This window comes from Equus asinus, chromosome 21 (genome assembly GCF_041296235.1).
Source record: "Equus asinus isolate D_3611 breed Donkey chromosome 21, EquAss-T2T_v2, whole genome shotgun sequence".
In the NCBI taxonomy this organism is placed as follows: domain Eukaryota; kingdom Metazoa; phylum Chordata; class Mammalia; order Perissodactyla; family Equidae; genus Equus; species Equus asinus.
This window is the reverse complement of record NC_091810.1, coordinates 81,331,980-81,476,158: the sequence shown is the minus strand read 5'-3', so window position 1 is coordinate 81,476,158 and position 144,179 is coordinate 81,331,980. Positions and strand designations below refer to the sequence as shown.

The 144,179-nt window shown below is 40.1% G+C and overlaps 1 protein-coding gene across 2 annotated transcripts; it reads left to right on the top strand.

Moving 5' to 3' along the window:
• The first annotated feature begins 27,497 nt into the window (after positions 1 to 27,497).
• Positions 27,498 to 122,185, top strand: RYK (receptor like tyrosine kinase). Of its 2 annotated transcripts, none has more exons than XM_044754426.2 (15): positions 27,498 to 27,919; positions 58,127 to 58,248; positions 68,295 to 68,394; positions 70,129 to 70,263; positions 72,469 to 72,522; positions 76,471 to 76,615; positions 82,876 to 82,976; positions 86,197 to 86,322; positions 87,618 to 87,704; positions 93,490 to 93,559; positions 99,193 to 99,325; positions 100,549 to 100,658; positions 100,821 to 100,980; positions 119,685 to 119,821; positions 121,054 to 122,185. In XM_044754426.2, exons 1-15 carry the CDS (start codon positions 27,691 to 27,693, stop codon positions 121,163 to 121,165), a joined length of 1,821 nt encoding a protein of 606 aa, XP_044610361.2. In that variant the 5' UTR covers positions 27,498 to 27,690; the 3' UTR covers positions 121,166 to 122,185. The 2 variants fall into 2 exon arrangements, with proteins under 2 accessions (XP_044610361.2, XP_070349416.1); XM_070493315.1 differs by having other exon boundaries at positions 27,499 to 27,919; positions 82,876 to 82,977; positions 86,189 to 86,322.
• Positions 122,186 to 144,179: the final 21,994 nt, after the last annotated feature.

Sequence of the window (144,179 nt, the reverse complement as noted above, 5' to 3'; positions counted from 1 at the left end):
AGCTGAACAGGCTGCTTACAAAGAAGGCTGCCCTGGGTTTGAATCCCGGTTCTGCCACTAACTTGCTAGGTAACCTTGAGAGAGTGGCAACCTTACTGAATCAGCATGTCCACATTTGTAAAATGATCCTTTTAGCATCCACTTCATTATAGACTTGTGTGGACATAGTGCACAGGGAGTTCATATGGTGCTCAGCACACAGCTGTCACTCTACGAAAGTCATCTGTTAGAACTGCTGGTTGGGTTGAGAGGAAGCCAGTGGGAGGCTACAGCTCAGAAAGAGGAGCAGGGGTTTCCTAACTGCCTCTCCTTTCTCTCCCTCTGCTGCCTTCCCTCACACTATTTTATTTGTAGCTATAAAGATGGTAGAGCAACAATTAAAAAAAAGAATTTAGGAGTAAAGAAGAAAAAAATGCAAAGAAACACTCAGAACCTCAGTATGGTAAGTGAAACATCTCGCTTTGTCCATACTTGTGAGTAAGTTTGCATCTTCTAAATATTGTGTTTTGAGACTTTTTCTATGTTGCCCTTTAGGGATAGGATGAGTTCTGCTTCATTATCAAACAACCCCTGAATCTCAGAGGCTTAATATACTAAAGGTTTATTCCTCATCTAGCCAGTGTTCCTGTGGACCTGAGTGACTCTCGTGTAGCTGTCTGCCATGAGGTGACTTAGAGATGCAGGCTACTTAAACCTATGGCACCGCTATCTGGACACATGGTCTTCTCCTTGATTGTGATGGAGGATCGGGCATGGGCTCTTAAATGCTTGAGGCCAGAAGAGCATTTACCACTTCCTAGTCACGAGGCCATGTCTTAACTCAAGGCAGGGCGTGAGGAGGCCTGGGAACCGCAGCCTTCTGTGTGTCCAGGAAGAAGACAACTGAGACCACCTGTGAGCCATCTTTTCAAATGCATGTTTGCATGACTTTTCATTAATTGCACATTCCATAATTTAGGGTTAGACATTTAGATTGTTTCCAATTTTTCAATATTATCAATATAATTAGAACTTGCCAGTTTCACTATGTTTATAGTTGTGACCACACTGGCATTGAGACTGCCATATTGTCAGATCTGGGCCACCACCCACACAGGCAGTGCCTGAGCTCTCATCCTCACCCATCCAGATCAGCCCCAACTGTTTCCCAGAGTCCGCAGGCCAGGGATGACCACTCAAATTCTTCTACGCATTCAGGGATATACATTGAGTGCTTGCTGTATGCGAGGCACTATGCCTGACATACGTCTTAGGACACAGCAGAAAATGAAACAGATGTAGTCCCCACCCTCACATACTCCATTCATGCTCTTATCCTCTGCCAAGACCACCTCTGCTGCCAGGAACCTTGTGGAACACTGCTGAGAACTCTGCACCTTGACAGTCTGCTGGCCTGTGGCAGAAGAGAGGACAGGAGAATGCTCCTCTCCTTGCCCTGCATGGCACTCAACCACTTAGGCCCTGAAGCTGCACTGAGTCTCACATAGCCCTTTGTCAATTATTCTCCTTCCACATCTCCCATTAAGTGTCAAAACCAGTGAGACAGCCAGTCCTATGGTGGTGGAGACTCAAACCCTCTCATCCCCCATGGTCTTCTAGAGAGGCTAGAGACCTCTTACTCATTCTTCAACCAAAATCCCAAAGCTGCCATGCATAGCAACTGATGCAAACACATACTTATGGAGAGGGGTGCCCCCTAATGCTGCCCACCAGAAACACTGCAAACTCAGGGCCAGGTCATCCAGATCTCCCTGAGTTGCCAGTAACACTCAGTGGACATCACCAAGAAGAGTGTCTTCCTTCTTTTAGATTATTTCCCTAGGATAAATTCCCAGATGTGGGATAACTGGGTCAAAGTATTAAAATATTTTTCATGGCTCTTGATTCAAGTTGACAAATTATTTTCCAAGATTTGCACGGTGCACGATCTATGGTAACATCAGCTCCTTGCACTGTCGTCAGGATTAGGAATTATTGTTTTAAATTTTGCCACTGTGATGGACAAAAATTATGCTTTTTCCTTGTTTTAATTTGCATTTCTGTGATTACCCCAGGCTTTAATCTTTTGCCACAGTTGGTTATAGCAATGTTTCCACTTGTATGATTAGTTAGCACAGATGTTGGTTTATTTATTTATTCAGGCCTTAATTTCTTAAGCCAATTTTTATAAGTTCTTTATGTAACAAGGACATTACTCTTCTGGCGTGGTAATTGCACCCTAGAGCCTCCACCCCGCCAGCCCCATTCTGGTCTCTTTGTGTTTTATTTTCATTATTTTATTTTCATTGTTTTTGTTGGAGTGCAGAAGTTTTAAATTTTTGTTTATTCAAATTTGTCAGTCTTGTCCTTTGTGGTTTCTTCTTTGTTTCTCTTTCTTTTTTGTTTTCACTTCAAAGCTTACAAATATATTTCCTGTCCAGAAATTTGATCAATATTTGATTTTATTTTCTTCTACTTTGTCTTCTATGATTTGGCTTTTTAATATTTAATTCTTTAATCCAAATGAAGCTTACTTTAGAGCTCTACCATTTCTTTTTCCAACAAGTATGAAATGTAAGACTTCCTACAATTCCTTAAGCCAAATAAATAAATGAAAGTGAAGTTTGACCAAAAGTATCTCAGGGCACGTGAGTTCTGGGGATGGGCCTGGGAACAGGAATTTTCTTAAGCCTCCTCATCCCCATTCCCTTGCATTTCTGATGAATGAAAAGGGTTGGGAATGGCCCGTCTGGTCAACTGCTTTTCCATCAGAGCACCTTCAGAGGAACAGAATGAACTCCAATTGTTCAATTCCTTCTTTTTTTTTTGAGTTGAAAATCTACAGTGTTGAGGGTTGGTGGAGGGATGGAGGGTTAGGGTAGTGCTTGTTTCAGGATTCATGAGGCTTTCTTGTCTCAAGTTGTCTATAACAGTCAATGGTTTGGGTTTGTATCACAGACTAATACTGTGATTTGCATTCTCAGGTCATTCAGGTCTCTAATTGAGAAGACTGTGTAGCTGCAACCCCCAGCAAACTCTTTTAAAGTGGGATGGGGTGGTGGATGAGCCTAACAAGTGTGGGGGAGGCCAGAGACTTCATTACAGAGAACAAAATTTTACGTTGATTGTTTGGGGTTTTTGTGTTTTTTGCATTTTTTTGTTTTAATTGAAGATGGAGAGAAGGGTTACTGTTCATATAATAGAGAATGCTCATATATCGTTCTAGTCACCAATCAAATTTTGCTGAAAAGTTGTTATGAGATATAGGGGTCAACAAAACCCAGAGTATCTAAGGAAACTCACTCTCTTTGCACCTGAGTTTCCCTAGTTGAAAAATAGGATCAGCTTGGGACCCTATGCCCCTAATTTTCGAGAATAAATCAAAAAGATTACATCACATAAAACCCTGGAGTCATGTATACTCATTTGAATATTTAAATTGCATTAAATTAATTACATTTCTGCTCATATTTTTCACATGACTCTTCCTTTTAAAACGTGTTGCTGAAAAACCCCAATGTCCAATAGTAGGGGACTGGGTACATCCATACAAAGGAACACTATGCATCTGTAAAAAGTCATCAGAAATACCAATATATTCTGCTATGAAGTGATTTTTGGAATATATTAAGTGGAAAAAGCAACGTTTGGAACAGTGTGTATAGTATGCTACTTTTGCTTTAAAAAAAGTGCAGGAGAAATACGACCATGTGTATATCTGATTATAGGATATTTTTTAAAAAGAAAAATAAGCCAAAAACTAAAAGGAACCAAGGCTCTTTGGAGAAATGGCTAGCGCAGGAAATGTACAAGATGAGCCTGGAATATCTTGTGACATCAGAAAACAAAGACTCTATGAAACTATTGGGATTGTGCCAAAAGGACACAACAGCCAACAGGAAGGGCTTCCCACTAACCAAAGATGAAACAATTTGGATATAAAAAACAAACAAACAAAAAATATCTAAGAAAATAATGACGTGTGTACTTGGTTGAAACACAATAAACATTAAAATCATGATTTCAAAATGATCTTAAAAGTAATTCATTGATCAGGTAAGTGGATGCTAGGTAACCAACTCATTATTTTGAAAAGTGGTAAAGGAAAGGAAAGAATAAAGAATTTATTTTGCCTCTCCTATACTAATTATATTTCAGAGTGTCTGAGTACTTGATTAAGATTTCCAGTTAATACATGCAAAGGAATGTGGTAGCCAGCCTCCAAAGTGGCCCCCATTGATCCCACCTCCTGGTATGCATACCCTGTGTAGTCCCCTCCCACATTGTCTCGGGTAGGTCAGTTTGACTAACAGCACACAGCAGAAATGATGGCATGTTGCTTCTGAGATTACATTATAAAAGACTTTGGCTTCCATCTTGTTCTCTCAATCCCTCTCTCTCTCTCTTTCTCTCTCATTACTCACTTTGGGGCAACTGCCATATTGTGAGAGACTCAAGTAGTCTACGGAGAAACTCACTAGGTGAGGAACTGAATTACCCAGTCAAGAAGCAGTAGGAACTAAGGCCTGCCAACCGTGTGAGCGAGCTTGGAGGCAGATCCTCCAACTTCAAATGACTGCAGCCCCAGTCAGCAGGTTGACTGCAATGTCATGAGAGACCCTGAACCAGAACCACCCAGCCACATCACTCTCAGAATCCTGGCCCACAGAAGCAATGAGGTAATAAATACTTTTTGTTTTAAGCTACTAAATTTTGGCATAATTTGCTAATCAGCATTAGATAACTAACACAAGGACTGATAATTAGAATACCACAGATTTGCACTGACTAATGAAATAATGGATGTGAGCAATGATCATCAATGACTGCTAAAACCATAGGTTGGATGATGTCCACCCCAACTTGGTGAGGGTGGATCTTCTTTACTCAGTCTACTGATTCAAATGCTGATCTTTTCTGGAGAGACTCTCACAGACAAACCCAGAAATAGTGTTTTACCAGTCATCTGGGCATCCTTAGCCCAGTCAAACTGATATATAAAATTAACCATCACAGGAACCCTATTTGGAAATAAATTCAAACAAACCATCTGTAAAAGGCTTTGTGAGACAATCAAGGAAAAGAGAACATGAACTAGATATAAAATGACATTAAGGAATTATTATTGATTTTATTGAGTGTGATAGTGGAATTGTGTTGTTCTGTTGTTGTTATTCTTATCTATAGAGATACATACTGAAGAATTTATGGATAAAATTAAACTATGTGATGCTGGACTTCCTTTGCTCACCATGAATTTTTTGCATTTTGATTTTTAAAAATATTGCACTAAAATATTAGTTATCTTGATTACTGAGTTTTCTGGCACTCCCTTAGGTTTTGTGCCCAAGGCAAGTTCTTCTCTAACCTCACCCTAGTCCTCGCCATGAAGAGACTGAATGTGAACAAGGCAGTCAAGAGGTAAATAACGCAGTTGCAGAAGGAGATGAATGCTCTAAAGGCAAGTGTGGCAGAGGGTCATAGGGAGTGAAGAGAGAGAGAGATTGGGAAAAAGTGTGTGTATGCATGTACGCGTGTGTGTCTATGTGTGTCTGTGTGTGTGTGGATGGCATTAGATTGGGCAGTGGGAGAGAGTCAGGGACAAGCTTTCCAAGGAGATGGAATTGGGGAGAGGTGGAGGGATTTCAGGATATGTTTTCAGGATGGAAAAGATAGGACTTGCTAATGGCTTAGAAAAAGGAGGGGAGTGAAAGGGAAGAGATCAGATTCAGCTTCAGTAGTGGCAAACAGGGGTACCCTTTACTGAGGTGAGCAATACCTCAGCACACACCTCAGGGGAGGAACAAATTCAGGGGAAACCCAGTTTGACTTCGAAGCTTATTAAGTGTGAGCTGCTTATTAAAGACATAAGTAGAGTTGAAAAGGCATTCATAAAGGCAAATCTGGAACTCGGGTAGAGAGTTGAGCAAGAGATACAAATTTGGATGAGGTCACTTATAGAGACAAGGTAAGTAGGGAAATGGAGAGGGCGTAGGTCTGAGCTCTGGGGCCCACCAGCGCTTAAAGATCAGGTAAGAAGGAGGAGACAGTAAATGAAGCTGAGAAGTAGCCATCAGTGAGGCAGGAGGAAAACAAGGAAAGCGTTTTCTGAGGAATAACTGTGTGAAATGCTACAGAGAAGGGAAGTAAGCTGAAAAAAAGAGAACTAACCATTTGGTGTAGGAATAGGCAGGTTCTTGGTAACCGAGACATGGGCAGTTTCCATTGGGTAGAGAGATGGAAGCCAAATTGGAATGAATCAGCAAACAAATGCGAGAGGAAAGGAAATGAAGATAGTGAATGTGATAATGCATTTGAGCAATTCTTCAAGGATGAAGACTAGAGAGATGGCTTGGAAGAACCAAGTCGGGACATAATCCACAACCCTCACCTCCACTCACTACCTACAGTATTTTGTATTGGGCCCAGCCCTAGTTCTGGAAGCTGTGGAGATTGATTTCATGAGTATGGAATACTTGTGTGAAGATAATAAAGAGGAAGTGATCTGTCTTACATTTCACATATACATTTTTTTTTTTAAGATTTTTATTTTTTTCCTTTTTCTCCCCAAAGCCCCCCGGTACATAGTTGTATATTCTTCGTTGTGGGTCCTTCTAGTTGTGGCATGTGGGACGCTGTCTCAGCGTGGTTTGATGAGCAGTGCCATGTCCGCACCCAGGATTCAAACCAATGAAACACTGGCCCGCCTGCAGCGGAGCGCGCGAACTTAACCACTCGGCCACGGGGCCAGCCCCTTCACATATATTTTTATATATGATCTCTTAACCAGTTAAGACAGTGGCAGAGGAGGACATTGGCTAAAAAATGTTAAGTCTAAATCAGGGGTTGAGTTTTTTAAAGCAAGAATCATCTGGCAGCATCATGAAGCAGCCTCAGGAACACTTTCTACCTCAGAACTTTGTGAGCAGTGCCTCACTGTCCCCTACCTCCCCACAAGAGCAAAGCCCCGACTGTCCCCATAGCTCCAGTCACCCATGGGGAGCGCTTTCCCTCACCAACAGAATTAAGGCTGAGAAACAGCAGAAATGGCATCTCTTCTCTCCTGCCCTCACTCCACCCCCACCCCACCACCTCGTGTTCTCCAGTAAAGCCAGGTGGAGAGAGGAGGGAACAATAAACATCTATTCGAAAAGTCACCAACCTCATTTTCTTCTCTGTTTATTTTAACTAGCCTTAGACAGGGAAATTGCCTGCTCTGGGAGGTGAGGAGACTTATTTTGGGTTTTGAATTCTAAACCCAAGGCACCAGGCTTTATGTTCTCCTTGATATTCGTTGGTTTGAAGGATTAGGGATAAGTGCTCCTCTTTTCAAGCAAACTGAACTATGAAACGTGGCCGCTTCGCCAAGTCCTGCTTGTTCTGTCTCTGGCTTTTTAAATTTCCTCCTCCTTTGGCTCTGGGCAAGGACTGCTCAGAGAAGCCTAAGTTCTGTTCTTTACTTAAGGTCATGAAACATTCATTTAATCAGCATCGTTGGCTGCTCTTGTGGCCACACTTCGCCCAACGGTGCATCCAAAACACACAGATCCACCTCCAAAAGCTTGCAGAGTAAGACAGCTTTTACTGAATGTTTTTCCAAAAGGAGCAATGAAGGGGAAATTATGCCGCCCAACACAGCAATTTCTCCCAGTCCCTTCTCTTGGGAAGAAGGGAAGACTTCTCTTTCATAAAATGTCCTCCACCCCCTCATCCGCCCATGGGCTCCTCATTCCCCTCCCCTCTCCCATGCTTTCTCAGGCAGAGCAGCTGGCCAGTTTCCTCCAGACCCCTCACTCTAGCGGTCCTGACCAGTCCTGACAGGATATTTCCTGCTCCTGAATGTTATCAGTCACAGGAGGTGTGTGGGCTCACTGTCCCCAGGGACAGGACTCCTGTTTAATCGCTGAGGTGCTTTGGGTCTGTATTAGTTTCCTGTTGCTGCTTTAACAACTTACCACAGACTTACTGGCTAAAAACAAGACACACTTACAATCTTACAGTTCTGTAGGTCAGAAGTCCAAAATGGGCCTCAATGGTCTAAAATCAAGGTATCAGCAAGGCTGCATTCCTTCCTGGAGGCTCTAGAGGAGAATCTGCTTCCTCGCCTTTTCCAGCTTATAGAGGCTGCCGCACTCGTTGGTTCATGGTCCCCTGCCATCTTCAAAGCCAGCAATGGCATCACTCCCACCTCTGCTTTCATCATCATGTCTCTTTATCTGACTGTGGCACTTCTTCTGCCTCCCTCTTCCACATTTAAGAACACTTTTGATTATATTGAGCCTACCCCGACAATCTGGGATAATCTCTCTATCTTAAAATCAGCTGATTAGCAACCTTAATGCGATCTACAAACTTAATTTCCCTTTGCCAAGTAATATAACATATTCACAGTTTCTGGGGATTTGGACATGAACACTTTTGAAGGGGGACATTTTTCAGTCTACCACAGAATTCAAAAGCCAAAGTGGCTGATGGTAGCTTGTATGGTCCCCTCTTCCTGTAGCCAAAGGCTGTACAGGAGAGATACCATGCTGTGCCATAAACTTGACTCAAATGAGTGGCTAACGGGCTAAGGAAAGCCTTCCTCCAAGTTTAACATTGTGCAGTCTTTTTCCAAGTTTAACTCTGCTCTAGTACTTGACCTTGACTCCCACATTAGGTGGGCAAGGATGAGCGGTAAGAGATTTTCAGAAGAAACACAGATGCTTTATCCCTAACCCAGAGATGTTCATTCTCCATTCTCTTCCGTCTTCTCCTGGCAATCTCTTGGTTCACAAGTCGTCCAGATTTTGGTGGACATTTTGGCATTTGAATGTCTCTCCCATCCCCAGGTTGATGCCAGAATAACACTGAATCCTTCTCATAGACTCAGGGAGGAGGAGAAGACCATCTCCCTGGGTCTCTGATTTGTAGATGGGGAAGTGTAATATGGTCACTTGTTTTAATTTGTGAGCAACCATCACTCCAGATCCCGTGCTTACACAGCGTGGTGAGATAGTCTCCAACGATGGCTGTCATTAATTCCTTATCTCCCTGAATTTACCTGCTGCTCCTCATATCAAGAAGTGGAATCTAATTCCCCTGCCTGGGTTGACCTTGGTGACTTGCTTGACCAATAGAATGTAGTGAAAGTGATATTCTGGGACTTTTGAGGCTAAGTCACAAGGCTTTTGCATGGTCCTCTTGAGCATTGATCCTTGGAATTCAGCTGTAGTTATGTGAGAAGCCCAAGTCACATGGAGAGGCCAAATGTAGGCTCTCTGGTTAATAGGACCTGCTGAGCTCCCAGCCAACAGCAGCATCAACTGTTAGGCACAGGAGTAAGCCATCTTGAACCTCTAGGCCAGCCAAGCCTTCAGCTGACTTCAGCCCCAGTTGTTAATGACTGCAACAGCATGCAACTCTCTAAGAGAGAACCATCCAGTTGAGCCTAGCCAACTCCCAGAACTGTGAGCAATAAAAGTAAATCATAGTTTTAATTTTCCCTAAGTTTTGAGATAGGTTTGTTACAAAGCAATAGAGATATAGGATATGCTACAACCTTGGGGAACCCAGAACAAGTCTAGGCAGCATGCCGGATACTAAAGAAGCTCCCCAAAAGTGCAGATATTGGCAGAGAAGATTTAACTGTGTGATCAATAAACAATAGAGACTAAGTGCCAGAGGATTTTGGAGGAGGCAGAGATCGCTCCTGGAGAGCTGGTCAAGGAGGGCTTCCCTGGAGAAAGTGAGATTTAATCTGTGTCTTGGAGCCTGGACAGGCTTTAATAGATGCACAATAGGGATGAGAGGGAATAGATCTGAAAAAAGTAACATGGACAAAAGTAGCAAACCAAAAGAATGAAGCGTAGATGAGCAACATGGGTAGAGTTTGTTGAAAACACTCACCTTTCAAGATTCAATACAAGGGGGCTCTCTACCAGGCAGCCTTCTCCTCTTTCTTCCATTTCCCTACCTTCTGCCCCGTCTGAACTGATTTTTCCACTTTTTTTTATAGCACCAGGAATACTCTAGGCTACTCTTTTTTTTAAAAAAAAAAATTCCTGTTATGGTTAGGGGAAAGGTAAATGTCTATAATGAAGAGTTCTCAAAATACAGTGGCTTAAATTACGTAGATGTTCATTTTTCTCTCCTACATTATAGTTAGGAGATGAGAGCTGCCCCTCAGGGTCATTCAAGGACCCGGGTCCTTCTAAGTCATTCCTCTTCTATCCCCTTGGGAAGTGTCATTGACTGCATCATAGAAACTTGGTCACCACCAGATCCAGGCTCCAGCCAGCTTGGAAGAGGGGAGAGAAGTGAAGGAGGCAGGCCCGATGTCCTGGACCTGGAAGTGGCACACATCACTTCCCTTACATGCCTTTGTCAAGAACTCGGTCACATGGCCTCACCTAAGCTGGAGGGAGGTGGGGAAATGTAGTCCAACTGGGTAGCCATCCAGAACAGTAATTGTATTACTAGGGAGGAGGGGGATTTGGGATGGGCCATGCCAGTCTGTGCCACAAGCACACCTATGCTCCTGAGTCTGGGAGCTCCTTGAGGGCAGGAACCACATTTTCGTTACCTCTGCTCCCTAGCACTGAACCAGCTTCCTGATCTAAACTACTTTCAGTCCACACCTTCTGAATGGACGAAGTTGTTGCAGTGGCTGAGGCTGGATGCAATAAAGGTGTAAGCCAGTGTGGGGACCTGAGAAAGGAGACAGAGGACAGATGTGGAAGAATTTAATAGGGAAATGCACGGGGCTTGATGATTCTTGCCAGAACAGAGAGCTTTTAATATTATGATCTTTTGTGATCTAAGTTGACAACTCTTTGGCACAAGTTTAAAGAACTTGAACTGAATACCTCACTTCACAGAAATTTATTGGACACATTCCAAAGTTAAGAAATTCCTCCACTGTTTCAAAATCACTTTAGGAAACAGTATGCCTCGAGCTTGAAGACTTTCGGGGTTCTTGCCCAATACTTGCCTCTGCTGCTGTCGACAGGTTAGAGCACCTGACTGCACATCAGGGCTTTCACCTGGCGGCCCTCCCACACCCTAGACCACACCTTCCTGCTCCAACACCTTTCCGGAGTGCTAACAGATCCCCCAGAAAGTGAATGTATGTGCTCATTCACTGATGTCCAGACATTAGCTGCTTTCTAGAAAACCACGCTCTGTGGTGAAGCCCAGTTTGGACATGTCGTTCTTCAATGTCAGCACAGGTGTTGGAATCAGCACAGACTGAGTCTGAATTCTGGCTCTGCCATTTACTACCTACTTTGGGCAAGTTACTTCACCTATCTAGATCCCAGCTCCTTCACATGTAAAATGGGGATTGTAACGGGGCTGCATCCCTGGGTGTCTGAGGATTTAATGAGGTTCTGGGTGTCAAGCACCTGCCTTAGTATGCACCCAAAAAACAACAGCTGTTCAACTATCATGACAACTGTGTTTTCAGGCCTCTGTGGCCTCTTGAGTCAAAGGATATTAACAAGTGTAACAGAGATAATAGCCGGGTATGGCCCTTCATAAAACTCAAGTGTGCAAAACTTTATTAGTGTGTTGAATTGGCCTTAATTTCTGAGCCTGTGGCTTTGGCCTGGGCTCTGGAGGACAATCTGATCCTGGTGCATGAAGTCCCACCCCATGACTTCTCAGCCAAATTTGGGATGATGTTTAAATTGGAGCTCAGAGCTCCATTTCTACTTCCTTTGCACTCCTCTCTGGTCCCGCATAACCTGAGAACTTTGCTCATCAGCATAGTCACCATGCGGAGGGAGAAGCAGGTCCCTTTTTTGGTCTCCTATGCTTGGGACCTATGCTGTGGTCAGCTACTGATGTTCTGTGGTCTGTGGTGCTCTCTCAGAGATGACAGTGGCAGCACTGCTCAGTGGCACATTCTGTTCCAACCCATGGAGTCTAGCCTCATCCTTCCCTCGCTTCTAACAATCTGGCCTTTCTCTTCCTTACCTCCTGGGACAGGTCAAGCTCAACCCCCCAGTGCATAGGTGTCTCTCCTCAACCAGGCCAGCTTGTCTCTCACTCCCAACTAACCTGTGGCTCAGTATTAGCTCATAGAAGCCCTTCAAACCACTCAGGCCTGTAAAAAACTAGGGCCCACTTATGTCTAGAAGTGCCATCATCCCTCTTGCTTCCCCTTATCAGAAGGTGCAATACCCATCTGAGCAAGTGCAGCTCAGTAACTGAGCCCACGAGTCTTCCTTTCCCTCAGATCCCCTGCCTTCCCAGAGCAATGCTCCTTTTTCCCTTCCCCTTCTCCTCACATTAGAACTCATGCTCAGGGGGAGGAGTGCTCCCCCACATACCACTCTTATTCTTCTATAGCTCTGTCTGTCCTCCCCTAGCATGAAGCTCTTTTTACGGAGGTGGAAGGGATGCGTGTATGTGCATGAAAATACACACACACACACGGGAAACCCGTTCTCCGAGTTTATGCATACTTCCCAGAGTGTTTTGTCTCCCACCCACCAGAGAACAAAACTTCTTTGAAATGATAAGCTGAGTCTGCCGTTCTTGCTGTTAACAGGCTTTCTGTGGTGGTTGAGGGGAGGGAACATGCTATTTGGGGTGTCAGCTAGTAGTCGGCCACAAATCAGTACTTCATGTTTTATCCTGTCTAGTGAGTTTCAAGGGTTTTTACTAAGTTAATGTAGTTGGAAAGTTTTGTAAGTTAATGTTACTAAGTTAATGTAGCTGGAACGGACCAGGCTGCTCAATTCATGGAGTGGGCAGACCACCCTTCATTGTGCTCCACTTGACCCCTCTCTATCCCATCTGAATCTTTTAATTCTTAGCAAAGTTACACAAACCTATAGTTTTAAAGGCAAATAATTCTCTGAAACACCAGAAACCAGCAGTCTTCTGGTCCCCTCTCCTGTCCTCCACTCCCACTCTCCCTTCACTCCTTTGGCTGATTCTTTTGCTGTTTTCCTCTGTGTTGCTGAAGAATGGGATTATATTGCCACTTCTTGATTTTTAGGCACTATTTACTGATTTCCAAGCATGGGAGATGAAGATTTAGCTCTTTTTAAAGACACTCTGCGCATGCTAACTTCCCCTCCCTCCACCAATATTTACGGTTTACATCATTTTGACAATATAAATATCAGTCACAGGTAAGCCCTGTATATACTATAATTGCTTTTTTTTCTTTCTCAGGCAATTTTTTTCCCTGGAGTTAACAATTGCCCTCTTGCTTAATTTTCTGTGTACTTATCAGTGTCCTCTTCTTGGAGACTTTGCTCCCAGATCTTTCTGACACTCTGGACCGTAGCTGTCTTGGCCTGTGGCACAGCTATCGTCTCATATTTATTCTCTTATCTCTTCTCTCCTATTTTCTTTTTGTTTCTGCTTTCTCTCCCCAAACCCCCCTTGTACACAGTTGTATATCTTAGTGGCAGGTCCTTCTAGTTGTGGGATGTGGGATGCCGCCTCAAGGTGGCCTGACGAGTGGTGCCATGTCCGCACCTAGGATCCGAACCCTGGGCCACCACAGCTGAGTGCGTGAACTTAACCACTCGGCCACGGGGCCAGCCCCTCCTATTTTCTACTGCTATATTTTTGTTCTACTTTCCGGGATTTTTTTTTTTTTTTTTTTTTTTTGGTGAGGAATATTCACCCTGAGCTAGCATCTGTTGCCAATCTTCCTCTTTTTGCTTAGAGAAGATTGTCCCTGAGCTAACAGCTGTGCCACTCCTCCTCTATCTTGTATGTGGGACACTGCCGCAGCACGGCTGGATGAGCACTCTGTAGGTCCGTGCCTGGGATCCAAACCCATGAACACTGGGCCGCTGAAGCAGAGTGTACAAACTTAACCACTATGCCACTGAGCCCTCTGGGATATTTCTTTAACTTTGTATTTCAACTTTTATATTGGCTTTTTTATTTTTACTGTCATAGTTTATTTTCTAAGAGTGCTCTTTGTTTTTGGACCTTTTTTAAAAAATGTAGACTGTTCTTATCTCATGGATTCTATATTATCTTTAATTTCTCTAGGAATATTATTAATCATCGTATTTTAAATATTTTCTTCTATTCTCTGCATTGTCTCTATTTATACAGGTTCCTTTTTTCTGTTTATTTTGGTCTTTGCCTTTCATGTTGAAGAATTACCTCAAATGTCTAGGGACCTTGCCTTTCCTCTCCTGTTCAGGAGCGCAGTGCTAAAAATCTGATTGTTGACTGGTGGCCTTTACCCAGAGTAACAAAGGTGGAGGGAACACCAACTGTCAGCATCTGTAGACATTTTCTTCTGAACTGAGCAGATTCCCTGGAGAACAATCTCCTGATCTCCCACGTGGCTGTCAAGCATCCTGGGAGCTAAGCTTGAGAAGAGGGCTGCAGATGGGGTTGGGGTCTTCTCTATTCAGTGCATAGACTTTCACTTTATCCTCCTGTTTTTCACTTAGTATCTCAGCTTTCATCAGCACCTGATGGCTTCTAGTCCAAAGACCTCTGTTTTATCCTTTCCAGATCATAAACTTCTAGCTGTGCGCTTAGGTTAGAGAGAAGACCTGGGGATCTATGTGCTTCTCAAAGAGGCACTCAATCCTCCTATTCTCTTTTTTTTCTTTTGCAGAGAAGGATTCGGCATGAGCTAACATCTGTTGCCAATCTTCCTCCTTTTTTTTCCTCCCCAAAGCCCCAGTGCATGGTTGTAGATTCTAGTTGTAAGTCCTTCTAGTTCTTCTATGTGAGTCGTGGCCACAGTATGGCAACTGACAGATGGGTGGTGTGGTTCTGTGACCAGAAAGCGAACCCCAGCTGCTGAAGTGGTGAGAGCGCCAAACTTTTAACTACTAGACCATCAAGCTGGCTCCAAACCTCCTATTCTTAGCCTTTGCTGTATCCTCCCTTTCAGAGTCATCCGGTGCCGCAATTCCTGATGTGGGTTTTAGCTGAGTCAGTTACCACTGTTCAGCTACTTTCAGCTTCCAAAAGGTAGTTACTGTTGTCTCTACTCCATTTCCTTTTGTCATATTGGTTTATGCCCTTAAAAAAAAATCCCTTCCTGCCATTTTACTAGGGTTTGGGGAGATTGCAGAGATAAAAGCTGTGTTCAATCTGCCATCTTTAAGTGGAAGTGTTTTATTCTATGTTATCCCTTTTTGGTTTCACTTGGAACCTATCCAAGCCAGATGCCATGGTTTATCACTTTAAACATCCTCTACAACCTTGCTCTTTTTTCTTGCCACTGCTCTGGATCTGCCTCCGAATATGAATTATTTCAGAGGCCATCTTCCCTCTTGTGAACAGATTGCCCAGCCTAGGTTTGTGTGACCTCAGAGACTTCACTTATCACTTTCGGCTTCACCCTCAACAACGCCCAGCAGAAGTTAAAGATCCTTGGTCAATATCATCTTCCATCCACCTCACCAGCATCTGCATACATTCAACTCTGTTATTAAATCCCCAATTCTACCCTACTTTTCTGTGCTTTAACCTAGAAATGACCTTCTTTGATATTTCAGAGAAAATACAGGCAACCAAATGTGGATTTCCTTCACTTCCTTCCCCTTCTTCCCTGCCCCAAGAAGATGTCTGTGTCTGAACCTACCTGACCTCCACCTGGAGTAGACTCTGGGCCAGCACTATAGTAGGCTCTGTTTCTGAAGCTGCCAGAGGTGTTCCTTCCACTGTGCAGACTACACCGTGGCTTTCAGTCCTAGCCCTTCCTGCCTCTTTGGGATGTGGCCCCATAGATATTTCCTCTGGTTTTTCGTAGCCTTGACTCTTCCTCTGTTTTGGCACATTCCTTTTGGCTTGGTAACAGCTCATATTTTTCCGTCTTAAAAGAACCCCTCTAAATCCTCATCTAGATATTGCTCTCTCTCTCCTTATTCTCACACCAGGCTTCTTGAAAACATCACTGTTCACTGTCTCCACTTTCTTGCCTCTCCTTCCTGCTTTAAGTTGTGCAGGCAGCCTTCTGCCTGCCACAGTCTCCCTCCCAACGCCCCCATGGTGGACAGATGCATTGGGCGCACCTCAGTTCTTGGCTTACCGGGCAGTATTTAGCACACTTGACCACCATCTCCCTGCTACACCACTTTTCCTAGACTGCACTACAGCTCTCCTGGTTCTCATCACTCTTTGCCCACTCCTCCTTTTCTGCAGTTTCTCTTCCTCTCCTCTTCCTTATGTTGAGGTGCCCAGTGTTCCATCTCAGCCCTCTTCCCCTCACTCTACATGAGCTTCCTGGGATTCACCCCACAGTAATCATCCTGGCCTCTCCTGCCAACTCTGTGTGGATGGTTGTATCTCTAGCCCAGTTTCTCTGTGGAGCTCAGACCTACATATCCCTCTGCTAGTGGGTTGTTTCTACCAGGATGTTCCATAGGAACCTCAAGCCCAGCATGTCCCAAACTGAAATCACTATTTCAGAACTTAAACTTGTACAAAGTGCTTTTTGCAGCCTGTGAAAACTTGGGAAAATTACTGCATTCTCATCTGGAAAATTGGATATTACATTCCTTATAGAATTAATGTCTCATCGTATCTCATGATGCATGTCAGGCACTCATCAGAGTGGCTGACATACTGTCCACGCTCCACAAATGGCCCTGATCATTAGTAGTAGCAGAAGAAGGAGGGGGAGGAAGGTTAGCACTAATATTGCTGTTATTCTCTATCCATCACAGTGGCACGACCATCACCTGTTTCCAGTCCAAACACTTGGGACTCATCCTTGCCCCTGACTCTCACTGCCTGCTCCCCGCCCCCTTTCAATCTCTCCTCGACCCTGCTGATCTTATCCCATAAACATCTCTCATATCAGGTCCCCCATTCCCATCCTCACTGCCCTGCCCTCGTCAGTCCGGATCTTCTCTCACCTGGTCTGTTGGGAAAGTCATGCTGCCTGGTTTCCCAGCCACTGCTCTTACCATTTCACTTCTAGCCTATCATCTACATCTTTAACAAGTGATCCATCTAACACACTTGCCTAATTGTCACGTCTCTCCTAGGCATATTTCAGTAATAATTATAATTGTAGCAGAGAGAGAGGAAAGCTAATATTTAAAATCATAACAGATGGCAGCTTCATCTTCCCCCGAGGCACGCATTCCTTTTGAGCACAAGGCTCTTTGTTTGACAAGACACCTGGGTGGACACAGAAGGTGAAGAGTTGAGAATAGAAAACAGAGAGATAGCTTAACTCCTCTGCAGAGGAAACAAACTGGAATTTGGGGGTTGGAAAGCATCTAGAAAGGGAAGAGAAGTGAGGAAAGCCTTGGGGAGCGGGGTGGGGAAGAGGGGAGATACCATCGCACCTTCTCAGTGGGTAGCTGGGGAGAATTAGGCTGTGGCGAGAGTGGGGCTGTCATGTAAACAGAAGAGGTGTCTAATATGTCCTCTCAAGATTTGGACCATTCTGTGCTCTTCTTGAACCCCTCCCATTCTGCCCTCAACATCACTGTTCTTTACTTTAGATCTTTAATGAAGTTTATTATGTAAACACTGCTCCACGTGAGCCTGCAAATGGAGGAAAGGAGCTGTGTTCTGTCTGGATTTACTTGGAACAGAGATCAAGAACAGAGGTGGCAGGTGCTCCTGGTGACAGAGGGAGTTCTAGGTCGGATGAAACTAGAGCCTGCAGATCCCAGGAACACAATGGCATTTGTGTGTATGTTGGTGGGGGTGGTGAACCTCATTGAAAGCAAAGGTGGTTTTCAAATCAATTCTATTTAAATTTCAAAGAGTGTCATCAGCTCTCCTCTGTGTGGTATCATTACTCCAGCAATAATTTCAGAGCTATTTTTCCTATGCGCCAGGCAATGGGTTGGGTGCTTTGCATGCACGATCTCATGTCCTTCTCTCCTAATCCCTGCTGCAGAGTTGGCATTATTAATTCCTTTTACTATTAAGGAACTACAATTTGCCTGGAGTCACAGAGATGGAGGGGGTCAGGGAGTTGGGGGTCTGAGCCCAGGTGTGTTTCAGTGCTGTTCAATGCCCTCTCCTTATTCCTGGATAAACTCTCAGCTCCTCCCCATGGGCCCCAATATTCCAGCTGTGGTCAAATAAAAAGTTGCCGTTTTAGGTAATGCAAACTGACCACTCATAAAGATGATATTTTCTACAGGAAGAATGAAAAACCCCAGAGTCCTGTGAGGGCTAGTATATTTCCTGATAGAATTGGGTGGAGACAGATACCAAAGAGAATGGATATTCTGAGTAAAGGAAAGAGCTGCGCAGGCTTTGGGAGAAAGGACAGAATCTAGCAGAAGGAATGTGTGGAGAATGAGGCCAGATCTGAAAGAACACGTACCTAACAGGTAAGGACTACTCCACAGGCCTCAAATTGCAATTACTTTATTTTTCTCAGTTTATCCAAGAGTAAGAAGAGAAAAAAGTGGGCTCTGAGGCCCAATTATAATGATTGGCAAGAAGTCTTGTACCTGTCATTTTCTGTGACTCTTTCTCCTTCCCTCAGGTCATACCAGAATCCCAGGCTTGTCTAGTCTGGAACAATGGAGGAAGATGAGCCTCTGGTCATGGTAGACCCCTAGGAGGGTCATCAGTGTTTCTTCTTCTGTGCAGATTTGGACTCCAGCTTGGGTCAGCACTGCTGTTCCAGGCAGGACTCTGAAGTTGCCCTCTCAGGGCCTTCATCACAGACAGTGCTCAGTTACAGGGATCCCTGTGGCAACCAGGGCCACCACTCAGTGTCAGACATCCAGCCTCCTCACAGAACCTAAGAGAGTCCCCCTTCCCAGCCTCAGTGAGGTTTTCTTGGCAGCTGGATCCATCTCTCCTTCCCTGGAAGCCCTAACCTAGCCCCCACTCTACCCCCAATTCATCCAATTTAGCTTCTTTAATCAAGCTCCTGAAAGCACAGGTCTGGTAACTCTCTCCTGGGGTTCAGGAGAGCCATTTTAAGGATAGCTTGAGCCAAAGATCCTCTTGAACAGGGACGAAAAAATTACCTTTTCTTTCTTTGGCTGATGACTCCATAGTAGGCACCCCTAACAGCAATATTTAAAAAGGAAGAAGAAGATGTTTTTCAAGAATGCATCATGTCACAAATATACTGTTTATTCTGATTACATTTGGAGTAAAAAAGGGGGGAAAGTGAGAAAGCTCCAGTAAAACAACGAAGCCAGGGAAAGGAAATTCAGTCCAGTGAAATCCTAGTCCTGGTGGAGCTTCCCTCTGTGTGGGACCGGGAAAACCATAGAGTGGTTCTGACACTTGAGGGAAAATGACCCCCTATGATCTCTGTAGTAGTGTGGGTTCCTGGAGAGTGCTGTGTGGCTGAGCACAGGAGTCAACATGTTGTGAACACATGTTGCTTGACATCAACAACAATGAGTAGCGTGGATAGCCATGAGCAGTGAAAAGGAAAAGATTAAGAACACTGGCTGCAATAGTTAATTTTTTGTGTTAATTTGGCCAGGCTATGGTGCCCAGTTGTTTGGTCAAACACCAGTCTAAATGCTGTTGGGAAAGTGTTTTTTAGATGTGATTAACATTTAAGTCAGTAGACTTCAAATAAAGCAGATTACCTTCCATAATGTGGGCAGGCCTCAATCCATTCAGTTGAATGCCTTAAGAGCGAAGGCTGAGGTTCTGTGAAGAAGGAATTCAGCCTCCAGACTGCAAGATAGAAATTCTGCCTGAGTTTCCAGCCTGCAGATTTCGGACTCAAAACTGTGATATCAACTCTTCCTTGAATTTCCAGCCTGCTGGCCAGCCTACAAATTTGGACTTGTCAGCCCTCACAATCACATGAGCCAATCCCTTACAATCTCTCTCTCTCTCTGTGTATATATAGGTTCTGTTTTGGAGGAGAACCCTATCACACTGGCTTATGCTATTTTGAACATGATAGTGTTCACTGCAGATTAAAATTAGAGAGGCGAATGGAAGCAGAAAGCAAACTAGGCACACATATCCGCTGTCCCTCCCCACCCACTCTCAAATCTCATAAAATCGTGGGGAAAGAGGAAGAGGAGGAGAAGGAGGAGGAGAATCCACAATAGCACCAGAAAACAAGAACCTAAAGAAGAAACACATTGTTTTTTTGCTTTTTTAGGAGAATTATAAGACAAATTGTTGAGGGAAGGGAGAATATGTTCACCCGGTTCACAATTCAAAAGACTATCAAAGGCTATACAATGAAAAGTTTCCCTCCCATTACTGTTGCTGTTCTTCTGCCCAGGCAATCAGTATCAATGTGTGGTGGTGGTGGTGGCAATGGTGTTTGCGTGTGTGTGTGTGTAACCTCCCAAACCTATATTATACATATACAAGTGCATAAATTATATTCCTTTCCCCTTTTTTGTACAAATAGCAGCATGCTCCACATACTTCTCTGCACCTGGTCTTACTCACCTGTGTAGAATGGTGGTAGTTCCATATTCATACATAAAGAGCTTTCTCATTTTTCCTCCTAAATCTTGGTTTCTAAATACCATTCTCCACTAAAAGGAACTGGAGCTTCTAAGAAAAATGGCTGATTCCAGGGCTGGGGCAGAAAAGTAAAAGAGGAGACAAGAATTATCTGTTGTTCCATAAAGTAAGAAAATGCTCAGTGAATGCTAGAGATCTGTTAAAAGGATACAGGAACCAACTGAAGGGGCTCCCACTGGCCAAATCTCAAATATCCTCAAATATATTTTGAGGATGAAAATATACAATGATACTAATAGACTATAATCCTTTGAACAAAATCAGAATCCGCGAATCCATATGGATACAAATAAATGAAAAAAATAAATAGGGAAAGGTCTCCCTTATGGTTGAATGCCAACTAAATATGGAAGGAATAGTAAAGCTAGAAAATCATCAATAGGTGATCAAACCAGCAGATAAAAGTTGGGGGAGGAACCGAAGATTTACATAATCTCAAAGTATCTCCCCCCAAATTTCGTATCAATCACAGCAGGAAAAATAGTAACTTTATAGCAAGGAAATGTATCAGACAACACATGAAACAAGTGATCAAACTTCATACCACCAGAAATGGGCCAAACCAACATTACATGCCTCCTGATACGATGCATTGAGAAGAACACAACATTTCAGTGATACTCCTGCCAAAAATGCATAACCAGAACCTAATCACCAGGAAACATCAGGCAACATCAACTAAGCACTATTTGACAAAATAATTGGTCAAGGTCAAAAACTTCAGGCAAAAGAAAAGTTGAGGAACTTTTCAGATTAAAAGAGACTAAAAAGACATGACAAACAAATGCAAAGTGCAAATGATCCTGGATTGGATCCCAGACTAGGAAAAAATAGTTGTAAAGGACTTTATTGCGACAATTTACGAGATTTGAATATGGACTGTGGGTTAGAATACAGTATTATATCAACGTTAAATGTCTATATTTTGAAAATTGTACTATGGTTATGAAAGAGAACAACCTGTTCTTAGAAAAGTCACAATGAAGTGTTTAGGGGTAAAAGGGCATGATGTCTCTCATCTATTCTTAAATGGTTTAGAAAAAAATGCGTATCTATCTATTTGTCTATCTATCAATCATCTATCTATCTATCTGGGAATGATAAAGGAAATGGAGCTGAGAATTTCCTGAGTTCTTAAAAGACATCAGATCCAGGAATCTCAATAAATTTCAAGTAATGTAAATGGGAAGATATCCACTTTTACGTATAGCCCAGTGAAATTGCAGAATACCGTGAAAAAAGATCTTAAAACAGCCATAGAGAAAAGACAGTTATTTTGTCAAAGTGGCGGAGTTACAACTGACTTTTCAAAAGCAATACTGGAAACCAGGAGACAGGTAAGGAAGAGGATGTCTGGAATACAGGAGATCCTTTAGGGTGTCTCTTAGTGTACATGCTCTGTGATCAAGGTCAATGGAAAACTATAACAACCCAATCCAGGCAGGATTAGTAATGGCCAGACCCTTTAGGCATGAAGGTTTGGGTCACCCCACCAAGTAAAGAACCACCACCAGCCAAGGTGCTTGCTGAGGGCAAGGGGAATACAGAATGGTCATCGAAGAAGGTGGTTATAAATACCAGCTACAACCACGTGACCAGTTACAGAAATGAGCATGGTAATTATCATGAATTTTGTTATGAATATGTTTATTTTTTCCAAATGCAGCCATTTGTCCCAAACACTTATTTTATTATTAATAAAAACCTATTTTGTTATGAATACATTTGTGTATATATACGCATACATTAAGCAAATATCTTTGTCTTCTTTCCATTCTTATTCCCTTATGATATAAGACGTGTTGACTTTATATCAATATTTAAATACGGTTAATGTCACATCATAGCATTTATGTTACAGGATATCAAGAAAAGAGTAAACATCACTCCAGGATTTTACTTCCTCTTCTTGGGAAGGGATTAGTGCGTTTTCAGTTGTATGTAGGATAGTTGTATCATGTTGGGCAGAGTTATGACCTTGTTATTGTTTTTATTTAGAGATTAAATATATTTAAGGAGATGCGTATGGGTGCCAAGTTGACAAGGGGTGGATTTGTGATGGCTAATTTTATGTGTCAACTTGACTTGGCTAAGGGATGCCCAGATAGCTAGCAAAATATTATTTCTGGATGTGTCTGTGAGGGTGTCTCTGGAAGAGATTAGCATTTGAATCAGCAGACTGAGTAAAGAAGGTCAGCCTTCATCAGTGAGGGTGGGCATCATCCAATCTGATGAGGGCTTGCATAGAACAAAAAAGGTGGAGGAAGGGTGAATTCCCTCTCTGCTTGAAGTGAGACATCCATTTCCTAGGGTCCTTCAACTTCGGTGTTCCTAGTTCTCAGGCCTCAGACTGGGACATACACTATGGCCCCCACCCCTTTTTGGCCCTTTGGATTCAGACTGAATTACACTACTGGCTTTTCTGGTTCTCTAGCTTGCACATGGCAGATCCTGGGACTTCTTGGCCTCCGTACCATGTGAGCCAATTCCTATAATAAATCTCACCTCTCTCTCTCTCTTTTTCTTTCTCTCTCTCTCTCTATATACATATGTACATTCTATTGGTTCTATTTCTCTGGAGAATTCTGACTAAAATAGTTCTAACGACTAAGAGTGAAATATTCAACAAATGCAATGGTGTTTAGGACAAATGGCTCCCCATATGGAAAAAATAAAATTGTGTCATATGCAACATATAAACATAAATTCCAGATAGATGAAGGAGCTAACTTTTTTTAAAGTACAAAAGTATTAGAAAAATACAAAAATTATTAATTGTGGAGATCTTAAGCAAGACACAGAAGCCATAAAGGAAAAAACTGTTAAATTTATCTAAAATAAAAATCCAAAATTCAGATTAAGCAAAGGACATAAACCAAGTTTGAAATTACAAGGGATGCAGTAAAAGAAAATATCTACAAATCAAGAAGAAAAACAACCCCCCAGAAAACCAGGAAAAACTTGTGAACAGATACTTCACAAAGCGGGCAATAAATAATATGAGAAGTTGCTCAACCTCCCTAGCAATGAGGGAAATGCAGAATAAACGACGAGTTAATTTTCTTTCCCTAGACCCTCAAAAGCAAAACGGAAAATACTGATCCCTTACTCAGTCTCTTTCATTACACCACTGGTGAAAGTGTAGGTTGGCAAAGTCTTCCAGAGGGCAATTCAGTGGAATGTCAACATTAAAAGGTAACTCCCTTTGACTCAGCAATTCCCCTTCTGAGATTCCACCCTTCTAAATATCTACAAGTGTGCACAAAGATGTATGCGCAAGGATATTTGGTCTATTACCAGAACTGTGAAACCCATCGTGGACCATCCCAACCAAAAGAACTCTATGGAGGTGCGTTTGTATGCCCTGCCATGCAAACCACTTCAAGACCTCAATTTATTTTGATTACTGAAAAAAGCAAATCAGGTAGACCATTATTTCCTGTATGATTCCCTTTCCATGAAACTGAACCCCCCCTCCCCCACACACAGTTGTGCGTTTAAATACATGTATATGTAGGTAAATGTCTAGAGAAAGGTCTATTAGAACATACGCCAAACTGGGAGGTAGGGGAGAGACGTTGGTTTGTGTCAAGGGGGATATTCATATTTTACTCCATGTACTTCCGTGCCTCGTGACTCTGTGACAATGCAGTGGGTTAATATGCTACCCGTGGGGAGGAGATTTAACAACTACACTGCTCTGCAGCACGCAGCAGCATTCTCAACTGCTCCTTGCAAAGGAAGGGGCTGTTTTAAGAACTAGGAGCCAGCTCTTTCTAGATCCCTCCGCCAGCTGATTGAGCGCAGGCCTGTGGGGAAGTTGTTCCCAGGGCTCTGTGGGTCATGCATCTATCCTTGTGCATAGGAGCTGGTACTCTGAGGAGGTGTCGGACTCCACATAGGGAACATCCCTGTCATTTGCGTTACCTGGGAGGCCTTACCCCTGCGCAGCTCCTCCCTGCTGGCCCAGAGCTCCCACCCACCCCGCAGCATCTCAAGCCCAAGGGGGCCTTTTTAAGGAGTGAAACAAGTCCCGATGATGATGTTTTCTAGGCCTTCTGAAGTTTCTCTCCCAGAGGAACAGAATAAGGTCAACCACCGTGACAAGCAGAACCAAGAGAGGAGGCAATGTGTGGAGCGTGGTGATGGCTGTGGCCTTTATTTCCCCTAGGCGAAGAAACCTCAGGAGGCTGAGGTCAGGGCTTCCTAGCATTTTCACATTGAGACTTATTGGGAAATTTCGGAAGTTGCCATCCACATCTTGGCAGGGGAGGGACAGGGGACTCCCTCTTCAGGGGTAGGTTGGGGGTTGTGGGAAGACCTTTGTGTCTGCAGAGACAGGAGAGAGAGACTGGGAACCGGTTCCTTCTCTGGGGAGTTATAGTAAAGCATTGGGAAGTTCACAGTTTTAATCTTATTCAGAAGTTAACGTTTGAGTATAGATTTGAAGGAGGTGAGAGATGAAGCCATGTGGATGTCAGAAGGAAGACTATATTCCAGGTACAGGGAACAGCAGTGCAAAGGCCCTGAGGTAGGATTGTGTCTGGTGTGTTAGAAGAACAGCAAGGAAGCCACTGTGGTTGTGAGCAGGGAAAGAGTAGAGGAGATGAGGAGGAGTGGGGAGAGAGCAAGAGATAAGGTCAGAAGGGAAGGGAGGGAGGTGGAGAGTGAGAACTGCCTTGATACCTTGTAAGGACTTTGCCTTTATTCTACATGAATTGAGGAGCCAATTGGTAGTCCAAGAGCCAGGGAGCAACACGATCTGGCTGCTGTTTAACAGGTGGCTCTGGCTGCTGTGTTGAGAACAGCGAAAGGAGTAAGAGGAAGAAAGCAGGGAGGCCTGTGAGGAGGCCACTGCAGTGCTCCTGAGGAGAGAGAGCAGGGCTGAGATCTTCTTGACATTGGCCAGCATCACCTGGAGGGCCTGTGATGCTCTTTAGGGGACAAGGACACCTTAGGACAAATAATGAAATGTATACACCACTTCTCTGTGTGTTGCTACCCCCTGAGGTTGCTATTCCTGTTACTCTAGGGGTTGGGACTACGAATTTACATTTCTATAAGTTCCCAGGTGATAGTACTGCTGGTCTGGGAACACACTTTGAGAACCACTATCTTTTTCTTCATAGCACTGATGAAAATGTGCAGTAAACATTTATTTATCACACGTCTCAAGGAAGCACCTTGCTTACCGGTGTCCCAGGGTCAAGCGAGATGCCTGGTACCAAGGGGCGCTGGGCCAGGCTTGGTGCTATTGAGTGAAGTTCTTGGGGATCCCTGGTTTGAACTGTTTGGAGGTAACTGGTGATGAAACTTTCTAAGAAGTAGTCATTAGAGGGAAGGGGTTAATTATAATAACAATAACAATGGGGGTGACACCCACCCAGTCCAGTGTCTGCCTAGCTGTTTTACTCACATCTTCTCCAATTAAATCCTGTAAAGACCCTGTGACTCTGGCAGTATCACCCCAATTTTATGAATGAGAAAAACTGAGAGAGTTTAAGTAATTTTCCCGAGGTCGCACAATTAACAAGTACCAGAACCCAGCCAGGCCTGACTGACAGCTCTGTGTCCTGTTTACAGCACAGAGTCCCTCAAGAAGTCACTGACAAGAAGAGGTCCCCTAGGAGACAGGCGCTTCCTTACTTGGGGACTGGGAGCCATTGTCAAAACTGCAGGCAATATGCTATCCTTCAAAAAATGCCTCCTGTCTGAATTCAGAACCCTGTTCACTCAGCACACTCCCAGCCCCGAGCCCGTCTTGACCGAGCCCTGCCTCCCTAACAAGTAGTAGGGGCTACCCCAACAGAAGCATTTTTGCTGTCCTTTTTGTCATTCTTTAGTGGAGCACTTTTCCTCAGCCCTCACCCCTGCGCAGCTCCTCCCGTAGGATGATGGGCACAGCCTTCTTGTGCGGGCGGGGCTGAAGCTTGAAAAAAATCGAGGCCAGCTTATCTCTGTATGGAACCCATCCCTCTCACTGGAGAAGAAAATCAAGTTCAGGACTTCCGGCCTCGTCCGCCTCCCTCTTCCCTCACTCTCCCCAGAGGATAAAAATAGCCGCCCCCCAGGCCTCATTGCAGCTGCTCCCAGGCGCGGGCTGGCAGGAGGCAGGAGGTCAGGGCGGGGACCTGCCCACAAGGTCTAGGGGACCCTAGCCGAGCAGGGACACCTGGAAACCTCACAGAGAGAAGGGGCACCTGGAGCAGGTTTGACCGCGATGTTGGGTGGTTCATATAAACACATCACGAGGCCCTGTGCACGGGCTCGCTCAGCTGCCTTTAGAAACGACATGTATCCGTGATTGTTAATTTCTGGGGGAGACAGGGACTGCCTAGAACAGATGATGAGACGTACATACCACTTCTCTGTGTGTGCTCAAGAATACACACAGCACGCACTGAGAGACACCGAAGGACAGAGACACTAGCACACACTGAGACACAGACACACAATTTCCTATTATGGGGGCCTGTCACAGCCTGGCACGGACCACAGGTTAACACCCGCAAATGCGGGTTGATTATAGGGACGCAGAAAGATAATAAAAAATAAACATTTGTAACGTGTGAGAATAAGGTTACTAAAGTTCGCTGAGCAATATCTTCTTGCAGAATAAATGTATACAGGATATATTCATGAGAGCAAACAGAAATGTTAACGTTGATCTCCGATGGTGGGATAAAAGGTGATCTCTCTTTTTCTCCATTTTCTCACTACACAAAAAGCAGGTTTCTCCTTTGCAACCGGAGCGCCCGCATCCAGGCATTTCCCAGGATTTGGGGGGCCCGCTCGGCTGCAGGCCGGCCCGGGCCTGCCTGGTCTCTCCGTCCGGGGGGCGGGGGGTGTTGCAGACAATGGACAAGCAAACAAGAGGCCGGTGACAACGTGCAGCAGGGATGGGCTCCCTTACAGGGTGACCAGAGAGCCCTTTGCCGGCAGAGGCACTTTAAGACCGAGGCGCTCCCCTCCAGGCCAGGCCCGCACCGCGGCGGGAGGTGGGGAGGGGGCCGGGGGCGCGGCCCGGGCGTGCGTGCGCGCTCTCGGGGCTGCGGCGGCGTGCACGGGCGCGCCCCCGCGGTCAGCCCCCCTGCAGTGGACGATGCCGCCGAGGAGGCGGCGGCGGCGGCGCGCTCCGGCGGTCTGAAGTGGCGGCCGGCTGCCACGGGCCGGCGGCGCGATGAACTGGGCGGCCGCCCCCGGCTCGGGGCTGTGAGGGGCTCGGGGCCGGGGGGGGGCGGCGGCGGCGCGGCGGGCGGCCCACGCTCCTCCTCGGCGGCGGCGGTGGCCATGCGCGGGACGGCGCGGCCGGGGCCGCCGGGCCAGGGCCGCCTCCCGAGGGCCCGCGGCCTGAGGGCCCCGCCGCCGCCGCTGCTGCTCCTGCTCGCGCTGCTGCCGCTGCTGCCCGCGCCCGGCTCCGCCGCCGCCCCGGCCCCGCGGCCCCCGGCGCTGCCGCCCTCGGCCGCGGGGCCCAGCGTTAGCCTCTACCTGAGCGAGGACGAGGTGCGCCGGCTCATCGGTGAGTGGGGCCGCCTGCGCCCGGGCGGGCCGGGCGGGCCTCGGCTGCTTCCGGCCGCCGGCGGCCCAGTCCGCGCGCCGTGGACCGCGGGCGGGTCCCCTCCTGTCCCCGGGGCTCCCCATCCCGTCCCGCGCCCCGGGGCACCCCGGGCCCGGCCTCTGCCTGCCGTGCTGGCTGGGAGGTGTGGTCCCTGCCCGGGTCAGCCTTCCGGCCTCCCCGCTGCGCTCTCGCTGCCCCGCGGCGAAAGGACCCGGGGACCCCTCGGCCGCCGCCAAAGACCCGGATCCACCCCAGTCCAGCCTCTTCGGCCCTTCGCCCTATTCCCTCGAGTCAAGCGCCCCTACAGCTTTTCTTCCTTGCCGCTCCAAGTTTCTGTGACCCTGTGCGCGTCACTCCAGGGCCCTGGATTTTGGATATCTTGAAATTCACGTTTTATTTAGACTAGACTTGCAAACGCTTGGCTGTGGTTTTGATGCCGCAGTAGAGGCCACACTACTGTGCTCATCCTTTCTGGTTATCATACTTTTCTAAAAAATGAGGGGGGGGGAGGGGAGGGTTATAGGGGCCCTACATGTTGTGGCGGTCTCCAAATCTTGCTACCACTAAGCATGTTCTAAAATAATGAGTCTCCAGGTAGCAGACTTTTTAGCTTCCTTAGTACCTTTTTGGTTCTTGTCTTGGCTGTGTGTGTTGGAGTATGGCCTGATTCCCTACCTTGTAGAGGAAGGAGAACTTGGCTTTGGATCAGTTGGTGATTGTGTTCTACTGAGCTAGCTTTGTCGTTTAGGGAATTAATTTGAAAACTAATGGTGTTCTCCTGTTGGGACTTTGTAGATTCTGGAAATGACCCGTTAGAGGAAGATCTGATGGAAACGGCCCCAAATGGGAAGTCTCTGGTAGTTGCAGATACTTAAACGTTGACTTTCTTTTGTGTATTAAATATAAATATAAAGTGAAATAAAGGCAGTCCCTTTATTTCAGCTCAGGTTTGTCGTGCATCTGAGTGTTTAAAGGAAAAAAACTATTCTCTAAAGCATCTATTGTCTGTCAGTTTTATTTTATTCTTTTAAGTTATAAGACTTTCTTAAAGTGTGTTGAGTTCGACTCAATGTTGAAGTGGAATTGCTTTTACCAGACTGTTTAGACGTTGTTACATACATATATGGGTTTGTAGTCTTTAACCAAAGAAGAATGCTCTGTTTTTGTAATGTCCTGCCATTCTTAATCCTCTTTTTAGTCTAGCCGAATTAGCTGCATTTAGTTAATTAAAACTGCAAATTGGGTACTACTTGGAACATAAGACAAAGGTGTAGGAAAAATAATGAATGCTTATAAATCAACTCATATCACATTAATTTTTTAAAAATATTAATGTGTTCTGCATGGTTTTTGTTGGTTAAAATTGTGTATATAATTTGTGACTTTGTTTACATGTAAGAAACCAGCCTGGGTGGGATTAGGGGACAGGGACAAGAGGCTGACATCGATTGAGTGCCTGCTGTATACTTGCCCCTACGTGTTTTATGTATATCATTTCCTCTAATTTTCTTGTCATCCTGTGAGTTAGATATCATTATTCCCATTTTAGAGATGAGGAAAGTAAAGCTTTAGGTAACTTGCTCAAGGTCACACAATTTATAATCATTTAAAAAAAATCAAATAGTGTTGACATAGGCCACAAAGTTTTATTGAATGAAATGAAGATATTGTTTATGTAGAAGTTTGATTATGGCATGATGAAAAAGCAATCATTGCTAATTAATACTGAAGTGATGTATTTGTGACCTGATTGATGAGCATACAGTTTATGCCCAGAAGTGGGCTCTTTGGAGGAGGCGAGGGCGTATTGCCTCACTGATCAACCTTGTCCACCTCTGGGGCCAGAGGGACCTCCAGCAGTATTTTCTCTAATGCAGCTAGAGTTGACCTGTTACAGTGGGTCTCTTGATTCTCCGTCCTGCCAGATCCAGGTCCTTTCCTTCCATCCCTTCCCATCTCCCTCCTGTGTTCTACCTTTAAAATATTCCTTGGCAGCCCCTGGGTGGGGAGGAGCAAGTGGGTAGGGCTGAGATGTACACCAGGCATCTTGAGTTCTCAGACTGCAGTTTCCCACAAAAACTCTTATGGTGTCTAAGACTACTTGAAATAATACTTTGTACCATATTTTTGTATCATTATGGGTTGAATGCCTTCTAAAAACTGACTTGGGAAACTAACCATCATTTTATAGTGTTTCTTAGACAATGAATTTGGAATTCCAAATAAGAAACTTATAAGTGAAGTTGATAGTGACTTTATAAATTGAACTAATTGCCCTTAATGAGAAAATAAGTTGTTTCCATCCAGTTAATACATGCACATAATTTGGAAAAACCAAATAGTGCTAAAAGGTTTAACATGAAAAACAGCAGTCTCCTGCCTTTGGTCTTTTTATCCTCCAGGACCTACTTTCCAGTGGAAGCTACTATCTCAAAGTAGTTCTGTTTATTTTTTTCCTGTTTTTTGCTTTCATATTTCTAAATCATTGTAGAGTAAGCATTTGACCTCCTACTATCATAACTGAGCACTTGCCCTCTTCTCTCCCCCAAATTCCCCAGTATAGTTACGTAACAATTTCTTGTAAAACCAGCAATCAGTATTTACATTATTGTGTATATATTTATTGCTCACTTCTGAGTTAAATAGTGACTCTTGATTATGTTTTCTTTTCCTGTACGTTTTTGTTATTGGGGGCAAATAATTGCCTTTTAAACTTTTTGATTAGTTTTGTATGCATCTATGGCTACATTCAAGCCAGCTCCCGTGGTCTAGTTGTTAAGATTCAGTGCTGTCGCTGCTGCAGCCGGGTTCCTTTCCTGGTCAGGGAACCACACCACCCTTCTTGCTCCATGTTGCTGCGATGTTGAAGCTGTGCCACCAGTATTTCAGCTACGAGCAGGGTCGTTCATGGTGCACAGGTTTCAGTGGAGCTTCCAGACTAAGATGGACTAGGAAGAAGGACCTGGCTACCCACTTCTGAAAAAATTGGCCATGGAACCCCTGTGAATAGCAGTGGAGCATTGTCTGACAGAGTGCTGAAGGTGAGAGGATGGCGCAAAAAGACGGGGCAGGGTTTGGCTCTGCTGTATACAGTTGCTAGGAGTCAGAATTGGCTTGAGAGCACTAACAGCGATGCACTACATTCCCTGAGATACTTCAAGAAATATGTTAAATGCCTTTTGATATTTTATTTTCGAGGTAACACATCAAATCATCTATCGGTTCCACTTAGAGACTTCATGCTTTGGAGCCTCCCATCCTCTTGTTCCAATCTGGACAGTAGGATTGTTTTTCCTGGCACTTCTGTTCCCTTCTCTCCTGTCCTGGAGCCTGTTGCCTGGATCTCCTGTCTCTCTTTTTCTTGGTTTGCTTCATTTTGCTACAATGTCTCCCCAGTACCTTCCTAAGAAGGGTGCATGGGAGGTGAATTATTTGAGGCCTTGCGTATCTGAAGGTGTCTCTTCTATCCTCATGTTTTATAGATGATTTGACTGAATTTAGAATATTAGGTTGAAGATAAAAATTTTTTTTCACAATTTTGATGGCATTTTCACACTGTTTTCTGGCTTCAGGTGTTTCTGATGAAAAATCCAAAGCCATTCTGGTTCCTTTTTTTCTTTTTAGGAAGCTCAGGGTCATTTTCTCTGGCATTCTGAAGTTTTATAAGCCTTTGTGTGAGTTCTTCCTTCTGTCCATCCATCATCCATCTTGACTTAGCGTGACCTTTCAATGTAATGACTCATGTCCTTCCGTTTTTAAAAATGTCTGTTACTTCTTTGATAATTTCCTACCCTTCATTTTTTGCTTTTTCCTTATGAGATGTCTATTGGTTTGGTTATGGAATCTCCTGGAATTGATCTGTAGATTTCCTTAACTTATGTTGCCTCGTATTTATTGTATTTGGAGATGGGAAGAGAGGGAGAATTTCTCAATTTTGTCTTCCAAGCTTTTATTTTTAAAATTTTAATGATGATGTTTTTAAAATTTAGAAGCTCTTTTTGTTCTGTTTCCATTTCCATTTCATTTCGTTTTCTATTTCCATTTTATTCTTGTCTTATGGATATACTGTCTTCATTTATCTTTGAGTTGTGTACGTTGTTTTTAATTTTTTTGTATGTTTAATATGTTTTTAATATTTCTTCTCCTTCCTCCATCGTGCCTACTCATTTCAGGGTTCTTTTTATGTTTGTTTAGATTGCAAATATCTGGTGATCCTTGGCTGTTTAAGTGTGAGATGCTGAAAAGTTGATTAAGGGAGAGAGAGCATGTGTGTGTGTGCTGGGGTCTGGTGACCTCCCTTGGAGTGCAGGTGGACTTTCCTTTGGCAGTCTGCCCCACGGATCAGCACCTTCACATCTTCTTTGGGTCTAGTCAGTGTCTGCAGAGAAGACACCTCCAGTCTCCTGCCTCTGGTGTGTTTGGTGATACCCTGCTGCTTGGGTTTGGGTTTGGGTTATTTGGTTGAGGAGGCACGGAGGGTGCCACTGTTCAGGCTGTAGACTTTGACTTCTCTTGTTTATGGTTGTCCTGCCTCTGTGCTTCAGTTTCTTCGGAAAAAACTTGGCGTTTCGTGCTGGACCTGGGAGCCCAACTGTTTGAAAACCCTGTTGAGAAGCTCCCTCTTTGTCAGGCCTGAGCCTCAGGCTGGCATTTGGTGGCCCTTAGGACCTCCAGGGCTGAACCCTTCAGGGGTCCTGAGGGACAGTGACCACTCCTTCAACTGTTTCCCATCTTGCAGAAGTTTGTTGAAGTGTATGGTGTGTTATTGTCTTCTTTCCCTTCCTGTTTGTCTTTGTGGTTTCATTAGTACCATTTTAGAGGAGTTGGGGGAGGATGTGGGGATAAAGGCTGGTGGTCATTCCACTGTAAATGGCAGTTAGGATTGGGCTTTGACTGTTGAGGAGCATGTGAGGTGTAGCAGTTTTTTGTAATAACAGTATTAAGAAGGATAGTAGTGGTGTGGTAGTAGTAGTTGACACTTTTTAGAGTGCTGCTGCCATGTGGTAGTCTTGCTGTGTCAGGTACAAAGGTAATCCCTGTGTTAGGTATGCACTGTTATTTCCATCTTATAGAGGAAGAAGCAGACTTGGAGGAGGTATGTAACTTAGTTCCTTGGTAGTAGGGCATGCAGTCCTGACGGAAGTCCATTCATTCAGAGACTCCAAAAGCCTTAGGAGCTATGTGGCATCCCTGTGTCCCCAGGCCCCTTCCTAGTTGCTCTCGTTTACTCTTCTTAACGAGATGCATTGTAGGCATCCATTTCCCCAGTTTACTGATAACGGCTCTGACTCAGGGCCCTTTGGGCAGTGAGTAGAGGGCCGGGTCTTGACTCAGTCCTGCCTGAGTCTGGATTCCATACTGCCTCTTTGTCAGCTCAGGAGGAGCTGTGATTGACCAAAATACTCATGGAGTAGAATCTGCAAGCCTGCAGCTACATGAGCTTGTTTGTGGTCTTGATTATTATGTGCATCCTCCCATGTTCTCTATTTGACTGATAATTCTGTTAAGTACTAAATTTTCTGGAAGTCCAGAGCTTGTGAAAGTGGTATGTCACTGGGGCAGGCTAGGGGTTTGGGGATAAAATGCTGGTGGTGAGGCAGTGTGGTATTACCTGGTCATGGCTGAGTGGCGATGGTGATGGGGAATCTGTAGGGATCAGGGGTCTCCTGAGAATAGACTCTGCCTCCCACCAATTAGGAATTCAGTCTGGATAGCTTGCTTCTCTGTTAAAATAAATACCCTCTGGAAGAGTTAAGCATTGTTCACTTCTTATTTAAAATCAGGTCAACACTAGTTGAGATAATTGCTCCCCAAATCAGTCCAGTAACAATTTTTGAAGCCCCACCAAGTACCATATATTGGGGTAGAAAATGGCGATTCAAAATTATTAAATTTCTTTTCTTGAGGAACTCAGAATTTCGTAAGAGAGACTGTTATGTCTGTGACTGTAACACTGAGATAAGAATTATATTGCTGATAGATATAAGTAGATTATTCTAGGAATAATTAGTTTTGACTCTAAAAGGGGGCGGGGGAGAGAGGCTTAGAGTTTAGGGAAGGTGTTCCAGGAAAGGAGGCAGTTCAGCCTCATCTTGAAGGATGAGTTTGATAGGCAAAAAAGAGGAGTAGTTTGTGCCAGGCAGACAAAATAACATGAACAGAGCCATAGAGGTATGGAAGCAGATGTGTGAAATCAAGGAACCGGAAAAATCTAATGCGGCTAAGATGATAAAAATTGGCAAAGCCAGGGTGTGGTAGAATATAGAGCTGGTAGGTTGGTTGAAATTGGATTAGAAATTTGGATTTTATCTTTTGATAACAAAGAGCTGTTGAGGAATTTAGGAAATTTAGGAAAGGAGAATGCAGTTGGGACGAGGTTATAGATCACTGTGGCCCCAGTGAAAAGGGCAGCTTGGAGACTGAAAAGCTGGAACTGAGAAATGGGGCAGAGTCAGCCTGTGGTGATAAGACGGATCAACTAGGATAGCTGAAGGGGTGGGATGGATTTGTGAGGAATTTATGGGGAGTTTGGAGAAGACCTAGTGGAGGAGCCCCGAGGGCTAAAGAAAACGGAGGAGTCACAGAGGAATCAAGGTTTCAGATTTGGGTAGCAAAATCGAGGGACTCTTTCCTTTGGGAAGTGGTTGAGGGAAAGAAAAATGAGATGAGCCATGTTTCTCTCCTCCCAGCACCTCTCTTTCCTCTTAAACCTCAGGCCAGGTGCTTGGTAGGGAGGGCTGGGAGGGTGTCCTCTTGCTGATATGTCTGGCATAACCTGCCACTGCCCAGACCCTGAGGAGGTGGGGTGCTGGTGGAGGTGGGTTAGCACCCTGCAGCAACCTCTTAACCCTGGGCATTTGGGTGGCGCTGGTGGCATTGACACAGCATGAATTTAAATCCATGTGTTCTTCATTGGGAGAGTAAGGCCAAGACATTGTGCAATTGTGGGTTTTGAGGGTTTTTTTCCTTCTTTATGCTACGCATGTGGGAGAACTCTATCCAATTATGGCTAAACCTGTCCCCTGTGAGTCACATCCTGAGTTTAGTCAGTTCTGAAGGTGCTGCCTAAAATATTGTTTGGATTTTAAGGGTCACTTTAGAAACAAATGAAACATGTGGGTGTTTTTTTTTTGAGCAGCCTGAATTGAGACGTTCCACAGTATTACTTCTGGGGTTTTAATGCGGTTATGCTAGTGTTCTGAAAAAACTTGCCAGCTATATGTACTAAAACAAAACAAAAACTTGGACATGAAACAGAGCCATTAGCTACTCTGAAATTATATCACACTTAAAAGTATGCTGTTTTGTGTTATCCTTCTTGATGTAAATCAAGTACAATATTTTCTAATCAAAACGTTATTAAACAACTTTCATTTGTGCAGGATCTATTAAAATGTGGTATGCCAAAATAGATGCATGTGTATTGCTGAGTTACATAATAAACATGTAATGAATAGTTACTTTAACTGTGCCCAGCAAGTGACAGTGCTGAACGGTAGAATATTTCTGAAAAGTAATTTCATAGGTCCCATTCTTATTCATAAATAAATCTGTTCTTATATAAATGTGTGTATTTTAGTATACCCCTTGCTATGTGCCAAGTATTTCATGTGTTCTTTTTTGTTTTATCAACCATAGGAAATAGGTGGCATTGACATTTTTTTAATAGATAAAGCTGAGGCTCTGAGAAATTACAGAATTTGCTGGAGGTCACAGAGATGTCTGGGGTTATGTGACTTCAAGGTGCCTGCTCTCTACTGTGCTGTCCCTGGAGACTCACTATTTCCTTAGTCTTTATCTAACCAGAATCATCTGAGTGGTTTAAACAACACACAGATTCCTAGACCTACCCTGAGCAATTTGTTTAGGGGATCTGAGATGGGGTCCAGCTAGTGAGCCTTTTTTTTTTTTTTTTGAGGAAGATTAGCCCTGAGCTAACTACTGCCAATCCTTCTCTTTTTGCTGAGGAAGACTGGCCCTGAGCTAACCTTCATGCCCATCTTCCTCTACTTTATACATGGGACGCCTACTACAGCATGGCTTTTGCCAAGCGGTGTCATGTCCACACCCGGGATCTGAACTGGCAAACCCTGGGCCGCTGAGAAGCGGAACGTGCAAACTTAACCTCTGTGCCACCGGGTTGGCCCCTAATGAGCCTTTTGAATGCCATGTTTCATTGATTATAAGGTGTACAGTTTTTCCACATTTGAACGTCTCTGAACTTGGAACCATTTTACAATCAATAGCAAGTCATCAGTTAACTGACAGCTTTTTTTCTTTCTTAGTGGCACAGAAAATGATGTACTTCAGATTAAATGAAATGCAGTGTTGTAAAAAGATATCGTAAAGGAAACTTAAACATAATTTGTCACTTTTCCTTTTTTCGGTACCTATCACAACTTTCTTTCAGAGTTGTAAAATTCACTGGTGGTATTTATTTGCTTGTGGTAATGACTGTGTACTAATGTCCTTTCAGGGAAGCCACGTGATGGCAGTGAGATATTATCATTAGGTTTAAGAGCAATAGCAGTTCAGTTTTCAGTCAGGAATTTGCTGGCAAAAGAAAGGTCAGTGGTTCTCAACCTTCCTTTGTGAAAGCCTTAGTGCCTTCCCCTAGACGAAGGCACGGATGCCCACACATATTAAGTTTTGCATACTGTGCTGGGGGTTCTTAGATTTTGAGGGTCTTTAGGGACCCCTGATAAAAGTTTATGGGTACACCAGGTCCCGCAAAAGTTGGTTCTGGAAGGAGGTATCTGTTACATTCTGTATTTTGTCCTGGGAGTCCCTGACTTCCTACATGAATTTCTAAAAATTTGCATGCATTAAGGTTCACCCTGTTGTAGTTCTGAGTTTTGACAAATGCATAGTATCCATCATAGTATCATGCCGAAAAGTTTTATCGCCCTGAAAAACTCCTTGTGAAGGGGGCATTTATATTTATAAATACCCTCCTCTTCCTTGTATTTTAAATGTTTCCTTTTAAAGTGTATTTATTATGGAAAATTTCAGACATTCAGAAGTAGACAGAATAGTGTAATGAACTCTTCTGTACCCATTATCCAGCTTCAACAATTATCAACTCACTGCCAGTTTTGTTTCATCTGTACCACTCCACTCCCCAGTGCACTCCTCGTCCTCACTCCCTGCATAATGCTTAGATTATTTTGAAGCAAACCCAGATGTATAATTTTATAAAAAATGATTTGGTATGTATTTCTAGAGACCCTTTAAAAATCTATAGCAACTATTATTACAACTAAGAAATTAACAATCATTCAGAAATATCAAGTATCTAGGCTGTTCAGATGTTCCTGATTTATAAATGAACGTTTTTATAGAGATTCTTGTTTGCCTCCCCTGCCCCCGTTTCTTCTCTTATCCCTGCTCCCCACCACACCATATGTTTAGTTACTCTGGTGCCAAGCTCTTTCTCACCCTAGGGTCTGGGGTAGATGGTTGTTCTGCCTCATGTGCTTTTCCCAGATCTTCACATAGCTGGAGCCTTCTAGATCTCAGCTTAAAGTGCTGCTTCCTTGGAGAGCCTTGCTTTCCTAGGATTGACCTCCAGTGCCACTCTATTCTTTCACTGTGTTTTGTTTTAATCACCTGATACTCTTGTTGTTTCTGTCTCCCCCTATAGGAAGGTAAATTGTGTTTGGGTAGAGACCTTGTATATTGTTTCACTCTGTAGCCGCTCCTAAAACAGGACCTGGCGTGTAGTACGTGTTCAGTAGAAGTTCAGTGAATGAATAAATGAATGAATCATACTTTTTTCTTTGGATTCACTATCTTGTGCCTTACTGTGGTCGTCATTCTCTTGATCATTTCCAATTGCCTGCTAAGCTGTTAGTCACAAGGGGAATTGGACTGAACTTACACTTATGAATGGAAGTTTAAATAAATTAGTTTTTAATAGTTTATTTTCTTTGAAGTTGCCTTATTTTCCCAAGTCTCTGTCCCTTGTGTGCCCGTCTCTGGGTGAAGTGTGCTCCTTCTTGGCTTCCATAGCTCTACACCCTGTACAGCAAATCTGTATCACCGTACCCATGACACTTTCTCTTTGCCCCACTGCACAAAGGTCACCTCCTAGCTTGGAACATACCAGTCTCTCAGCAGACTGTTGGTCCCCACTGCAGTGAAGGATGTGAAATATTCAAGAGAGATCCTCGCGAAAGCCTTTTCTAATAATTAAAAGCTGGGAAATAGAATTTCTAATCTATTTCTTTTCTTCTCAAATGTCTAACCTGCCGTTAATCCTGTTCAGTGTATTTTTTCCATCTCAGACATTGTAGTTTTCATCTCTAGAAATTTGATTTGGGTCTTTTTATATCTTTGGGTCTCGTATATCTTTTTATATCTTCTATGTCTCGTAACTTTGACCATGTGGAGTACAGTTATAATAGTTTCAGTGTCCTGTCTGCTAATTCTAACATCTCTGCCAGTTCTGGGTTGGTTTCAGTTGATTACTCTGTCTCTCTCTCTCTCTCTCTTTTGATTTTTTGCATGCCTGGTAGTTTTTGACTGGATAGCAGGCATTGTGAATTTACCCTGCAAGTGCTGGATATTTTTGTATCCCTCTAAATATTCTTGAGTTTTGTTTTAGGACTCAGTTAAGTTACTTGGAAACAGTTTGATCCTTTCAGGTCTTGCTGTTACATAGGACAGGAGCAGTGCTTATCGTAGGGCTAATTATTCCCCGCCACTGATGAAGACCCTTCTGTGCACTTCTCCCGTGACCTGTGAGTTACGAGGTTTTCCAGTCTGGCTGGTGAGAAAATGTGGCATTACAGATCCTATGTAAGTGCTGGGCACCGTTACCCTTTATCCTTTCTCTGTCCTGTGTACCTTCCTCATGCATGCTCTGATCGGTGTTCAGCTGAATGCTGGAGGACAGCCCTCTGCAGATCTTGGAAGTTCTCTTGTGCAGCTCTCTCCTCTCTGGTACTTTGTCCTGCATGCTCTAGCTGTCTTTGTCTTTTTAACAGATACTTGAACATTCTGGCACTGTGGCAGGGCCTGCTTCATATTTTACATTATAGTGCTGGAGATTATGGGTTATATTTTTGTTGCTTATTATCTTTGGATAGGATTTTGGAAGCACCTTTAACATTTCTGCATTTGTGATACAAATCACATCTTTGGGGTAATTCTCTTACGGATTTTCTTTTAAGGTGATATATATATTAATTGGACATGAAATCTTATTCCCTGACCCTGTATTTTATTGTCCAGCTCTCTTTATAGTTTCTTATCCTTCTGCTATAGTATTTTCAGATGGGGAAGGTGACAAGTGCATCGTTTGAGTCATCCATTTGAAATCAAAAGTGACCATATTCTCCCTTTGGTTCCACAAGGTTCTCCCAAGGTAGCATCATCACAGGTACTGGAGAGGCAAACCTCACCACAGCGTTTGTGATGGATAGCTTTGGGCTTCCATTTTCAGAGATCACAGAATTACAGTGAAAGTTATGTTCTGAAATGTAATCTCTGGAGAATAGGGGAGGGCAAATGTTTAGCAAGTGGATCTTTGCATCTGGTACCCTGGTCTGTTAAAGCACTGACAATTAATAGCAGCTCCAGTGGATTGTTTTTAAGTGAGCTATTGATTTTGACCACATATCATGTCTTCTTCCTGAAGTGGCAAAGTGGTGCTCATGCACTGTGACTCCACATGCCTGCCTTTTCCTTGGGAGGATCAGGAGATTGCCTTCCATTCCAGACTTTTTCGTGGGAGGATCAGAGATTCCCTTTTTGGAGCTGACTTCCTAGCCACCTCTCAGGGTCCAGAAGAATGGACCCACTTGCCTTTCCTTGGATGAGGCCAGTCTTAGGTGGGAGACCAGGAGGCAGCCCGGAGGAAGTGGGTGGAGGGTGAGGGCATATTTACATTGTCTTCCGCTGTCATCATGCGTTATCTTCTTTCTCTTAAAAGTTCACTTTAATTCTTTTTTAGACTCTCTGTGTGTACATGTGTACGCTCTCAACCAGGTTCTGTAAAGATACTTAAGGTTGCGGGAGAAACGTAGGAGGAAAATACTGAATGGGTAGAGAATTGCATGAAAAATTTTATTTAATCTACAAGATTATTGTTTAAACAGATATGGGGATTAAATATTTATATGATTTTTCTCTTTTAATTATGAAGAAAAGACGTCCCTTTCTTAAAGTCTGACATTTGTAAATTCCCTGTTCTTATGATGTAGTGAAATATTAGGTCTCAGCTCATTTTCTGTGTATAATTTGACTATAGCTAGATTTATTAGATTCTGATGAACAGATTATTTTTTTGTATCTATTTCAGCTTTTTAGTTTCCATAAACTAGGAAAATTTGGAATAAGAATTCCGTATTTTTTTTTTTAGCATCAATTAAAATATAAAGTATTTAGTGGTTTCATACGTAGTCAGTGATTTTGGCTTTTCTCTAGCTCTTATACCACACTCAGAACCTAGAAGATTATCTTGACTAAATAAATTTTTTACTTAAGTTTTGACTGGCCTTTGGAAGCTGGATGATATCATAGAATAATAGAGTCTTGGCCGACATTTGGAAACCATGGATGATATCATAGAATAAAAGAATTTTGTGGCTCAGGAGAGACATTAACATCATCTGGTTTAACTCCTTTGTTTTATAGTTGAGAAAATTGATGCCTGGAGAAAGTGGTTAAATAATTGATTGTTAATAAATTCTGCTTGAACTCTGTTTCCATGGCATCACTTTTATTTTCCTGCCTTAACTGATTTCTGATGTTTTCTTTAAAATCTTGTTTCCCAAAAACCCATCTTTGATGTAGTTGATTCATGCATCTAACATTTGAGTAGCTACAAATACACTAAGGCCCCAGCCCTTCTTGTGAGTTGTGCAAGGTAGTGGGAAAGGCAGACATGTGAACAACTCCCTGGAATGTATTTTGTTAAATGCTGTAAAGGTGGTTCCTTTTATAAAGGGAGATGATTTGCTCTTTGGCACTAATCAACCCTTGTCGTGGCCTTGGGAAACCAATAGTTAACTTTAAAAATCATTTGGAAAATTTTTTTTTTGGAAGATTAGCCCTGAGCTAACATCTGCTGCCAGTCCTCCTCTTTTTGCTGAGGAAGATAGTCCCTGAGCTAACATCTGTGCCCATCTCCCTCTATTTTATATGTGGGACGCCTGCCACAGTGTGGCTTGATAAGCGATGCGTAGATCCGTGCCCGGGATTGGAACCGGCAAACCCTGGGCCTCCGAAGTGGAATGTGTGAACTTAACCACTGTGCCACTGGGCTGGCCCCTGGAAAATTTTTTAAACTATTGAATTACTTGAACTTAAGCTAGACAGGCCAGGTCATGTAGAGCACAGGCCTTGAATTACATTTGAACTTAAGATTGTCTAGGGAAAAATGAATTTTTCTTGATGGATGTTGAGAGTTTTGCGGGAGTATCTTTGGTTTTTCAGCTTGGAATTTGGGTTGTTTAAAAATAAAAATATGAACAGATGTCATATTTTCTAACAAGAGAACAACATTCCTCCTGAGCTGGAATTGGCTATGAGAAATTTGTCTGGTTATTGTAATCAAACAACTGAAATGTTTCTCATCCTAGGTTAGATAGAATAGAAAAATTCTGTGCATTCTAATAACAAAATGCTACCTCTTCAGTCCGTGACTGTCCCCTTCTTGTTCTGTCTGCCTTCAGCCAGAGCCTCTTTCCACCCTCCACCCACTCCCTCTCCTGCTCTGTCCTCTTTTCTGCCAGCCCCTTCACTTTTATCTTGTGGAGCTCCAGTTCTCTTGTGAGGTTTCCACTGACTCTTTTCATAGTCCTTTATCTCTTCAGCTTAACTGAAACCTGATTTTCTCTTTTAAGTGATGGTTTCCTCATAATCCTTTCCAGTCACTGGAAGCATTTTATTACACTTCCTTCCCATTCATGGGGCAGAGGCCACTCTTTCTCTTTTCTTTTTTAAAAATAGTAATTTGTTGAGGTGAAATTCATAAAACATAAAATTAACGATTTTAAAGTGAACAGTTCAGTGCCATTTAGTACATTTACGTACCATGTTGTGCAGCCACCACCTCTGTCTAGTTTGAAAACATTTCCATTGCTCTGGAGTAAAATCCCTTACCAGGTAAGCAGTTTCTTCTCATCCCCCACTTCCCCCAGCCTGGGAATTTGTGTTCTATCTCTATGGATTTATCTATTCTGGCTATTTCATATAAATGGAATCATACAATATGAGACTTTTTGTGTCTGGCTTCTTTTATTTAGCATGTTTTGGAGGTTCATCCACATTGTGGCATGGATCAGTACTTCATTCCTTTCTATAGCTGAATAATATTCCATTCTGTGTATATCCCACAATTTGTTTATCCATTCATCTGTTGATAGACATTTGGGCTGTTTCCACATTTTTACTATTATGAATAATGCTGCTTTGAACATGTGTGTACACGTACTTAATTGAGTACATGTTTTCGATTTTGGATATATACGTAGGGAGTGGAATTGGGGGTCATAGGGTAATTCTGTTTAACTTTTTGAGGAACCACCTGACTCTTTTTGACAGTGGCTGAATCATTTTGCATTCCCACCGCAATGTGCAAAAGTTCCAATTTCTCCACATCCTTGCTAACGTTTGCTGTTTTCTGGGGTTTTTTTTTTTTGATTAAATCTATCCTAGTGAGTATGAAGTGATACCTCATTGTGGTTTTGATTTGCATTTCCCTAATGACTAATGATGTTGACCATCTTTTCATGTATTTATCTTCTCTGGAGAAATGTTTATTCAAGTCCTGTGTGCTTTTTTTTTTCTGAGTAAGGTTCACCTTGAAGTAACATCCATTGCCAGTCTTCCTCTTTTTGTATGTAAGCCACCACCACAGCATGGCCACTGACAAAGTTGTGTAGGTCCATGCCCAGGAACTGAACCTGGGCCGCTGAGGTGGAGTGTGCCAAACTTAACCACTAGGCCACTGTGGTCGGCCCCCTTGCTCTTTTTTTTTTTTTTTTTTTGGTGAGGGAGATTGGCCCTGACCTAACATTTGCTGCCGATCTTTCTTTTTTTGCTTGAGGAAGATTGTCGCTGAGCTAACATCTATGCCGGTCTTCTTCTATTTTCTGTGTGGGCTGCCACCACAGCATGGCTTGATGCATGGTGTGTGGGTCCGTGTCTGGGGTCTGAACCAGCAAACCCCGGGCTGCCAAAACAGAGTGCATGAACTTAACCAATATGCCACCAGGTCCGCCCCCACCTTGCTCATTTTTTAATTGTTGTCTTTTGTTGTTGAGTTGTAAGAATTCTTCATATTGTCTCCATACTAGTCCCTTACCAGATCTAGAATTTGTAGATATTTTCCTCCATTTTGTAGGTTGTCTTCGCCGTCTTGATATTGCCTTTTGATGCAGTTTTCAATTTTTATGAATTTCAATTTATCTTTTTTTTTCTTCTGTTGCTCATGCTTTTAGTCCATATCTAAGAATCTATTGCCAATCCAAGTTCATGAAGATTTACTTCTATGTTTTCTTCTAAGAGTTTTATAATGTGGGGGTCTTACATTTAGGTTGTTGATCTGTTTTGAATTAGTTTTTTTTTTTTGAGAAAGATTAGCCCTGAGCTAACTACTGCCAATCCTCCTCTTTTTTGCTGAGGAAGACTGGTCCTGAGCTAACATCCATGCCTATCTTCCTCTACTTTATACGTGGGGCGCCTACCACAGCATGGGCTTTGCCAAGCAGTGCCATGTCCGCACCCAGGATCCGAACCAGGGAACCCTGGGCTGCCGATAAGCGGAACGTGCAAACTTAACCACTGCACCACTGGGCTGCCCCCTGAATTAGTTTTTATATATGGTGTGAGGTAGGGGTCTAATTTCATTCTTTTGCTTGTGGATGTGTAGTTGTCCCAGCACCGTTTGTTGAAGAAGCTATTCTTTCCCCATTAAATGGTCTTGGCATCCCTGTCAAAAATCAGTTGGCTGGAAATATAGAGGTTTATTTTTGGACTCTGAAGTCTCTTCCATTTGTCTACATGTCTCTTGTTATGCCAGTACCACAGTGTTTTGGTTTCTGTGGCTTTGTGGTGAGTTTTGAAATCCTGAGGTGTGAATTCTTCAACTATGCTCTTCTTTTTTAAGATTGTTTTGGCTGTTGGGGACCACTTGCAATTCCATATTAATTTGAGAATCTGCTTTTCCATTTCTGCAAAAAAGTTGGTTAGACTTTTGATAGGGAATGTACTGAATCTGTAGATCCCTTTGGGTAGTGTTGCTACCTTAACAATAGTAAGTCTTCCAATCCATGAACACAGATGTCTTTCCATTTATTTAGGTCTTTAATTTCTTTCATCAATGTTTTGTAGTTTTCAGTGTACAAGTCTTTCACCTTATTTAATTTTATTGTTAGGTATTTTATTCCTTTGGATGCTCTTGTAGATGGAATTATTTTCTCACTTTCTTTTTTGGATTGTTCATTAAGGGACCAGCCTTTTAAAAAAATTCTTTTTAAATATTGGCACCTGAGCTAACATCTGTTGTCAATCTTCCGGTTTGTTTTTTTTTAACTACTTCTCCCCAAAGCCCCCCAGTACATAGTTGTATATTGTAGTTGTGAGTGCCTCTGGTTGTGGCGTGTGGGATGCCACCTCAGCATTGCCTGATGAGCAGTGCCATGTCCACACCCAGGATCCAAACAGGTGAAATCCTGGGCCACTGAAGTGGAGCACATGAACTTAACCACTCAGCCACGGGGTGGCCCCCACGGGACCAGCTTTTATCATGCATTACATCCTTTCTTTCCTTCTCTGATTGTTTTGCCCTAGGACAGTGACTCATCATCCTCTTCTCTTTTGATGTCAATGATGCTTACTTATATGTTCTTTGACCCATTAGGGTTGTTAGAGTCACCTTACCTCTACAAGATGATCCTCAGTGAATTATCCCCTGACTCCCAAAGGATATTAGAACCTACCCTGATTTTTTCTCAGCTGTTAAACCTTTGACCATGCTGGTTTCCCAGCTTCCAGGCCTCTTTTTCAAATAAGGTGCTCGTTGAAATGGCTGCTTTAGACTTGGTCCTCTTCTCAGCCCTTGGAACTTCCTTGTTCTGACCGTGGGACCCCAACCTTCCTTCTCAGTCATTCTCTTCTGCTGGGACTAGGCTCTGTTTCCTGGTCTCCTGAAGAGTTACCCGATTCCTGGCTTGCTGCAGAACTGGCTCAGTGAAGCATTACTGAGTCAATTGTTTCCCTCACTGTCTCTCTAACTGTTCTGCACCCTGCTTCACCTCTCTGCACCCACCACACCACTCCTAGACGGTGATAATCCCTGCCATCTGCTACCTGTGCTTTGAGACTGCGTTTAATTGCTGTTGTCATATTTGAAACACTAATAATTAGTAGCGATTAGTAGGAAGGAGCAAGTTTCCAGAAATGCAAGTAAGGTTTCATATTAGAAAGCATATCAATAAAAATTACCATATTAGTATAATAAAGGAAAACATCATTTGATTATATATGCTGTAAAGGAGTTCCATGTAATTCTAACACCTATTATTGATGGAAACAAAACTGCTCAACAAAATAGAAATACAAGGTTTAGTAGTTAGGGTAGGCTAAACTGTTATAAGAAGTGTACCCAAATGATAATGGCTATATTACAATAAAAGCTTATTTATGATTCATGTAATAAAATAGGATGGATGTTCTTTTGTTGTTGTTGTTTTTTTAAAGGTTTTATTTTTCCTTTTTTTTCCCCAAAGCCCCCTGGTACATAGTTGTGTATTTTTATTTGTGGGTCCTTCTAGTTGTGGCATGTGGGATGCTGCTTCAGCATGGCTTGATGAGTGGTGCCATGCTCGCACCCAGGATTTGAACTGGTGAAACCCCAGGCTGCTTAAGCAGAGTGTGCGAACTTAACCACTCGGCCACAGGGCCGGCCCCAGGATGGATGTTCTTGATCTACTACTCTACACCATGACTAAAAGACCCAGACTCCTTCCATCTTTGGCTCTGCAGTCTGCTAGGACCTCATCATTGTTTGCATCCAGCCAGCCAGAAGGTGGCAGAGTTTGGAGAAATTGTTGAGAATTGTTGAAATTAACATAGGTGAAGTGTTAAAGTCACACATCACTTTTGCTTACAGTCCCATGGAGAGAACTTAGCAACATGGCCAGGACTAACTGTGGTGAGCTTGGGATATATAGCCTACCTCTGTTCCCAGGAGAAAAAGTTATGATTATTCACCTGAAGGGAAAAAAAGAATCAACCAAAAAACAGTAATTCATAAGTTGAATGTGCATACAAAATTAATATAAAAATCATTAGCCTTCATACATACAAACAAAAATCACAAGGAGATGTATTTGAAGAAAAGATCACAAATAACAAATAAAAAGAGAAAATATCTAGAAATAATCTTAAAAAGTAGTAAGAGCTACATAATGACATGTTTATAATTCGGTTGAGAGAGAAAACGAGAAAAGACCTGAACTTTAAAAAAAAAAAAAAAGGCACACCATGGTTTTAGGTGAGAAGAGACAAAATCATAAAGACAGCATTTCCTCAAGTTAATGTATAAATTCAATAAAATCCATTTCAAAACACCAACAGGTTTTTTGGGGGAGAGGGAGAGGGGACTAGAAAAGCTGATTCTAACACTCATATGGAAAAATAAACAAGAACAGCCAGGACAATTCAGAGGAAAAAGAAGTTAAGGGGCAGGGGTAAACTAGTTCTACCTGATATTAAAACATTCAAATAGTTCATGGATTAGTTTCCTCTTGCTTCTGCAATACGTTATCACAAACGGAAACAACACAAAGGTGTTATCTTATAGTTCTGGAGTTGAGGTGGCCGAAGTGGGTCTCCCTTCAAGATCAAGGTGTGGGCAGGGCCGCATTCCTTTCTAGAGCCTCTGCCACTTTCTATAGGCCAACACTTTCCTTGGCTCCTGGTCTCCGGCCTCTATCTTCAAAGCCAGCAGTCTTACATTTTTCTGGTCGTTTTTCTGTAGTCCTGTCTGTCTCCCACTCTGAACACAGCCAGAAAAATTTCTGATTTTTACGGGCCCATGTGATTAGATTTTCCTACCCATATAATCTAAAAAAAGGAAAACAGAAAAAACAGAAAAAAGGGAGTAGATTATCTAGATGCTGTCATTGGTCTTTTACTTTTTTCTTTCTTTAAAAAATAATTTTTTTGAGGATGTGATGGGGAAGGAAAGAAAAAGATTACATTCAGAAATAAAGTATATTTTCTACAGATTTCATCTTTTTCTAAAAATCAGTTTAAAATTCTTTTTATTTTATTAATTTTATTTCCTGATTATCAAAGTAAAAACATTGTTATTATAGGCTATTTGGAAAATGTACAAGACCATAAAGAAGAAGAAAAATATCTATCATTTTACTGTGCATTGGTTTTTTTGGTAAATATCTTTCCAGTCTTTTTTCAATTTTCTCATTTTTCTTTATGTAGTTGAAATGTTATGTAATGGTTAAGAATACATCTTTGAGATAGTACTTCAAAATGTATAATGTAAGTTTCCCCTCTCTCCCTCCCTCCTTCCCATTGCCCTGTGATTAGATCGTGGCCTATACATTTTCTACGTTAAGAAACTTTTCCTTATAGCTGATCACTTTTTGTAAATCTCTTATGGATGCCTTGGAGGAATTTAATTTCCGATAGAGTCCTGTCTTATTGTGTCTGTGTATCCACTTAGCTATATTAATTATGGCTATCTATAAAAAAGTTGTATTATCTACATACTAATGTTAGTCATAGACTGGTAATTTTGTATCATGCTTATACTTACATTGGGTTCTCTCCATGTTTTTAATATTTTGGGGTGATTGTACTTATATTGGATTCTCTTCATATTTCTAATATTTTGAGATTTTTTTGGACTCTACATTTTGATTTAGAGCTATAAAGATCCGTGATTACTATACTTTCATCATGAAGTGTATCTCTTCCCAGTATAAAATGATTCTTTATCTCATGTTAAAAATAAAATCTTTCAGTGTGTTTTGGAATAGCTTTTTTGGGAAAGAATACATAATTATCTTTTTCTGAGGCCTTCTGAGAATCTGTTGTCTGCATATGATGAGAATTTGTCTGAGAATAGAATTCCTGGCCTGCTTCCTGTTCCCCTGTAAACTGTAGCTTTGTTGCATTCCCTGTCGTGTTCAGGGTCTCCCATGTTATTCTCATTCAGATAGTGAGCATGGGTCATCCAAGAATTTTTTTCTCAGTTCAGTCCCAGTGTCACTCTTGTATGGGGACCTTCTTTCCGAGTTTTGGTCTTCTCTTTTCAGTTCATGGTGCTTTGCCAAATTTTACTTTTTGGTATATCTGAGTATTTTAAGGGAAGGTTGGAAGAAGGCGTTTTAGTAGTTAGTAATTTTACCATTACTAGTGTTAATGTTGATATGTAAAAGATATTGTCTTTACCAATGTAATTTATTTATTTTTTATTATTATTACTTTTTTGGTGAGGGAGATTGGCCCTGAGCTAACATCTCTGCCAATCCTCCTCCATTTTGTATGTGGGATGCCGCCACAGCATGGCTTGATGAGCAGTGTGTAGGTTCACATCAGGAATACGAACCCATGAACCCTGGGCCACCGAAATGGAGCATGTGAACTTAACCACTGCACCTCCAGGCCATCCATGGTGTGATTTTTTTTTTAATTGAATTTTCTTGTTTGAGGGCTTCTCTCTAGCTTTTGCTGGCCTTTATGAATTAATTTAGGCAATAATTGGATTGTTGTTGAATGATTTGTTGCACCTGTATGTGTATTCTTCAAACATGTTTTTGAAAATAATTTTTGTTTTTTTCCAGTTTAACTTTCACAGAGAATTTAAGAGAAGAAAAAGAATAAAAACATGCAATGAAAAATAACCCGTAATCCACCACTGTTAATATTTTTTGGTATTTCCTTTCTTTTTTGAGAAATTGAGCACACACACAACGTGTATATATATAAACATTTAACTTTAATTCAGTGGACATTTATTGAACCATTTATTGAACTGTTCTGTGCACCAACTATTCTACGTGCCAGACGTTAAAATTTGCTGTATATCGTTTGTGTCTTGCCTATTTTCATTTAATGTTACATTCTAAGCAAAACCCATTTCATTAAAATTTATTTGTAACAGTCCTGTTGATGGCTTCATAATGTTTTTTAGTGTTTTTTGGTCATTGAAACCTGTATTCAAAGGGGAAGCTCAATATGTCACATAGACAAAAAGGGAGAGATCTGATTGGAAGGCTATAATGGCTCATCATTCCTCCTCTCTCCTCCAAAGACAAACTGTTCTCTGTTATGGATGTATTATGGTTTATTAATCACTGTGCTATTGCTGGTCATTTATATTGTTTCTTTTCTTTGGTTTTAAATATTATTTTGATTAATATCTTTATGCATAAAAATTTGCATCTATATTTGGTTTTCCTTATGATGGATTTTTAGAAGTGTAATTACTGAGTCAGAGTATAAATATTTGTAAAACTTAGGCATGTATTCAGATTGCTTGCTTGCCATACCCTGCCTAACATTCAGTATTATATTTAAATAATATAAGCATTTCTGTTACAACATCAAATACATCCCTAAAAAAAAAAACCATTTAAGATTGCCTATTCACTAAAAATAACAGGACTTATGGGAAAAATAAGGTTGGGGCAAACCACTCAAGACCTCTGCAATTTTCAAGCCAACTACTAACAAAAACATAATTGATACCTTATGAGATAACTTGGACAGCCCAGCCAAACCACTTAGCATGGCTGAGGCTGCCTCAGAGAAGAATTAAACATATTAAAACATACCAGGATGGAAGTCTCTGGCCTGCACGGTCTTGAGATAGTGCAGATGAAAGTTGCCGTCTAAGCCAGTGGGGCTGCCATGAAGGTGGCACCGAAGTGCAGCTTGCTTTGATCCAGGAACTGTGCAAAAACTGGTGCTACTGCTCTGAGGAGGGAGCCCTGGCGGGTGCTCCTTTTTAGTTTTCTTAAAATAGAGCTGAGAGGGCTCCTGCCTGGCAGTAAGTGAGCTGCGTGAGGGTCTTTCCCTTCCTCACTGAAAGCTATAGTTCGTTACCTGCTATTCCAGTTTCCCTCACCTGGGAAAATTCAAATGTGAACTGACACGATTTCTGTGTTATACTGGCATTGTTCATTGGTATTTTGTTTGCTAACCATTTATAAGCTAATTGGTGTTACAGGAACGTGATTTATGGCAGAAAAGACTGTATTTGCGAATTTGATAGGTGAAAATTTGAATCTCATTTTAATGTTTTTTTTGAAAAAATTTAAATCCTTTCAAGTTAGGAATAACTACCTTAGTTAATAAAGAGTGTCTATTTCAAAACAATTTTTTCAAAATATGTAGACAGAGGGGGCCCGTCCCGTGGCCGAGTGGTTAAGTTCTCGCGCTCCGCTGCGGCAGCCCAGGATTCGGATCCTGGGCGCGGACATGGCACCACTCGTCAGGTCACGTTGAGGCAGCATCCCACATACCACAACTGGAAGGACCTGCAACTAAGATATACAACTATGTACGGGGTGGGGGGTGGGGGAGATAAAGCAGGAAGCAAAAAAAAAGATTGGCAACGGTTGTTAGCTCAGGTGCCAATCTTTAAAAGAAAAAGAAGGGATGTAGACAGAAAACGGCAACTCTTTTTAATGTTTGTATTTCAATTTCAATACTTCAATCTAAGGTAGTGAAGTTCAAATTTTCATTTATTTTGGTGGCCTTTATGGATCACAGGACTCCGGACTGTCAGCAGCTTATAAACATTAATTTGTTTGTTGAGGATAGACGGCATGTTTTGTAGTGTCTCTCGTTTGTGGGAATGGCTTCATCCAGGATTATGCAGCATTCAGTTACAGCACCAGAGAAGATGGAGTAGGGAAGTCAAGTCAGTTCAAGATTGGGTGTTTTCAGGGTGCACTATGCATGTCTGACATAGGCTGGAGGGAGAAAGTTGGGGATACTAGTAAGAAAGTAATTGAAGTAATTGGGGTTGAGGCTTATATATTGTGAGCCCAGAGAACAGCTGTTGTAACAACAGAAGGAAGGAGCTCAGGAGCTACTAGCTGTTAAGATATTACAATTCAAGATTTTGGAGGTAGAACAGTTTACATATTGCTACTGTCTGTAGACATTAGATGCTTTGGTATGGGGTTGTTGGAGTTGGGGAATAAAAGGAACATTGAAGGTCAGATTTGTTCAGAGTGGGTGGTCTCAAGGACGTTGGGAATCTGCCATAGTAGGTCACAGGAGAAGGCTTTGTAGACATTTTATAAACTGGTCCCAAAATCCTCAATGAATGAGGTAGCTAAGATACTAGGAAGGATAGAGGGTGTCATGGTTTGATGGCATATGCCTAATTGGAAACAGGAGTTTTTTGTTTTTGTTTTTATTTATTTATTTATTTTTATTTTTATTTTTTTTGAGAAAGATTAGCCCTGAGCTAACATCCGTGCCCATCTTCCTCCACTTTCTATGTGGGACGCCTACCACAGCATGGCTTGCCAAGCGGTGCCGTGTCCGCACCTGGGATCCGGACCGGCAAACCCCGGGCCGCCGAAGCAGAACTTGCACAGTTAACTGCTGTGCCACCAGGCCGGCCCCGGAAACATGAGTTTTGATGAGGATACTCAAGTAATCATCTGAACTGGTCATAGGAATACAGAGCAGAGCCCACTGTGGGTGGGAGAGTGGGTCCTTGGGGCTCTACAGGGCTAGTTGTGCTTCAAGAAGGTGGAAAGGTTAGTAGAAGTCACAGTGGTATTAGGGGATGACGCTACAGTCCTGCACTGCATAACACTGTTTGAGTCAATCAGGGACCACATGTATGATGTTGGCTCCATAAGACTAGTACTATATAAACTATAGACTAGGTGTGTAGTAGCTTATACCATCTAGGTTTGTGTAAGTACACTCTGTGATGTTCACATGACAACGAAATCGCCTAATGTTCCATTTCTCAGAACGTAGCCCAGTTGTTAAGAGATGCATACTGTGTAGAAAAGGGTCATTGAAGAGAGAGTCACAGATGGATGACCAGGGTAATAAGCATGCCCGCACAAGTTGAGGTCCAAATAGGTTTTAGTAGCTTGAGAAGGTGAGCAGATTCCAGTCTTTGTCCAGCCTTCAATTGGTATGTTGTGGAGAAGTTGGTCTGGTATGTTCAAAGAGAATGTTTTCTAGTAAGGAACCATGGTTTCTGCCTAGAGTTTGAGTTGATAGAACTGGAGAGACCTTGAGCAGTTTGGGGAGAAAGATATCCCCAGGATGCTGGAAAGGGAATGGGCTGCATCCCTCAGTCTCATCTTACGAGAGAAGTAAGAGTTCAGAGAATTTCTAGTAGGACTGAAACCACAAATTATTAAATGACTGCATGCATGGCTTGAGGATGTGCTTCCTTTTTGTTCTTTATTTCTTACAGCTTGCAGCTCTTTTTCATCAAGCTTTATAGGGAGTTGAATTTACAGAACCCCTAGATGTTCTTGATACTTTGAACTGTGGAAAACTTAAATATTTACACGTTATTGTTATTACCAGTAATAACATTATAACTGTTACTTATTAGGAACAGAGTTCTTTATTTCCCTGTTAAAGATGTTTGAAGTTTAAATTTGGAAGTTGTTGATCACTTAAGATTAATTATTTTTTCTAAAACTTTTTATGTTAGTGCTAGTAACATTCTCTGGTATGCAAGCTTTTGGGGATTAGAAGAGAGGTAAAAACTGTTGACTTTTTTTTCCTCTTTAAAAATTTTTAGGTAACCTTTACATGTAATGAAATGTGCAGATTTTGAATGTACAGTTGGTTGAGTTTTGGAAAATGCATACACCTATGTAACTACCATTGCAATTAGATATAGAACATTTCCATCACCCCAGGAAGTTCCCTGGGGCCCCTTTGCAATCAGTTCACTGGTCTCCCTCCCATCCTCCTTCCTAGGCAACCACATTAATCTGATTTCTATCACCGTAAATTGGTTTTACCATATATACTCTTTTGTGTATAGCTTTTTTCACTCATATAGTCTGTGAGATTCATCCATTTTGTTACCAAGTCTCAAACAGTTAGTTTATTTTCATTGCTGGATAGTATCCCATTGTATGAATATACCAAAATTGGTTATCCATTCATCTGTTGATGGACATTTGTCTTGTTTCCAGTTTTGGCTATTCTGAATAAAAGTGCTGTCAACATTCACGTACAAGTTTTTTGTGGACGTGTTTTTATTTCTTTTGGATAATTACTTAGGAGTGGAATGACTGGGTCACAGAGTAGGTATATTTATAAGAAACTGCCAGTCATTCTTGGGTGGAAATGGTATCTCATTGTGGTTTTAATTTGTATTTCTCTGATGACTAATGATGTTTAGCACCTTTTCATATGCTGTTGTCTGTTTAGGTATCTTTTCTTACAAAGTGAATATTCACATCTTTTGCCCATTTTGTTTAATTGGATTGTCACGTTTTTGGTTTGTAGGCTATCTTTATATATTCTAGAAACAAGTCCTTTTTTAGATTGATGTGTTATGAACATTTTCTCCCAGTTTGTCACTTGAATTTCATTTTCCTAATAATGTCTTTTGAGGAGCACGAGTTTTTAATTTTGATGACAACCAATTTTTTTTTCTCATTTGATTCATGTTTTGTGTGACCAGTCCAAGAAATCTTTGCTTACCCCAGGTTGTGAAGATATTCCCCGTGGCTGAGTGGTTGAGTTCGTGTCACTGGTTTGGATCCTGGGCGTGGATATGGCACTGCTCATCAAGCTGTGCTGAGACAGCATCCCACATAGCACAACTAGAGTATACAACTATGTACTGGGGATTTTGGGGAGAAGAAGAAGAAGAAGAAGAAAAAGAGTGGCAACAGATGTTACCACAGGTGCCAATCTTTAAAAAAAAAAAGATATCTACATTTTCTTCTAGAAGCTTTATAGTTTTAGCTTTTACATTTGGGTCTATAATCTATCTCAAATTGATTTTTGTGTGATGTGTGATAAGCATCAGGATTTTTTTTTTTTTTTGTAGGGAAGGATTCTCCCTGAGCTAACATCTGTTGCAATCTTTCCTCTTTTTTTTTTTTCCTACCCAAAGCCCTAAGCGTGGTTGTATATCCTTGCTGTAAGTCCTTCTAGTTCTTCTGTGTGAACCACTGCCACAGCGTGGCAACTGACAGCCGAGTGGTGTGCTTCTGCAACTGGGAAGCGAACCCCGGCAGCCAAAGCAGAGAGTGCAGAACTTTAACCACTAGGCCATCAGGGCTGGCTCAAGATTTGTTTTATGCTATATATTCATCCAGTTGCTTTAGCATCAGTTTAATTGAATTGCCTTGATGCCTTTGTTGACATTCCATTGGCCCTGTATTTGCAGGCTTGTTGTTGGATTCCGTCTGTTCCATTGATGTGTCTATCCTTACACCAATACTACACTGTCTTGATTATTATAGCTCTTCATTATGTTGTGAAATCAGGTAATGTGAGTCTTCTAACATTGTTTTTTCTTTTTTAAGATTGTTTTGGCATTTAAATTTCATTTTAGAATTAATTTATTTCCTCAGAAAATCTCTCGGGATTTTGATTAAGATTACTTTAAATCGATAGATCAGTTTGAGACTTGACCTCTTAACACTATGGAGGCTTTTCTAAGAGAATGGAATCTCTCTCCACTTAATTAGGTCATCTCTAATTTTTCTTAGCAACATTTTGTAGTTTTCATTATAGAGGTCTTGGATATCTTTCGTTAGATTTATTTCTAGGTACTAGTGTTTTTTGATGTTGTGGTATTGATTTTTAAATTTTATTTTCCAATTGTTGCTAATATATAGAAATACAATTGATTTTTTAATATTGGCCTTGTATTCTGAGACTTTGCTAGATTCATGAATTTGGTTTTAGTAGTATTTTAGAGATGTCATAGTGTTTTCTACACACATAATCATATCACGTGTGAATAATGTGTTCTCATTCATCCTTTCCAACCTTTATGCTTTTTGTCTTGTCTTTATACATTGGCTCAGACCTCAAGTACATGGTTGAATAGAAGTGACGGAAGTGGACATCCTTGCCTTGTTTCTGATTTTAGAAATAAGAATTTAGTAGTTTACCACTGGGTATGATGTTAGCTGTAGGGTTTTTGTAGATGCTCTTTATCAGACTGAAAAAATTTCTGTCTGCTCCTAGTTTCCTGACAGCTTGTATCATTAATAGGCTTTGAATTCTTACCAAATGGTTTCTCTCCATCTATTGAGATGATTTGGGTTTTTATCTTTTACTCTGTTAACGTGGTGAATTACATTGATTTTTAAAGGTTAACCTTTCTATACACTTGGTCATGATGCATTATCCTTTTTATATATTGCTGGATTCAGTTTGCTAAGTTTTATGGAGAATGTTTCTGTCTATGTTCAAGAGGGATGTCAGTCTGTAATTTTCTTACAATGTTTTCATGAGGTTTTAATATCAATGTGACACTGGCCTTGTAAAATGAGTTGGGAAGTGTTTTCTTCACCTGTTTTCTGAAAGAGTTTGTGCAAGATTGGTATTTTCTTAAATGTTTGATATAATTCATATGGACCTGGAGCTTTGAGGGAAGGTTTTTAATTTCTTGTCAGTTTTGGTAAATTATGTTTTTCAAATATTTTTCTGTTTTATCTAAGTTATTGAATTTATTGTCATAAAGTTGTTCATAGTATTCTTATCTTTTTGATGTCTATAGGATTTGTAGTAATGTTCCCTCCTCATTTCTGATATTGGCAATTTGTATTTTCTCTTTTTTTAAATCAGTCTTACAAAGGGTTTAACTGTTTTGTTAATCTTTTTAAATAATCATCTTTTGGCTTTATCCTTATCCTACAGTTAACTTCTTTATTACTATATTTGATCAGAGAAGGTAGTCTGTATTATTTCTAGTTGGAATCCTTTTTTTTAATGTGTATGGTCTAATTCATGATTAACTCCCCCCTTGTTTTCATGTCCCATAATTATATTGTTCAAATCATATGTCCACACTAAATTTTTATCTGTTTTGATCTTTTGTTTTCTCAAAGGATGTCAAGTTTCCAACTGTGATTGTGGATTTGTCTGTTTCTTCTTGATTCTTTTTCCTATCGGTTTTTGCTTTCTGTATTTGAAGTTTTTTTTGTTAGTTGCACTACTATATCTTCTTATGTTTTTTATTAATATGAAAATTTTCTTATGAATAAATTTTGTATTAATGAATTTATTAATACAAAATCTTTTTATCTTGAATTCTAGTTTGTCTCACGTCAGTATCGCCTCATCTACTTTCTTTGTTTTTCTTCTTTTTTTGACCTGGCTTATGTTTTAAAATTTTCTTCTAGGTGTGTCTCTTGTAAACAGCATCAAACCTAGACTACAGTAAGACTCAGACTTTTTTAAAAAACAAGCAGATTTAAGTTATTTACAATTATTGTGATTGCTGATGTTTTCTTAACCCAGCTTTCTTGTTGCACTTCGCTCCTACCTCTCTCCTGCCTTCTTACCGTCTTTGTCCTCCTTTCCTCCTTTTGCCTGTGTTACGAGTTCTCCCTCCCCAGATGTTTGCTAGTACTTCCTGTCCAGCCAGCAGGGAGAGCCTTTGTCAGAACACCTCTGACTCTCTCCGATTGCGTTTGGTACCCTGTATGGAATATATAAAGCAGTGCTGCCCAGCCAGTGCAGCAGCCTTCCCCTATGTAAGCCTCAAATCTCATTTCTCAATTAATGATTGTATTAGATTCAGTTCAGAAATGAGAAAATTAATTTTACAGGAGAAATGCCTGTAGCAGAGTTATTTGTTTCTACATCTGTATTCTCAGGAGGTGTGAAATTTCCATCTTGACTTTTTTGCATATCATAGGGTTTCAGACCCATTGTATTGGCTCAGTAAATATGAAATTTACGATTCAGTTGGACTGCCCTGTACCTTTTCCCCTCCAATGTGTGGAATATACGTGTCATAAATTGCTAGAGGGACACCTGGACACATCTTTAGATACAGTAAATCAATTGAGAGAAAGTTATTCTCTGCTTTTATTCTTTCAATTCTTTTGGATTATCATGGAGAAAGCCTTTGTTTGATTCTTTCCTCCCTCCAACACTTGCCAATTCCCTTCTCCTCCCTATTTGTAAACAATGAGCTAGACTTAAGCTCACTGACTTGGTAGGTACCAGTGTTTAGTTAGAATTTAGTAATATTGTTTTATTTTCCTTTTAATTGATGTGTTTTGGTTACTTTGTATTTTTTCACAATACTTACTGATTTTCCACTCAAGATAGTGATTAAATTTTGCCTTTAAAATTTTTGTTTTAAAAATTGAATCAATTTTAAAGAAAAATATTAAATACAGGTAGAATGAAGGGGTATGACGAGAATGTGATATGTGTTGGAGGTTGGATGTAGCCCTGGTCAAGAAGGTGGCATGGGAATGAGTAAAATTTGGGAGTTACTTCTTCAAGCATTTCTCAGGCGCTTGGTTATTTCTGCTTTATATGCGGTGCTAACTTGTTTAACAAGTGTTTACTGAGCATCTGCTTTGTGCAGAGAACTGTCGTGAGAATATGAGGAGAAACACTGCATTCTCCACTGTGTAATCTAGGTAGGGACGAGGACATGTGTCTCTGCGGCAGCTGGTGTGAGCATGCTCTGATAAATGCTGTGAGTGGCCAGGACATACTGACGGAGGAAGCAGAGGTCCTCTCTGGCTGGGGCCTTGAGGCCTTGGCTCACACTCATGTTTTTACCCAGGTGCACTTCTCCCTTCCGTTTTGAATCTCTCTTCCTAAGTCCACATCACTTTTGGGGGGAGAAGGTGTTTTTGTTTGTAGGCGTTATTCTGAGAAACACAGCGTCCAAAAGGAAGAGTCACAGGGGCCCTCAGAAGACAGAGTGGCCACCAGAGTTCTGGCTCCAGCACACCTGTGTTTAGCTGGGTAACTGCTTAATTGTTTTGAGTCCTGGTTTCTTCTTCATCTTTGTTGGTGATGATATAACTCAGTTTCCTTCCCGAAGGGAGCACGTGTGAGAGACGTTTGTGATGTACATTTGTTCATCAATATTGTTTTCACTCCACTATTAGTATTTGAAGTACAAGTGGTTAATGATTTTTAGAGTATTTTAGGTGCTTAATTCTTTTTTCTCTGTTTTTTTTCTAGGTCTTGATGCAGAACTTTATTATGTGAGAAATGACCTTATTAGTCACTACGCTCTGTCCTTTAACCTGTTAGTACCCAGTGAGACAAATTTCCTGCACTTCACTTGGCACGCAAAGTCCAAGGTAAGAGGGGCTCAACCAAAGATGCCAAGACAGGGCCATCCAGGCCTAGAGGCTGAGGCAAGGGCTGTATCTGAGTGGTGGGCTGCCATCTGTACAAAAGGGTCAGTTGGTGGTGGGCTGTGGCAGTACTGGGTCCTTTCAGATTTATATTTTAAATTTTTAGCCTATTCCTCTAGACTTTCTCAAATCCTTTACAATGAAGGTAGCCATTATTTGTGTGACTAGTTTATGAGAGAACACTTGCATCCTTTCAGGCTTTTCAAACAGGGATGCAGATCTGTCCTGGAGAGGGGACAATTGACTTGCTAATGACTGTGCTGTTGTGGTGAAGTGGTGTGAGTGGAGGGCTGGGGGGCGTTGGTGAGATGGATGTTTCAGACATCTTTGATATAAAGGATATAGTTCTCCCATTTGTGGAGAAACGGTGAAAGTAAGGTGCAGCAGACCTGGCACCCATGTGTGCTGTAGCTAAGCTCCTTTAACCGTAAGGAACCTCTTGACTGGTTTACTTGTTGCTGAATTCTTCACCTTTCCTCTATCTGGGGTTCTCGAACATGCTAAGTTTTCTCATAGGTCAGAGAGTGGGATGCTGGGTGTAGAGCCCACCACTCCCAATCAACTTCAGTTTCCTTTATCAGCTTTAAATATAGGCTTCTGAGTAGGATTTTATTTGGGAAATAAAAATAGTTTTGCTATTAAAAACAAATCAGAATACCTATTGTAGAGGGTTTTTTTAAAAGTATTATGAAGTAGTGTCTGTTCTGATATTTGGTGCAAGTTGTTTAAGTTTGACCACTTTAATATAGATCTCTCTTATCTACTTAGAAAACAATAATGGTTATTGATATAATTAAAATATTAATAGGATTGTTTTTAAAACTGTTAAGACTTTGTAGATCTACACCCAGAAGTAATCATTGTTTATATGTAGCTTGGTATACTTCAAGGCTCATTTTTTGTCCTTTTTAAACAAAAAGGGGATTTTATGACATGTGTTATACAGTATTTTCCCCCTACCTTATACTATATCTTGGCATCTTTCTACTTCTCTACTTACAGATTTGACTCATTCTCTTTCATGGCTTTATAATATGTTATTCTATGGATGTATCATGTATTGTTATTTGTTACGTTAATCCAAATTGACATGTGGATTTTTAATCGCATTTTACTGTTTCAAACAATGCTTCCTTTCACTATTACAAATAGTTTCCTTTACTTCATTTGGCAGGTAAAATCTGTGGTAAGGGAATGCTGAGAACAATCGGTAGCTCACTTTCATTGCTGTTTCTGCCTTTGTTATTGATGAATATAGAGACAGAAGAAATACGTGTGTGTGAATGTGTGCGTGTGTGTGTGCGTGTTGTGTGCATGTGTGTGCACGTTAAGAACATCTTTGTTCAGAAATTTTGTGCACTCGTGACATTATTTCTGAATAGTAAATTAGTAAAATAGTGAAGAAGTGAAACGGCTGGGTCAAAGAGTGCATGTTTAAAATTTTTACATTACCAAATTATTTCTTCCTTCTCTCTCCCAAGATGGTTCTTGTGAACCAACAATCCTTACAGAGTGAATAAGGGTGCTTATTTCCTCAGTTCGCTCCCTAACACTAAATATTTTAAGTATGTTTGTTTGCCAATCAGGTAAGTAAAAATGAATATGTAAATGTGCATATGTTCATATTATATATACTCACATGCATTTCAGAAACATTATACACTCATATAAATATATACATTAAAACATAGCCGCAGGAATGTTGCAATTAAAGTTGTGTTAGCTTGGATCCTGGGTAAAGCACATGTGCCTTGCCATCTGGAGTACCTTGACGGTCCAATATTGTTGCTTTGGGGTATCCAAATATGTGGGAAGTGCTCTTTTAGGAGTGAATAGATCTCTTTAGGGTGAAAACTGCAAAATAAGAGATCAAGAGAGCAAATTCACGTGAAACAATTAAGAACACTTAGTAAATGGTAACCTGGATATGCTCAAGTGCTAAAATAAGTGATATAAATAATTCAGAAAAGGTTCACCTGACACATTTTAATCTGAGATATGTCAGTTTCAATGAGTATGTACCTGAACTCTTTGAGGAAACTGGGCTGATAGATTTTTTAGTATTCTTACATAACATTGTGTGACATTATTATTTGGGGAGGAGTAACTTTTAATTTTGATATTATTTCAAACATAAAGAAAAATTATAAGAATAGTACAAAGAATTCTCTTAAATCCATTGCCCAGATTCACCAGTTGTTACTGGTTTGCTCCACTAGCTTACTTTATCATTCATTCATTCTTTCTCCCCACGCTCATGCTCACACACTTTTTTTCCCTTGAACTGTGTGAAGGTGAATTGTAAGCATCATGTCCCTTTACCCCCAAATACATCAGTGTATATTTTCTAAGAACAAGGGCATTCTTTACATAACCAAAGTATAATGATCAAAATCAGGAAATTTAACATTGATACAATACTATCTAATCTACAGTAGTTAGATTTCATCAATTATCCCAATGATGTTCTTTATAGCTCTTTTTTTCACCTGATTCAGGATCGTGCATGCAATTGGTTGACATCCCTTTAGTCTCCCATTAATCTGGAACTTTTCTGTGGCCTTTCTTTGTGTTTCTTGACTTTGACATTTTTGAAACATACAGGCCAGTTATTTTGTAGAATGTCCTTCAATTTGAGTTGTCTTAGGTTTCGTCATGATTAGATTTGTCTCTTTGGCAGTGACACCACAGAAGTGCTGTCCTTCATGGTGCACACGATGTCAGCTTGTCCCATTACTGGTGATGTTAACTCTCACTCAGTTCACCAGGTTTCTCCACTGTAAAGTTTTCTCCTTTGTAATGGGTAAGTAGTTGAGAGAATTTGAAAGTCCCATTTCTTATCATCCTTTCAACCACCAGTTTTTGCATCTGTGTTTAGAACTAGGTTTCACTTCTCAGCCACGGCTCTTGTGGAGAGTGGTGTGTTCCCCCTCCTTGGAAGAGGTCCAATCTGCACTGGGTAACCATTTGGTGGGAGTGTTGTAGAAAGAATCCACACATTTGTGGAGTGGCTGGTCTTGAATTTTAAGTTCCTTTGCAACTCTGAGATCCAGCGTTTCTGTGAACGTCTTTCAGGCAGAGAAGTTTCTTATATTCTCAAAAAATTGATAGTTAATCCTTTGTTACCTTCACTACCTTTAATATTGATGAATATAAGAAAAAATATTACATATATTTTAAAACGGTGAAAATCTAATGAAATAGTAGAGATTCTATTCTAGGTATTCTACTGACCTTGAATAGGGTGTGATTATTTCTTGGCCCACTTAGGAAAAAAGAATGCTGATATATCATCAGAATGTTTCCTGGGCAAGTGTTACTTCTGAATAAAAAGGCAATGTGGGATGCGACAGTTAGAGTTGAATAGAATGAAACTTCTTACTGATTCCTTTCAAAAAATACATAAACACTGGATGGTTTTATTTGGGGTGAGTTGCAGGGATCTGACACTGCTGATGGAGAGTGCTTGAGAAGTTTTAGGAGCCTGTCACAAGGAGGAAGTTGGAGTGGAGGGGAGTAGACAGAAGAAGGGGCTCAGATGAATATACAGTGTATGTCTGAGTGGGAAGCAGTGTTGGCCTTGGTACATGTTGGATCAGGAAGAGCCTTGGTATAGCTCTGTTTTACTTCCATGGTCTTCCCATTATCTTATCTTAGAGCAAAATCTCTACTTCTGTGGCAGGCATTAAATACCCACATGGTACACATTTGGACTGCTATTGCTGGTAATATTCCTGGTAAGGCAGAAGTTCCCTCATTTGTTGGAGGGTATCACCATCTATTTACATGTCCAGGCCAGAAGCCTAGAAGGGATCCTAGACTCCTCCTACACTTTCCAAGTCCAGTTGTTTCTCGTATCATTACACCTTAAATTCTTGTACCTCTCTTGGGACCTGATGCCTCATCCTTAGTTTGGGCCTTCGTTGTTTCTGAACTAGATATGGAAATCGTCTTCTGACTGGTGTCCTTGCCTCTGGACTGACCGTTCTCCCTGCACCCTCACAAAGCTGCTCTAGGACACTCAGTTGCCACCAGAATAAAGTTCTGATTTCTTAGGAAGCCTTCGTGATCTCATCCCTGCCTATTTTCCTGCGTCCTCTCTAGCTAATTGTTTAGTGCCATTTTGTCTGTCTGGCAATTTCTTGAATGCCTTGTGCTCTGCTACATTGCTGATGTTTGCTCTGCTAGAAATGCCCTCTCCCCATTCTTTAACTCCTTAACTCCTGTTTAGTTCATAAAACTCAGTCCTTGTGTCACCTCTTCTTTGGCTGTATCGGGTGTCCTTCTCTTTCCTCCCTCATAGCTGTTGTCATACTCTAAGTGTATTATGGTAGTTGATTTTCTTTTCTGTCTTCCTCCTAGATGCTGAGCACCTCAAGGGCAGGAACCCCTTTTCGTCTTTCTCTGTGTCCCTTGTGCCTGATGTGGCACCTGGTAGTTACAGGTGCTTCTTAAACTGACTGCAGAGGAGATGCATGGGTGGAAGCCACAGGGTACAGTCCAGCAGATGAGGAACTTGTGAGCAGTTAGAGCTTTTCAAAGTTGAAATATGCTGCTTTAGGAGCAGTGAATTTCCTGTTTCTAGAAGTGTGAAAACATAGGCTGGGTACACTTGACACTAGTTCTACACATGGGATTTTTCAGGTACTTTGAATAAAGTTGTAAATTTGGAAAAATGAATTCATAGATTGACTAGCTAAACTAATTTTACAGGTTCATCTGTAACAGGTATAAGAATTTAGAGGAAAGTAATCATCGTATATCTTAAAACATTTTATAGTAAAAAAAACCTAAGGAATATGTGTGTGTTAAACTAGTTGCAGGCTTTGGCTACCATTGCAGCTCCTGTTTCCAGTTTTAGGTCATACTCTCTTTGGTGATTTGAGCACAGCTGATTAATTGAAGTTTGTTTACTTAAAGAATTTTTCAAGTATTCAGTGTCTGCACATGGCATAAGGGGTCTACAGTGACAGGTAAGTCCCCTGCACCTTCCTGGGACCATCCCCAAGCAGTCCAGCCACTGTTTCTCCTCTGTTGGCCACCACTGCTGCCTGCTTCTTGTCTCCCCTTCTAAAGATAGTCTGTGTGGATGAGCCTCTATGTGTGTGTATGTGTTTATATTTTAATAAGTAATATACTGTATACTTTTCTGCAGTTTGCAGAGCACTGAACAGTGTATCCTGGTAAAGGTTCTCTGTCGTTGCCTGTAGAGTTGACCTTTTTTCCCTTCAAATGGCTGAATCATACATTATTATATGGTTGTACTTTGGTTTATTGATCAGTTACTATGAAAGGAAACTAAGACCCAGATTTGGGAAGGTATTTGCTTAAGGTGGTAGTAGGGGCAGAGGAAGCAGGAGGTAGCGATGACTTGAGATGGGAAAGTCACACAAGAGGGCGGGAGAGACATGGTGAAGGGTTCTTCACTGATCGTGCTGGCTCTGAGATGCAATCATGAACTTTCAGAAGGAGGCCATGGCTCCCAAGCTCTAACACTTTATCAGAAACTCTCAGTTCTTCCTTTTTAAGATAGTGCCAGAAGATGAAATATTTGCTTCCAAAGATCTCCAGGCTCCTTGGTATGTCAGTTCACACTGTAGATATTTTAACATTAGTTTTCACACATCAAAGCTTTTGCTGATAGTGTTCTCCAGTGTTTCCATGACTCTGTTTTGTCTTGGCAAACACATTGTGGTTTCCTCAGAGGCTGGAGCTGTGTCTTACTTTTGACTTATGTGTCACACTGCCTTAGTGAGTGGTCGGTAAATACCATTGGTTAATTGCATCTCCAGATGGGATGAGAACTCTGGTATTGCTTCTCTTTCACAAAGCCACACACTCAAAAAAAGCAAAGACTATCAGGTGGTTTTAACAAATAATGAGTTTCTTCTGTATTCCAGAACATTCTCCAGTGTCCAGAAAAAAAACATACAACTGCATCTGTTAGGTGTCAGTAGATATTTAGATACTGAAAGGCAAAAAAACACCAAAATGTAGCGGAATACTCCCCTCACTTACCCCCACCCCATTGCTGTTCCCTGGTTTCAGGGATTCTTCATCATTGTCAGGAGGGTCTGCAGGGAACTTGTCCAGAGTCCCTACAGGAGCCCCTGGGGCCAGCCTGCTGTGTCCCCTGCAGAGTGGAGTTTCTGTGAGAAAGGCAGCACTTCTCTTCATTTCAGAGAAATTAAAAGGCTGTTTGGCTGTAGGCAAGTACACTCACTTTAAGTCTGTACTGTGTTCTGGGAGGAAATTCAGCTGCCTACTTGCAGTTGCCATTTGTTTCCAAGTAAGGGAAGATTATCAAAAATGTTTATTTTTTAGCTTATTCAAATATTTATATTTTCTCTAGTTTCTTTTCTGAAGTGTTTTGGCTCATTCTTTTTTCTGATAAACAACTGCTGTCCAAATTTCCTTTGTTCCAGTAGATTATAAATGTTCACTTTAGAACAGATCTGTTTTTTCAAATGATCATTGGCAAGTGAAAGTCCATACAGATCAATACATGTCAAGATAGAGAAAATTAGACTTTAATAATTGACAGTTTCTTCTCTGACCCCAGAAACTACAGTTTTAAAATTTACATACTAAAGATTCCAGAGGGAGAAGAGAACTGCCTTGTGAATGCCTCACATGTTTAAGATAGTCCCTCAAAAAGGGATCCAACAATGGGCAGGCTTCCATACCTTCATACTGCTTTTCACTTCAGGCTGCTGTTCTGGCCAAAGGGTTGGCCTTCTCAGACCTCTTACTCAGCCACATGTCCCCCACCCTCACCACTGCATTGGAGCCCTTGACTCCATTTCCATTCTCTCTCTGATGCCCTTCTATCGGTTCTGTCCCCTGGTTAGCTGTGTGTCTCCTTACAAGCTGAGACCTAGAATAATGGAGACAGCAAGTGTGGGGAAATGTAGTAAGTTTGGCTTTGAATCTGTTAAATTTGAGAGCTGTAAGATTATTAGGTAGATGTGTCTAGTAGGTAATGGGACATATGCTAGAGACTGAAGATATAGGAGTGAGAGAGACCAGTTGATGATAGGAGATCGATTGGTGGTGACACAGGCTGGAACCTAGTGTAATAGGAGAGAAGGACTCATCGTTTGGAGAGAAGAATGGATCTTTCCTTGGGGCTGGAGTGCAAAGGTTGAGTGCTCTAACCGATCTGCCTGGTGCTAAAAAGAAAGGCAGAAAGGGGGTTCCTGTGTGCTAGCTAAAGGGGACAAAATCATTGTCTGAGGGTGAGGAGGTGGGGAAGGTATCAGGTGGTGAAGCGGTGTGGTCCTGTGAGGTTTGGGGTGAGAAGACTAGGGAGAGGGGGTCGGTGAGGAGAGGATTGCTGAGCGGGATTAAGGGCCTGCCCTGTGCCTGGTTCATCATCGTGTAAGAGCACCCTTCTCTCCTGGGATATGATTTCCTCCACCAGTGCTGGGCAGGATGCTGGGCTGCCCTCTAAGGGTGTGGAGGGAGAGAATCAGCTGAGGGTGCTGCTAGACTGTGTCAATAACACAGTCTTCTTTAGGGTACAGGTGGTGAGAAAGTGAAACCAGATCACTGGCTACACTGGAGAGGAGGGAAATAGCTTAATTGGCCATTGCATCTCAGCTATGAGCACAGCCCTTGGCTTATAAATGTGCTTCATAGATGTTGACTGAATCAGAGTGGTGGAGACAGAGAACTGATTTTGTAGAATTAGAGGTAGGGATGGGATCTTGATAGAGTGGGACTTTTTGAAGTGATTTTGGTTATGGAGCAGTTCTTTAGTAAGTAGGAATACTGAATATTGAAGCTGTCAGAAAGATGGCAGGAAACAGTGAGCCAAGGGACAATGTCCCTACAAAGTCCTGTGCCTGTTGATGTTGATGGCGTGAGAAATCACCATTATGAGTAGAACTTATGAGCTTGAGAGTGTAGGTGATTTTGCATGAGGAAGGACCTAATGATCCTAAAAGAATGCTGACCCTACTCTCTAGGCCCTGAGGGTTGGGTGTTATGGCAATTGGATGATAGGCAGGGGTAGAGAAGACTTCTGAGGAAAGCCAGGTTGGGGGAGGAGGTGGGGAAGACATTTGTGGAGAGGCTAAGAGTATGAGAGCCTGTTCATAATAGTGGGGTTCCAAGATGGAGGACAGAGCAGAAAGGCTGCAGCACTGTTCTTGGCAGAGCACAGGAAGGCTTGTATCAGAATCTCTGGGGTCAGGAGTAGGCTGGCATCTATGAGAAGTGCAGCGGAGCAATAGGGCAGCTTTTTTGGAATGACTGTTGATGCCACTGGGGTCTGCATTTATCAGAGGGGACCTGTGTCAGACTAACAGGTTTGTTGCATTAATTATCCTGTTTGATCCTCATAATGTGTGGTATTATCCTCGTTTTACAAAAACTGAAACTCGGAAAAGTTATTATTTACCTAAGGATCACACGGTCTCATGGTTCCCATCCAGCTCTTGCTGACTGTGCTAACTTCTTTTGTGCCCTTGCCCTTCATGTATTGTCCTGTTGGAGACAGCATGGATATAGGGATATAGTTAATCCATTCTCTTAATGTTATTCAGTGAGTATTGATGGAAACACTGCTCATTCTTGGCCCAAACTTGCTAGGTTGTAGCTCTTTAGCACCCCCTGGTGGCATTGACAGTATTGTGGTGTGCAGAGGTGACTGAACACTTCCCAGCCAAGGTACCACTAAGTCACTAATGCACAGTAGCAAGAACATTTCCTTTGTTGTGAACGTGGCACTTTCCAAATACAGCGTTTAACAATTGTTTATTAAACCTATTGTAACTGCAAGGCAATACTTTAATATTTGCATACACCTACAGGCTTCAGGGACTTTCAAGTAGAGTGTGAAAGGAGAAACCCAGAAAGGGAGTTAAATTCATTGGATTGAGCCTTCTTCTTAACCTGGGTAAACACCCCCTGCCTCAGCCATGTGCAGGGCCATCCCTTCCTTTATAGGCTGGGATGATACTCTTTCCCTGTTTCCTTTCTTCTTTATCGTGTCCCAGTTCATTGGCTTTTTTTTTGTTAGCATATAAACACATTTGAATATCTCCCGTTGAAGAAGAAGAAAGAAAAGCTTTTTGGGCTTCTACCAATCGTAGTCCTCCACCAAAGCTGCCCTTTGAATGGTAGAGGGGTACCATTTTTATTCAAGACCCCATGGGCAGGATGAAGAGTAACATGAAATATAAGGCCTCACTGAAGGTGGTGGCCATTCTGAATTTCAGCTCTTGCTTTGCAGTTTGAGCTGTTTCTTCAGGAACATCTCTCTAGCAACAAGGCTGTATTTATTTATTGATACTGGTTGGTTCTGTTAAGTCACACTATGTAGGCCAGGTTTTGATAGATAATATTGGTGTTCCAGGGACGTCTTCTTAGTCACCTCTCTTCCCTTTTGGATTCCCAGTCACTTGAGAAATAGATCCAGAGGTTAGATGGGCATCCAAACATGAACTTTCTTAATGATGAAAGCTGGACTAGAGAATGTGGCTTAGATATTCTGCAAGAAAATGGTGCCTTGGACTCTCTGCGTATGGGGTGAATGGGTCTGTAGAGCAGACCTTCATCCAACAGCTACATGGAGTCCCTCAGAGCTTGGCTTTTATCAGCCACGAAGACATTGGTGACTAGTCATGGTCTGTAAATTACACATCTCAGCTCCTTGGCTCTTCAGTCTGCCTCTCCAGGTCGTCTTCGTCCTTGACTAGGTAGTCCTCAGTAGGAGTTCTGAATCCTAGGTGGCAGATTTCACAGGAGAGTGGTGGTCCTGTTCTGGACATGAAATAGCAGGTGGCTTACTGGGTCAAATTTTATCCAGTTGAAAATTCCTAGGACTGTTTCTGACAATTTGGATTTTTTTTTTTAATGGCTTGATTATTTGTACACAGGAAAGGCTCATGCATTCATTAGTTAATGAGCTAATCAGTGAAATCAAGTTGTTAGTGTCCTTTATGTTATCACAGATCGAGTTTGTTTATGTTTCTGTTTTATAGGTTGAATATAAGCTGGGATTCCAAGTAGACAATTTTGTGGCTATGGACATGCCTCAGGTCAACATTTCTGCTCAGGGGGAAGTTCCACGCACTTTATCAGGTGAGTCTCAACAACAGTGTTAACATACACTTTTTGTCTGTGTCCCTCATATTCCAAAAGAAGTTTACTGATGTTAGTGTATCTTACTTGATAGGCATAAGATGTGTAAGCATTTCAAAAGGTAATTTTTGTAAATATTGATTATTTGCACCCCCTCTTTTCCATTCACTCTAGAACTGTCTGCTCAGCTCTTCCTTACCTCCTTTTCTGCATTGCTGGCACTGGCCTCCATATAGGTCTTGTTCCTCTTAGGTTAATTCCCACACTGTGGCCCAGATGATCATTGAACACTCACAACTGATCATGTGACTTCAAGCCCCTCTGTGCCCCCAGCCCCATCAACTGATTGCATTCCAGACTCTCCAGCTAGTGTGCTGTGTTTCCCATTGGCCCCCTCCTGCCTGCTTAGCCTTGTTGCTGCACTCCCCTCAGTGTTCCGGCAGTCCCAGCAGTTCCACACTACATGCAGTTCTGATGTCCATGCCTTTGCACTTGCTGGTCTCTGTCTTTGGAACCATCTTTTCCTCTTTCTGCTTGTGAACTCTTCATGCTAAATATTCTGCAAGACTCAAAATCTGCAGTCTTTTTCCTGCCTCCTTCTTTCCCTCTAATCATTAACTCTTTCTTCTGTTCTTCCTGCTCTATAGAATCTTGCAGTTAGCTGTTTTTGAACTGATCACATTATCTTTGTCTTTTTCTCCCTGCTAGCCTATGGCCACCCTGAGGGCAGGAGCTGTCCTTTTTAGCTCTCTACTTATCTACCCCTGGTGTGTAGCATAGCATCTGATACGGGATAGGCACTGAGTACATGTCTGAGTAAATGATTTAAGTGTCATATTTACACCAATTTAACTACTTTTGAGTGAGCCTTTTGAGAAACGCTCCTGAAAAGGTGAGATTTTAAGAAAATGGAAATTTCTAAAACTTGAAAGTATAAGGCACAGCGATGTTGTGGAACTTTTTCTGGAAGTCTTATTCACTGATATTAGTGAGATACATTAATCTAAGCTTTAAGAAAGCCTAGGAAGACTGGTTAATTATTATGAGTCAGTAGGGAAGTTCAGAAATGCCCTTATCTCTCATGTGCTCAAACAAATGGTAGAATGGTCTATTCTAAATTTGTCAAAAAATCTTAAATGGAAAGATTGAAAAAAAACGATGTGTATCAAAGTCTGCCCTTGCTGTAATAATTGATTAAAGCCAGTTTCTGTTTAGAAATGGTTTTATTTGTTAAATTTATAGTTGAGAATTTATCAGATTCATTTACAGGTTTATGTTTAATCTCTTCATTAAAAGCAGTGCATAATTGCATTTTGGTGGTGAATTGTCTTCTCTTTTCTTGGGTAATTTTTCTTGTTACTGTAGCTGATGTGACTGGTGAGATAGCAGACTCTGCCTTAGGATTCTGTAGGTTTACTGTATTATAGCAAGAGGACTTATGAGGCAAAGGGATGTATTAAAAATCATGAGCAGAAGTTGAAAATAGTGATTTCTTCATTTAGTTTTGGTTTATTCTTTAATGCTAACTTTTGTGTCTATAATGAATGAAATACTTAAGTCTAAAACTGTGTAGTCTGAAGATAAGTTCTTTGAAAGTTTCTGCTTATGATTTTATGTAAATATATTATTCTAAAATTTATTGCAACAAAAATTAAATAATTCTAAAATATTTAATGGGTGTTAATGTTGATTTTTAGAAAAGTAAAATATTTGTTGTTCTTGTTTTCCCAACAGTGTTTCGGGTCGAGCTTTCCTGTACTGGCAAAGTGGATTCTGAGGTTATGATACTCATGCAGCTCAACTTGACAGTAAATTCTTCAAAAAACTTTACAGTCTTAAATTTTAAACGAAGGAAAATGTGCTACAAAAGTAAGGAATTTGTTTACCAAAGTGTGTGTTTTTCTATAGGTATGAGAAGGTCAAAAATAGATTTTTTTCATCTTTTCACAGATTTGTGACCAAATCTGTGATTATAATTGCAAATGAGAAAAGAAAGAGCTTTAACATGAAATTCCGAGATAATCGCCAGATAGCTTGTGGCCAGGAATCTCACTTAGGCACTGCTTTCTCAAAATCTTCTATCAGAATTGCTAAGATGTTTTCCATTAGGAAAGTGAAATCGCACTAAAGTGTCTGAAGAGGTAAAGAAATCAGGTAATTCTTATAGGGGCCCCAGAGTAACTGAGTGTTAACTGTGTTTCCCTTATAAAGTTAGTTATGCAGAAGCGTTGCCCTGGGGCCACACAGACCTGGGTTAGAAATAGGACTCTGCTCTTGAGGGTGTCAGGACTAGTTACTTAACCGAAGTCTCAGTTTTTTCATCTGTAAAATGGGCATAATAACCTGTTTAAGAGGGTTTTTTTAAAGATTAATTTAATCTAGCCTAAAGCTTAGAATATCATATGTGGGTACTTAGTAAATGTTAGTAGTTTTTGGTTTTGCATAATCTGTTATTCAAGATATTTCAGTGGATTTGAAAGAGTTCCAGCATGCTAGGTCATAATCAAAGAATTTTAGAGTTCTCCTTAAAGGTTATCCAGTCCTACCCACTTTCTTTAAGTTTCAGAGAGGTAAAGTGACCTGAATTTACAAGGTCACATAGATAGAGCTGGTTAGTATTTAAGGTAGGGGAAAAAAACCCACTCTAAACATATTGAGTGCTTACTATATTCCAAGTGCTTTGCATGCATTAAGCCCATTTAATCCTTACAACAACCCTAGGCAGTAGGTTCTCTCATTATCTCCATTTTCTGAAGAGGAAGCTGAGGCTCAGAGGATCTGACCAACTAACTAAGGTCAGACAGCTAAGTGGTGCACTTGGGATGCAAACCCATGCTCTTGGCTTCGTTGTTAAACTCTTAACAAATTTTCCTAATTCAAGTTAGTGCTGAGTGTTATGAGGACACCTGAGGTCAGCTAGTGAGTTATAATGGCTGATGTCCAGATACGTGCCAGTAAAAAAAAACTGTACTGCATTAGAATGGACATTTATTAAAAGAAAAGTTAGCACTGTTTAACTCTGGTGTTTTGAAACATTTTTCAGTTCTAATGCGTTCAGTTATTCACCTACTTTCATGTGATTTTAAAGCCAAAGTGGACTTTGGAGCCTCTAGTTCATCCTGGTCATTATCTAATTGATATGAGGAGATTGGGCCCCAGATAGGCCACCTGAGTTTACACAGCAAGCAGTAAGGACTGGTTCACCTCACAGGAACAGCTGCTTCCTGATCCCCCAAGGGAGGTGGACAGTGACTGCACCACGATGCTCATCTGTTAATGCTTAAAGGCAGAATGATGGCCTGATGTGATGTGGTCTGTGGACCAGTGCTCAGATCTGCCGATGTTAATGATCAGCTCATATTCGTAATGATCCTATACCTTCATTTTCTTTAATACGTACATGAAAATTAACATTAAAATGAACAGTTGGTGTAATTTTCTATTCTGTTTTAGACTTAACTTCAATATAGTACCACTCTTTTTATTTGGTGGTCATACTTCTGGCCACCCCAGTCTTTCAGTTCATGGTCATGACTCTTACTTTGATATGTAACCCTACTGTATTTATTTGTTTGGTTTTCTAGCCTACTACTTTTTAAAAAAGGTGTCTGCAACGGGAAACGTAGCTGTACTATGTTGATTGTTCATGGATGTTACTAACAAGAAAAGATTCCTTTATCATATGAGAGTGGGAATTACTGGATCAGACAAGTTTCATTTCTCTAGCACTCCTTAGAGCCTTTACACTCTGCTAATGTGCACTGTGAACCTCCGCAGAGGTTATAGTATGTGGCTTTCCCCAAACTTCTTGACCATAGAAGCCCTTTTGCATTGAGCTTCTATAATAACACCCTTTGAATAATGCTGGCATAGACTATTGATTGATGGTTACAGTGATGATTATGAGAAAAGTAATGTAGTATTTATTATCTTGCAACAAATACCTTGTTATGATGTTCTGATAGAAGACAAAACTACATTAGAGAAAATTCAGAAAATAAAATTACAGTATTTAAAGATTTTCATGGAAAAGAAAGAATTCCTAAAGCATCTTTTATCTCCTTTTTAATTCAGAACTTGAAGAAGTAAAAACTTCAGCCTTGGACAAAAACACTAGCAGAACTATTTGTAAGTGTTACTGTGTTATCTTTCTCTGTTATTAGGATGAATAATGGTTGATTGCAGATGAACATGATTGCATGAAGCTTGGAGGCCCTTGTGCTTTCCAGTTTGTCAAAAGACAAATGACACCATGCTATTTTTTTCACTGATGTTTTGTAGATTGGTATGTAGTCAGATGAAACTATTAGAATTAAATTTTTTGAAATAAAATTCATACATATTTCATAATAAGTGATCTAAAAAACTTTTGTAAGCAAGAATTTGTATCACATCATTTTGAATGGCCATAATTAAAATATAAACATGAAATACGTATAAGATCTTCATCTAATTAGTGAAAGGTTACAAAATCTGGTTTGTGGCCTGGACCTAACCCTCAGCTAATTTCATCCAAGTGAAAATGCAAGTTTAAAGATAGCATGTTATTTAAACCTACAGAGCAGAAACTCAAAGTAGATTTTTGTTTTTTGGTAATGGTTGTGTTTGGATAGTGTAACTTAGACTTCTTTTTTCCTTTTCTAACATGGACACATCATTGAGTCTTACTCTTCCTGAGATAGTTTTAATAGCAGTATCTTAAAAGCTTCCTAGATTCTCTTCTTGGAAGTAAACTTAAAAAAAAATTGTGGAGGACGGGGGTTTCAGGTATGCACAAGTTGAGAGAATGCTCTGATGAACCCCCATGTGATCATCACCCTACTTCAGTAATGATCAGCATTTTGCCAGTGTTCCATTGATTCCTTCCTCCTTTTTCACTTGGGTAGGTGGGTGGAGTGGGGTAGAGTATTTTAAAGCACATCCCAGGATCATTTTACCCATAAGTATTTTGGTGTGAATCTCTTTTTAAAAAGGCCATTAGGGGCCGGCCCTGTGGCTGAGTGGTTAAAGTTCTGCGTGCTCCACTTCAGTGGCTCGGGTTCGCAGGTTTGGATCCTGGGTGTGGACCTGCTCCACTCATCAGCTGTGCTGTGGTGGCATCCCACATACAAAATAGAGGAATATTGGCACAGATGTTAGCTCAGGGACAATCTTTCTCAAACAGAAAAAAGAGGAAGATTAGCACAGATGTTAGCTCAGGGCAAATCTTCCTCACCAAAATAAAAAGGCTATTAAAAAAACAACCCATAGTCACCCAACACCTTTTCCACTTGTATTTAATTTATCACATATAACAAAATTAACAGTAATTCCTTCCTATTTTTTAGTAGCTCGTCCATGTTCAAATTAACCTGATTGTCTCAAAAATGTCTTTTTATAGCTTCTCCCCCAAATTAGGGTCCAAATGAAACCTATATACACTATATTTGATTGATTTGACTTGATTTTATATTAATCAGAAACCACTCCCCCTTCCTTTAATATCACTTATTTATTGAAATTGAGTCATTTGTCCCGTAGAATTTCCCACATCTGCATCCTTATGGTGTCATTTAACATGTTTTTCTCCCTCCTATAAACTGATAGTTAGATCTTGTAGTTGATTAGATTTAGAACCAACTCTTCTGGCAAGAATAGTTCATAGATGGTAGTATGTGCTTTCTATTTTATCTTTTTCATCCCCTCAAAAGTACAGAGTATTAGATGTCACAAAGTAGACGTTCTTTGAAGGTTAAATAATGTGAGATATTGTCTACTTTTTTAGAACATTTCATTTGGATTTATCTCTGAGAAGAAAGAAAAGCTACTTAAAAAATATGGCTGCTTCCAATTTTACTTTTAAAATTCTGGTGATTTTGCTCATTTCTTTTATGCTAGTAGGATGTTATTTCTCACAAAGAGAATAGAATATTGCATATTCTTGTTCTCTGTCTCTTCCTCCCTCCCCCGTCCTTCCCTCCCTTTCTGTCTGTCCATTCATCCCTCCGGCATTTATTGAGAGTGTATGATGTGCCAGGTTGTATGACTGAGGCAGAGAGTTAAATGGTGAATAAAACAGACCCTGCCCTTAAGGGCTTATAATGTAGCGCATGAGATGGACAAGGCGATAAGCAATGATAACAACGTAGTGTGGCAAGTTGTAATAAGGCCAGCACAAAGTGCTTTGGGAACCCTGAGGAGGGGCATGTAACTTCCTCTGAGGGAGTGAGGGACAGCTTCCAGAGGAAAGTGACATCTCATCTGAGACCTGAAAGGTGACCAGGAGGTGGCAGGTGAAATGTCAAAGTGAGGGAAAGGAAACAGTGCGTACACTACCCTGGAACTGGGAGGTAATCAAGTAGGGTGCATTTGGGGGATCTGCCCAGCAGAGTGGTGTTCTTCTCTCTGCCCTGGAGTGTGCTTGGATAGGTACTGCCAACATCAGCCTTTGGGAGCTTCCTTGTCTGCCTCTCCCAAGATTGAACAGCCCATGGCATTCTTGAGGAAAGTCTCGCCTTCATTCAGCCTTTAGTCAAGTCTATCTGCCATAGAAGCCATTCGGTCTCTTTGCATTAATTTGTTCTGATTTATTGTTTGTTGATTCAAAGTTTAAATTTTAGAAAGCAGCCTTATTTCCAAGTTTTTGAAAGCTATAACTGTTATCTTTTGTCCTGACCTATCCTCAGAACTCCACACTTGTGTTTCTGTTAACTTGACATCTCCACTTAGGTGTGTGCTAGGTACTCTTGGATGAAGCAGAACCTGATTCTCTCTTCTCCAACCTGCTTCTTTTTTATCTTTGTAAATACCATTTTCCACTTAATTCTTTAAGTCTAAGCTTTGATTCCTTTTTTTCTTTCTACCCCAGTGTAATCCATTAGCAAGGTCTGTTTACTCTGCTTCCCAATCCAGTAGCTTCTCATCTTCAATAACACTCTCGCCCAAGCCGCTGCTGTCTCTTTCTTGGGCTACTGTAGTAACCCCCTAGCCTGCTCTTGCCCCACCACAGCATTCTTTACACGGCACGCAGAGTCAGTCATCTCGGAGGTTTTTTTGTATGTATGATTATGTGTATCATTCCTTTGCTTGAAACCTTATAATGATTTCCCATCTCATTAAAGAGAAAACCCAAATTCTTCAGGTTTTGTTCAGTAGAATTATGATGTGAGTACCCATCATCAAAACTTACTTGAATCTCCAGTCACACCAATTCTGCTTCTATTTCTGTCTCCCACTCTGCTGGCTCATATCATATGTATCTGTGTCACTGTGTGTCTCTTTCTCAGTTTGCCTCTGTATGTGTGTTTCTGTCTGTCTTTGAGTTATTTCCCCTATTGCTGAGGCTTTCTTTCTCTTTCTCTCTTTTTTGAATAATATAAAGCTGAATATTATTTTATTTCATGAGTAGAGTCTTGTTTTCCAGCTTTTTTTAAAAAAAAAGATAAGCAAAATAATTTCTCTCAAAAGGGAAAAAGATTGTTTGTTGTTTGTTTAAACTTGTGTGTTGCTCTGTTGTGTATTCCTTCTCCTGTGAATCAGTGGTCGTTGGCAACAAAGGTGTCTGATCTCTCCATCCAGGCGTCACTCTTGAGGACATGTGAAGGGTCTATAGATCTGCACTGTCCAGGATGGTAACTACCAGCCACATGTGGCTGTTTAACTTTAAATTAGTTAAAATGAAATAAAATTAAAACTTCAGTTCCTCAGTTGTATTAGCTACATTTCAAGTGCTTAACAGCCACAGGTGCTCAGTGGCTGCTGTATTGGACAGTACACTACAGGACACTTCCATCACTGCATAAAATTCTCTTGGACAGCACTGCTTTGGATGGTTTGTTATAAGTATATCACTTAGGACTTTTATACTCATTAACCAAAAGTTCAGTTTAAAATCCTTTTTTTAAAACTGCAACAAAACTATTTTAAAAATGGTGTGAACTTACGTCCATACTCTACTGGTAACTGATCTTATCGGAATGGATACATGAAATTAAAATCTCCTTTACAAAGAACAGGGTACTCATTGTGTGTATATTGGGTTGCAAAGCAATTGATATTTGTTTAAAAAGCTTAATGTGCTTTTCATTTTTATTTCAGATGACCCTGTACATGCAGCTCCAACTACGTCTACGCGTGTGTTTTATATCAGCGTGGGGGTTTGCTGTGCAGTGATATTTCTTGTAGCAATAATATTAGCTGTTTTGCACCTTCATAGTATGAAAAGGATTGAACTGGATGACAGGTATGCTACATATTTTGGGAAAGGAATAAAATAAGAGCAGTTACTTGGGTTTACATGGGAGCCCTCTGGTGCCCAGTGGTGCAGGGGAAGGATGGAGGATGAGCAAGCCTAGCCAAAGGAGAAATTACTGTCTGTCATTACTGCCATTGTGTTTCTCTGATTTTAGCTTTTTTAATTTATGAAGTCAGAAATTACAGTTTATTAGTTGATGGGGAAGAAGTAACGATCAAATTTTTTTCCTATCCCCTTTGACGTGACTCTATTCCAGATTCTGAGTACCTTTTTAAAATAACCCTGTTTCTTCCTCCTAGTTTATCCCTCCATCCACCACCTACCCACCCACCCATCCATCCATCCACCCACCCACCCACCCACCCATCCACCGACCACCCCACCCACCCCCTCCCCCATCTAGCACATGTTTATTGAGAACCTGCTGTGATATAAACCATTGATTTTCAGCCTGGTTGCACATTAGAGTCGTGGGTAAGCTTTTAAAACATATCAGTACTTGAGTCCCACCTTCCAGAGATTCTGATGTAATTGGTCTGGGATGGTGTTTGGGCATCAGTATTTTTCTTAGAACTTCCTGGATGATTCTAATAAGTAGCCTTTGAGATACACTGGGTTAGATGTTATGTTAAGTGCTGGGAATAAAAAATTAATGATATACCTTATGGCTTCAAGTATTTAATCTTTGACATTAACCCATAATTATAAAAGTTTGTAAATTTGATGATTGTGATATGTGTAGTATAGTGTGGGAATACAAAAGATGCCTCTCCCAGCCTGGGTGAGTCAGAGATGACAAAGAGGACATTATATCCAGGATAGGGTGAGAGAGGTAAAGATGGAATGATAGACAGGTTTATCCTCCCAGTACATGAGTCTCACTTCCCTCCTCAGTGACTCCCACTTGCTGACTGAAGACATTCCCAGCTTCATGACTTGGCTTTCCCAGCCCTGCTTTATGTGGAGACATATCTCCGATGCTCTTTTAACCTTTCTCTCTTTCTTACCGTATCCTTACTTATGCTGCAGTCACGTGATTATACTTGGTCCTCACTTTGCCCTATGCTGTGCCCTTCAGGACTTTTGTTCATGCTTTCCTTCTGTCCACAGGGCTCCCTGAATTTTCCACCAGTCCAAACCCTGTCTGTTCTTCAGATTTCAACTGCATCGCCATCTCTTCCATGAAGTCTTTTCTAAGTCTCCCAACTGTCCATTTCTCCCTTCTCTCTTTGTCTCTGTCTCTCTCTCTCTCCCTCTCTTTTTGGTAGCAATTATTGTACTTTTTCCATCTATAATCATTTTTTGTATACTTGTCTCTCCTACTAGAATGTAAGCTTTTTCCAGTTAGAGACAAGTGTGCCTTACTCATTGCTGAATCCCCACTCCTACACAGTGTTACACCTACTGGGTAAGCGTATTTCTGGCATAAACAAAACACAAAGAAACGGAGAGCCTGGTTGGATTCAATACCTGCCCCTAAGAACTCTCTGTCCCCGCTGTTTAACTTTCTTTATCTGAGTAGAGAAATATGAGTAAGAATAATAAGAATGAGAAGAGAAATACATGGGTGACGTGTTTCAGAATATGTTTTGTGTTTATGGTGTGTTGAAGTTAGATTTTGTAGAGGAAGAAATGGCATTTGGAAGCAACCCAGGGGAAATGAGGTCGCAGGAACATTTTGATAGGAGTTGGAGAGAGGTTGCACGTAGAGTTAGAGGGGTTACTGCAGAGCATGACATTTAGAAGTCAGTCTTGATCCACATATTTTCCCTGAATGTTGCATGTGTGCTAGGGCTGTGAACCCACATAGGCCAGAGTCATGCAGAACTTTCAGATTCCATGGCGTGTATACCTTTGCCTGCTGAAATAATCAGTTACCACCTACGAATTGGTGTTCCAGTTTCTCACTAGTTTTCAGGTGAAGGTTTCCAGATATTGCCTGAATAAAGGCAACTTACATTCTTGCTTGTTTTCAGAGCATAGCCTAGTAGTTAAGAGCATGGGCTCTGGAGCCAGAGCATCTCTGAATTCTGGCTCTTCTACTTACTAGCTTTGTGGTCTAGATAGAGTAAGTTATGTGGCCTTTCTATGTCTCAACTTTCCTCATCTGTAAAGCAGAGATAATAATGACACCTACTTAGCAGGGATGTTGTGAATTTGTGAAGTTTTAATGAAGTAATACTTTAAGCTCCTAGAACACAGCCCTGCATATAGTAAGTGGCATTATTACGATTTTTATTTTCAGAAAGCTGCAGTGTGCCAGTAGTGATGGACTGATTTCTTCTTCAGTCTTTCCTAATGTATTACCCGTTATTTACATGCCAGGCAAGTTAACAGTGGTGACTAGAAAGTTCCCATCCAGTAATCTAATAGCATTTATGACACTTGCTGCTTCTCTCTGCATAGGGGCCTTTGAGATAACAGTGGTTGCCATTTTATTGTTTTTTGTTTACCAGTACTGGGCCAAGCACTTTACCTGTATCATCGTATTTGATACTCATAGTCACCTGTGGGTATGATACTGTCCTTGTTTTAAAGATGAAGAACTAGCTTAAAGAGATTAAATAACTTTTCCAGGATTGCACTCCTAGGACTAGGCCAGAGCAGCAAGAGGGACTCCTTATTGTAATAGCCGTGTTATAATAACTTAATATTGTAATTGTATAAAGCACTTACTATATACCAGGCACTGTTCCAATTGCTTTGCATTCACTAATTCCCTTAATCCTCAAAATAGCCCTATTTGATGGAACCCGTGGCACCATGGAATTCCTTGGACGGGGTGGAAGAGAGTTCTTCCATTGCAGGCACTCAGGAGCGAGTGTCCTCTTATACACAGAGCTTCTTTAGAGGCAGAGAATAAAACTGCCTAAGATGTGCTCATGCCAGGGGCAGTTAGAGCCCGTGTGTGTGGCTTTCCCTCACCTGACACTGTAAGTTGATCTTTTCAGCCTCTGTGTTATGCCAGGTGAGTCTCTCCTGGAGAGGCAGAGCTTCTCTCCACATTTACTCTAAAGTCCTTCCATGGAGGGATGGATCTGCAGTCTGTCCACACTGTAGTCTTTCCCCATTAGGCCATGGCTGTAGGAAAGTTCGTTCCTCTTTTGTGGGACACTTGAGCTTGTTATTTGGCAATATCTTCATTTTCCATGATCTCCATTACCCCTCCAGCCTTTCTATTACTGGTGACAAGGTCACCTTTATTTCTCCTTATTCATTTCTATATCCAGTGCCTAACAGGTATCTGTTGAATGAAGAATTTGTTGAATGAAAAATGAGTAGAGAGAGGCAAAACACCATTTTGTTGTACCAATAATTCTTGGCCTCTTTCGATATATATCAATGCTTGTGTCAGAAGCAACTGTTCTATCTGGTTTAGGTCTTTCTATTCCAAGGAGGTCTGTTTTTCCCTGCTCATTGATGGATGCATTCAGCTAAGTGTTTATTGATTCTTAGTTGGGCTCACTTGGGACCTGTTGTGCCAGGCTCTGGCTTGAGTGCTAGGGAGGAAAGGGAGAACAAATAGGCACTTTTGCTGCCCTCAAGGAGTTTATAGTCTGCTTGGGTAAGATAGGTGTTAAACAGGAACCCCCACTGGAACGGAGGCTTTGTGAGGGTAGGCATCTTTATCTGTTCTGTTCACTGCTGCATCCCCAGCACAGTACCTGGCATGTAATAGACACTTAATAAATATTTGTTGAATGAATAATAAATAAATGAGTTACACAGAAAAATACGAATTGTAATAAATGCTCTGAATGAAAATGATGATCTTTGCCCTGAATTCTAACTTCAACTCTAGAGCAAGGTTAATATTTCCATAACTAATCTTACTTGCTTATGAAAATCAAATGAGATAATTTATTTAGACTGATTTTAGACTGTTAAGTGCTAGAAAATGTACATTTTTATCTCATTTTCCACCTCCTGTGTGTAGCTTTATAGATACTGACTTAACAGGTGTCAGGGGTCGCCACCTGCTCCCTGCTTCTCTCATAGTGGTGGGTCTGGGCTTTCAGAGAAGGTTTGTTCTGACTGCTTAATTTAGTGCTTTGCTCAATGTAGAGATCCAGTAAATATCTGCTGAACAAATGAAAAATTGACATGGATGTACTCATAACATCTTTGACTGTATGCCCACCCAGTCTTTTCAAGAGTTCTGAGGTGGTACGAGAGTGCCACCTGCTGTTCAGTTACTGGAGAGAAACACAATAACTAGCAAATAATTTGGGGTCTGGGCATTTATTCCACCATCAGTGTATTGCAGGTATTATTAAGTAGTACTTTCACATACATTATACAACTTGAGCCTCACACAAATCCTGGGCGGGGGGACGTGGTAAGTTTTCTTAATCCCATTTTATGGGTAGTAATTATAGTCCTTTATTCCTCCCCCTTTGGGGATAATAATACTTCTCTTCTCTCCCCGTTACTGAATCTTGGAATGTTAACAACAGTGATTTCTAGTCTGATCTTCGAGTAGTACTCAGGACTCCAAAAACAGGTGTCCTGTGGTTCCTTATCATTCTAAGGATTGGGGATGTATATTATTAGTAGTAATAAAAATAATTAGCAACAATAATTTGAAGATGTATGTTTGAGGGCAAGGCACTGTCCTAAATGCTTTACTTACAGATTTTTCACGTACTCCTTTTAGCAACCTTGTCAGGAGGTAGTAGTATGCTCATTCTGTCCTTGAGGATTTTGAGGCTACAAAAGCGTTGGTTTGCCTGAGGTCATACAGCTGGTAAATGGCAGTGCTGGCAGTTTTGATTTCAAGGTTTATGCTCTTCATCGCTTCACTGTACTGCCCCATACCCACTACACGTGTAGACTCATATAGATCAATTTTTGAATAACATCTTTTATTCATTACATATTTTTTTAATCACCACGTTTTGAAAATAGAGGACTCTTGTGTGGAGTGTGATCAGTGAAACAATTTTACATATTTAGGAAAGCTGGGAGCCTCTGATTGTATTCTGCTGATCCTGTAACTAAGGGAGGCAGGGAAAGCCTATCCTGATGGTCTGGGATGACTTCCTGCCATCTGATCTCACTCTTCATGTTGAATTTCTATGCTTTGCTTCTCTGCTGCTGCAAAATTCAAGGGCTGAGGCAGTAAAACTGTAGTATGCCCAAGGGTAACCTGGGATAATGTTGTTACCCACTGAAAAAACAAAAGTACACATTTTTTTAAAAAGATGGACAACAGGAAGCAAATACTAAGGCAGTTATTGGTTAATTGATTTAGGAAGCATTTCTCAGTTGTGTGTGTGGGGGGGAGTTGTTTTGTCTTGTTTTTTTGGTGAGGAACATTGGCCCTGAGCTAACATCTGTTGCCAATCTCCCTTTTTTTTTTTCTCCCCAAAGCCCTAGTACATAGTTGTATATCCTAATTGTAAGTCATTCTGGTTCTTCTATGTGGAATGCCACCACAGCATAGCTTGATGAGCAGGGTGTAGGTCCATGCCCAGGATCTGAACCGGTGAACCCCAGGCCACCAAAGTGGAGCGTGCAACCCAACCCCTTGGCCATGAGGCTGGCCCCAAAAATACACATTTGTGAGGCATTAATTTGTAGTAGTCTTGAATACAGGATTGGCAATTATTTGAGCCTGCCATCTTCTGGGTCCCCTGTATTATTTAAAGAATACAGTGTACTGGAATGCTTCAAGTACTAGAGATTTCTGATAAGTTCCATAAATTCTAAAAAGGTGGGATTGGGGAAGAAGAAAAATACATGTGATTAAACAAACTTGAACCACATTTTGATACCCTTCCCAAGCTTTGAGCATGTTGGCATATTTGATTTACTTTGATATTCCCTCATCTGTAGGCGCTTTGGTTTTAGACCATCATTAAAAGAAGCCTGTCTTTCTACTCCTTTTCTTAAAAGTAGCCCAATTGAATGGCATGGGCTCTCTCCCTAAGAGATGATTCACAGTTCCCTAACATGTTGTCTGCAGTGTTTGAGGACTAGTCACTACATTTCTGAATGACTTTGATAAGATGAACCTGCTTTATGCTTGTGGAGATAGAAAAGAAAGAATAAATGGAGCTGTGCATTATGAGGTAGATTGAAATTTCATTATGGAATGTTTGTGCTAGAGATACATGCATTATTGTGATATCCGTCAGGACTTTAAGCTAGTTATAGCAGCTACATGCATTTTGTATATATGGGAAAAGGAAATTTCTCGTTGAAGCTGACTTGCCAAATATTTCTCTCTTAAAAATTGTTTGCAGCATCAGTGCCAGCAGTAGTTCCCAAGGGCTGTCTCAGCCATCTACCCAGACGACTCAGTATCTGAGAGCCGACACGCCCAACAATGCAACTCCTATCACCAGTAAGAGTTAATTTAATTCTAAAGATGGTTTACTAAAGTTGTCTGTGGTCTGTCAGTGGTCCTTTGTGATTAGCTACTTGTGGGAGATGTGTACCATACCATGTACATAGTATCCAGTGTGTGCACAATTAGGCTTGATCTTAAACTTCGCTTTCTAGAGCATTGAATGAAACATTCTAAAATTGGAGCATTAAGAATAAAATTTAAGTTTAATTGTTAGAATTAGTTTTGGGAGGTTTCCGTAGATTAATTCTATTAAAAGGACTACTGAATCACTTCTAGAGAAATACAGAAGGAGGATTTTCAGGTAGTTAGAAGAAGCCATTGAGCTGGATGAAGACAGAGACTTAGATTTTAATGAATTGTTTGGTGGTCTTGTGGGCTGTGGTAAGAACTTCACGTTGTTTTCTAGTCATGATAGGAAGCTAGCTGCCTTTAGACTTGAGAGCATAGGATCTGATTTCCCTTTTTTTGTACAGGATTTTGATGAAAGTTTTTACAGTGTAACATGTAGATGTTTGTGGAAAAATAATCATTCTAAGAGTATAATTTAGATATAATGAGAAATCAGTCACCATACAAATAATAAACAACGTATCATCAGGATAAATAGTGGGCCATGAGTCAGGGCTTGACTCAGTGGTGCCATTGATTAGTTAGGTTCTTGTAGGCAGTTAGCTGTTATCTTCCTTGGGCTGGTATTTATTCTTTAGTAAACTAAGATTAAGAATATCTGTCCTTCACCCAATGCCCTGTTGTGGTCTTTCAATACTGTTTCTCATTAAAAAGAACCTGGATTCTTTGGAGAAATGGATGATTCCAGGACTGGGTCAGGAATGTACAGGATAAACCTGGGACATGTTGCTGAGCCCAAAATCAAGGGAGCTGCTAAAGACTTGAAGAACTCCCAAAGATGGGGCCATTTGAACATCAAAAAGAGTAACAACTGCTCTGGATTGAAACATAAAATGTGTAAAAATCCACCAGTTTATGATGATACTTTAAAAAAAAATTGATCATTTTGAGAGATGACTAAGGCACCAGTCATACCTTTTTCTGACAACTGGCTGCATGAACTGTATTTCAGAGTAACCAGATATTGCTGGTTGATGAGAGAAAATGTTTCTTTACAGAAGAATCCCAGTAATAAATGTGGAAGGAATGACAGAATTAGAAAATATATTTGCAGTCCCTAGTAAAATATTTGATTCAGGAAAAGATCATCAATGTTTAAAACGGTGCAAAGAAAGAGAAATGGGGAACTCTACCATTCGAGGCATCAGACTGTCACCACCTGAATCCACTAATGAAACCTAGCATCACTGATAGTAGACAACTAGATGCTTTGTACCCCCACATGTGATGTGCCAGCCATGAAGTAGTCCTGTCTCCCTTTCCTTCCAGGAGTTGACCTAGATCTAATCAAGGCTGTGGGACTGACTTGCAGTTTATAAGAAGTACAGGGATAGAGGAACAAGTTAAATGATACTCGAAGAAGCAGATGCCAGACATTCTCCAGGATAACTGACTGGGTTTCTTTTGTGAGATGGTGGAAAGGAAAAGAAAAGGGAAGGAGGGAGCACCCTAGATTAAGAGAAACTTAGAAGAAATAATAACCACAGTTACCATAACTACCAATGAAAGAGAATGTATGCTCTTCAGAAAATACGATGATAGATGTGAAAGTAATTCAAACTATTCAGAAGAAACACATCATTGCTTTTAATGTTTAGATGTCAAGCTTTGCTCAGTAGAGTCAGTTTTTGATTGCGGATATAACCTTAAAGAGGTAGATAATTCAATTATTATATATGCTAAAAAGAAATCTTTTTTCTAAAGTCAGTGGAAATACATTTATTTATTTAAAACATTTTTAGTTACCATCAATAAGAAATTTACTTGTTTTTGTGGGCATTACCTTAAGGAGAGAGAATTCATTTTTTTATGTATGGTAAAAACATTTTTCTTTAGAGGAAGATTAGCCTTGAGCTAACATTCGCCACCAATCCTCCTGCTTTTGCTGAGAAAGATTAGCCCTGAGCTAACATCCGTGCCCATCTTCCTCTACTTTATTTTGGGACGCCTGCCATAGCATGGCTTGACAAGCAGTGGCTAGGTCTGTGCCTGGGATCCGAACTGGTGAACCCTGGGCCGTGGAAGTGGAGCAAAAGAACTTAACCATTATGCCACTGTGCTGGCCCTGATAAAAACTTTTTAAAAACTCAGTGTAAATACATTTGTTTATAAACAGAAAAAAAGAGGAGTAGGAAAAATAGTTGAAGATATAATGGTCAAGAATTTTCCAAAATAACGAAACAGAACAGACCGCAGATCCAAGAAACTCCAAGAACTCCAGGCGGGATTAAGCACATACAAATATTGCATATACTCACACTTCTAGGCATATCACCGTCAAACTGCTGATGAGTGGAATCAGGTGTTGTCAGCTTAGTCCATCCGTTATGAAGTTCCCCAAAGCCTTTCATGTAGTTCCGGCAGCCGCGGATGGTCGTTGTCTAGGTCCGCTAATTCTTTAGGGGTTCTTCTTCCCAATATCTACCTAAACCAATAAATCATTAGAGATACCATTCCAATTTCTATTTGCTAACACTGAATCTTCCTTTTATTCTAACATTTTTTTGTTGGAATGAAAATTTTAATTTATGGCTAGAAATTTTGTTTTTGCTGTCATCGTATTAAGAATGAATGGAAATTAAGGGACCTGAAAAACAAATATGAATCTCACAATGGTATAATTAGGCTGTATGAATACCAGAATGATTAAATCCATCATATGTTTGTTAGAAAAGCTATTTTTATAAACATCTCTTCATTTGAAAAGTTCTTTGTTAGGAGAGTATGTTAGAAAATCTTTTGGAAGAAAAATATTCTGTAAGGAGGGATTAAATTAAATTTTATGAGTAAAAGCTTGTTTCATTTGGCTGAAAGGTAATGGAAGTGTGAATGGTAGTATTAATTTTAGTGTTTCTTGTTTTAATTCTGCATTTTAAGATTTTGGGCTAGGTGGAAAGTGTTTCTCTAAAACTTAGTGTGGCCTTCAAAGTAATTCTCCCTGTTCACGTATGTGCCTTTTTCTGTGTATGATCCTTACATGCCTTCCTTCCCGTGACTCGAGTCCTGGGGCTCTGACTGAGCTGGTTGACCTGATGCTGTAGTGAGGGTATTTATATTTCTTGGTTTGGCTTTGTTGGCTCCTCAGGTTATCCTACTTTGCGGATAGAGAAGAACGACTTGAGAAGTGTCACTCTTTTGGAGGCCAAAGCCAAGGTGAAGGATATAGCCATATCCAGGGAGAGGATAACTCTGAAAGATGTACTCCAAGAAGGTATTCATTATCTCAAAATCTATTTTTTAAGGAAGATTTAATGTTAGCGCTATAGAAGTTTTTTTGTTTCAAATTTTAAATGTCATCTCATTTTGTGTCTTGGGATAGAAATTCGTGCACAGTTTATTTCCTTTATAAAACTCGTTTTCATTTTCTCTTTCTTTAGATCTTTAATATGCCTTAATACAGCTTTGGTGCAATTCTTGATTTTCAAGTATAGTAAAGCATATATATTAGTGTTTGTTACCCTTAAGTGTATTTTCTCTTTAGTTCTTGTTTAAAGATGATCACTACCTAGCAGGCCTCTTTAAAATATTCCAAGTAAGTTTCTCAGTGACAGGTTGTGTGGGGTTCTAGCAGAAGGAGCATGCGTGGGCTTCAGAGGTACACCCAAGTTCCAGCCCCAGTCCAATGATTTATTACCTGTGTGACCTTGGAGAAATCACTTAATGCCTTCCATGTCCGGTTTCCTCTTCTGTAAATTTGGACTACGTTGTCTCCTCTTCGACTAGTTATGAAGATTAGACAAAATGATGTACATTAAATGAACTCACACATAATAGACATTTGACATTTTAGGACCCATCCCTTCCCCAAATTGCTGGTCCTTGCTTCTTTCTTGAGTTTTAGGGCATTGACTGGGGAGATGCTGAAAGAGGAGAACAGAAATTAATAATGAAGTACTTCATTGAGGTCTTCAAGTTGTTAGAGAATTACCTTTTCCCTCTTCCATAATTCAGTTTGGAATGTGCTTTGGATGCGTATGAGTCTTTCTGAATTTAGCTGTTGGTTGGGATGCTTGTAGGTCAGTCACCTCTGAGTGAGGGCCTTGAACTGTCCCCAGTGGCAAATAGTAATTAACAGATGCAGATTTTTTTTTTTTTGGTCTGTTTTCGAATGTATGAGGAGAGTCCATTTTTTTCCTTTGTCATTGCACTGAGGCTAAGCCTGGAAACTCATACATGCCTGTATGGATACCCCATTACTGTTGTCCAGTGCTCCGGGCTGTGTCATTAATATCATTAGTTTATTTAGGATAATTCAGAAAGAATTCTCACATAGTTAGTTTAAATATGTATTTCTAAAAGCAAGTTAAGATATTTCATAATTATGAAGAACTTGTAGTAGTCATTAAAAAACAAAGATTTGGGTCTTTTTACTCTAGGACTAGAGTGATGTTGATCACATATGCTCTTGGTATATTTGTTTTAAGTTACCTTGTGCCAGAAAGTTTTGTGTTTATAATTTTATGAAGGTCATCATATGATCTCGTTAATTATTATTTTTCTTTTTAGGTACTTTTGGGCGTATTTTCCATGGAATTTTAGTAGATGAAAAAGATCCAAATAAAGAAAAACAAGCATTTGTAAAAACAGTTAAAGGTAGGATTTATTTCCCATGCGGTTTCCATAATGCCTTCCTAAGGTGACTCATGCCAGCGAAATTCTGTCTCAGCTTCTCAGTGTGCACCAAAGCTAATTTAGCTCACATGAGGCTAACTTTTAAGGAGACTTGGGTTGTTCTCATTAGGTATAGAAAACAGAGGTCTATGGGGCTGGCCCCGTGGCCGAGTGGTTAAGTTTGCGCGCTCCGCTGCAGGCGGCCCAGTGTTTCGTCGGTTCGAATCCTGGGCGCGGACATGGCACTGCTCGTCAGACCACGCTGAGGCAGCGTCCCACATGCCACAACTAGAGGAACCCACAACGAAGAATACACAACTATGTACCGGGGGGCTTTGGGGAGAAAAAGGAAAAAATAAAATCTTAAAAAAAAAAACAAAAAAACAGAGGTCTAATAATGTAAGACACTAAACATTTATTAGACATTACTCAGGCTTCTGGTTAAAATATGTCCACTTGGCTTCATTGTTCCTCTATCTAATACTGTGTTTCTCCTGGGTTAAAATTCTTTGTTTTTTCCCTCTTACAAAACATTATTAGTTTCCCTCTTCTCCACTCCTCCCCCCTTACTGAGATCTATAAAGGGAAAAAGTGACCCCAAGACCCACAGCACCTTATGTGGACAGCCACTGTTTATCTTCCTCCCACTCCCCACCCCTGTTTTTTTGCTGTTATATGTAATGCTGCAGAAAATGTCTGTGTGTGTGTGTGTGTGTTTCTTGGTGTAGTTTTGCAGGTACAGCCATAGTTGGAACTGCTGCCCTAAGAGGTGTTTAGTGTTTACATTTAAAATTTTCATAGATATTGTCAGATTGTTTCCTAAAAGATGACATTAGTTTATATTTTCATGAACAGAATATTTATTTTCACATACTCTCCTTTTGGAGAAATGTGATGCCTAATTTTTCACTTGTTGATTGATGAAAATTTTTCAGTTAAGAGGTTCTCTATCAAAATATACTACAATATTATTTATATATGGCTTCTTCCCTGATACTGGTAAATTAGCAAGACCTTTTTAAAATAATTTTTAATTGTTTATAATTAATATTTGTAAAAGATTAAATAACTGTTAATTCTATTTGCTCGTTTTTTTTTTTTAAAGATTTTATTTTTCCTTTTTCTCCCCAAAGCCCCCCAGTACATAGTTGTGTATTTTTAGTTGTGGGTCCTTCTAGTTGTGGCACATGGGACGCCGCCTCAGCATGGCTTGACTAGCAGTGCCATGTTCGCGCCCAGGATCCAAACCTGTGAAACCCTGGGCCACCAAAGCAGAGCGCGCAAACTTAACCACTCGGCCACAGGGCCAGCCCTACTCTTTTTAAGAAAAAGAAAAATGTGGTGATTGATAGGGTGCTTAATGTCTGATAGTATATGATAGAGGTTGAAATGACAAGATGTTAATTTTGGAAAAAGAAATTTAGCATTTGAATTCAGAAACTGAGGGAAAAATTAAATGCAGTTTTATGAGTAGGAGGTGACAACTTTATGATGTATTTAAAATTAATTTATAAGAACTTATGTTTCTAAATTTATTTAACAGAGTTCATGGAAAGTACGAAGGATTTATGTTTGTTGTTTCTAAAAAGTTGGATTGTACTAATCTAACAAAAAATCTTTGGAATTTGATTTCTTTTAATTTAGCAAAATTGCTTGGTTAAGAATGCTATAAACAAACACACACACACCTTTTATCTTTTCTAAACAAATGATTTAACTTACAGTTTATTTTATTCACCCACCTTTCCTAGTCCCAAAATACTTTTAAAGGTTAACATTTAAGTTAGGTCCCAGTGGGTTTTCCAACTAGTTTTGAAGGATATTTAACATATTACTCTTTGTAAATGTGGAATTTGAACCCTAGGTTTAGTAACTGCTGACTTTTGTTACACTTTCCCCATTTTCTTAAGGAAACATTTCTCTGTAATTCTAATATTTCTTCCGGGGTTTGTAAATATTCTATGAACAATTTAGAACTGGGCTATTATTGATTTGTTCTGAATGAATCTTGAATTAGGAAAAGACGTTTCTTTGCAGAATTAGGTTGATTTGTGGTTGTAAGAGGGGAGAAAAGGAAATACTAGTGATAAGAAAACACAATGTGGTTACTGGGACTGTTTCACAAGATAAGCTTTCTCTTCCCGTATACACTTGCAGTGTAGTCACTTGGCTGTTTCTCCGCCTTACCAGTGTAACTAAAATGTTCTCTCTGAGCTAGACGGAAACAAGAGAAAGCACAGTGAGTCCTTAGCCGAGATATGGTCTTGGTTTGCATGAGAAACAGAGAGGAAATGCATTGATCACAATTCTTGCTTCAGAATTGTTAGGTAACTCCACATGATTGAGTATCTCTGAGATTTATTTTTTTGGAATGTTATTTTATTTTTTTAATTGAAGCTCCGTAAAGCTGACAGGGGTCTTTCACAAATCTGTATGCTTAATACATGCTACACAATTAGAAGTGCAGCTTAACATGCAAAAAATAAGTTTTTAAAAAATCATTGACCTTTGCCTTTAGGCATAAGCCGGAAATTGGCATTTGGCTTCTTAAAAAACTCATAATTTTGCATAGAGACTTAATGGATATTCCAATATAAATTTCCAGAGATTGAAATTAGAAATCTGGATTTCACACAGTGGATATTGTGCAATTGAATTCTATAAAGTAATTAACTTGAGGTTATTGGCATTAAGTTCTTATTTTCTTTTATAGCTGCTGCTATTTGCAATTTGGAAATATGTTTTTTGTCATTTTATTCTTTTTTATAACTTTGAGAATGTAAATCATTTTATAGTGTTCTTTCCAAATATTTACATCTTGAAAATAGACCTTTCCATAAAATTAAAAGACTTGGACTAGACTGGGAAAGGAATCCAGAAAAATGATTTTTTCTTACTAAATGGATAAACATTTTTTTATCCAATTCAGAGTTTTCTTAGGTCATCATCCAGTTCAAGCATCCCTTGCTTAATAGAACATGCTTATCAAAGTTAAGAACCTGAAAAAAATTATTCATAAAACAGCACATCCTGAAATTACCTTTCCTCTTACTTGGGTCTCTGGACCGCTTGACGGGAAGGTAAACTCTTACTAACTGTGTGCGGAACTCCACCTATTATTAATTTTCAATCCTAAAAAGATTCTTCCAGCCCCCAAGTAGTCCTGGCCATAATTTCATTAAAATGATTTAGATTACAGAAAGAGTCATAAAGGCACATGCTGCCGTTTACTAGATGATCCTAAATTTTAAGCAGGTTTTAGACAACTAGAGTTTATTTCAGCAGACATTGGTGTCAAGTACTTTCCCAAAGAAGTACCAAGTGTTTCAAGTCCTTGGCTTTTTGTCCACCCATTTTACATTCCTACGAAAATCTTAACTCAGCAAAGCTGTCTGGAAAGGGGACAGTACTGGCAAGTAGTTGGAGAGGGAATGATCCCACTGGTTAGAGTGGAAGTAAATGAAATTTCTGATTTCTCAGCTTTCACAGCTCCGCTTTTAGGAGTGAATGTGATGCGTAACCATTGTGCCTGAGTTCAGTGCTTATACTGTTGGTTCAGCATTTTACTAGGTAGGGCTGGGATGTAGATCTTGGCTTTGTCAATCTTTATATCGTTTCTCCCTCTTACTGCATTGATTAGAAGCTTTATAAATTATTGTTAGTGTTTTTATAGTTGACATACAAATTAGTAATTAGTTTCTTTGAAATTGTTTTTAAGGATACACTGTACTCTTAATTTTGTTTGGCATCTAAAAACTACTTTTTAAAAAAGTTCATTTTCAATTTTATAATGAAAATATACTATCGCTTAATAGAACTGTTCTTTTTAAACAGTGGAGAAAAATCATCTATACTATTAAGATAATGATTCCTGTTAAGAAGAGGAATCCTTGTAGATTTGTGCAAATATTTGATGGCTTAAAATTCTTTTAGAGGTGCAGACCAAAGATACTGGTAAATTGCATTATGATGTTTTTGTTTCAAAATCATTGAACTAAAAGTCAGTTTGAGTTCTGTTTTGTTACTTTGGACCAAAAACTATGAGTTCAGAAGCTAAAAATAAAATGGAATAACCATACGAATTTTGGCTATTGTCTGAAAATTAAATTTTTTTCTACTAATTTATTATTAGTTTTTTGTTTGTTTGTTTGTTTGTTTCCTTCTTCTCCCCAAAGCCCCCCAGTACATAGTTGCATATTTTAGTTGTGGGTCCTTCTAGTTGTGGCATGTGGGACACCACCTCAGCATGGCCTGATGAGCTAGGTCTGCACCCAGGATCCAAATCAGCGAAACCCTGGGCTGCCGAAGCAGAGGACACAAATTTAACCACTCGGCCACAGAGCTGGCCCCCTTTTTGTTTTTAACTATAGAGAGGTAAGAAGAAGAAAACAATAAAATGGGCCACAATCTCCAGGCACAACTCCTGTAGTCATTTTTTAATGATTGTATGTTTGTAAGGTTACAAACTGTAAACAGGACAGAAAAGTGCAAAATGTAAATTCTTCCATCTCTAAAAGTCACCACCATAAACAATTTATGGTTCTCTCCATGAGTAAGAAAAAAAGTGCACCCAATTTTCATAAAATTTTGTTTTTATAACACAACTGATCACACAAACACAGTTTGAACCTTGCTTTTAAGATTTAATATATTTTGGAGATCTTCCTCTTTCAGTACCTATAGACCTAAATCTTATTTTTTAGAAGTAGCCACATGGTATTCTAAAGTGCACATTTAACTAGTTCTCTGTTGATGGGCACTTTGAGTTTTTGCTGTTAGAATCAAACAGTATTCTTGTTACATTCTCTATAGATGAGCTCTTGTGAACATATCTGTAGAGTAGACTCTTAGCAGTTGGGTCGATGATGTAAAGGGTATATGCATTTAAAATTTTGTTAGATCTTGTTTCCCTCACCTACTCAGGGCGCGGTTGACGAGTGTGCTTCCTCACACTCTTGACCAAACTTGACAGGTAGCTGACTTTTTTTGTCTCTTCCAATCTGACAGGGAAAGTGGGATCTTCTAGTTTAATTTGCATTTCTTTATTTAAGAGTAAGGCTGAAAGTCATTTTCTAATTTTTTTTTTCCAAGGAAGATAAGCCCTGAGCTAACATCTGCTGCCAATCTTCCTCTTTTTTTGGTGAGGAAGATTGGCCCTGAGCTAATATTCATGCCCGTCTTCCTCTACTTTATATGTGGGATGCCTGCCATAGCATGGCCAGGTAAGTGGTGTGTAGGTGCACACCTGGGATCCGAAGCAGTGAATCCCAAGCCACCCAAACAGAGCTCGAGAACTTAACCAATACACCACTGGGCTGGCCCCTGAAAGTCATTTTGTAATTTTGTTGGTCATTTGTGTTTCTCTTTTCGGTAAACTGTATCTTTTGCCTCTTTTCCAGTTTTTCCTTTCTTCGTGATTTGTATGAACTCTTTAAAGAAGGGGAAAAAATTAAATGAGCCCTCTATATGCCTTATGTTTTGCAGATATTTTTCCAATGTGTTATTACTTTTTCTGCTTTGTTTATGGAACCTTACTTAATTTCTAATTTTTATGTGGTCAAATTTATCTTAATGGCTTCTGTTAACATTGACCTATTCAGTGAGACTCTATTGTGATAGAATTTTGGACTAGACCTTTTTAGATTTACCTGTAACTTATCATGAAAATTTACCTTATAGTCTGAGATAACTATTTACTGATAGCAGAATATATTCATGTCATATATATAGTAGTATCCTTCAAGGCAATATCTTTTTCTTTATATAGATCAAGCTTCTGAAATTCAGGTGACCATGATGCTCACTGAAAGTTGTAAGCTGCGAGGTCTTCATCACAGGTGAGAGGAGAAACAATCTCAATCCAGCGTTTAAGTATTACACATGGTAACATTGTATGCTACATTTTTATTTTAAGAACATTGTGATGTCTTCTGAATTGAAAGCTTTTTAGAATAGCTTAATTTTTTTTCCCAAATATAAAAGTGAAATGCATGCTCATTGCACAAAATTTGAAAATGTAATAAAGTATAAAGAAGAAAATAAATAAGAGTATGTAAGCCCATATCTGGATAATCATAGCTAAGCTTTGGAGAAAGAGGTTTTACATATTTATGTACATATTTCCCTTTTTAAAAATAAGATAATGATGTACATACACTAAAAAATATTTGTTATGAAATTTTTGAACACATAGAATCCCAAAGACAAGAATAATTACTAAACACCAGTAATCCCACCTCCTAAATTTAATGATAGTTAACATTTTGCCATTTTTTCTTTGTGTGTGTGTATGTGTATCTATCTATCATCTATCTAGATATAGATAGATATTTGTGAGTGTGGAAATACTTTAAACTGGACATCTCAACGCTTTCAATGCATTTTCCAAAAAAATGAGGGTATTTTTCTGTATGACCATACCATTATTATCTTTAACTAGGTTAACAAGCTTCTTGATATAACTAAACAATGTATCTAACTTTTCATGTAAGTAATTATAAATTCATGTCTACATTTAAAAAGGCTGCATAGTAGTTCATTGGTTGGATGCACCACATTTTAGCTATTCTCTTATCATTAGGTCATAGTATGATTTTTTTTAAAAAATGCTTGTTCTATCTGAAGAGCCTTTTTGAAAAAGCATATCAGTCCTCTTTACAGAGCTGTAACTTCTACCTTCTGGGCCAGAAAGGGCTTGAATATAGTATCACAGTGTGCAGCAGTATCCATAATGGGGCAAGCTTTTTTGTTTTTTTTTTTTTTGCTGAGGAAGATTCTCCCTGAGCTAACATCTGTTGCCAGTCTGTCTCTATTTTGTATGTGACAGCTGCCACAGCATGGCCACTGACAGACAAGTGGTATAGGTCTATACCTGGAAACCAAACCTAGGCTTCTAGGAAAAAAAGAAAAAAAGAGGGGCTGGCCCTCTGGCCAAGTGGTTAAGTTCATATGCTCCACTTCAATGGCCCAGTGTTTTGCCAGTTCGGATCCTGGGTGCAGACATGGCATGGCTCATCAGGCCATGCTGAGGCAGCATCCCACATAGCACAGCCAGAAGGACCTACAACTAGAATATACAACTATGTACTAGGGGGCTGTAGGGAGAAGATGAAGGGACAGAAAAAAAGATTGGCAACAGATGTTAGCTCAGGTGCCAATCTTTAGGGAAAAAAAACCTGGGCTGCCGAAGTGGGGGCCGCTGAAGTGGAGACTGCCAAACTTAACCAGTAGGCCATCTGGGCTGGTCCCAAGGGGTTTTTTTTGTTAAAGCACTACATAGAGTCGGCTTAATTTGTATGCCTACTGAAAATTTGGACACATATGTTTAAAAAAATGGAATGGTAATCATCTCTGTTGGAAGATATTTATGGACTTGTGAAGAAAAAAAAAGTGATGCATGCAAAAGGCGTCATGCATTTTAATTTCTCTGTACTTTGAGCAATTACTTGAGTTCTGCCAAAAAATAAGATGACTGCAGAATTTTATTTTTGGATTTTGTTTATACTTTGGTTCATATTCAAAAGAATTTGAGAACCTAAAAAGAAGGCAGCTATAGTAAGATCAATAAAATGGTTATGAATATGAAACTGAGTTTTGGGCATTGTGATGGTGGGAAAGAAAATAAGGCAATAGTAAGGAGACAAATATTTTTGCCATGTTTGAACGTAAAAAAGCTCCTAGCTTCTGGGCAAGCAAGGCTGAAGGAAACATTGAAAGTTGGTAAATCTCAGTATTAGAAGGGAAAGAACATAGAGGTTCCTTGGGGGAGAAAAATTTTCTAGTTTCGAATTCCAAGGCAGATGTCTCATTAGGTTTATGATGTACTTGGAACATTGATTAATATAATGAACAGATATGCTTTTAAGTTTCATTAAAAATAAAAAAGCCAGGGACCTTTGAAGAAATTGAACACACAGTATTGAGGGACTGAAGATGTCTGTCTGAGGGGTTAAAGTCATGTGGTTTGAGAATGTTACCTTCCATTGGCCTGATTCAGTCGAAGAATAGAACTCATTTGCAGAGGAATGGATAGATAACTCATCCATTAGACTGTATTTCTCCAAAACACATTTTGTTTCTTCTGGGTAACAAAACAACAACATCAACAACAACAATAATCATCACTTCGAAATGTTCTTTTTGACAGTGTTGGGAGTGCTTGATGTTCTGTTATGCTGACTCTAGGGAGAAGAGCCATTTTAATACTAGTATGTAATGGTAACCTAGTACTTAGGTACCTAGTTAGTATGCTTACTCTGACGAAAGGTCTGTACCACTTCTGCACAGAAGTGAGTGGCAGGGATAAATGTTGCTGAAACCAGGATTTTCCCAAGAAGCAGTTTTATATCCACTGTAGCCCAAAGATGCTTTGGCAGAAAAATGTTCAGAGCAAGCATTTGTAGCATTTTCTTCTGTGGCTTTAAGCTGTAGGGTTTTCCAGCATCCTACCAGGATGAGTTAGCAGCCTCAGGATACCCTTAAGTGATGGAATGGGATGACATACTGAATGGAGTTGATGCTGGGCATTTAGTCATTTGGGAAAGTCTTCTAAAGGCAGGTTAGTTTGGTCGTGGTTAATTGTTCTTCCTGGCTATAAATTGAAACCAGAACTCCTGGTTTTTAATGTGCAAAACACATTGCCAATATGTAGAAAGTGTGTTGTTCTTTCCATTCACTGTAGCAATTCATTTCATTTTTAAGGAGACTAGAGCCTACCACACATTTCTTTTTGACTGCTGATGTCTAAAGTATTCGTTGCTGTGTATATGCATTTTTTTGTTCATTCTTTGATTCTAATTCATTAAGTACCCATTTTGCACTTGGAACTCTGCTAGACATGAGGGATAAAAATGAAATAATGATCTTCGGTGATCATATCATAGAATTTATCAAGCAAGCTAAATACCCTCAGCAAGAAATGACCCCTGGTTTCAGATTTTACCTTTTTTAACTAGTCGTGGTATGTAATTCCACAGGTAAAACGTGTACTTCATGTTTTAACATTCCACGATGAAGAGTTGTAAACTGTTAAAATATTTTAAAGCATTTTTAAATTCTTTCTTTTCATTCCTTTTTCCATTGTAATTTGTGAGAATAATTTTTACTATAAATTAAAATAGCTGTATGAATAAAAGATAGCTATCAGTCATTTAAATTACATCAGAAGTGCTGGGTATCAAAGTACCTTTGAGCTCTTGGCTAGTTTGACTCTGCATTGGCCCAAGGGTGCGTGATGGCAGGCACTTCTTGTGCTGAATGCCTCCCAGTTCTCACTCTGCAGGCCTGCCCCGTGGGACTGAGCGCTGGATGCAGTTCTTGTTTCAAGTCCCCGCAGAACCTATGCTTCCTCTGCCGTATTCTCTGCAGCACCTGCGTCCACTCTCATCCACTCTTATAAATCCCAGACCTTCCTCTTTATCCTCCTTTCCTTTATAAAACGGGCAGAGTGAAACCAGCCATTTGTACTTTGAAACACGTTCATGCAGCTTATTACGTCTCCTAGAGGGCTTTTAATCCTCTGGTGATAGAATAAATGATTTGATCTCATCCAGCCAACTTACTGTGTCTGGATAAAATGCCTTTAACTCTGCTCGGTGAATTTCAGTCATGAGGAAAGGAGCAGAGACATAATTTGGTGGGGGTGGTTAAAGAGATTGGGCAGCTCTTCACATTACCCCTGAAATCATGATATGCTCAGGGACACCTGAGTGCAGGCCTGCTGTAGGCGTTTTAGTGTGCATGGGACTGGGTGTGAAAAGAGGCTCTGTCATCTCCCCGGTACTCCTTCTTGCTCTGTAGGAGGGAGTGTCCAGTGGTCCAGAGCAAAGCTCAAGCGTTTTGGAATCAGATGAAGATCTGAATTTTTTTCTCCCCGTCCTTGCTGTTTGTCCTTGGCAGATTACCTAACCTCTCTCTCCATGTGGGTTTTCTCACCTATAAAATGGGACTAATCATCGCCGCCACTCTTAGGCTGTAATGTGTGCAGAACCCTTACAGAGAGGTTACCGTGTACAGGGTGCTGATCTGTGAGTCCTCATTTCCCGGCTCCTTGGGGTCAGTGCTTCCCTGTTAGTAAATCCTGCACTGCACAAGGGGAGCCCATAGCTTTCCCTTAGGCACTGTTAGGCCAGAACTGTGTGACTCAGGTTTTAAGAGGTACATGCTTAATTGAGACAATTTAGGAAAGAGAAAAGCACGGTAAAAGTGATCTAAAGTCCCACAACTTAAAGACAACAACTCTTGGCATATTTCTGTGCAGGGTTTTATTTTTTCCTCCATATTTGTAATTATTCCGTAAACATATGTGAATTTTGTATCTTGTTTTCCTATAAGATGAGCTTTTACTCATGTTCTCTTAACAGCTCTTTGAGACCATTGTTACATGCTATCCTATTATTTGGGTGTACTCTTTCTTTACTTTTGGACGTTCAGGTTGTTTGTAACTTTTTGTGGTTAATATTACATTATCCTTGTTCGTGTAGCTTTTTTATGTTTAGTATTATTTCCTTATTAAATAACCTTAGAGGCAGAATTTACTAAGTTAAGGCATAGGAATGTTTTTAAGTCTATGCTATCTGTGTTATTTATCAAATATTTATTAAATGCTTACTTTCTGTGGCACAGAATACAAAGCATAGGGTGTAAAAATAAAAGTTCACGTTAGTTTTTGCATTCCAAGAATTTTCAGCTTAGTGGGGAAAATGAGGTAATTATGTAAAAAGTTATATAACTTTGGGAAAAATTAACAGTTATTTCCAGATACCAGTGGGAGAGGTGTCATTAGGCAATAGAATGAAAGTATTTATGTGTGTCATGGAAATTAAAAATAGAGCAAGATTGTTTACTACATGCTTGGCTTTATTTTGCACATCATAGCAACATTTTATAGTTGGTGGGATCCCCATGTTAGAGGTATGGAAACTAAGGCCAAGAGAGATGGTCACACAGACAGTAAATGGTAAATTTAGGATTGAGAAATTGGATTCTAAATCCTATATGACCAGCTAAGGACTTCCTGGCTTTTGTGGCATTTTCAGCCTCTTAGAGGCCTTCCTGATTATCATATTCTTGTCCATAGTCAACATTGAGACCTTTTTTTTAATGTGTGATGATGGACTAAATAGGATGTTGTCATAATACACTCAGAGTCAGTCATTTTTTAGGTGTGTCTGATACCCTTTAGAGTAAGATTTAGGATGGCTAGGGTGTGTCTTCAGAGAGTCCAGTCCACAGCAAACAGCTCGGAGTTTCTATTTTTTCCCTATCAAGAAAGTGCACATGTGGGGAACGGTGAAGTCTAGTTTAAAAGAGCATTTATAATTGTACATTTTTAATGGTAATCATGTTTTTAAATATGTTTGAGAGTTTCTTGTTTTGTTTTAGATTATCTTTACTTTATTTCTTGTTAAAAATAAGTCCCTGAGGTTTTAGATTTCACTTGTCTTTTTCCTGATTTCTTATTATTTTATAGAAATCTTCTTCCTATTACCCATGCGTGTATAGAAGAAGGAGAAAAGCCCATGGTGATATTGCCTTACATGAATTGGGGGAATCTTAAATTGTTTTTACGGCAGTGCAAATTAGTAGAGGCCAATAATCCACAGGTGAGAAAAATTTGCCCAAATGCAAGTTATTTACCAGTAGCTTCTGACGATATTTTTGAAAGTGGATGTTAACATTCTTATATATAAACTGTTCAAAGGCTTGCAAAAAGAAGCTCAAAATGAACCAGAAGATATTTATAACCTGTTGTCTTAGAAAAAGGTGGTTTGTGATTCCTGTCTTGAGGTTTACACTTAACCACTGCTGAAGTTTTGTCATGTATGTCCACTGTGTTTATTCATAATCCCCTCAAAGCTTCTGTGACACCATCTCACTCATTTTCCTGAGAACGCTTTGAAGGCACTTGTGCTAGATCTCCCTTCTAGGAGTGGAAACAGACTTTACACAGCCGTTTGGTCCATGTTGTACCAAAAGCTGGTGATGACTAGAGGTGTAGAGTGTGGGAGATAACTGGGTAGGTTTTTAATATGCTTGGCTGTAAGGTATCAATCATCTAAGAGTTTCATTCTCTTCACTGCTTGTGCACATAGCTGTAAAGCATTTCGTCAGATTCCAAGTAGTTGTAAAGCCTAGTGGTTGTTTTGCTGCCTACGGTATCTTGTAGCCACGTTAAGTTGGTTTTATGATTTATGATAATATACTTATTACAGTTGGCAGAAGAAAGTGGATTCAAAGGCTGCATTGAGTGTTTGGCTTAGATATGCTTTGTAAATTGACAGGGTTAAAGCGAGGATTCCCACCAGGTGGTTGGAGGCTGCGGCCCATCAGCGTCACCTGGGGAAGATTTTCATTCCTCGGCCCACAAGGCTGGCATACTGACTCGAGAGGAGTGGACCAGTAGAGAGAGCTAGAGACTTTATTTGAAAATAGTCCCCAGGAGATAGTCTCCTGATAAAAACTATTATTTTAAAAGAAAAGAACAAGTTATTGAATAATAAGCATTTGAAATATTACCTTGAATGTTCAGCATTCATTGAACAGAGATTTATTGAGTAGCCACTATATGTGCTAGATGTTGAGGAGATATACCTAAGAGATGAGACACAGTGAAGTAAATGGTAAATTGCAGAATGATAGGAACTATAGTAGATGTAAGTATGGGGAGCTGTGGGAACATCTTCTTGGTCAAGAAGAAGCTTTCTGAAATTCAGCGTGTAGGTGTAAAAAAGTATTTTGGGATGGAGTAGGATTGTGGAATAAAATAAGCAGCTGCCGTTATCGTTTTTGTGCTAACTGCAAACATTGTCATTTTCTGTTACCACAGGCAATTTCTCAACAAGACCTGGTACACATGGCTATTCAGATTGCCTGTGGAATGAGCTATCTGGCCAGAAGAGAAGTCATCCACAAAGACCTGGCTGCTAGGAACTGTGTGTAGGTGCCATGAGCTTGTCACTGTCATTTGATGTTTAGCTCTCCCTGGATTTGGGGTTCTCTCTTGGAGTCACAGTGGGAATTGTGTTGTAATTGAGTGACCATGCACCATATTTTTTAAATAACCTGATTGCATTTGATGTTCATGTCTTTACTTTTCAGCATTGATGATACACTTCAAGTTAAGATCACAGACAATGCCCTCTCCAGGGACTTGTTCCCCATGGACTATCACTGTCTGGGGGACAATGAAAACAGGCCGGTTCGGTGGATGGCTCTTGAAAGTCTGGTTAATAATGAGTTTTCCAGCGCTAGTGATGTGGTAAGTGCCAGGACACTCAGGTATCAATAGATTGGAGAAGAGGCTTTCTGTTTTAAAATGTTTATCTATTTTTTTAATCTAGTAACTGTTCCCTGAAATTTTTCATTGAGAAAGCAAGTGTAGTTAGCTCCTAGTCAGCTAGTTTGTGGAGAGAAGCTATGACCCAAACCATGGGCCGTCACTGTGTGTAATCTCATGTCATCCTCACAGTAACCCTGTGATGGGGCTGTCAACACTGTGAGGTAGGTAGACTGTTATCCCAGTTTTAAAGGTGAGGATATGGAGGCTTAGAGAGGTTACCGTATTTGATTATTTTTCTTTTCTAAGACTTAGAATGACCAAGTGGTTGTCAGATCATAAAGATTTATTGTCTTCTTCTTTCAAAAAGTGTGTGTTTCTTCTAAGTATGATAACCTGTGTAATTTGTAATTCCCCAGACACCACTCTCTTTCTTTTTGTCAGTGTCTGGGTACTTCTGCCCACTCGAGCAGATCATGTAGTAGAATCCTTTATAGTTAGTGATGAAGAATTTCAGAAGCCACATTTACTTGTGGGTATTTTGCAGGCATTTTTAATTGTTTTTAATTTTTGTCACTTTTTAGCCTGACTTGAAAGATTAATTTATTTTCCTCTCTCTTGCTTCCTGTATTTTGTTATTGTAGCTGAATATTTAGAGATTAGGTAAAACTCTGCTTATAAGGTCCCCCTGTGTGATCACTCAATGATATGTTAGCGTTACATGTAAAATCTTATATAGTAATTTGCTTCGAAGTCTCAACTGTAAAAATTGGGCTTGCTTTATCATTTTATCTTGTGTCTCATGGATATATTTTATTTATAATATAGGGTTATCCTTTTACTTCTAAATTTGTATGCTTTAAGGATTACTCTTTTAATACACTCATTTCCTCTGTGTATTAGTGTCCTGTGGCTGCTGTAACACATTACTACAATCTTGGTAGTAAAACAGCAGAGATTTATTCTCTCACAGTTGAATTCTAGAGGCTAAATGTTTGAAATCAAGGTATAGGCAGGGCCCTGCACCTCCAAAGGCTCTAAGAGGGAAACGGTCCTTGCCTCTCCCAGCTTCTGTTGGCTTCTGGCTGCATCTCTCTGCTCCATGTTCATATCTCCTTGTTCTCCATGTGTGTCTGTCTCTCAAAACTCCTTTTGCCTCTCTTATGATGATACATAGGATTGCATTTAGGACCCACCTACATAATCCAGGACAAGCTTCTGTTCGCAAGGTTCTTAATCACATCTTTTGCCATATAAGATAATATTTATAGGTTTCGGGTCTTAGAATGTGGACATATCTTTGGGGCCACCATTCAACCCACTACACTCAGTAATTGAAATTGTCTAATATTTCCGTATTGAAAAACTGATATTCCAATTTAAAATCCTTGAAATGAGAATGATTTGATAAGGGAAGAAACCCTCTCTTGTTAATTAGAGTCTACTAATTAAAATTCTTTTCTTTTTCAGAAGCTAGGTTAGCTATTTGATATATTGTGCCTTTTTACATACCAAGTGTCTTGATAAAGTGTACTCACTTGATGTGAATGAACAATTTACTTACAGCTTTTTTGCGTTTTTCCTGTAAATTAAGATCTTTTATTGTGCATATCTTAAAAATATTTTGTTTTAACTTAAATTAAGTGCTCTTTGAAAAAATACTTATCTGGCATTTATCAGATGGGCAGAATAAATATGAGTGATGATGAGAAGGGACGTATCTGCTTCACGAGCAGCTGCAGAGGTTAACAGTGGATGGAAGCTTGCTTCCCATTGCCACAGCCTTTCCCAGCCAGAGGCATGCGGTATGTTAGAGGATGCCTGAGAGGTGGAGAAATTCATCCAGACTCTTAGCTTCTGAACCTTGAGAGTTCAGCTTGTATAGCAGCCAGGAACTAGGGCTAGTCTGTTTTTTCAGAGCTTTGATAATAAAGCTTCTCTCTGAAACATTAATGTCAAGAAGTTAAAATTTCAAATAAAGCAGTACAAATCCGCAAAGCAACTTACACAATTTTAACAGTCATCTAAAGAAAACCTGGACTTTTTTGGGGGAGGGAGGGATTTTTGGTTTTGATTTTTATTTTTCTCAAATAATATAAAAAGGGAAAGCAGAGTTTGATTTTAGGCCAGCACAGAACTGGCTGTATTGAATGATAGTAAGGGCCAGTTGTACTCTTTGATATGGTGTTTGTTTTTAGGCATGCCAAATGTTTATTTAGAACTTCTGAATTGTAGCTGGAATTCTTTATCAGTTTCTACATTAAGCAAAGCTGTTTTCATGGGGGAGAAAATGGGTTTAACTTTGGTTTTAGAACACAGTTTTAAAACACAGTATCAATTGAACTAGAGCTGCATAGTTTTCAAATACATCTTTTTAGTAGAAAAGCCTACATCTGAACACTTTTTACTACAGAAAAGTAAAAGAAACTTTCCTCAGTGTTTTCTTTGAAAATCTTATTCCATAGTTGATTTTTAAAAGATCATTTCACTCATTTCTTTGGGATATTAATATTTTTTCAATAGTTCATTTAAAAAATTTGTGATTTTGTTACTGATAACAAAGATCTGATAAGGGGTTAATATCCAAAATACATAAAGAACTCATGTAAATCAACAACAAAAAAACAAACCAACCAATTAAAAAATGGGCAACAAAGGATCTGAACAGACATTTTTCCAAAGAAGATATACAGATGGCCAACAGGCACATGAAAAGATATTCAACATCACTAATTGTTAGAGAAATGCAAATTAAAACTACAATGAGATGTCACCTCACTCCTGTCAGAATGCGTATAATTAACAAGAAAAGAAATAACAACTGTTGGAGAGGATGTGGAGAAAAGGGAACCCTCATACACTGCTGATGGGAATGTAAACTGGTGCAGCCACTATGGAAAACAGTTTGGAGATTCCTCAAAAAATTAAGAATAGAATTACCAAATGATCCAGCTATCCCACTACTGGGTATTTACCCAAAGAACACAAAAACACAAATGTGTAAAGATACATGCACCCCTGTGTTCATTGCAGCATTATTCACAATAGCCAAGACTTGGAAACAATCTAAGTGTCCATCAGTGGATGAATGGATAAAGAAGATGTAATATGTATACACATTGGAATACTATTTAGCCATAAAAACTTGCCATTTGCGACAACATGGATTGACCTTGAGGGTATTATGCTAAGCAAAATAAGTCAGACAGAGAAAGTCAGAATACTGTATCATTTCACTCATAAGTAGAAGATAAAAACAACAACAAACACATCGACACAGACTAGATGGGTGGTTACCAGAGGGGAGGGAACAGGGCGGAGGGCGAAAGGGGTGATGGGGCACGTGTGGTGATGGGTGGTGATTAGTCTTTGGGTGGTGAGCATGAATAGTCTACACAGAAATCCAATAGAGTGGTGTACACCTGAAATTTATGTAATGTTATAAGCCACTGTTACCTCAATTTAAAAAAACATAAAAACGATTTTATGATTTTGTTACTCTTTGAAATCCATAGTTGCCTTAGTAGAAATGAGGTGGCAGTTGTGATGAACACAAAACTAATCTAATGGGCAGGAAATAGAAGATGTTTCTTAGATGACAATCTACAGGTATGCCATGTAACTTCAAGAGATGGGGATAGTTTGATTATTTTAGAAAAAGGAGTATTGATAGCTAATATTTCAGCGAGGTATGCAAGATGGCCGTAAGTGCTGTTTGCTTGCACAGTGGAAGTCCCCAAGTATGCGTTGCTTAATTTAATGCATTTGTTTATTTCTATGTAGGTATTCCATTGTTTATTTGGTAGTAATAGGAATTATGTTTATAACATTTACGATCAGATATTTCACAGGAACTCCAGAGTGAAAACTAAATTCAGTGATACACTTTCAACTAGTTAACTATATAGTTAACATACATCTTTAAGCAGTGTGATCTGTATCTCTTCAGCTGGGTACACCGCCTGTATTAGTTGGTAATATCCATGTTGAGGATACATGGTTTAAACAGATATTTCAAAATCATACGTAGAATTAGTTATTTCTATGGTTGTGATATTTTATAAACTTTGTAGGAGCTCACATATTTTGTGTAAGAATCTGCCTTCTGACAGAATACAGTCATACCTAATACCTGTTGCTGCTTGATGACATGACAGCTGTATTTTAAAAAATCACCATGAACTTAATGGTGAGCAACTTAACAGGGGACTTACTTTAAAATCATTATTTCTTTTGGCATAACTTACTTGAAACAATGTCTGTGCCACTGAAATTCTTCTGAGCTGTACTTAAAATGTGACGATGAGAATACTCATTGATTTACATTTTAACATGGTTAACTTCTAAAATGTTCAGATTTTTCTTCTTTAGAATCTTATAAATTAATTTATATATATATATTTTTTCCCCTAAATTTCTTTTGCCTTGGATAATTGAGATTGAAAGGAATATGAGCACTGTTCTGTTTCCTTTGACTGTGATGTGACTGTTAGTGTAAAAATCCTACTTTTCAGTTGTGTGAGATTATTTTTTGAATTCTTATATTAAAGTACAAAGGTTAAAGATTTATTTTTAACAATATTACTGCCTTGGAAGGGATATTTTCTCTGTCCTTTAAAAGACCCTTAATATTTTTGCATTTCTTTATAGTTAAAAATTCTATATGATTTGTTTGGAAATACATTAATGTTTTCCATCTTAAAAATAATACATTGCATTTCTGGGCTGTGTTTTCCCAACTTTTACTGGAAAGATTCAGTACGTCAAGATTCTCATAATGTTACTATCAGCTTTTAATTGTTGAGCTTAGGAAATATGCACAACTAGATTTGACTAGTTATAAATCTCTTTCTAACATTATTCCAAGATATGACATCATCATAGGCATTCTTAAGAATTTCTGGATATTGTTTTTATTTGTTTTCATCAGATGTGGATACCACCATAGATTTTTTTTTTTGCTCTCTTTTCCTTTATTTGAAAATAGATTTCTTGATTTATATCTTCTTTGAATTATTTAGCTAATTGTAGTAGCTAACATAATTCCGCTGTTAAGAAAATAAATTCAATCAGTAATGTGCAATTAAAAGTTTCTTTCTTGGTGTTTTTCTTGTCTTTATGGTATTAATTGTATTTAAAAAGCATTTTCTTGCGAAAAACAAGTCAAGGAAATTATTTCCATGCTAATCTTATCAGTTGGTTTAAGGCAATGAGGAGATCCTTTAAGGTATTTGAACAGTTTTTAGGGGGCAGGGCAAATTAAAATGTGTTCCTTGTACCTTTACATTATTTACTTTGTGAATGTTAAAGATTACCTAGAAGAAAGGGGAAGTCTGTAAAGTTATCCATGTTATATCTGCAGCGGAATGCTTCTCATTACTCCTGTGTGCCCAGTGTCGTGGAATGTCATTGCCACACCCTGAGCAGCCTTGAGCAGGAGAGCCTCACATTCATAATATACCCATGAAGAGTGGTCTTCTGAACTACTGTGGTATCAGAGAGAAAGCTTATTATTTTTAGAAGCACAGAAAACTTTCTATTTTACATTATTTCTTCATTATTAATTTTAGAATACTTAGATTCCCAATATTTATTTGTTTCCATTATGGTTGTAGATTTTACACCTCAACAATCTTAGATACTATTGAAATATTAAATTCACATTAAGGGGAATTGATAGAAAGATATTAAGAAAAAGAAGTGAAAGGATCATTCAGATATTAGGAAATAAAGATTTAAAGTTTAATATTATTAAGAAGATACTGATTAGTTTTATTTAAATAGTATTTTAATAGTCTTACTATTTCCTGGGAATGAGGAATAAATGGATCTATTTTAGGAACAGTTATTATAGTTTCAGAGGTGACCAGTTGCTGTCTTGTGATTAAAGTAGTTTGCGTCGATGTATTTTCTGTATTAGGCTCTTCCTAAGAATAGATATTTTCCTTAAGAGATCTTGTGAACTCCCTTTCCTTCTCCACAACTCCTCTCCCTTCCCCACCCCTGTCCTAATCATTGTATGTAACATTCCTTTCAAATAGCCCATGTTCTGATGGAGCGATGTGTAAGCATCTGGTACAGTGGAGGAAAGAGCCATAGAGAAACAGATATGTGTGATGGCCTGGTAGACATCCAGTATTGGCTCTTCTCTCTTTCCAATCACAGACCCTAGGACAGATTCATAGCAGAAGTGTTCTCTTTAGTCATGTGTAACATTCTGTGCCTAAAGATTGCTGATTTTTGAAGTTGAGTTAGCAACACCTACTAAATTTGATACCTGATGGCAGTCATTGCATTTTATATACAGTCATGGTACGTCTGGTTACATTTGTTTAGCTGGAATAAAAAATGTTTTCCAGTGATAAATCTGGAGGAGTTTTAAGATTTTTAGGTAATAGCTAACCTTGAAGAATTGTTAAAAGTACCCCTTTAAGGATCACATATAAATTTATGAATTGGATCCTAAAATTTAAATAGTAAAGCTTTTTTTAAGTAACAGAATCTTAATAGATGTATATTTCAGTTATGATTATTGAGAAGGCCTAGGAAATGTCTGAAAAATTTAAATTCATAGAATAATAAAAGCTTCAAAAATTGGATATTTAGGAATGGGTATATACAATAAAGCCTGTACTTTGTGCACAGTGGAGTGTCAGTTTTGAAAACTCATGAACACTGATTAGTTAATGTTAGTAAGTTGAGTGCACTCAGGCTTCCACTGCTAGGAGTATTCTTCTCTGATATTTTGATCTTCAGAGTGAAATTTTAATTAAAAGGAGTTGATAAAGAGGGATCCAAACTCCTTACCCTGGTTTTCAGAGCATTCTGTTTCTTACCTTATCTTCCCTTCTAAGCTTCATATTTTCCACTATACATTTCCTTATATTCTGCATTTCAGCCAATCTAGAATTCCTGCTGAGTCCAAACATACCAGATACTTTTATGCCCTTTGATTTGGTTTTCTTTGGATCCCCAGAAAATCTTGTGTCTACCTAATGCCACCTATCACATGCTGCCTTATATTTTTATGCACAAGTCATTCTTCCAAAAATAGGCAGCGGAACCTCTGCCTTACTTATTTTCCTAAAGGAGGTGTTCCATACTCGCAGAATTGAAGTTGATATATATATGCCTTTTGAGTCATTTATTTTAAGAACATTCACAGCCAGCAGTGTTAATCTTATCCCTGGAAAGCTGTGTACTGGACTGTGTAAAAGTCTCCTGAGTGGTCTCACACTGTCCTCTTCTCCTTTCTGTTTCCATGCTGAATCCTCAGATTTCTCCTTGTTTCACTCCCTCAGACTCATTTCACAGATTCCATCTCTTCTCTTGACCACAGTTGTTATTTATGAGTAGGTGATTTGAGTGATGTTTGTGGCCTGAGCCCCCTCTTCACTATTAGACATATTGCTTAGATGTCTACTCTGCCTTTCTACCCACGCCCCGCCTTTCCGAAGACTTCAGTGAAATCTTTGATCCTTACTTTTCTTTAGTTCTACTGTTGCAGTAAATCCTAGTTCACTGTGAAGATGCAACACAACTGAGGAAGACAGGTAGACTATCTGTTTTAGGGGAAAACATGATTAATTTGTTATGGGGCATGTTGAGTTCAAGATACTGATAGGAATGTTAGTCTGTAATTCTGGGAAGAAATAGAAGCAGGATATTAGAAATTGGACATCAGCTTCATAAAAATGCTGATTCAATGAACAGGAGCATTTGATCCCAGAGGTAGTGAATATATAGGGAAAAGAAAGCCAAGGGAAGAATATAAGGAATGTTTATTTTTAGTTAGTGAGAAAAGAAAGATGAACAAAGAATTAAAACAGAAAGGTAAAAAGAGAATCCAGAGAATGCTGTGTCTTAGAAGCCAAGGAAGGGCATAGTTTCAAGGAGATTCTAGTCTATAAACATACCTGCTAGTGATCAGAAAGAATTAGGAAGTCATTGGGGGCATTTGAACAAGCAGATTTAGTAAATCATTAAAGATAGATGTGATTGTCAAGGGCTCTGAGGGAGGTGGGAGGGGGCAATATGTAGATGACACTTTAAAGAAGTTTGGCTGTGAAGAGGAGTGAAAGGATCACAGCTTGATGGGATGGCAGGATCAAGAGAGGCTTTATTTTGTTGTTTTTGTGTTTCGTTTTGTTGGGTTTGTTTGGTTTGGTTTTTAGGCCAGGGAAGCAATGAGGAGAAAGATTGGATGTGTGGTTACTATTGGAGGAGAGGTCCAAGAGATGTGGGTGAATGGGCTCAGGAGTCCAGCTAAAGGTATAACCTTGGCACAGGTGGAAGTATACCTCTCTTCTGAGATGAGAGTAAAGCAAGAGATAGAAGGAGAGAGAAGATACAGAAAATTCCTGAAGAAAGCTCTCTTGCTGAGACATAGGACAGCTTCAGGTTGCTGAATATATGTGTAATTGGGGTCCCGAAAGGCATGGAGTGGGACAGGGCAGGGTAGAAAGAATAATGAAAAAATGACTGAAATGTTTCCAAATTTGGTAAAAACTATAAACCCACAGATCTAATAAGTCAACAAACCCCAAACACAGGAAGCATGAAGCAATTAAACCAGAGCACATTGTAATCAATTTCCCCAATACTAGTGATGAAGAGAAAAATCTTAAAAGCAGCCAGAAAAAAACATGTTAATATACAGAGGAACCAAGAAAAGGATGGCAGCAAATTTCTCAATGGAAGCAACTCAAGGGAGAAGACAGTGAAGCATCTTTAAAGTACTGCGAGAAAACACAGTGAGCATGGAATTCTGTACCCAGCGAAAATACCTTTCAAAAATGAAGGAGAAATAGAGACTTTTCCAAAAATACAGAAGCTGAAAGAATTCATCACCAGCAGAACCACACTACAAGATATGTTAAAGGAAGTCCTTTAGGAATCAATGAGACCAGATGGAACTATGGATCTATATAAAGGAACAGAGCACCAGAAGAGGTAACTACACGGGTAAATATGTAAGATTTTTTTCTTGTTATTTAAATCTCTTTGAAAGATAATTGAGCAGATTTCAATGCCCCTCTCTCAATAAGTGTTAAAATAGATAGAATGATAAAATAGATAGAAAATCAGTAAGGATATAGATTTGAATGACAGTATCAACCAACCTGATCTAATTGACAGCTATAGAACACTCCACCCAGCAGTAGATGCATATTCTTTTCCAGTGCACGTGGAATATCTACAAAGATAAACCATACTCTGGGCCATAAAACAAGTCAATGAATTTAAAAGGATTTAATTCATACAAAGTAGGGTTTTGTGAACACAATGGAATTAAATTAGAAATCAAAAATAGGAATTTAGAAAATCTCCAAATGTTTAGAAAGTAAATAATACACTCCCAAATAACCCATGTGTCAAAGAAAAAATCAAAAGGGAAATTATAAGGTATTTAGAATTGAATGAAAAAAGCAACATTTCAAAATTTGGGGGATGCTGTTCAAGGGGGACATATATACTATTAAACATCAATATTAGAAAAGAAGAAAAGTCTCAAATTAGTGACTGTAGTTTTCACCTTAAGAAACTAGGGAAAAAAAACATTAAACCCCAAGGAGATGAGAGGAAGTATAAAGATTAGATGAAAGTCAGTGAAATTTGAAACAGAAAAACAGAGAAAATCAGTGAAACCAGTGCTTAACTCTTTGAGAATATTTTTAAGGATAAATCTCTCACCAGACTAATCAGGAAAAAAGAAGTTGCCAATTAACAATATAATGAACTAGAGAGATGATATCATTACAGAATCTCACAGATATTAAGTAATAAGAGAATATTTTGAACAACTTTTTCCCAATAAATTCAGACCCTTAGGTGAAACGGACAATTTCTTTGGAAGATTAGAACTTTCAAAGCTCACTCAAGAAGTAGATAATCTGAATAGCCCTATGTAGATCTATTAAAGAAATTGAAAAATTAGTTAAAAATCTACCCAACAAAGAAAACTCCAGGTCCCAAGTGAACTCTAGGGCACTGGTGAGTACCTCCAAACATTTAAGGAAGAAATAATACAAATTCTACACAGTCTCTTTCAGAAAATTAAGGAGAGCATACTTTCTAATTCATTCTGTGAGGTCAGCATTACCTTGAAACAACACCAGACAAAGATCAGACGAAGAGAAAACTACAGATCACTATCCCTCGTGGTCATAGAAGCAAAAATTCTAAACAAAAGTTTAGCAAATAGAATCCAAAAATAGATTTAAAAAATAATCATATGACCACAGAGGCTTTATCCCAAGCATACAAGTTTGTTTTACCTTTGAAAAGCAAGCAGTACAATTTACTATATTAACACACTAAAAAAAAAATTATATGATAATCTCAACAGATGCAGAAAAAGCATTAGCAAAAAGTCCAAAATTTATTTCTAACAAAAATTCCCAGCAGTCCAGGAATAGAAAAGAATTTCCTCAATCTGATAGAGGGCATCTACAAAAAATCCTATAGCTAACATTATAATACTGAAAGACTAAATTCTTTTACCTATAACGGGAGCAAGACAAGGACGCCTACTCTCATCACTTCTCTTCAGTATTGTACTTGAGGTTCTAGCCAGTGCACTAAGGTGAGAAAAGAAAATAAAAGGCAAGAAAAGATTGGATAGGAAAAAGTAACTCTTTATTTGCAGACATGATCATCTATGAAGAAAATCCAATGTGCTATACAAAATTGCTACTAAACTAATAAATGAGTTTAGAAAGATTATAGGATACAAGATCAATGTACAAAAGTCAATTGTATTTCTATACATTAATAATGAAAAATCAGAATTTAAAGGGTTTTTTAATCATTCGTAGTTTTTTTTACTATTGAATGTATTTGACATATAAGATTGTGTAAATTTAAAGCATAAACATGTTACTTTGAACATTTATATATTGTAATTTAATTACCATTGTAGCAATAGTTATCACATTATGTAATAGTACAATATTATTGTCTATATTCATTATACTGTGTATTAGATTACTCTGGTTTATTTACTACTTGTTGCAAGTTTGTACCCTTAAATAACATGTGTTATTCCCTCCCCTCCCAGCAGTCCCTGGTAACCACCATTTTGCTTTCTGCTTTTTATTAGTTTGACTTTTTTTAGATTGTACATATAAGGGATATTATACAGTACTACCTTTCTCTGTCTGACTTATTTCACTTAGCATAATATGCTCGAGGTCTGTCCATGTTGTTGCAAATGGCAGGATATCCTCCTTTCTCATGGCTGAATGATATTTCATTATGTAAATATACCACATCTTTTTTATCCATTCATCCATTGATGGGCATTTAGGTTGTTTCTATATCTTGGCTATTGTGAATAATGTTGCAGTAAACATGGGACTGCATATATCTCTTCGAAATACTGTTTTCATTTCCTTTGAGTATATACCCACTAGTGGAATTGCTGGATCGTATAGTAGATCTATTTGTAATTTTTTGAGGAACCTCCATATTGTTTTCCATAGTGGTTAGACCAATTTACATTCCCACCACAGTATATAAAGGTTCACTTTCTCCACATCCTCACCAGCATCTTTTGTCTCTTGTCTTCTAGATGATAGCCATTCTAACAGGTGTGAGGTGGTATCTCATTGTGGTTTTGATTTGCATTTCCCTGATGATTAGTAATATTGAGCATCTTTTCATGCACCTGTTGCCCATTTTGATGTCCTCTTCAAAAAAATATCTACTTAATTCTTCTGCCCATTTTTTAATGTTTGTCTTTTAGTTATTAAGTTGTATGAGTCCTTTGTATAATTTGAATATTAACCCCTTATCTGATACATGGTTTTCAAAAGTTTTTTCCTATTCTGTAGGTTGTCTTTTCATTTGTTAATTGTTTTTTTTTTTGCTGTGTAGAAGCTTTTGAGTTTGATGTAGTCCCCTTTGTTTATCTTTGCTTTTGTTGTTTGTACTTTTAGCATCCTGTCCAAAAAATCATTGTCAAAACCAATATTGAGGAGCTTCTTTCCTATTTTTTTAAAAACATAAAAGCTTCAAAAAATATGAAATTCTTAGGAATAAATCTGACAAAAAATGTGAAATGCCTGTACAATGAAAATTATAAAACATTGTTGGTAGAAATTAGAGACCTATATAAGTGGAGAGCTATACCTTGTTCATTGGTCAGAAAACTCAATATTAAGATGTTTATTCTCTCCAAGTTGATCTGTAGATTCGATCGGGTTCTAGAGAAAATTTTTGAAGGCTTTTTATTTTCTTGGTAGAAATTGACAGATTGATTCTAAAATTCATATGAAAATGCAAAGGACCTAGAATAGCCAAAACAGCTTTGAAAAGAAGTTGGAGGTCTGATTTCAGGTTACGGTAACCAAGATGGTGTGGTGTTGGCATTGAGGTGGACAGACAGACCAGTGGAACAAAATAGAGTATCTGAAAATTGACCCACCTATGTGTGGACAGCTAATGTGCAACAAAGTGCAAAGGCAATTCAGTGAAGAAAGGATTCTTTTAAACAAATGCTCCTTGACCAATTGGGTATCCAGCTACAAAAAAAAATGAACTTCAATCCATACTTTGCTCTATATACAAAAATTAACTCAAAATAGATCACAGACCTAAATGTAAAATCTCAAACTGTAAAACTTCTAGAAGAGAACGTAGATGAAAATCTTTGAGACTTTATGTTAAGCAAAGATTTCTTAGATAAGACACCAAATCGAGATCCATAAAAGATGAAATCAATAGATTTTATAAAAATTTAAAATTTGTTCTCTTGAAATACAGTAGTAAGAGAATGAAAAGAGAAGTCAAACTCAGAGAAAATATTTGCAGATTATCTATCTGACAAAGGACATATATGCAGAATATATAAAGAACTCTCAAAACTCAGTAATAAAAAAGCAACCCAATGTAAAAATGAGCAAAATGTTTGAACCAGCACTTCACCAGTGAAGATATACAAGTGGTAAATAAGCACATGGAAATATGATCCAACACCATTAGTCATTAGGAAAATGCAAACTAAAACCACAATGAAATACCATTACACACCCATTAGTGTGGCTAAAGTTGAAAAGACTGAAGTGTTTGCAAGGATATGGAGGAGCTATGGCTCTCTTACACTGCTGTTGGGAATGTAATCTGGTACATTCCCTTTAGAAAACAGTTTGGCAGTCCCTTAAGAAGTTAAACATATACATGCAATATCTAGTCATTTTGCTCCCAGATAAATGAAAGCCTGTGCCCTTATCAGTATGTCCTTATACAGATGTTCATAGCAGCTTTATTTTTATAGCTAAACCTGGAAATAATCCAAATGTCCATCAACAAGTAAACGGATAAACAAACAGTTGTATTCACACAATGGACTACTATTCAACAACGAGAAGGGATGAACTGTTGATACATGCTGCATCGTCGAATCTCAGAATCATTATTCTCATTGAAAGAAGCTAGGCAAAAAAGTGTATGGTTTGAATGATTTCATTTTTGTAAAACTCTAGAAAATGTAGACTAATCTATAGTGACAGCAGATTAATGGTTACTGGGGGATGGGAGGAGGGTTGGGAGAAGAGGATTAGAGCAGGAAGAATCTTTTGGAGGTGATGGATATGTTCATTATCTTGATTGTGGCAATGGTTTCAGAGGTGTATAAGTGTGTTAGAACTTATCAAATCAAACACTTTATGTGCAGTTTATTGTATGTCAGCCATATTACAATAAAAATAAATTAAAAACTGTCTTTGCTAACTGACTACCACAGCTAGCACATCTAAGACTAGTTTCTAATTTTGCTGGGTCTTAAGACCCAAGTAGGACTCTTGTTAAAAAATATTGAGTTCCAGACTTCAGAATTATTAGGATAGGATTGGGGAAACTGTACTTTTAACAAACACCCCAGATCATTCTTCTCCTTAGGCAAGCTTGGAAAGCTTGCCCCAGATTAAATTAATTGCATTTTGGTCATCTGAACCCATTTGCTAATGTGAGAAAGGGATGTTAGGTTTCTAGTAGAAACAGTAGGGCCTAGCCACAGAACAGCTGATTGTGCTCTTACTGTGGTCAGATGAGATCATTTAGAATTGGACAAAATCCTTTTCTCATCAGTATGTAGTATCCTGAGGTCAGCCTTGCATTATAAATTCCTGAAGTAACAGAATAGAAATCTCTTAATAACCCAACGTTAGTTAACATTACGTTAAAGAGTAAAATAGAATTTTATTTATATACTTTTGACAAGTCACATGAGTATATGTTGTTCATGAAAAAATTCTTTTATATCCTGTATATTAAGAAGATATAAAATAACAGTTGGGAGAAGAGGAATAAGAAGAATAAAAGAACAATGTTATGCTCTAAATGTTCTTTAAATGGATGTAGCAGCAGCCTTTCATAAAACTCTGGAAAAAATAGCTTGACCTTCTCATTGCCCCCTTTCCAACGACGTCAAACAAAAGGAAATTATAGAATAAGTCTGTCTAGATTTTCAATGGTTTCGTTCTCGGAAGGCTTTAGAGAACAAGTTTTCCACAAATCATCCTTGTGCTGTTTGGTCTTGATTTTGTTTTTAAAGAGTTGGTGAGCCAGCATGTAATTAATCATTTTTGTTGGCTTTTGAGGAAATGAAACTGCAGTGTACCCTTTGACTTTATTGTTCTTTTTTGGTGTTTATTAGCACTGCATTATGTAATATGAGAAACTTAGGTGGATGCTTAGCGATGATAATGTCGACAAAGCACTGTGAAAGAAGAAACTTTTTAAAGTCACCTTATATGCATTGTACTGTTAGGTACCTGTGTGTACTCCGGGTCTCAGATACCTCCAATATTACTGTTAAAGTCCCTTCCAGTCAGAAGTTGTTAGAGTGTACTCCTTTGTCAGTGGTAGGGGTTATTCCTGTGTACAAAGTGGCAGTATCCACTTCTTACTAGTTCCCATAGTTTCTTCCTCCAAAATCTAATTTGGATTGATTATTCCTTCCCCATGCTGCTGCCAAAATCAGTGAATAAGGATAAGCCCATCTCATCTCATGGAGAAGGAGTGGGAACACCCAGCCAGTTTCTCTTCTTTGAGCTTTGTTCGATCTGTGTAGTGAACTACCTTTCCTGTGGAGCTTGGACACTGGTTAAAAAATTCAGCATTACATTTGCTTATCACTGTCAATAATAAAAGTTCATATAGAGTAAGGTTTTAAGTTAAACAAATACCTAGATGTAAGCAGGCATCTTCCTTTAACTTGTATTAATTTGAAGTCATTTTTCCATTTTTAGCGGAGTAGAATGTTCCCCTTAAACCAGTAGTTTTCAGGTAAATTCCAGTAGGCTCTGTCTCTATGGAGATTTTAAAACTATACATCCATCTCTGTCTGTTCACTGCCCCGCCCCTCCTCCAAAGCACAGACCTCAGGGATGGGCATTGCTCCACCCTGATGGTCACTATGAATGAAACAGACTAAGTTCCAAAAGTTTGAACTCTTTGATTTTGGTATTTAGGGTAATGCTGACCTCAAAATGAGTTGGGAAGTGTTCCCTCCTTCTCTGTTTTCTGAAAGAGTTTGTGTGGAATTGTGTTGTGGGTTGAATTGTGTTCACCCAAAAGATAGGTTGAAACCCTAACCCACAGTACCTCAGAATGTGACCTTGCTTGAAATAGAGTCACCGCAGATAAGATGAAGTCCTACTCAATTAGGGTGGACCTTAATATTGTTAGTATCCTTATAAGAAGAGACACAGACATGTGAGAGGAGAATGTCAGAGGCAAACAAAGGCCAAGAGTGAAGTGCTGCAGCTGCAGACCAGGCAGCACCAAGGTTTCCCGGCAAACCACCAGAAGCTAGGAAGAGGCGGGGAAGGATTGTCACCCTACAGGTTTCAGAGGGGGCAAAGCCCTGCCACACCTGGAGTTTGAACTTCTGGCCTCCAGAACTGTGAGACAGTAAATTTCTGTTGCTGTAAGTCACCCAGTTCGTAGTACTTACTTATGGCAGCCCTAAGAAACTAATACAGATTTGTATCATTTTTCTCTTTCAAGTTTGAAAGAATTCACCAAGTGAGACTGTTTGGATGCAGGGTTTTCTTTGTGGAAAGATTTTTAGTATGAATTCAATTTCTTTAATAGATACAGGGCTATATAGATTTTCTCTTTGTTCTTGTGTCTGTTTTGTTAATTGTGTATTTCAAGGAATTTGTTTATTTCATCTAAGTTATTGAATTTATTGTCATAAGTTGGGTTGTTCATAATATTTTTTGATGTAATGTTCCCTCTTTCATTTCTGATATTGGTCATTGTGTCTTCTTATTTTCTTTAATCAGTCTAGTGTAGTGGTTCTGAACTGGGGCAATTTTGTCCTCCCCCCAGGGGACATTTGGCACTATCTGGAGGCATTCTCAGTTCTCCTACTTGAGGGCATCTAGTAGAGGCCAGGGATGTTGCCAAACAGCCTGCAGTGTACAAGAGAGCCCCTCACAACAAAGAATTAACCAACCCACAGTATCAGGAGAGCTGAGGTTGCAAAACCTGTTTTCTAGAGTTTACAACAGGGGTCAGCCCAGTGGCGCAGCGGTTAAGTGAGCACATTCTGCTTTGGCGGCCTGGGGTTCACTGGTTCGAATCCCAGGTGCGTACATTGCACCACTTGGCAAGCCATGCTGTGGTAGGCATCCCACATATAAAGTAGAGGAAGATGGGCACGGATGTTAGCTCAGGGCCAGTCTTCCTCAGCAAAAAGAGGAGGATTGGCAGATGTTAGCTCAGGGCTAATCTTCCTCAAAAAAAAGAACTAGAGTTTACAACGTATACCTTCTCCTTTCAAATAATACTATACCACTTCATGTTTAAGCAGCTTACAATATAATATTTCCACTTATTCCTTTCCATCCTTTCTGCTGTCTGCATACATTTTATTTCTGTATTTATTATAAACCCCGCAATACTTTTTTACTGCTTTTGCTTTAAACAATCTATTAAGAAAATTTTAAAATGAGGAAAAAATAACCTAGTTGTTACTCATATGTTTTCAGCACTCTTCAGTCTTTGAGTCGCTCCAAATTTCCATCTAGTGTTTTTTCTTTCCACCTGAAGAACAGCTCTGATGTGTCTTGCAGCATAGACCTACCAGTGACATATTCTCTCAGGTTTTGTTTGTCTGAAAAATTCTGTATTTTGCCCTCATTTTTTAAGAATATTTTGGGTTGGTATAGAATTTTCCGTTGACAGTTTTTTAAAGATTCTAAAAGATACCGTTCTATTGTTTTCTTGTTTGCATAGATTATGATAAGAAATAAAGTTGTTGTTTACTAGTATAAGTCTTTTTAAGACAAATCTGTATATTTTAGGGAGTATTTCTGGATTTTTTTACTATTGAAAAATAACTTAAAATTTAATGCACTGTGCTTAAACTTTGTAAACAGACTTATTTTAGACTTGTGTTTTTTTCTCCTTTTTTCCATGTTTTTCTCCTTCACTCATTAAAAACTGTTTTTTCGGAGGGCAAGCCCGGTGGCATAGTGGTTGGGTTCACATGCTCTGCTTCGGTGCCCTGGGGTTTGCGGTTTGGATCCTGGGCATGGACCTACCCACCGCTCATCAGGCCATGCTGTGGCAACATCCCACATACAAAATAGAGGAAGATTGGCACAACTATTAGCTCAGGCACAATCTTCCTCAAGCATAAAGAGGAAGATTGGCAGCAGATGTTAACTCAGGGCCAATCTTCCTCACCAAAAAAAAAAGTTGTATTTGGAAAGTTACTTCTCTGAGCCTCCGATATCTCACCTGTAAAATCAGGCTACCAATGATTCTCACAGGTTTGTTGTGAAAATTAAATGAAACAAAGGATGCAAAATGTCTAGAACTTCTAGGGACTCATAAACACAATACCGTGGTACACGGGTATCCTCCTCCTCATCTAGCTTCAGCTGTTCTGATCTCAGGGTTCACGAGTGGCAGCAGATCAGCGGGAGTCCATACTCTGAGTCCTTCCTGGCTCCATGGCAGCAGCTCTGTGTAGATACATTGCCTGCCCTCCACACACTCCCCATGAGCCACAGTGTAGCCAGGGTAGGCCAAAATGGGGAGCCCTGGTTGGACACATGAATGAGCACTGTTGCCACTGCTTAGGATTTCTCTTCTTACCCACAGTTCACATGTTGATTTTAAATAAATCTAATCTTTTACTCAAGCAAAGTTGGAAGATATTTTTTCAGGATACCTTCATCTGTTAATTTAAATTATTGGAATTTAGTAAAAATCCATGGCATCTTATAATTTACATAATTTGCATATTACACTCATTCAAGAAGCTCTTCCCTCCAGTTAAGTTAAAGTTATATTCATTTTCCACTTCTCAGTTATGCAGACTAGCTATAGTATTTACAAACAAATTTTCATATTAGGAAAATCTTAGACGTAATTAACAGTTTTGGGTGGTGGGGATTGTAATCAACTAAAAACAATTCTTTCCAACAGATCTAATTACCTTAGAATGTGCAATAATGACATTCACATTAAAAGATGCCTTCATTAGAATGCTCTTTTCTATCCCAGCGAGAGAAATTGAGTATGGTAGGCTTCTTTTTGTAGAGAATATTTTGCTTTCCTTAAGAATTGGTTGATCATCTGTTTTTGGTCCATACACAGCCACAGGCAGCAGCACTCTGACACCTGTTTTCAATATCCTCTCATTGTGTTGCTGCTCTTCTCCATAGTGGGCCTTTGGAGTGACACTCTGGGAGCTCATGACTCTTGGCCAAACACCCTACGTGGACATCGACCCCTTTGAGATGGCTGCGTACCTGAAAGATGGTTACCGAATAGCCCAGCCAATCAACTGTCCTGATGAACTGTAAGTTTTTCTGAGCTTGAAGACATGGGTTTCATTTTGTTTACAATGTTGGGATAAAAGAAAAAGAGCAGGTGTCCATATGTACAGAGACTTCCCTTTGGAGAATAGTGACTCTTTGGACTTGAATTAGACTCTTATAGAGAACCAGAAAGTCAGCCAGACTTGTTCACTCTTTAATGCATTTGACATTAGGACTTTTTGCGTCTTATATTTGTAGTGCTTAATCTAATCCAAGAGACTAATGTACGTAGTGAGAAAACACTGAATACTCTTTCGATTATTCTGCATGGAGTGAGTACCTGACTTTTATTTAGATAACCTTAAGGACACACTTAGTTATGAAAAGCCTTTCTCGTTGTCATCTTGCCTTGCCAGTTGGTGTCAATAGATATATAAGGAAGATGTTCTGGGCTAGTGAGTGAGCGAGTTCCTGTTTCCTGCTTTCATCATATAGCTAATCTTCCCATATAATGGGATTGGGATGGGCAGGAGGCTATTCAGGGTAATTGAGTGCACAGATGAGTGTGGTCTTAGTTCCTGAATCCCCCAAGGGTTTCTATAGCATGGCGAGGTGGCAGCTTTTGCACTGATTTTACCGTAGGTCAAGGATTCTTAGGGCTTAGATAAACCTTCCTCTTCCTCTCAAGTTCTTTCTCTCATAACTTAAATACAGGATAGCATAGGTTATAATTTTGACTGTGTTTTAGGTATTTACATGAAATCTCTGTATTTGCTGATGTATTTTGATTTTTTAAATTTTTTTCCCCCAAAGATTGACACCTGAGCTAACATCTGTTGCCAATCTTCTTTTCTTTTTCTTCTTTCTTCTTCTCCCCAAAGCCCCGCCAGCACATAGTTGCATATTCTAGTTGTAGGTCCCTCTAGTTTTGATGAGTGGTGCCATGGCCTCACCCAGGATCCGAACCAGCGAAACCCTGGGCCGCTGAAGTGGAGTCTCCGGACTTAACCACTCGGCCACAGGGCCAGCCTCTGCTGGTATATTTTGATATGATGTCATGAAGAACTGAAATCCACACATAAAATCCAGATAACTCGTTTTAGTTTCTTTTCATTTTAGAACTGCCAACAGATAGTAATATTGATTGATTTTTAATATGTCATCCTCTCCATGCCCACATTTAGACAGAAAACATAACTGGCATCAAATTGACCAAAAAGTTAGGAGTACTGTATCGTTACTAGCCATATTTTCTGTTTTTGTTGCTCTGCAGATTTGCTGTGATGGCCTGTTGCTGGGCCTTAGATCCAGAGGAGAGGCCCAAGTTCCAGCAGCTGGTACAGTGTCTCACAGAGTTCCATGCAGCCCTGGGGGCCTACGTCTGACTCTCCTTTCACAGTCCCCCAGCAGCAGGAGGAAGGTGCTTGTCAGGGCTCACTTGGAGCCAGTCACAGACGCTTCGTCCATCACACAACACCAACAGAAGCACATTTGTCTTCCAGAACACCGTGCCTTAGGAATGCTTTAGAATCTGAACTTTTAAGACAGACTTAATAATGTGGAATATTTTCTAGAATCACTTTTATTAAGTTGAACTGAAAAGGTTTTTGTAAATTTTTTGGCCAAAAATTTTTTAAAACATACTTACTTTGGACTAGGGGTACATTCTTGCAAAATAAATAAACAGTTTTTAAAATTGTTTAAACACAGATATTTGGAATAGTTATCTTAGTGCCAACTGCTTTTTATTTTCAAGGTAATGTAGGTGATTTACCTTTAAAGTTTTTTCGATATTTATCATTAGTCTTGGGAATGGTTTGTCTTCAAGATGCATTACTTTTTCTTAGGAAAAGAAAAGCAGCATAAAAAGATGCCTGGTTTGCCTTATACAGGAAAAGGCGATACTGGAGAAGAAAACTTTTTTAAAAAGCTAGAGAAAAAAAGAAATTAAAATACTTACCAGAAACTACCCTTTCTTGGAAAATTCTTTCTTTTTTTTCTTTCTTTTTTTTTTTTTAATGGAAAAGAGTTCTGCTTTCTTATTTTGGGGGAAGTAGGAGCTGAGTTCATTGAAACATCTTAAATTTGGCAGAAATTAGTGTTTCCGTGAGCCAGAAAAGTGAGTTTGGGGCTGGTCAGTAGTAAACAATGGTGATTTTATTTATTTTTACTCTCTGGAAAAGGAGATAATACAATTCCAGAAAGTGAAATCATGTTTCTAAGGTTAAGAATCTCTTTTATTGCACCTGGAATAGTGCTATGCACGGAGTGGGTGCTTGAGTTGTTATGGGTAAAAAAAAAAATGTAAACTGGTAAATTTTGTGCTTATCTTCAAGGCTGACTTAAGTATAAAATTGTTTTTTAAAACACTTGAAAAATTAAAGGATTTGTTTTTTATTATGTCACTATTGAAAATATTGTTCATAATGAGTGATTGGTTGTGTCTGATAAGCCTTTGGACATGCAACAGCTGGATATCCATGTTTTATTTCATGGGTGTTTCACTCTGACTCCCAAGCCCTAACACAGTTACAGCTGACTCTGCTCAGCCTCCGGGTTCTAATAAAAAGTTGGGATTATTACTACAAGGAAGTATTACAACACTGAAACTTTTCTCCAGAACCATTAAATTAGGGGTATGTCTGTATTTATGCTTGGTGACGGTTGGCCTAAGGCAGAGGTGAGTGGTCCTCCTAAATAGGTAGACCTGCAGGTGCCTGCCTCCACCCTCATCCTCACAGGTATATAAGGGAGAATGCATAGCATTTGGAAGCTTTTGCTGTTTTTGAAGAAGCTTTATGAATCAGCACATCTGGAAAAATAGTTCATACAGTACATGCTCTGCCACAAGCATGCCAAGAGCATGATTTTTCTGTGTACCCTTTATTAACACTGGTTCTTTTGGTTTTATGAAATACTCAGCCCCCTAAATGGCTGATTTTTAAAAAGCTTTTTGAACTGTTTATAAGTTGCAGATGTTTTTGTTCACAACCTGCAATCTTAGAAGGCATTCAATCAACAAATAATTATTTAACACTTGCTATGTATTCTACACATGGAGTGGTTCATCTCTAGCATCCCTTCCAACATTCAGTGCATTTTTTGTGTGTGTTCAGGTTAGTGCATTGTTTGGAAATCACAGTTCTATTTGCAAGATCAGTTCAAAAGCTGTTTTATTTTATATTTGTGTATTTGTTTTAGTAGGTAGTTTAATAAGAGTTTAAATAGATTTTTCTTGGTAAGCTACCTGGAGTCACTGGAAGAAAAGAGCAGTTATAAGATTTCCATGGCTGGTCTTTTTCCAGTGGTTCTGCATAGATTGTATATATTACTAAACAGATTTTGCAGAAAATGTAATTTTTATAGGAAAGAAGCAAATTGACAAAGTGCACTGTATTATAAGTTGGCTCTAGTGACCTAGAGCTATATTATATTCTGTACTTTCTTATAACACCCCCATTGTAAGAAAATTGTATTTGTAGAAGCAAGGAGGATTGGGTTATTCATTCAATATGTATTTATTGAGTGCTCAATCTATGTCTGGCTCTCAAGATATGCAGGGAACAAAACAGATGAGGTTCCTCACTTTCTAGGTCTTACATTCTGGTTAGGAGAAGCAGATAATGAACATAAGTAAGATTTTGGTAAGTGCTATGAAAAAAAATACAGAATGGTATCATAGAGAATAACTAGATGTAATATTTAGCCAGGCTTATTTGAGTAAGTGGCATTTGAGCTGAGATCTGAATGACAACGAGCCAGCTATGAGACGATCCAGGCAGAAGGGACATAATTGCAGAGGCCTTAAAGCAGGAACAAGCTGGTGTCCAGTCTCAGCCCTTCTTATTCATCCTACAGCTGCTGCTTCTGGAAGAACTATAGAAGCTGGTGTGGCTAGAATGTAGTTAGGGAAGGGAAGATTCCAGGTGAGAACTGGGAGACAAAGGAACAGACAGCAGGGCCTTGTAGGCCATGGGACACATATATTATTCTAGATACAATGGAATTTCATTCAAGGATTTTTTAAATAAGGGAGTGATGAGATCTGATTTTTCATTTAGAAAAGATTATGCCAACTCTTTGTGAAGATTGGATTGTAGGGAGGCAAGGGAGGAAGTAATGAGACTCTTTAAGAAACCATCGCATAGTTTAGGAAAGAAAAGGTAGTGGTTTTGGACCAATTTGGGTGGTATGGAAGATTGGAAGGGACACATTAGAGATAGATTTTCAAGGTAACAGACAGGGCATGGATCCATTGGATGTTGGAGTCAAGTGTAGAAGGAAAGAGAGTGATCAGGGATGACTAGTTGGTTTGAGGTTTGAGCATCTGAATGCATGGCTCAACTATATACTGAGATGGAAAATCTCTAGGAGTAACAGGATTTTGCTTTGGCAGGTGGAATCAGTAATTTATTGTAGGCCATGTTTGAGATGCCAGTTTGTCATCTAAGTGGAGATTTCGAGTAGATAGATGAGAGTCTGCAGCTCAGGGAAGAGATCTCATTGAACATATAAAGGTAGGAGTGTAGAATATGGACCATATTTAAAGCCATGATACTGAATGAACTTGCTTTGGGAGAGAGTATAGATGGAGAGGAAGTCCTGGGACTGAGTCATGAGTGCGCCATCATTTAATTGTCCAGCGAAGGAAGAAGAGAGAACAAGAAAAGACTGAGAAGAAGCTACGGTACTTGGAAAAAGCAACAACAAAAAACAGGAAAATGAGGTCTAGGGAAGAAAGTCATGGGAGCCCAGGGAGAAAAGCATTTCAAAATGGAGAAAGAAGCCTCTGTGGGATTTGGCATTATGGAGGTTATCAACAAAAGCAGCAAGGATTGGAGCAGGTTGAAATATGAATACATGGTGGGAAAGTGGAGACCCTACTTTAGTCAACACTGTTGAAGTTTTGCTGTGAAGGGAATGGAGCAGTAAGTAGAGGAGATCAAAGAAATACTGTATTTGGGGAGGTGGGGGACGATGACAGGCGGGGAGAGCATGCTTGTTTTCCAAATGAAGCTACAGTGCCAGAAAATGTTTCTCAGGCTATTGGGAATAATCCACTAGAGGGAGAAAAATGCCTTTGGGGTATGAGACATTCATCTGTCTTGTCATTTGGTCTACAAACGAAAGCATCTCCTCTTTAGCCCCCAGTCCCTTTGGTTCTGGTAAAGCTTATGTTTTTGTTGGGGAAAAAATGTGAGAGTGAAAAGAGGTGGTGCACAAAACTTTAAACGTTCGCATTATATGTAAGTCTGCCTCGGTCGAGTTCACTTCTCAGGACTTCAAACCCTTCATGGTCACCTTGCTTTCCTCCATCATCACCCCATTGCCTCCATAACTGCTTATCTGACCTTGACCATTAACCTGTCCATCCAGTCTCTGCTAGAGTAATGCTCCTAAAACTGAGCTGCTGTCCCTGCTTAAAACCCTTCTTCAGTTTCCCAAAGCTTCAGGGTAGAGTTCAGAACTCCTGTGTGCACAAAGCCTCCACTCATCTCTGTAGTTTCACCTCCTGCTTTTTCACTGACTCACTACTTCCTGCCTGAGCACGTTGTGCTGTTTTATGTGTCCTTTCCTTTGCATGTACTGCTCATCTTAGAATGTCATGATCCACTCCAGCTTGCCTGGGCACCCAGGAGGCTCCTTGACACCTTACCCCACACCTCCAGGAGCTTTCCACCCCTGTTCCCTGGGTTTGCACTCTGACAAAGGTAAGATGGGGGCTTATTTTTACCAGTTGGCTGTGCATTCTTTGAGGATAAGAACTTATGTTTCCCTCAAGTCTGAATCTCCATTGCTTAATTAGTGCTTGACACATGGTAGGGTTGAATATTTAACGAATTGATGAGTAAATACCTCTAAATTTGCACAAGAAAGCAATTAGAGGGGCTTTAAAAAAAAAAGTCAAGCGGGAGCGACATCAGCATCATGACTGAGTGAGTTGTTCCCTTTGTCTCTCCCCTCTAAGTTACAACCAAATAGATATCCATTGACCAACAGAGGATTCCCTACACAGCACAACAGAATGCGTAAGAGATCCATGCAGCTATACATCTGAAGATGGGTGAACTGGACCCCTGGGAAGCAGTGAAAGTAAGGGAGCAGCCCCCTCTGCATCCCCTGGCAGCAGCGATCTGGGGCACAGATCCTCACACAGCAGCCTGAGCAACTGAGTGGGGGCAAGAGCAGCCTGGCCCTGTGCATGTATGCAAATACCCACAGAGTGGCAGCGGTGGTCCCACCCATGTGATGGTGGAGTGGTGGCAGTGACAGCGACCCAACCTGCACAGCTGCAAGCAAGCAGGGTGGGAGCAGAAAAAATTGCCCTACCCTGTCCCTGTCCCCTAGCCATGGCAGCTGGAACCTGCAACCAGAAGCATCAGGAACCACAGAAGAACTGGTGACCCAGCCCCCAGTAGTGGTACCCGCAACACCAGTTCCACCAGCAGCAGGGGCTGCATACAAATCCCTGGGGCCCTGAGCTCTCACCAGTGACACCAACACCTGTGAACCCAGCATCCCTGGCATCAGTGTAACCAGCACCCCCAGACACCTTGGGAACAGCAGTGCAGGTGGTGCACAGGACAGCAGCATCTGAGCCCAGAGACAGACACTGGAGGAACCCGAGACCCAGGTGACCCCAGAAGCAGCAGAAGTGCTCGCAGCCTGGTGACTCCAGTGGTGTCACCAGAGACTGCAGTGACATATAAGCAGCAAGGCACCAGCAACCCCAGAGGTGCAAGCAGCACAAAGAGGGCTGACAATGCTTCTGACAGAGGCAGTGGAGGGTGGAAAGTGCAGGCTGTCAAGTACTATCAGAAGCAGCTCAAAACCAAAGTAACCAAAGCTGTACCCAAATAAGAAAAGGTGGTTACTACCACAAATGCTCCAGCAGAGGATCAATTCATCAAACACCATGAAGAACTGCAGTAACACAGCAGAATAGAAGGGAAATGACACCTCTCCAGAAACCAAACCTGAAGTCAACAGAAGATTACAATCTAACTATAGAGAATTCAAAATAGCAGTCATAAACTCAACAATTTACAAGAAAACTCAGTTCAGTGAGCTCAGGATAAAATTAATGAACAGGAGCCAGCTCAGTGGCCAAGTGGTTAAGTTCACGTGCTTTGCTTTGGTGGCCCAGTGTTCAGCAGTTCGGATGATGGGCACGGACCTAAGCACAGTTCATTAAGCCATGCTGTAGCAGCATCCCATATAGAAGAGCTAGGCTGACTCACAACTAGGATATACAACCATGTGCTAGGACTTTGGGGAGAAGAAAAAAAAAAGGAAGATTGGCAACAGATGTTAGCTCAGGGCCAATCTTCCTCACACACACACACACACACACACACACACACACACACAAATTAATGAACAGAAGGAATACTTCACCAAAGAGATTGAAGCTCTAAAACCCAAACAAATTCTGGATATGAAGAACATAATGAGATAAAAAATAATTTAGAAAGCATTAAAAATAGAGTAGACCTTTTGGAGGAGAGAATTAGTTCAAAGATGGAAACCTAGAAATGATTCAGGTGGAGGAGAACTAAGATTTTTAAAAATGAAGAAATTCCTGACTCAATTAGGAGAAGTAACATAAGGACTATAGGTATCCCAGAGGGAGAAGTGAGAGAGAAAGGAGCAGAGGAGCTTATTGAAAGAAATAATAGCTGAGAACTTCCCAAACCTGAGGATGGGACTGGACATGTAAGTACGTGAAGCTAACATAACTCCTAATTATGTCAATGCAAAAAGACCTTCTCCAAGGCATATAATACTGTCAAAAGTCAATGACAAAGGAAAGATATGAAGGGCGGCAAGAGAGAAGAAAAACATACAAAGGAACCAGCATCAGGCTTACAGCAGACTTCTCAACAGAAACCTTACAGGCTAAGAGACAGTGGAATACTATATTCAAAATACTGAAAGACAAAAACTATCAACCAAGAATACTCTATCCACCAAAATTATCCTTCAGACATGACAGAGAAATGAAGGAGAAACAAAAGCTGAGGGAGTTCATCAGCATTAGACCTGCCCTACAAGAAATGTTGAAGGGAGCCCTCCTACCTGAAACAAAAAGGCAGTGGGTTATAAAGATTTGAGCGAGGAGATATATGGACAGCATCAGAAAATTGCAGCTCTATATCAGGATAGGTTAGCAAACAACCATAAAGGATAAAGGGAAAGAAAGCATCAAAAATAGCTATAAACACTTCAGTTTGGTCAGAAACTTATAATACAAAAAGAGTAATTTGTGACCACAAAAACATAGAAGGGAAAGAGGAAAGGGATGGAACCTGCATAAGCCAATGGAGATAAGAGGCTGTCATAAAGAGGACTATCTCATCTATGAGGTCTTTTCTACAAACCACGTGGTAACCACAAAACAAAAAATAAGAGCAGAGTCACAAATCTTGAAGAGAAAGCTATCACAGAAAACCACCAGTCTGAAATGGCAGACAGAAATACAAGGAAAAAGAAACAATGGAAATATAGAACATCTGGAAAGCAAAAGATAAAATGGCAGTATTAAGCTCTCAAATATCAGTAATCACTATAAATCTAAATGAATTAAATTCACCGATCAAAAGACACAGAGTAGCTGGATTGATTAAAAAACAAGACCCAACAATAAACTGAAAAGACATCTCAGCTCTAAAGAGATAGGGATGGCTCAGAGTGAAGGGGTGGAAAATGATACTCCAAGCAAATGGCAAGCAAAAGAAAGTGGGTGTAGCCATACTTATGTCATACAAAGCAGACTACAAGATAAGAAATAAAATGAGAGGGAAAGATGGGCATTATATAATGATAAAAGGGACATTCCACCAAGAAGACATAACACATTAATATATATGCATCGAACACAGGAGCACCAAAGTATGTAAAGCAACTATTAACAGACCAACAGAGAAATTGACAGTAACACAATAATAGTAGGGGAACTTAACACTCCGCTTACGTCAATGGATAAATCATCCGGACAAAAAGTCAACAAGGAAACAGTGGTCTAAACGAATCACTAGGCCAGATGGACTTAACAGATATATGGAGAACATTCCATCCCAAAACAGCAGAATACACATTCTTCTTAAGTGCACATAGAGCATTCTCAAAGATAGATCATATGTTTGGAAACAAGGCAAGCCACAATAAATTTAAGAAGATTGAAATCATATCAAGCATCTCTTCCAACCACAATGCTGTGAAACTGGAAATCAACTACAAGAAAAAAAGCTGGGAAAGTCACATGTATGTGGAGACTAAACAACATGGTACTGAACAACCATTGGATCAATGGAGAAATGAAAGGTGAAATAAAAAAATACCTGGAGACAAATGAAAATGAAAACACACATACCAAAGCCTATGGGATGCAGCAAACATGGTACTAAGAGGGAAATTTATAGCAATACAGGCCTACCTCAAGAAATAAGAAAAATCTCAAATAAACAAGGTTACACTATACCTAAAAGAATTGGGAAATGAAAAACAAACAAAGCCCAAAGTCAGTAAAGGAAGGAAATCATAAAACTCAGAGCAGAAATAAACAAAGTAGAGACTAAGAAAACAACAGAAAGGATCAGTGAAAATAAGAACTGGTTCTTTAAGAAGATAAACAAAATTGACAAACTCTTAGCCAGATTCACTAAGAATAAAATAGAGAAGACTCAAATAAATAAAATCAAATGAAAGAGGAGAAATTACAGTGGACACCACAGAAATACAAACAATTATAGAATACTTTGAAAAGCAATATGCCAACAAACCTGATAACCTAGAAGAAATGGATAAATTCTTAGAATCATGCAACTTCCTAAGATTGAATCAATAAGGAATAAAGAATCTGAATAGACCAATCACGAGCAAAGAGATTGAAAGAGTAATCAAGAACCTACCAAAAAACAGAAGTCCCAGACTAGATGGCTTCTCTAGTAAATTCTACCAAACATTTAATTCCTATCCTTCTCAAATTATTCCAAAATAATGAAGAGGATGAGAAGCTTCCTAACTCATTTTACAAGGCCAACATTACCCTGATGACAAAACTGGACAACGACAACACAAAAAAGAAAAATCACAGGCCAATATTACTGATGAACATAAATGCAAAAATCCTCAAAAAATCTAAGAAAATTGAATACCACAGTACATTAAAGGGTTTGTACACCATGATCAAATGGGATTTATTCCAGGGATGCAGGGATCACTTAACATCTGCAAATCAATCAGTGTGATATACCACATTAACAAAATGAATAAAAATCACATCATCATCTCAATAGATGCAGAGAAAGCATTTGACAAGGTCCAACATCCATTTATGATAAAAAAAAAAAAAACTGAATAAAATGGATATAGAAGGAAGGTACCTCAACATAATAAAGGCCATATATGACAAACCCATAGCCAACATCATTCTCAATGGTGAAAAACTGAAATCTATTTCTCTGAGAACAGGAATAAGACAAGGGTAGCCACTCTCACAACTCTTATTCAACATAGTATTGGCTGTTTTATCCAGAGCAATTAGGCAAGAAAAAGAAACAAAAGGAATCCAAATTGGAAAGGAAGAAGTAAAACTCTCATTATTTGTGGATGATATGATTCTATATATAGAAAACTAAAGAATCCACAAAAAAATCAACAAATACAGCAAAGTTGCAGGGTACAAAACCAACATACAAAAATCAGTTGCATTTCTATACACTAAAAATGAACTAGCAGAAAGAGAAGTCAAGAATACAAATCCCATTTACAATCACAAAAAAAGAACAAAATACCTAGGAATAAATTTAAGCAAGGAGATGAAAGACCTATACACTGAAAAACTGTAAGACGTTATTGAAAGAAATCAAAGAAGACATAAAGAAATGGAAAGATATTCCATGCTCATGGATTGGAAGAATAAACATAGTTAAAATGTCTATGTTACCTAAAGCAATCTACAAATTCAATGCAGTCCCAATCAGAATCCCAATGACATTCTTCACGGAAATAGAACAAAGGATCCTAAAATTTATGTGGAACAACAAAAGACAAAACAGCCAAAACAATCCTTAGGAAAAAGAGTGAAGTTGGAGGCATCACATTCCCTGAATTTAGAATATACTACAAAGCTGTAGTAATCAAAACAGCGTGATCCTCATAGAAAAACAGACACACAGATCAATGGAACAGAATTGAGAGCCTGGAAATAAAACCACAGATATATGGATAGCTAATCTTTAACAAAGGAGCCAAGGACATACGATGGAGACAGGAAAGTCTCTTCAATTAATGGTGCTGGGAAAATTGGACAGCCACATGCAAAAGAATGAAAGTAGACCATTATCTTACACCAGACATGAAAATTAACTCAAAGTGGATTAAAGACTTGAAGGTAAGACCTGAAACCATAAAACTCTTAGAAGAAAATATAGGCAGTACACTCTTTGACATTGGTCTTAGCGGTATCTTTTTGAATACCATGTCTACTCAGGCAAGGAAAACAAAAGAAAAAAATAAATGGGACTACATCAGATGAAGAAGCTTCTGCATGGCAAGGGAAATCATCAACAAAATGAAGATAACCCACCAACTGGGAGAAAATATTTGCAAATCATATATGTGGCAAGGGGTTAATTTTCAAAATGTGTAAAGAACTCACACAACTCAACAGCAAAAAAATGAACAACTTGATCAAAAAATGGGCAGAGGATATGAACAGACATTTTTCCAAAAAGATATGCAGATAGCCAACAGGCACATGAAAAGATGTTCAACATCACTAATTATTAGGGAAATGCAAAGCAGAACTACAATAACATTCACCTCATGCCTGTCAGAATGGCTATAATTAACAAGACAAGAAGTAAGTTTTGGAGAGGATGTGGAGAAAAGGGAACCCTCATATGCTGCTGGTGGAATGCACACTGGTGCAGCCACTATGGAAAACACCATGGAGATTTCTCAAAAAATTAAAAATAGAAATACTGTATGATCCAGCTAACCCACTACTAGGTATTTATCTAAAGAACATAAAATCAGTTTAAAGAGATTTATGCACCCCTATGTTGATCGCAACATTATTCACAATAGTCAAGATGTGAAAGCAACCCAAGTGCCTATCACTGGATAAATGAATAAAGAAGATGTGGTATGTTTATACAGTGTAATACTACTCAGCCATAAAAAAAGGCAAAATCATGCCATTTGCAACAACATGGATAGACCTTGAGTGTATTATGCTAACTGAAATAAGTCAGACAGAAAGACAAATACTGTATGATCTCTCTCTTATGAGGAAGATAAACAAACACATAGTTAAGTAGAACAGATTAGTGGTTGCCAGATGAGAAGGGGATAGGAGGAAGGCAAAGGGATAAAGAGGCACATATGTGTGGTGACAAATAAAAACTAGCTTATTGGTGGTGAACATGATGCAGTCTATACAGGAACTGAAATATAATAATGTACACCTGAAATTTACACAATGTTATAAGCCAATATGACCTCAACAAAAAAAGTCTGCTAATTCCTTAAAAACATTATCTCATATTTAAAATACTGTGCTATCACCAATGTGATATTCAATTCAAATTTGAAGAATTTTAACTTTTATGTAATATAAACCAATAAAGCACGAAATAAAGAGACAGATTGGTAGGGAAGACCAGATCCCACCCTAATGCTGGCTTAAGCACCCCCCAGCCCCACCTCCCAACCACCTTTTTACTTCATTTTCTCTGCTTTTTTCTTTGCTTACAGGAGTAATTAGCCCAATGGCAAATTGTTTCATACTTCTACAAGGTTAACTTTATTTAGTGTAATACATGAAAATAATTATCCAAAATGAAGCAGTTCATTGACTTTATTGAAAGATTGTTTACCAGGTGTTATTCTCCCGTGCCCCTCACCCCCACCCCATACAAAAGGAGGTGATACAATTCATGGGGCTAGAAAACAAAAATGTAAACAGTAGCTCATTGTCAATAATTTTTGTTTCTACAGTCATTCTACCTATAGTATTGCAGGATAACATTTAACAATTCTCTGGGGCACATGAATATCCTGCGTAAGTCTATTGAATACATACATTTTATATATAGGCAAAAAATATGAGTTAGCTGAGTCCTTTTTTTTTTTTGGTGAGGAAGATTGGCCCTGAGCTAACATCTGTAATCACCCTGCCTCTTTTTGCTTGAGGAAGAGTGATGCTGAGCTAATGTCCGTGCCAGTTTTCCTCTATTTTGTATGTGGGATGCCACCACAGCATGGCTTGATGAGTGTGTTTAGGTCTGTGTCTGGGATCCAAACCCGTGAACCCCAGGCCGCTGAAGTGGAACGCACGAACTTAACTACTATGCCACTGGGCCGGCCCCATGCTGAGTCCTTTTTATGAGAAATTATTGACTTTACCATAGTATACTTCCATCAATGTCTTACAGGTCAGAACTGTGGCACAGGGACACCCTTAGCTATTAGGCACCTTGGGAAGTTAGGTTTTATTGGTTTTTTTCCAACAGCTTTATTGAGATATAATTTACATATCACTCATTTAAAGTGTGCAATTTAATGCTTTTTCAGTATATTCACAGAGTTGTACAACTAGCACCACAATCAAATTCATTTTTAGCATCCCCAAAAGAAATCTGATACCCATTAGCAGTCACTCCTAATTCCATCCCCACCTCCAGCCCTACACAACTACTAACCTACTTTCTGTCTCTCAAGGTTTTCCCACTAGGGACCTTTCATATAAACACAGTCATGTGACATGTGGCCTGTTGTGTCTGACTTCTTTCACTTAGCATAATGTTTTTGAGGTTCATTCATGTAGCATGTATCAGTATTTCATTTACTTTTATTGCCAAATAATATTCCGTTGTATGGATATACACTCTTGATTCATCTGTTGATGCACATTTGAGGAAATTGAGTTTTTAGGTGAGTACATTCTTACCCTGAGCAAAATTGGGCTTCCATTGGTAGAGAAGTACCAACTAGTTGTTGGTGGTCAACTAGCGATGTCTGCTCCTGTGCAGAAATGGAGCAATGGACCAGAATCTGGCCTCCTTTAGCAGTATATTTAATGCTTCAAAAGTCAGATATGAGAGGGGGTGCAGTGATTGTGAAGTCTTAGTGATTGTAGCTTGTTTCTAGGTTGGTGAGTACTGCCATTATTTGAGGAGAAAATCTGGTAGGAGTTATTACCTAACCTTTTAGCCTGCAAGTCTATCCAGAAAACCTATTTCCTTGTGATTGCTGTTACTGTGGGCTCTGGCCCTATTGTTTTCCATGGGTCTGTAACTCTGCCTCTGCTTTCTGGATTTGGGCTCACGAAGATGTTTATGCTCTCCTCAGTATTTGGTCTGCAGCGTCTCCCACCAAGTGCCTCTGCTCTTGCTTCATGTCTGACTACCTGGGGCCTTTGGGAGTAAGCCAGAGAGAGATTGGCTCTATGTCTCCTTAAAAATTCTTATTAAAAGAGCCTAAAGAACATTTATTTATTCATTCAATGCTATATCACATGACTTTGTTGGACTGTATTTTCTATGCCTTTATTTAGACTATTTGCATTCATGTAAGGTTTGTTAATTTTTGAATTGAAACTTTGGCCACAGCATTACCTACTATACATCTAAAGATCACCTTGGAAGTCGGCATAATCAGAGAACAGGATTCTCTGGAGACTGACGGACTTGAGGAGGAATTGGTCATAGGTCCTGGCTCCAGAAAAGCACCGGCGTTCATATTTTGAATAAAGTTCCTCTAACTCTGACTGTGCTCAGGCCAGAATGGGTTTAACTTGACCATGATCTCTTCATCAGGAAGTGCACTGGCTTGATAAACCCATGTTTAAGTTTTGTGTTGGAATCTCTAGGCAGTGTCACTTTGGCCTTTGCTCTTTTTTTTCCCCCAGAGAGACTCATAGATGACTTAGCTGAAAGGAGGGCAGCTTTATTTGACCTGACAGGCATTCTTGGTCAGCTAAGCAGCCTCTTGTCTTGTGGTAAGTGCTCCCTAGGGTTATTCTTACCTCTTCTGGGAAGGCAGGAAAAGGAAGAGACAGGAGGCTGCAGCCTGGCCCTGTCTCCCCCAGCCTCTCGGGACCTCTTCCCGTGCTTCAGCATCCCTTTGTTGCCAGCCTCACTGTCTGGCTCATGTGTCATATATCTCTCTTAAAGGCACCTCATTCCCTTCCCACAGGATGCAACATTTCAAGTACATTTTTAAAGAGCATAATAAGATTTAAAAGTAGATACAACGATTGCTTTTTTCCCCACAGCCACCTTAGCATAGCATCACATTTTAGATCTGAAGGGAGGGTAACCCTAACTTTTATTTTACAAATAAGGAAACTGAATTCAGTGCCATTTCCTAGATACAAGATGAAAAATAGACTCTTTGTCGTGTTGGTGATTTTTAGGGAGGTGAGTGTTCTTTTCCAGGAAAGGGAATTAATTTATTGGAATAGTCACTAATACTACAAAAGTGGGGATTTTAATACATACCTGTTGAATTAGTGAACGTTGATTTTATTTTATATTTTTAGGTCTGTGGGCAGTTTGGTATTATTGGAGCAAAGTGTTCAAGGCAGAGAGTGGCAAGAGAGAAGATTCAAGGGGTAAATGGCAGATGTGTCATGAAGGGCCTAACACATTGAGAGGCTCAGACTTTGTTCTGTAGGGGAGGGAGCTTCAGTGAAGTGCTTCCGTCAGACAGTGACATGGTCACATTTATTTTAGCAATATTAGTGGTAGGTGGTCATTGCTTACTATATACCAGGCATTCTGCTAGTCACCGTATGTGTACTATTCTCATTTAGTCCTCACAATCCTATTAAGTAGTATTGTCATCATCTCCATTGTACAATTGAGGAAAGGGAGGCTGCCATAGGTTGCACAGGTGGTATGTAGTGGAGCTGTGATTTTAATCCAGGGAATCTGACCAGAGCACGGAGAGAAGGACACCTACCTCCCTGGGATACGAGGGGAGGAGAGCAGGGGTGGGTGGGACATGGTGGGAGGCCCTACCTGGTGGTCTCAACGTTTGTGGTGCCGTAAGGGACAGTATTGTTGGTTGAGAGTGAGAGGTTGGATAGGAGCCTGATAAGCATCATGAGAGCTTGCAGCCTTTACTGGGGGAAATTTGCAAGGGAGCTGATGAAGATCAAGTGAAAGTAGAACTCAGCTGAGGTTGGAGACAAGGAATCTATGGTGGTACTGTTGATTGGTTATGGCATTTTTCTTCGCGAATTTGTAGATAATCTGCTGTAGCAAGGAGTGGATTAAATAAGATAAATGGTTATTTCTCTCTCACATTATAGTCCAAAGGGAGGAGGGTAGCCCAGGCAGTGGAGTAGCTCATTTTCCAGAACCACTCAGGACCTAGGTCCCTTCCATCTTGTTCTGCCAATCTGTAGGCTATGCTAATATGGCTGCATGGCCAAAGCTGGGTCTCCACTACATCGGTGTTCTAGCTCCTGAAAAGGGGGCAGGAGCAGAAGTGGAAAGCAAACAATTTCCTTTTGGGTGAGAGAGAGAGAAGTTCTACGCATCACTCCTGCTCACATCCCATTGGTAAGAACGTAAGCAGCTAGCTGCAAGGAAGTCTGGGAAATCGGTCTACCTGGGCAGCCGTTGTTCCCAACTAAAACTCTTTTACTATGGAAGATGAGGAGGATAAATTTGGGGGGCCAGCTGGCAGCCTGCCACAGAAGAGAAGGCTGACCTGGGGTTGATGGAGGATTGGCGTCTTTCTTGACAGGTGTGAGGACAGCAGTGCGGGAGAGTTTAGGGTGAGGAGATGTAGTTCAGGAAGTCAGCCATGAGCTCCAGCTGGGCAAGGGAGTTACGCCAGGCTACTGAGGGCCTGGAAGTCTTGAGTCTAGGAGGTTGCAGAGTGGACGTTAGACTCAAGGAGAAATCAGTTGGAATAGGAGTTAGTGGTTTGTGGTTAGAGTAGGCTCTGGGGTTGGGTCTAGAGGTGGCTTAATTCTGGAAGACGACAAGACCTATGGTGGAGCCGTGGGTTCGGGAGGTTGACATGGTGAGAAGCGGGTTTCCAGAGCTGAGGCAGTCACAGAGCATGTTTGACCACCTGCATGGTGGTCAGACTTCCCATCTTAGCACATCTGGCCCTGGCTGTCTCCTCACACGCACCTTCTTCTCTCCTCCCCTCCTCTCTACTCACGATACTAAATCAGTTGTTCTCACACACACCCTTCTTGTGCCTTCACGTGTACTCTCTGCTCTCCCTGTAATGTGGCACCATACCCCACTTCCCATCAATCTAGGTAACCCCCTCACCTGCAAAACCCACCTCACATGTCATCTCTCCCAAGAGGCTGTCCTTGATCCCCAGCCTCTTAAAGTCTCCTCTTTGTTTCTGTCTGGCTGCCAGCTTGCTTCTTCCTCCGCCTATGTGTAGTTTGTAACTTAGGCTTACACGTGGCCAGTTCGGCCTTTCTACCCCACCATGTGCACACCACATATCTGCTACTCCCTGGCGGTTTCTTTGCTTACTTTTGTATCAGATTTCTGAGACAGACAGCCTAGTTGGCCCAGCTCATCTTATCTTTTCACATCAGGCCATAGCTAACCTGTATATTAGCTGTGGTCAGCTGATAGCTGCGTGCAGGAGAACGGAATGGGCAGATCGGGATGCTAACCCAGCTGCTTCCCATGCTGGCTTCAGTGCTGAGGCGGTGACCTGTGGGCACGGAGGCCTGGGAAGGAATACAACCCCATCATTGCTTTATCTTCCTACCAGGTCTTGGGTATGGGAGGGGTTTTTAGGGAGATACAAGTTGCCTGTTTCTCCTCACCACTCAGGAACAGTAAGTTTATACTATACCGAAGAGATTTGACCAGCTGGTTGAGGATTTGGTCATTGGTCTGTTCATTCAACCAGAACAACTGAGAAGCTCTGCCAGGCCCTGGGAATGGAGATGGCACGGAGGCCATCCTGTCCTCCCAGTCTGGTGGTGGCAGAAGGGGTCTTAGAACACATAACCAGCCAGTTATGGTGCAGTGTATGTGGGAGGAAAGACTCTGAAGCTGTGGACACTCCCAGGGAGCCAGCCCCAGAGAGCCTTCCTCAGGGGCCGGGTAAAACCTAAGAAGCCTGTACACTTGGGGAGGGCATCTCCAGACACAGCCTGATCTCTGGAGGGGCAGTGGTGCCCTGCTCTGAGGGGGAGCTGCTCGAGCCACTGCCTGTGGGATGAGAATGCTGCTGGGGTTTGTGTGTGTGTTACCTGGACATGCATGGTCATTGTTCATCTGAGTGGCCATCACTTCTGTCTTTGAGTTTGGCTTTCTAAATGGCTCCAGTGAAGTGATGAAAGACTGCATCTGTGAACCTCAATGCCCCCCATCCCTCTAAAGCCAGTGGCTCAGGCCACCGCAGTCCCAGGGTATGACTACAGCTTTGCACACACCCTGGAGTTGAGCCTCATCCTGACAGAAAGAAAACCACTTGTGGCGTTGGCTGGAATCAGTCAGACTGCCATCCTTCATTCCCGCCCTCCCGCCCCCTGCATTTTTATTAAAACTTTAATTTGTAAATCCAGTCTTTTCTATCCAAGAATCTGTTTCTTGGAAAACAAATATTCCATTTCCCAGAGGTAAAATCCAAAAATGCCCATCTTATGGAAAGCTGCATCATATTAGGTCAAGGGGGATTTCTCTTCTCAGGATGGTGAGAGGCATCTGGCCAGGCCTCCAGGCCCAGACTGCCATGGTTGCACCCAGGGCAGGCGCTGGGAGAATTTGGGACAGGCCTGAGGTGGTCCCACCAGGCTGGACCTCCCACAGCTCCCCGGAGCTGGCTCAGAGACTTTGGCCCTGAATCTCAGGGAAGTCCCTGCAGAGGCTGGACGTAAGAAAGTGGTCCCTCATGCTCCCATCCAGTGATCTAGAGGCCCTGCCCACCCTCTGCCCTGTCTCAGGAAAACAGACATCTGCTCCCCTCCCTCGGGTTTCCCAGGCTGGGAGAAAACACTGGGCTGTCACACACTCACCTAGTCCACTTCTTACTTGGAAATCTGTCATTCAGGTGGCAACATTCAGTGCCACTTGGTAGAGAGCAGCCTCGGTTCCTGTCTTTCCCTCACCCACCACACTCAATCCACTACTTCTAAAATGTGTCCCTGCCCCTCCACTTCTCTTCACTCAATCACCACCCTTCTGGCCCAGGCCTCCCTCAGCCCTGCTCGGACAACTGCAACCCCTTCCTCATGGGGTGTCCTCCAGCCTCCCCTACTCCAGTCCATTCTCCCCACAGCTGCCTGAGCCATCCTGTGACAGGGATCCTCCTCACCAAGGGCCTGTCTAGATCATCACAGTGGACAAGTATGGCACAGCTTGACTCTCCAAAACAGCTGGAGACTCCACAATCCTGGGCAGGAATTGCAGAAGGATTGCCAAGGAAGCAACACCTCCCTCCCCTGGAAGCTGGGGGTGAGGGGAGGAAACCTCAGGAAACAAAGCAAGGCTAGGGTGGTCACACTAGACAGGACTGCCTGGGCTGGGGATGGTGGGGACTGTTCCAGAAGGGAAGCCGCCACTGGCAGGGGGCTGACTTGTAGGCCTTGAGGTCCCGGGTGCTCAGGAAAAAGAAAGGCTGACCCTGGCACAACCTCACGCTCATTTTCTAAGCAACAGCCAGGCCAGGGAAGCTCGACTGGGAGCCAGCCGGGGGCACAGTTGTTAAGTTAGCACACTCCGCTTCAGCAGCCTGGGGTTCCCTGGTTCAGATCCTGGGTGTGGACCTACACACTGCTCATCAATCCATGCTGAGGTGGTGTCTCACAAAGAAAAACTAGAAGCATCTACAACTAGGATATATAACTATGCACTGGGGCTTTGGGGAGGAAAAAAAAAAGAGGAAGATTGGCAACAGATGTTACCTCAGGGCCAATCTTCAAAAAATCAAAAAGAAGGAAGCTCAGCTGTTCTTTGCTCATCTCAAGTTGACTTTGTGCTGTGGTCTGTCAAGTTGGTATCCCATGGACTGTCCTCCTTGTCCTCTCCCTCACTTTGACCCTGCCAACCCCCTTGTCCTCATCTCTACCCATCTCCCTCCTTTTCTGACCACCCCCCTGCCTCCCCGGCCCCATCCTCCACGACTCAGCCCTGGTTGGTAGCTCCCCCATCCAGGGCTCCCGGGACCCCCCCTCCTCTCTTTCAGAAGAGCTTTCTCATCTCACTCGTTCTCTTGCCAGCACTACTGTCCCTTCCCATCCTGGATCCCCTAGGTCTTGTCCAATTTGGTCTTCATTCCCTATGGTTTTCCCATCTTTGCTGGCTCCCTCCTCTGTCCATGTGAACCAGGCTGTAACTTCCCTTCACTCTCCCTTCAGTGTCTCCCCTGCCTGGTGCCATCTACAGGGTGAGAGGACCATGTGTAGGGAGTTTTTACATGAACCCCACTGATGGGATGCCTTTCCCACAGCTTTGCCCCATGACATTGCATAGTGTCTGTCTCATATGTTCACGTATTCACTCAACCTACATTTATGCATGTACACGATCCAGCCAGAGTCCCTGGAGTTGCTTTTCTGGTAGTGGCAACAACTTCGGCCCAATGGCCCTGACCTCTTGACCTGGACGTGAGACCACAGGGCGCCTACTGGGGTTGGGCTGCCTCCTGTGGCTGTGAGCCACTAAGGAAATGACCCATGACCTAGACATCACCAACTCCCTGCTCTAATTCGCCAGCAAAAACATCACCTAGAATGTCATTCTGGAGAGTTGACACTGTTGGCTGCCCTACCATGAAAGAGAGGCACCAGCAAGTGCCTTGGTGATTTCAGGATAAATGGCCTTCCCTCACTTCTTCCTGCCCCAGGAATTAGGTTCCTTGATTTATCTTTCATTTAAAAAGAAATTTATGTAGTGAAATTAGAAAGTGCACAGTACCTTTGTTACAAATACACTTTCTCATCTAGGCACAGGATACCAGGAAGTGGCCTTGAAATTATTTTTGAAGATCTAAGGAAAATATATTTTTATAACAAATGTACTTGTCACGGTAAGCATCTGATTAACTTCCTGTTGTCTGGGAGAAAATGCCAAGTTGTGGGTATAGGACTAGAGTTTATTGTTGGGTTAATTAAACCCTAACAATAAGAGGGAAACAAAATATTTTTGAAGGCTAATATTGCCTCTTCCTATTCTATCTTCTCTGTCTCTTAACCTTTCTTTGATATTTTTCCTCATTCTAACTTTCTGTAGTGCATGCTGGGTAACTTTTTGTAACCTACCTTCTGATTCAACAATTCTTTTTTTCAGTTTTGGCTCTTGTGCTTTTTAATGGATTGGGGTTTCAAAGTTCAACGGCTGTATTTTTCATTTCTAAAAGCTATCTTTTTCTTGTAAAAATATCTCTTATTACCCTAGTAGCTTATGTTTTCCATTGCATCTTTTGTTTCTCTAATCATTGTACACATGCCTTTTTAATAATCCATTTCTTGAAGTTCTTGGAAGTCTAAAGCTACTTGTGCCTTTGTGACTCTCATTCATGGTGGCTTCTTTTTCCATGCGTCCGTAAGTTTGGATTATGACCTGATGTTCTCCCTGGCCTTACCTGTCAAAATCCCGTGGGACAGTAAGACATGCACAAGAAATAATATGGGAGGGGGAGCAAAAATTGTAATTATTTACAGAGCATTTCATTATGTACCTAGAAAGTGCAGAAGATTCGATTGACAATTAGAACTGATAAAACTATTAGAACTAATTTAAAAAAAGTAAAAACAAACAGAAAACAAAGGAAAAAGGCCTAGTAAAGAATAACTTTCAAAATGTTCCAATAATAACTAATCAGGGTTTTTTTGGGTTTTTTTTTTAAAGAATCCTATAAAAATAGCTTTTAAAATGACTATACAATATACTTAGGAATAAACAAGTCAACAAATATGGAAGACTTATATGAAAAACTATCAAACGTTATCAAAGTCATTTAATTTATTTAGAAGCAACCCTGAATAAAAGGAAATGTCAGCCATGTTCCTGGATACCAAGATCTAAAATAATAAACATGTCAGTTCTTCCCAAGTTAACTAATACATTCAACGCAGTTATAAACAAAACTTTTAAAGTGAACTTGGTGGGGACTTCCAGTTTCCAGTCCTACATGTAAGAAGCTTGGAAGTTGGCCCTCCATCCTAACAACCAGTAAAAAGCTGAACAGACTAAAAAATCAACAACTCTTCTCAGATCCATAAGACAGGTGAGGGCACAGGACAGATCATTGCCCCCAAGATTGGAGAGACAGACAGGCAAATATAGGGAGTCATGGCTTACCTGAGCAGACTCATGAGCAGGAACCACCGTGGGCACCATTGCCAGGTTAGGGAAGCCTGAGCTGTAGTTGACAAATTTCTGGAGGCTCAGTGTGGACAAGTAAGAGAGTTAAAAACTCCGGGAGGCCCGGTCATTGGAAGAACCCACACTTTTGTGAGTTTTACTTCCAGGAGCCTGGCCAGGTTCTCACAGTAGTATCAGAGAAAAATTCCTTCATGCCTCCAGCAAGGAGAGGGGGAAAAGGAACCGTTTTGGAATACGCCATGGCACTCTATTCTTCTCCACAATGCCTGCCTTCAAGTGAAACTAGTTAACCAGAGCCTAACTGACCAGGGGAAAGGGAAATACTCCACTCCAGTCAGCTCTAGCCTTCCATATTGGAGGAGGGAAATTCCAAACTCTAGCCCCCTCTAGCCATCCTGTCCCACCTAAGAGGGAAGAGAAAAAGTGAGAAACACTTGTGAAGTTCACAGCCTAGAGGCACAGGCTCAAAAAGACTGAGACCTAATTATAGGACTATAGAAAGCTTCCCCTCCCCTCACACACTACCACCACATTACTAAACACCTGTTTACAGCAGTTCCTTTACCCAGCACATTGCATGTGGCTATCGAGAAAAAATTACAAGGCATACTAAAAGGCAAAAGACAATTTAAAGAGACAGAGCAGGCATCAGAACCAGACATGGAGGGATATTGGAATTATCAGACCAGAAATTTAGAACAACTATGATCAATAGGCTAAGGGCTCTAATGGGTAAAATAGACAGCATGCAAGGACAGATGGGCAATGAAAGCAGAGGAAGAAATGCTGGAGCTCAAAAATACTGTAATAGAAATGAATTCCTTTGATAGGTTTATTAGTAGACTGGACATAGCTGAGGAAAGAATCTCTGAGTTTGAGAACATTATCAATAGAAACCTCTGAGACTGAAAAGCAAAGAGAAAAAAGACTGAAAAAAACCCCACAAATAACAAAACAGAATATCAAAGTTCTGTGGGACAACTACAAAAGGTGTAACATTCTATAACGGGAATTCCAGCAGAAGAAAGAGAGAAAGGAACAGAAGAAATACTTGAAACAATAATGACTGAAAATTTCCCCAAATTAATGTCAGACACCAAACCACAGATCTAGGAAGCTCAGAGAACATCAAGCAGGATAATGGCAAAAAACCCCACAAAACAACCAAAAAAGCCAAAAACCAAAACACCAGAACTAGGCATGTCAATTTCAAACTACAGAAAATCAAAAATAAGAAGCCAGAGGGAAAAAACACCTTACCTATAGAGGAACAAAGATAAAAATTACATCTGACTTAGCCTCAGAAGGCATACAAGCAAGAAAAGAGTATAGTGAAATTAAAATGTTGAGAGAAAAAACACACCAACCTAGAATTCGCTACCCTGCAAAACTGTCCTTCAAAAGAGAAAGGGAAATAAAGACTTTCTCGGACAAACAAAAATTGAGGGAATTTGTTGCCAGGAGACCTGCCTTGCAAGAAATGTTCAAAGAGATTCTTTAGAGAGAAGGAAGATAATACAGGTCAGGAGCTCAGGTCTACATAAAGGAAGAGCATTAAAGAAGGAATAAGAGAACATAAAATAAAATGAACCTGGCAAGCTTATTCTAAAATTTGTTTGGAAGAGAAAATGTGCAGGAAGAGCTAAGAATATTTTGAAAGAGATAGACAGTGATGGTGATGGTAGTAGTGATGACTATGGTAGAGACTTACTAAGGATTTGAAAAATATCACTGGCACAGAATGAAGGAGAGGCCAGAAATGAGCACATTTACATGTAAAGATGGGGAAATGATTTAAAGGAGATTTTCTTAAGATGGGAAAACACTATTCAAATATTGGCATTGAAAAATTATCTATTTGGAGAAAAATAAAGTTAGAAAGTTATCTTACAACTTTCTCAAAAATTAATATTAAACAACCTTACGCCACAAAATGGTTTATTTATTCACCAAGTTAAGTGATATAACAGACTAGGGAAAAAATGTGTTAAAGTATAATAGACAAAAATTAATCTTCAGACAACATAAAACACTGCAGATCAGTAACTAAGGGAAACAAGCTGATAGA

Bases quoted from the DNA above. Each gene is read 5' to 3' on its own strand.
- RYK (XM_070493315.1), top strand. From the start codon at position 27,691: ATGCGCGGGACGGCGCGGCCGGGGCCGCCGGGCCAGGGCCGCCTCCCG. The intron at 68,395-70,128 runs GTGAGTCTCAAC...TTTTCCCAACAG, and splicing joins AGTTCCACGCACTTTATCAG to TGTTTCGGGTCGAGCTTTCC. The intron at 87,705-93,489 runs GTAGGATTTATT...TTCTTTATATAG, and splicing joins ATTTGTAAAAACAGTTAAAG to ATCAAGCTTCTGAAATTCAG.